This window comes from Felis catus, chromosome C1 (assembly GCF_018350175.1).
Source record: "Felis catus isolate Fca126 chromosome C1, F.catus_Fca126_mat1.0, whole genome shotgun sequence".
Taxonomy (NCBI): Eukaryota; Metazoa; Chordata; class Mammalia; order Carnivora; family Felidae; genus Felis; species Felis catus.
In genome coordinates, this window is record NC_058375.1 from 45,149,889 (window position 1) to 45,278,979 (window position 129,091).

General features: G+C 42.6%; 1 long non-coding RNA gene across 2 annotated transcripts; it reads right to left on the reverse strand.

The window, feature by feature from the left end:
- Window positions 1–37,315: 37,315 nt before the first annotated feature.
- On the reverse strand, window positions 37,316–121,225 carry LOC111561743. 2 transcript variants are annotated; one of them, XR_002744500.2, is made up of 4 exons: window positions 121,082–121,225; window positions 97,640–97,727; window positions 50,079–50,252; window positions 37,316–43,142 (listed from the first exon to the last, which is right to left on the reverse strand). It is a non-coding gene; the product is annotated as an uncharacterized LOC111561743 (long non-coding RNA). The 2 variants fall into 2 exon arrangements; XR_006584305.1 differs by lacking the exon at window positions 97,640–97,727.
- Window positions 121,226–129,091: the final 7,866 nt, after the last annotated feature.

The window sequence follows — 129,091 nt, forward strand, 5'->3', positions numbered from 1 at the left end:
TAAAATAAAGGGTATGCACCATGTGGTAGGCACTGAGGGGTATACAGGACCCCTTCAGTAAAGGGGTTCTCAATCCTGGGGGTGATATAGACAGACCACCTTCATCTCTCAGCTCCTTGATTACTCCAGCTGTAGAGAGCCACTCCATGCCAAAGGTTATCTCTCTTCCTAGTTTGACCCACATTCAGTGATCAACTGATATATAGGATGCTCTGGCTATGTTAGTCCAAGCAGGACAGCCTGAAGGACAATGCTAGGTCTACAGCTTCCCTTGTTGGTGGCGGAGGCATTTTTGGAGTACAATGCCCCACAAATTCACGATTTCCTCTTCTCTCTATACTCTTACACAACGATTCCAACAGGAGACCTCCTTAGTTAACATCTTGCTTATCACTTCAGAGTCTGCTTCCTAGGAAATCCAAGGTACTGTAACTAGGACAAGTGGGGCAAGAAATAGCTGGCAAGGAGATCAACACTTCTGGCAGCTGGAGAGCAAATAGCTCCTAGCATTAGATGGTGTTACAATTGGTAAAATTTAGTTTTAAGTTGAATGATATAGGAGAGTAAGTTAACTCTATTATAACTCTTGCATGGAATCATTTTTGGATTTCCCCGTCACTACCCAAAATCCTAGATGTTTTATCTAGGGTTGTCTCCCTAGCATGATACAACTTTGGTCCCATCGAGGTTCAATGATCTTCCCTGGGAGCTTGTGCTTTCAATCCATATAGGATATACTGCAGCCTGCCACAGCCTCCATTTTCCCACATACTAGATTTCAAGACTTTGGACATCTCCCATCATGCAGATCACAACTTTACCACTGAAATGAACAAGACAAGGGACTAATTAGAGTCCAGATCCAACCTTAACTTCAGTCCAGGTCTTTTCCTTAAGGGTACCCTCAATCCTTTTACAGAAACTTGGACAGCTTCAGGCTTCAAAAGGCATGGGGATAGATCACCAAAAGTACGATCTTGGTGTTACTTCTTTAGATAAGCCTTTGTAGTATTTTTAGTTTCTAGGATTAAAATATAGCATGATTGTATGTAATCCATTACATAGAATTTTATATCATATGGTCAACTTTTTAAAGCATGTAGTGAATGGTTTCACAGATAGCTATTAAATTCAGCACTACAAGTACTAATAATTCTAGTTCTTATGCAATATTCCAAAATGGAATCTCAAGAGTAAAAAGTTCCACTTGTGATCATTCTACATATGCCTAATTTTTTACTTGCACTTGATTGTCAACATATTCTTCACAAAATGTTTTAAGTTCCAAAGTAGGAATAATTAATAATGTTACAAGTGTCCCAACAACCAAGCTTTTTAAATTACATTTAAACGGTCAGGTACAAAGGAACAGACCATTGTGTTGGTCTGTGGACAAGACTGGGCCAGGACTCTATTAATTATCTGGCCAAACATGTACCTTCTCTAGGAGAGACCATGATTATACTATCCATCTCTGGATAACTTTTTATGGGACCCATATCTCAGTCATCAAATTTTGGGGGGGGGAATAAATACCCGTGTTGGTGCCCCCAAGTTCATTGGATCGGGCCCTCTGGGAAAGCTAGGCCATCAACCATTTGGTGTTGCAAAGCTTTTCTTCCAAGGATGTTTTAGTTCCTATTTCTAGGTCTGAGAAGAGACATCTGACAACTTGTCAAAAAATAATCATGATTGCTCTGTCTTCTGGTTGTTCTTGTTGAGGTAAGTCTTTATTAGCCTGTCCATCCTTACAAATGCCTCGATCTTCCTTAGGAATGCCTTGTTCTACTGGCCTAAAACATTTTTTAAATATCTTGAGAGAGCATGAGTGGGGGAGCGGCAAAGAGGAAGTCACAGGCTCCAGGCTGAGCTGTAAGCACAGTATCTGACACAGGGCTTGAACTCATGGACTGCATGATCATGACCTGAGCCAAAGTTGGACACTTAGTTGACTGAGCCACCCAGTCACCCCTCTATTGGCCTTATTCTTAATGCTTGAGTCCACCCTGTTGGAGGTCTCCAGTTGTCTATCCTTTCTTGTCCTGATTAAGCCATGCCACTTAGTTTTTACTATTGATGGTAGTAACCTCACTTCTATCGAGTAGTTTAGATTTGTACTATCAGCATACAGAAAACAGGCACCACAGAGTGTCTCAATGATTCTAGTTCCCTTTTGACACTGCATTCCCTATTGCTCTCGTTGAGGGTTTTCACTGGGCCTTTCTTCAGTCACCTAGGTTTTACATTTCCACACCCTAGCATCCCTAGGTCCATGGTTTATTGTTTCAATGTTTGAGAAAGAAGAGTATGTGCAGGTGGAGGGGAGAGGGGGAGACAGGGAGAGAATCCCAAGCAGGCTCCCCACGGTCACTTCAGAACCCAGTGCAGGGCTCAATCCCATGAACCGTGAGATCATGACCTGAGCTGAAGCCAAGAGTTGGACACTTAACAGACTGAGTCACTCAGGTTCCCCCAGTCCTGTGTTAAGTTTTTCATTCAGTGAACAGCCTAGAACCTGATACTGAAGGCTTTTTCTGATACTTTAATCAAATTTACAACATCTGTAAACCCCCTTCTCCTGGGATTAGGATGATAGTAAGAGGTGATCTGCGGTCACCTGGGAGCTGATAGGCCTGCTAATATGTCTAGATCACAACAACCCAATTAACTGCATCGGGAAGCTTGATCTTTGCAAGAGTATTTCAGAGAGGCAAGGAAGCAATATTCTTCTCATTCCTTGAGGATAGAGATTATAAATTCTTGGATGAGAAAGCCAGATATCTAGGTCCAATTATGGAATATGATCAGTAGTGGCTGATCCTGTGGTAGGTCTTGAGAATGCTGTTTTTAGTCTGATAGGTCCTACTTGGTTATCATGAAGTTCAATTCCCTTTTTTTTTTGAACAGGATCTTCCTAGATTTGATCACTTAGATCAGTTCTTGGTTTATCCAGTGACTACTTCAGAATAATCAGACTCCTGTCTTAATTCATTGTTCACGGCTGGAGTTTTAAGGATACCTAACCGCAAAGGCAGATTTCAAGAGAAGGTACTGTAAAGGAGGATAGGTACAGCCTGAACGGCCACACCTCCAAATTCCTTGAGGCTTTCATACCAAGGCCACAGCCTCCCCAGGCTGCTCATTGTTGAAGCCTGACTGGTTATTCACTATGGGACTTCTTTGCTTAGTACAAGAAACTTCTATGGGTAGTTTTTCCTCCAGAAATCTACAATGTCCTGGCTGAGACTTTGTCAGCTGTCCTGATGACACTCTTTCTACACAGTACTTCCTCTGCTATTTCTACCCATCCCCACAGGTATCAAACCAATATTGAACCACATTCCTGCTCAGTCCTCTCTTCATTCTTTACAGCCATGTTCCCTTTAAGTTTTGCTTAAATACCCAATTCTCTTGATGGTTGCTTCTTAGAAGACCTGGGTAAACAGTAATGCAAGTGGCCCAAGAGATCAGGGAATATTTGATGATTTTTTTTTAATGGAATGTATAGGTCATACACCAAGCCCCAGGCATGTAGCACTTCTCAAGGCACTGCATGCGATCTGGGGAAGTGACCCTACAGAGACCAATTCTCATAGCAATTCAAGGACTCTAGTGTTAAGAGGTGTAGAGCAACAAAATCTAGGACTGCAGAGATCCCCAGTTGGTCCTAAGTCAAGTCAATATTCTGGACAGGAATACTAAGTGAAGGTAATTAACAGATCACAGAGCTTAAACGTGAGCCAGGTGGCATCTCTGGTAGCTTATATGGAGACCCTTATTTCCTACACAAAGTCAGAGGTCTGAGGAGCAAACTTAGACTGAAGTTTCTGTAACAGACTTGAACTGAGCATGCAGGAGTATCAGGATTCTGTCTGGAAAAACACAAAGCTCTAAAATATTTAATAGAGGAATCTGGGCAAGACCTCAGATTTCATCTCAATCCTTTTCCTCTAGCCAAGGGAAATCAGAGGAATTACCTCTCAAACACGCATCTCAGGTTTATCCGCTCTCAAGAAGTAATCCCTGGTGCCACGAAGATATGGTGGTCTGATTTCCCTTCAAGGGCAACATCTACCAGAAGATTAGCCAGGGGAGACATCCTCCAGCTGCCGACTTTCCAAGTCAGCTGCAGCATCCACAATGGCCCCATTTTTCCTGGGATGCTTCCAGCTAATGACAGCACAGCCATTACAGGAGTTGAACACAGCACAGAAGGATGCAAAAATCCTTCTGGAACATTCTCAGGGCCTGAGTTCTCACTGACAGCAAGTTTCTCAAAACTACACCATGGTGTAAATCCTCATTCCTTTTGTTTCAGGCATCAGACCTGCCTTCTAGCCCAGTCTCTCCCCTACTCTTCTCCCTTCTCACATTTTAGTTGTATTCCAGTTAAACAGATCTATCTTGATGCCTGCTTCTTGGAAAACCTCACCTGACTTTCTAATCTTAGGGATGTGGACTTTCTAACTTTGTGGGCAACATTGTCAAGGTTACATGGGAAGTTTTTAACTGGATCTTTGCCTAAGCCCAACCAAGCAGCTGACTTTCGTTCCTCAGGACTTCTGTATCACACCTGAGCCTCACCGATAAGGGACTTGCTATCATGGCCAAAGACCCTAATTGTTTTACCTCCCCCCTATCACTTTCAAACAGCCTTCAAGACATTCAGTGGTTATCAATCTACCCCACCCAGTATCATGGGATTGCACATTCAATCCCCTATTGGCAACTCAGTCTAACAGAACCCAGTTTAATGTCAACTGAAGACAACAGAATAACAGGTTCTTGTTTCCTACAGTTATATCCTCTGTTGTGGACATGGTAAAGTATTTCTTAAATACTTCAACAGTTAGGAAGTGTTTCTCTTACATTATGAAGGCTTACATGCCTTCCTAGCCTTTCAAGCTCATTTGGCCCTTCAAAAAGTAGACTGAAGTGCAAATAAACCTCTAAAAATCAAGATCGTTTCTCTATGAGGTCAAACTCTAAACTGTGGCCCTCAGATAGTGGCCTGCATGTTCTATTATAACGAACAAGAACGGGATTGCCTGGTTTTATGGTCCTTACCTTGAATATATTAGTGATTTCTCTCAAATGTTGGATAGCACAACAGCAAGGTTAAAGTGAAGAAGAGACCTGGTTCTGCCTCCAATAACGGTCCTCCAAAGGGTCACCCAAAGAAAAGGCACTCGATGGTTTCAATAGTGTATTTTTTAACATAGTAAGATGTTGAAGTAGAACAGTGGTTGCTAGTCAGCCCCAAGTCAAACTAAAATAATGATGTAATTGAGTAAAGGGCCAGGGGAATCATCTGGTAGCCTTTTCTCTCTAGCACCAGCCTCCACGTACCTGAGGGTTTCAGACAGATGGAGAACACACTTCTGCCTAGAAAACTTAGTTCCTTTTTGACCAATACTCAATTTTTAAGTGTATCAGCTGTTTCCATGTTGTGTATAAAACTGAACACCCATGGAGATCATTCTCTGCAGGGAACAAACTTATTAATAACTCCAATCTCTCATTTTCTGGGGGGAGGACCTGGGAGTCGTCCTGCTTTCTGGTCAGGAAGACACCAGTAAAACCTCACTCATGTCTGCCTTCTCCAAAGAGCTACCTGCTTACTGCCTCCATGTCACATCGGAGTCCCTTCAGGGAATTCAACCCTGACCACCTTAAAGTTCCATGCTTGTAGTTACTTTTCTGACTCCCCTTTATCCCAAATGTAGGGTGAACACTTTTCTCACTGCCTAGAACACTTGATTACATTCCATCTACTTAAGTTAAGCTTGAGGGCAGGGATATTGATCTTATTTTCACTGGGTAGGCACTCGGACCTATCTTGCCTGACACAAAGTAGACACCCACTGATGGCATTTTTCACCTGAAGTTAGATGTAGTCTTCAAGTCTTATTGCCAGTTCCTTCCAGGAAGCAGTATTTAAGCTTCTATCTTGGCCATTAAAAGGCAAGTTTGAAAACCTTCCATTTGGTCATCTCCATAACAGTAGTTTTTAGCCACAGGCTAAGAACACTGCTAGGGTTGTACCACTTACCATTCCCATTCCAATTATGCATTCTGGGAATTCCTACACTCAAGCTTCCCCACTTCTAGATCTTGAATTTTTTTCATTCATGTCACTGCCTAGAACCTTAGTTGATACTGGAAGGTGGACTTTCTCTTGCCGTCTTCAATAAGAAATGTATCGAGATCCACGAGTTTTCCCTTCCTGGGAATGTGAGGATACCAAAGAGGCAGTCTGGCTTCATGATACACAAGCTCATCTCAGGACCTCTGCTGTCAGCCAACATGTCCAAAAAAAAAAAAAAAAAAAAAAAAACCCCAAAAAACTCAGTGGACTGATCACTGATTTTGTGTGGGATTTTTTTTTTCCAGCAATGCTCCTGAGAGAAAAGGAGGGGTATTAACTCTATTCCCCATGGATGGGTATTGCACATTCTTGGAGTAGGAAGATATCCATGGCCAGTTTTGGGGGGGGGGGGGGGAAGATGACCAACAGTGGTTAAGTGACATTATATTTGGCTCTATTTCTAAAAGGGTTCTTTTAGTATTTTTCACTGGGTCTACTTGGTTACAGTGTGGCTTCACTCCCTTAGGATGAGAATTATTTCTGAATACAAACTCCCTGTATCAGATCACTCAGAGGATGTTCTCTGGATTTACCCAATGACTGAAAACAATCTGATCAGACTCCCTTTGTTTTCATTCATTTTCCACAGCTGAAGACCTAGGGACACTTGACTCAAAGCAGCAGACTCAAGAGAAGGTCCTGTAAAGAGGGCAAGTTCCTAGGAGAATTTTAACTTCCCATTTCCTAACCTCTCAATTCCTCAAAGCATTCATACAACTCCTCACCCCAGGATGAGGCGATTAATGTAGATTCATTATGACTGGTTACCAATCTCATCTTTCCTAGTCTTTAAAGTCCATTGCTGCATTTATACTACAGTTACTTCCCAATGACAACATGTTCAGGGCACTAAGAGCCTTTCCTGGTTGACAGGGGACCACATAGGTAATTTGAGCACTCTGACAGTAATGCCAAACTTTCCTTAGACTGCGTGGCCATCTTGGCTGTTTCTACCCAACCTTCTCCTTCACTGGGGTCTCACCTCCATCAGACTGATGGTTCTCATGGCCTTCACAGGCTTCCTTTGCATTTCCTTCCATATGAGCATTTCCCTCAAAATCCCTTTATTATTCTTTTTAATCCTGTTTTGGTACCTGGTACTTGCAAGATCCATTATAAATGATGTGAAGAAGGCTCAAGGAATACCCTTGGTTCTTAGAGTATTTTGTTTGTTGGAGACTTGTTTTATCAGGCCTAGTTCTTAGTCGTAGTTTTAAACGGACACCAGCTATTTTTCTCAATTGGATTTTACAGGCCTTCCTCCACCATTTCAAGCCAATGTAGTCCTTTCAAAGGGTAAAATCTAGTATCAACAAAAGTCAGGTTACCTTAATAGGAGACAGAACTTGAACTTCAGGGCCCTAGTCACAGTTACCAACATATTCCATGAGCTAAAGACCAGATTTCATTGATCTTGATAATCTCTGAGTACAGAGGTTCAAGGGTTTCACCCAAAGATCATTGTCCATTTCTGTCCACATACGGTGTAAGTCCCTAAATACAACCTATACTCTCTGTGAAGGAGCTTGAAACAAATGATGCACTTATCAGGGGCACCTGGGTGGCTCAGTCAACTCAAGCATCCAACTCTTAATATTGGCTCAGGTAATGACCTCACAGTTCAGGAGACTGTGCCCCACATTGGGCTCTGGGCTGACAGCATGGAGCCTGCTTGGTATTCTTCCCCTTTCTGTCCCTCCTCACCTTGCAGTCTCTCTCAAGCTTACAAAGTGACGGGCTTCTCACAAGATCTGTCTCTGTTCTGATTCAGGTTTACCTGCTGCTAATCCTAAGCCAGTGACGGGTATGCAATCTTCTGACCATTTTGTATTTCATAAAAATCAACTCTAAGATCGCTCACTCTTCTTTTTATGAAGGGATGCAAAGTAACTTCAGGGTATACCTAACATCTTGTCCTTGAAATGTAGTCATGTTTACCACCTTGTAAGTACTCAATACCTGGTTTTGAGTTTATTAGTTTTGCGTATACAAAAGCACTAGGGACACTGTGATTTGAATTCATCCATGAACAAGTGACCATCTTTAGACATTTTTTAATTTGTCTGTTAGAGACACTGATTTGAGACACATTTTAAAGTCGTTACAAAGGCAGTGTAAAGGGACAAGTGAAACAAAAGGATGCTGTTGGTCATATTGTTCTCCAGGCAAAATTTCCCAGTGGGACTATGGTTTTCAGAATCTGAAGTGCCCTGTGCAAGGCTCTATGGAAGCTCTAGAAAATCTTAGGCAATAGGTTCTAAAGTTCAGGCAAAGAGAATGGAAAAGTTATTCTGTCAGCACCTCAATATGTATTCTTTTCATTGGGGTTCTTGCCTTTCAAACTCCCCATTCCTTGGCTTTAAACTATCAGCAGGTCAGAATCCTGGTCTCAGGATCTTCTCTAGGCCAACTTAATTACAATTTGAAATACTATGATCGTTTGTCATTGAGAAATGGATTACCAACACATTAGTAGATTCTATTCTGCCCAATACCATGAATATTTTTATTCTCACATGTGTTTTGTGACTACAAGCTTACATGCTAACCACGGTCATCAAAGACCCAGACCTGGCCTTGAAAAGCGTTCAGGCAATGGACTTACTTAGGATGAGCCAGGAAACAGGAGGCTATAGCCTGTAAACCAATTGGTACACATAGGCTCACAAGAAACAAAGCCAAAGTCTAACTGTATAGCATGTAGCATATATGGTATTTAGCCAGGTTAGAATCATCTGCCATTTTTTCTGAATTTCCAGCTCATTCATATAAGGCCTCAAAGATGATGCCACTCTGACCTGCTTTCATCTACTTTGTCAACTTTCCTTCTAGACAGAGCTCTCAACATGCCCTAACAAGGAGGCCAGGAGGCTTTCAGTGGGATAAATCAGATCCACGTGTTGAACACTGATGCAGGACACAGGAGCCAGAAATCCTTCGAGGAGGTATCTTAAGTGTGGTACAGACAACCTTTAGCTGCCCCTTCATGGTTTGCTCCAGCTGCAGAAGGCCACCTCATGCCTAAGGTCCTTGCTCTTCTCACACTGACCCACATCCACTGACCAGCTCACATGGCAAGATCAAGACATGGCTCTGTTAATCCATTTAGAACAAATGTCCAAGAATCCAGCTCTAGAGCTTCCCATAAAGGTAGCTCAAGCTGTTTTGGTCACACTGCACCACCAATTCTTCGGTTTCCCACTTCTCCATTTTATAGGCATAGATCCAAAAAACGTATGCCTCACTATCTTGTATACAAAACTTCATCTCCTATCTCAACATAGGGGGAACCCAAGGCTCAGCACTGCTAGGACAAGTGGACAAAAATGAAGTCATCAAATGGGATCCGGGGAATCAATCTCTTGCCAGCTGGCTGAAATCCTCATCATTGATGGTAGGTGAAGAAAAGGGCCCTTTGTACACAATTCTTCCTTTTTACCAGTGGCATACCAAGAATGAAGTACATTAACTGGTACTACAGATCAGCCAAGTAGTCTTGCATGGAACCCTATCTAGGTCTCCCAGTCTCTACCAAAAAGGTTCTGATGGCTCCTTTAAACCTACTTCTCTGGTTCCACTAATGGTCTCCCCTGGGATCCTACTCTTCAATCTAGGGCTGCCAAATCTCAGCCCTCCAAGGGTTTCAATATGAATGTAGTCAGTACACACCCATTCATCCAGATTACTTTTCCAGGAGTATTTAGGACAAAACAATGTGCTATGAAACTCAAAGTCAGGACAAACCTAGCCTTGATCTAGGTCTTAAGGAAAATTTCACTGCTCTATTTCTCAGAAAGTTGGAAAGCCTCAGGCTTCAAAGAAATGTTTACTAAATAGGTTGATCTGCTTGTCCCTTCTTTAGACAAGCATTTCATTCATAGTTTCTTAGTTTCCAGGATTAAGATATATAGAATGATTACTATTATATTTGTAATATATGGAGTTTGATAGCTTATATGGCCACAGTTTTTAAGCCTTCAAGTACACGGTATTGCACAGCATTTAAAATAATCATTTTGAAATACTAATTCTGGTTTCTAATGAAATATTCCAGATCAACCTCAAGACTAAGAATGTTTAATCTGGAAATAGAACCAGGGATAGAAGTAAGTACCCATTGATCGGATCTTCATCTTGCATGCAGAATCTGGAAATTGAAGGAAAAAACAAAAAACAAAAAAACAAGGCTCCAAAATAGGCTGAAAATACTTGAAGGATAATCGGGCTTGCCCTCCACCATTGACTCAACTTCCCAAATGATAAAGGTTCAGAGAACCTCATGAGTCACACTAGTCCCTTCTGTTGTCACCATTTTTTATTCTAAATACAAAGATCTTTCAAAGATCAGAGTATGGTTTCAATCCAGTCTGATTTATTTTTGCGGAGTATCAAGACTGTTGGTTACCAACTATTTGTTTTTGTGGCCATCACTGATAACAGATGACTTAGGTATAACCCCTTAACTAAGTCATAGCCTAGATGAAAAAGAGTTCTATCAGATGTAAAATTCAGAGGAGTTAAGAGATAGCAGTAAGGCAAAGTAAATTGCTCAGAGTGGGCCAGGAAAAGGTCACCCTTAGATGTCACCTTCAATTCTTCCTCCTTTCACCATGTGAGTTGATTGCTAACGCTATTTTAGCCTAAGGAATACGTGGTGGTCAGTCACGAGGAGGCTGACACCTCCAACCCTTCCAACAGCTGTATCTCAGTGTAAGTATACCCTCATATTCAACACTCACATTTTTATGCCAATTTGTACATGTATTAAGAATCCCTGGATCTCTTGTACCAAAACTAGGGGGCTGATACCATATCTAGTTCAAGCAACTGTAACAACTAGGCTTCGGACTGGAATACTTTTACCTCTTGTGACAGAAAGTTACTTGGACTCAACGTAGCAAGAAGTTCCCAGGAAAGCTGGAACAACCCTCCTAAGCACCACTCATCTCAAAGTGTGCAGCACTGTGACCACCTATCACATCACTGTGCAAACTAAACCACTTATACTGATTAGTCCCAGTAGCATAGGGCCCTTCCCCGCCCCCCCCCCAATATTTGTCAGCCTTGTGATGTAACTCAAGCCTATCTACCATAATGCCTCAGCACTGGTTTTCTCTGGAAGCCATGATGGGGATTGATGTAGATTTTATCCATCTGTGCCATTAGAAGGATGCCAAGGGTAATTTTCCCCCTGAACATCCTAAAGGACACGAAGTAACCTGGCCAGTATTTCTTATGAATGAGACACTGGCAGTGGTAGACACAAAAGATGCACCACCCAGATTCCCTCCCAAAGGAGGGCTTACTACACCTAGGGGCAGAGAGAGAGAGAGCTCAGTATACTGCCTTTGGATACCAGTTCCAAGGTCTAACTCAGCTTCAGAGAGCTGTGCCACACCAGGTCCAAGTCTTTGGAGAAGCAGCCCACCTTCAATGACTAAGCCAATGAGTTTACAGGAAAGCTTTCCCTTTTCAGCCCCATGAGGGACAATTCAGGCAAGGCAATTCAGAGATCCTTCTTGGCAGGGGCATTGTGGAGACTAACTTCTACATTCAGCTTTGAATGTCCTATGGTCTATTCTAGACCTAAGCCAAGAAATCCTGCCTGGCCACTTTGCTCAACTTACTCCATTCTAGACAAGCTATCATTGAAGTTATGGAGGATCTTCCACTCTAGCTTGTGTGGCAGCCATAGAGGTGGACTACTCCCATCTCCCTTCTAAAAAGAGGGGACTTCCAGCTTAGTTTCTTCAGGATCTGACCTAGTTCTAGCTGAATCCACATTCTTCCCAGGAGCTCCTATGCAGTAATTGGGCACTGTGGGAGAACCAGATAATCGCCATTTCCCAAGATCCTTCTATAAGCCATCTTTGTGCTGGAGCTCCCTGTTGGGCTGGCTGAAACTTTCTCAGAGCTACATTGCAGTTCAAGCTCTTCCTAATGGATTCTTCCTCCTCTTTTCGGGAGTGTTAACCTTACATAGCAATGTAAAAAAAAAAAAAAAATGTTCTTCACTGCCTAGTCCAGTCTCTATCTCCCTTAGGTATTAACCCCCCAAAACCCTTCTGATCTTCAGCTGACAACTTCCTAAGTGAACTTCAGATTCAGTGATACAAGTTTTCACATTGCTTCAAGTGTTTCCACGAACATCCTGTGTGATACAACCACTGAATTATTGGACCTTAGTCAAGACCTGAAAAATATTTCAGCCCAACTGTAGTTTTCGGAGTTCTAAGGGGGGAAAAAAATCTCATGTGGCAAAACCAGATTCAAAACTGATTCAAGGAACAGGAAGTTCAAGGTGAGCCCCAACGTGACAAAAATGAAGTCACCTGAGAGCTACTTAAGGCAAGTTTGACACAAGGTGCTATTTTCCAAAGAGCTGGCCTTACCTTTTGTCAGGCTTTACTACAGTTCTCTACAAGTTTCAAGTACTTATTTCTTCTGTATTCCAGACCATTAGAGATACTTCCTAATTGGACAGATCGAGGGGTCATAGAACTACAGAACCAAGTATGAACTACTAGTTGCTTCTGGACAACCTCTAACTCTAGCAAGCTCAAGGCTTCCAGTGATCCACATAGTCCTAGAATAAGATACAACCACTTCTACTCTTGAAAGGGTGACCTAGGTCTTTATTAGCTTTTGCTGTCATGGATTAAGGAATAGGAGGGCAAGAATCAGGACTTAAGTGCTCAGATATTTTACGTTACAAACTGAGGATTACTTCATGTAATTTAAGGAGTAGCATCTTAGTTTTAGCAGGTGTCTCAATTCGAGTAGTGGCTTACATGTAACTGATAAAGGTAACTGATGCCAGTTACTGAACTACAACACCCAACACACATTGCACTACATCAGCTCATCAACACATTCTGAGAGGTCAACTGAAGACCCAGGACTGATCGCTCCAGTCAGCATGGCAGCTCCAACTGGTGTCCCTTCGCTTCCCTCTTTAGAAGCCCCTGCCTTCACCAGGTCAGGATGGTTTTTCAGGACACTATTCAAGACACCAGCTAACAGCAAAGATGGCCAACTCAAGTGGATTTCCTCGTCCTGACATGTATCTTAACTTATTCGTCTGTCCTATGAGGGAACAGATTGGACTAGGTTTGGTAACTTTGTTGAACCAGCCAGTAGGGGTGCTGCTTATGGTTAGCCTGCCCTTGCCAGGGCAATTTTGGGGACCATCCCTCGCAGCTGCTAGAACTGCTTCGGTTCCAGAGGACTCTCCCTTTGGTTCCCCCACCACACGGTAGTCTGCCCCAGTGCTCTTCACTGGGGCAAGAAACTGACCTCTGGGTGAGCAGACGGTTTCTAAGACCAGAAACTCCCTTGGCCCTTCCCATTTGAGCTATGAGCCATTTCTATTGTTTGAGTACCTATTTGAGTGCAAAGAGACTTTTTACCCAGTTTGGTTTTGATTTGTCAGGAGAGCAGCTCTTTTGTGATTTTGGGTGACAGCCCTAGGACATGGAGTGTGTAGTTTAGCTGATAGCCTGCTCTGGTGCATTTTGAATAAGTAGTTCCATTCTTATTCACCCTTAAGAGTCATCTTTTATTGTAATACAGAATGGCTTCCATACACTTTAGAATCTGGTTAACAATGGCCTTTAGAAGCCTCCTTAAAATACGGTTGTGCAGGTGGAGCTGTACTGCAAGAGGGCTGGCCAAGAAGAGAAAGCCTTTCTGTGCAAGCCCTTAGGCTATTCCACCAGGGGACTAAAAAGGAATGATCTAAGCTGATGGTACAGAGGCCAGCAAAGAAGGCTACTGCCCTGGTACTACAAGATGGGGAAATTGAATGAAGATTACAAATTATACATCCCTGATCTGCCCTTCCACCCCCCTCCCATTTCTGGCACATTTGCCACATCCTCTAGAGGAAATGCTAGAGCCTCCAGAACCTTCCAGGGCTTCACTCCCTCCTCAGTATGAACTCGGGGCAGCACTGGAACCTGGAGTAGACACCTCCTGGAAGATCCCAGCAAAGGACCGAGTTTGGCCAGGGAACAATTCCAGCCAGAGCAGGGCAATTCTCATTGAGGCAGTTTCCCACTGGTAGTATAAATCAGCATGGACAACTGGCCACATACTTAACGTCTTACAGTGGTTTTTCTACTTTGGATCTGTTTAGCTGGAGAAACAATAACCCCTTAGTATGATGATCTCAGAATGAGCTTTTTACCTCAATATTTGCAATTCCCTGACATTGGGTAGATATTCCTATTTTAATAAGCTTCTCACAGCTGGTGAACCACCATTAGAGTGAAAGAAGGCTCAAGAGGCATGCAGGCTCCATTTAAAGGATGATCTAGCTTGTATGCAATGACAAAAGACCCCGAATAACGTCAAGACGACCAAAGCAGGAGGCATCACCACCCCAGACTTAAGCCTCTACTACAAAGCTATAATCAAGATGGCATGGTATTGGCACAAAAACAGACATAGACCAATGGAATAGAAAACCCAGAACTAGACCTACAAACGTATGGCCAACTAATCTTTGACAAGGCAGGCAAGAATATACAATGGAAAAAAAAAGGCTCTAACAAATCGTGCTGGGAGAACTGGACAGCGACATGCAGAAGAATGAAAATAGACCATTTTCTTATACCACTCACAAAAATAAACTCAAAATGGATAAAGGACCTGAATGTAAGACAGGAAACCATCAAAACCCTAGAGGAGAAAGCAGGAAAAAAACCTGACCTCAGGTGCAGCAATTTCTTACTTGACACATCTCCAAAGGCAAGGGAATTAAAAGTAAAAGAGAACTAGTGGGACCTCATGAAGATAAAAAGCTTCTGCACTGGAAACTAGTCAACAAAACTAAAAGCCAACCAATGGAATGGGAAAAGAGATTTGCAAATGACCTATCAAAGAGCTAGTATCCAAATATCTATGAAGAACTCAAACTCCACACCTGAAAAACAAGTAATCCAGTGAAGAAAACTTGAATAGACACTTCTCTAAAGAAGACATCCAGATAGCCAACAGGCACATGAAAAGATGCTCAACATCACTCATCAAGGGAATACAAATCAAAACCACACAGATACCACACCCCACCAGTCAGAGAGAAACAAATCAGGAGACTATAGATGCTGGAGAGGACGTGGAGAAACGGGAACCCTCTTGCACTGTTGGTGGGAATGCAAACTAGTGCAGCTATTCTGGTAAACCGCATGGAGGTTCCTCAAAAAATTAACAGATCTACCCTATGACCCAGCAATAGCACTGCTAGAAATTGACCCAAGGGAGACAGGAGTACTCACACATAGGGGCACTTGTACCCCAATGTTTATAGCAGCACTTTCACCACTAGCCAAAATTAGTGAAAGAGCCTCAATGTCCATCAACTGATGAATGTTACATACACAATGGAATACTACTTGGCAAGAAGAAATATGGCCTTTTGTAGCAACACGGAGGGAACTGGGGAGTGTTATGCTAAGTGAAATAAGTCCTACAGAGAAAGACTGATACCACATGTTTTCACTTTTATGTGGATCCTGAGAAACTTAAGACCATGGGGGAGGGGAAGGAAAAAAAAAAAAAGGGAGGGAGCCAAACCATAAGAGACTCTTAAAAACAGAATAAACTGAGGGTTGATGGGGGCTGGGAGAGTGGGGAGGGTGGGTGATGGGCATTGAGGAGGGCACCTGTTGGAATGAGCACTGGGTGTTGTATGGAAATCAATTTGACAATAAATTTCATATTAAAAAAGATAAAGCATGCTGATCGAAGTCCCGATGCTGGTGTTGCTGTTTACTTGTTGGAACTAGACTGGGATCCGAAGGACACCAACATGCTTCGACTGAAATCGTACAAAAAGTTCATCCTGGTCGTTTTCAGGAAAAGGGCTCCTCAACAGAAAAGCCTTTATCCTACAGTGCTCCTGACATTAAGGTCATAAAAGTTGGATGGAAAATGAAAGACGAACTCATTGTAGCTGGTGGGTAGAACATTCACCCTGCACCATGGCAGAAAACAAAGATGAAGAGGTAGAATCTCTGGTCACTTCTCACAAATTCAGGGTTCTTAGGGGGAAAAAATCAGGGAGGTCCCTTGGGTAAGAACTGGTGTGCTTACTGTAAGGAAGAGGGACACTAGACAAAAATAGAAAGGTCAAAGAGGGGGTAAAAAAGAGAAATCAAGTGTCAAGGGGTAAATCAGATGCAGGCTCTGATGAGGAGCAAAGGGGCCCAGGTATTCCCACTGATCCAGCTAAGCCAATAGTGATTTTCCCTCAGGAGCCCAGGGGAAATGGACAGTAGTCCATGGATGTTTTAGGACACACTGGAGCCACTGATTCAGTTATTAAAGCAGCAAAAAGTTCCATTAGACAAGTATCTAACAGGATTTACTGGGGAACAGAAAAGGCTTTCTGTAGCCTATGGAATAGAAGTTCAGAGTACAGAAATAAGTTTCAATAGATGCCCAAGCGTCCCATCCCCTTGAGACTGGCTTTGTAAATTGAATGCTCAAGTCACTTTTCCAGAAAAAGAGCATTTCAGACTGCAAGTACCTCTTAAACCAACCTCCGGACTACAGACGACTACACTGGGACAGGCAGCTTTGGTTGCTGACCCAGTCCCTGGAGACCTATGACCAAGTGAGGAAGGTTGTATGGGCAGATGGAAAACCAGGTAAAGCTAGTAAGAACCCGTTTCCATCATGTTGAGAGATGACAAAATGCCAAGTAAATACCATATCCTTTGAAGAGGAAGTTGCAAGAGCATACAGCCAGTCTTCAAGCTTTTAATATGGGCTCAGACCTTGCACATCTCCCTATGGTATTATTTTGCCCACGTTTTAAAACAAAACAAAAAAAAAATAAAGACACTACTTTCTTCTGAGTAGTTATTTTGTCAAAGACCTCCTGACTTGATTTTCAGTTAGACATAGATCTGTATGTGCCCAATCTACATGTGTTCCTGACTACTATACCCAGGACCTATGGATGGTTCTGTCTCAACTTTGAAAAATGTCCTTCTGTATTCTGATAGGGAAGACCCAATTGTTATTTGCTTTTGAATGGCAGGAACCAGGTCCTAGAACTTCCCACCATTACTGTTGGACAGTTTTACCTCCAGTTTAAGAATTGCCCCTATTTGGGGGAAATTGTTGCCTAGTGACTGGAGGACCCTCCAGTTCTACTTACAAAAGCCTTTTTGACAACACTATCTGCCTGTTAAGTCACCTGCTGACTGTGGATACAAGGTCTACTCCCCACAAGGTGATTTGCACGTATATGGCTATTTTAGCTTTTGTACAAGGCATTACAAGGATTAGAAGCTGAGCCTCTGATTTGAAGAGGAGTGCCAGAGAGCGTTTGATACTCCAAGAGTCTGCTTCCAGTCCCTACACCTTGGGATTGGCCTGATCAAGAGATCTTTCGAATCATAGGTGCATAGAAGACAAGGTATGGAGTGGGAGTATTAATCCAAATGCTGAGGATTTTCTCCAACCTGTTGGCTTCCCCACCCCCCCCCCACCCCCACCAAAAGACGGGCAGAACCAAGTGTGGCCACCCTGTCTGAACAGTTGCTGCTACTCATACGGTTTTACAGCGTACCAAAAGAGTCACCTGGCCAACCAGTAACAGTCTATGCATATCATTACTTACTCTGCTGGAATGGAGGGAGGATTTTGGTTTACTACTGGCTGAGTGGGGGAACTATCAGGGAATCCTAGCCGATAACCCTAGTGTGAAATTAAACCCTGGCAATTTTGCTTGCTGATCCTAATGATCACCTTGAGCAGGATTGTTTACATATTGATTTAGAATATTCTAGCAGGGCCAGAACTTACAGACCAGCCTTTCCAATACTTGGACTGGGAACTCTAAAGATGAAGACAGCTCTACAGGACACGGGCAGCAGAGGGTGGAGATCCTATGGTGACCTAAGAGATAATGCAGGCTGAACAACTGCCCCCCAGAAATTCCTCTCTGAAGGCCATCACCAAAGAGCTCTCCTTTGGTCTGGTGAGAAGGTCAATCTATACACCAACCCTCACTAGGCCTTTCTGATGCTCATTGTGTCATTTGAAAGCAGCAGTCACCGGACATCTAACAAGGGCATTGAGCACCATATGGAGACCCTGGACTTCTCTTTGGACATGGAGAAAGCAAAAGGCTACAGGGTAAAGGAACTCCATGAGGAAGTCAGCAGACCACCATTTGGCTTGCAAATCTCTATCAGGAGAAGCTATGAACAGTAGGCTTCTGGTGAACCAAAGTTACAAAGAACCTCAGTGAATAGGACTGAACAGCAAAAGGCAGCACAAGGCAATGGCAGAGCAAGACTTGGTAAGAAAATCCCAATTCCTCCATTACCTTCTCAACTGCCACCAGCCAATATGCTTCACAGAGACGTCATGTGGGCCTATTGCCAGCAACCAAAGCTGAGCACTGAAGGCCAGAAATTAGATGCAGGTAAGTAACTGAATATGCTTACCCTCATCAGAAAAACTTACCTGTCCCGGCAAAGGAGGCTAAGATTCTTAGGCTGTCCTACAAAAGATTAAAGGTGGACAAAGGGGATAGTTCTCTGCAAAGAAGTTGGGGGGGGAGGAGGAAAAAAGGGATCTTCTGATAGAACCTATCCTCCTGAAATGACTGCGCCCCCTGAGGGTGGGGGTTGGTTGGGTCTGATACTCTCCTCCTGGAGGGAGTCGATGCCTTGGCCCCAAAGGCTGCGTTTGCCTCTTGGTCCAGAATTGCAGCCAGGGCTGGGAAGATGCAGACAGTGGAATTGCTACAGGAGGCCTGTGATGTCTGCAGACCCAAGGGTTGGGTTTGCCTACAATTTCATGCAGGCCAAGCCTGGGTGCCTTAAAAAACAAGGGAGAGCACACACACTCTTCCTTGTACCTGGCTGCAATTTTCCATCCCCACACCTGGAGGGTAATAGGCTGTATCCCAGATGTATTTGGGGGAATAAGGCATTTGTGAAAAAACCTCCAATGAGATGACAATACTAGAAGGAGTACAACTGGTTTGATGATTAGTGGTAGAAAAGGAACTATAACCAACTCTGTCGTGCCACTCATATCTGGGGCCCACAAAATACTGCACACCCTCCCATGCTTGCTTACAGGACACAGCCTGGTGGGTTGCAGAGGTCACACCCTCAGACCCCCAACAGGGCCTGGGGCTTTCTGTGTTGCGCTCCAGAAGCTTAGGTTTTAAGTTGGGAATTTCTGCGATACTAACTGGAATGAATGGAAAAGCTAGTTTAACAGGTTCGTTCATACCACTCATTAACTTTTTGAAATAGAAAGGACCTTGACTGTTCTTCTAAAGTGGGAGTCTGAGCTGAGGCTTGTGGAGGGGTGGAGTGGAGAACAGGTATCCTTCCATGCCTATTTCCACTTCTAGGATTCTGACTCCTCTGGAGGTTGCTAACCTTCTCAGGTCCAGGACTTCAACTGTTGAGTACCTTAAACCAAAAGGTAAAGTTATTCTCTCCCCACTCCCAGAACCACTCCTGATAGATCAAACGTTTTGACATTTTTAATAACCCACAAGACCTCTATGGTCTACCGCTGGACCTGAGACCCAGAACACTTAGCCAGTCTTGTTTCCATTTACAACTGTTCTTACCGGTCGAAGATATTTAAGGTTACTTCTAAATCAATTGATAGCTTTAGGTTTTAATTGTGTATATGAAATCTACTTTATTACAGGAGACCATACGCATTACCAGCAAATTATGTTTAGTATTAACTCACGATTAAGCCCAATGTGCTTTTCAGTTAAGAGATCCTTGGATGAGGTATGATGGACAAAGGGAAACTATTCACTTAATATATAGGATTTGAGGAGTTTATTTCCTGAATTTATAGTCTGGGGACTCTCCAAAAAGAGGGGCTTTTCCAATTGTTTTCATGGCAGTTTCTACCCTTGTTTTCTTGTTATGGGTTTATTGGGTTAGAAGTTTGCCCCCTCCAAAACATACTGGGAGTAGCAGAGTTCAGACGTTTGTAACTAACATGGTACAGACCAATTTGGGCTGCAATCCTCACATGTTACAACTAGAAAAAACACACCCTATGGAAACTTTAGCTCTACTGGAGGATGTAGAACAGCCATCTGGGGTGGCAATCACTTATCGCTTAGAGTATTAAAAACCCAGTTAAAGGCAATCTGTTAGCAGGCATTGTGGCCAAGCAGGCCATGAAGCCCACCAGGTTTTGGGTTTCCAGATTCCTCCTATAGACTTCCCCAGTAGATTACAAGAGATCAGGAATGAACTACAGAATGAAGTTGACCAATACAGATTGAAGTTTTAAACGGAAAATACACATTAGGCCACGTTATTGCCTGAAGATTTAGTCTATCCTGTAGAGAAATATTTTGCAGCAAAGATCCCACTCTGAGTGGGGGGCCTTGAGAGACAGGGTCACTTCAAATATGGTTGAACTCAGTTTTTAAAAACCCCAAAATCAAATTCAACAAATAAACATCACTAAGTAGGGGATAGGACTTTTGTCAATCCCAACACTTAAAAACTTTCCACCAAAATGGGAGTATAAGTATGTCCAATGGGAGACTGGCAACTGTTATACCCAAATGCCCAAGGCCTCTGGTAATTTGAAGTACCTTAGTATTTGTGGACACTTTCTTAGAACGCATGGAAGCTTATCCACTTGCATTGAGAGGGCTTCATGAGTGCTAAAAATATTGAAAAGTCATCCCACCTTTGGGGCTGCCAAGTTCAATCCAAAGTGATCAGGGCCCAGTATTTGTTGCTGGGATGTCTCAGCAAGTATTTATGATATTACCTGTTAAGTGGAGGCCTCCAAGAGGACTGTAGTAAACAAAAAAACAAAAACAAAAAACCCACAAAAACATGCGACCACTCTTTAGCTTAATTTCATCTAAGACATTGCCTTGCCCTTCTCCAATAGAGGTAGCCCCCCAAAGTTGGCTAAAATTAAGCCCCTTCAGCCTTGTATACAGGAGACCCTTCCAGTCCACAGCCTTGACCTTCCTGACCCCTGAAAGAAGTAAAATTGAAGTTTAAATGCTGTGTTACCCCTAAGTCAAATGTTTAGCATACAGTAGCTTCCACCTGATCTAGTTATCAGATAAACTACTTCATCCTTGAGTCCAGTGACAAAATGGAATTCAGAACCTGGAGGCAACAGGGACCTGAGGACGAGCTTGCCGAGGAGTGGATGGAACCACATGACCCATTACTGACCACCTACTGGTCCTTGTAGGTTAGCTAGGATAAAATCTTGGATGGCTGACTTTGAGGGAAGTGAGCCCCACTGCAGCAATCAGGGACCTGAATCCTCTTAGTGGATCTCAGGATCAGTAAAACAGGAGATACGTATTCCATAAGCTTCTTTAAACTTTCTCCTAGTCGTTTGACCTAATACTGTGCATATTCTGTGGCTAGCAGGACCATTCTTTCATGCATAGCTCCCAAGTAGTCATTGGATTTGCCACCCCAAACCTTATTCTGTCAATCATGGAAACCCACTAGAGCGTCCATTTAGAATTTCAGATATACCCTCATGTCAGCACCATAATCCTCACAAAGGTGTAAGGAGTTGTCTATCCAATCCAGTAAGGGTCATTTTAAACATTCCTATTTAACTATTCCTGAAAATAGTCAAGAGGCTTAGTATCAAGTGATGCCTAAACCAACTACAGCCCTGCCTCTGGTCAGAATAGCGCTAGAATTCTTTTTTCTGAGAACTTCTGTTAGGGACTTTAATCAAGTGAGTTGCACTTCACCCTCAGATACCAGACTAAGTCAGCCTCCCACCCCTAGCATGATGAGAGCTCTGCTCAGGGGAATACCAGAACGAAGTTGCTTTGGTTACATTGTAGTAGCATGGTAGGGTGTCGTTGCCTATCAACATGTACTTGCTAACGTATCTTTCACTCAATGATCACTAATGCAATCCTGGCCAGTCCACAAGAGTCTCTGCACACTTTAAGTGGTATTGATGACAGAAAAGCCCCAGATAGAATATTAGCAGAACAAGGTAGTGTTTTTTGTAGTTGCTAATTCATCATGCTGCCTATAGATTAATACCCCCGCCCAAGTTGAAACAAGGATAAGAAGCCTGCCCCTTGGCTTCAGACCCTAAAACTTAGCTCCATACTGGAGACAATGGTTCTCTGGTTTGTTCTCCAGGATAACTTTAGGTGTTCCGTCTGTATTAGACTAATTAAGATGAGCTCAATACTTACGTAAGTTGACATGCATGTGTTCATCAAGTTGATGATTTGCATGGCTCAGGTATTTTCTAGAGAAAACTGCAGGACAAGTGTCACTGTTTAAGTCCTCACATAAGGAATTGGGGTGCCCCTCTTAAAACCAGTTGCTTCCCTCTAGGACCACCCCAACACCCCAGTTCTGCAGGAAGTAATCAGACTCCAGACAACATCCTTGACCCTTCATTCCAACAAGGCTAAGAGGACACCATGGACAGTTGGGAATTCTATCAAGACAAACTCCCTCTTGAACTCTTTCGGCCTTGAACACTTCTCCCTCCCTTGTTATTCCAAGTCAGACCTGTATGCAGATTTTAAGCCCACTGGCAAACTAGTGGACTTGCATTTCTATGGGAGCAATGAAGACACAGAGCACATTGCACAAAGTCAACTCATCAGCACATTCCTAGGTGTCAACTGAAGACATCTGATTATTCAAGCCCGAGTGGCAGCTATAGCTGGTATCTTTTTGCTCCCCATTTATCCCCTTTGAAAACCCCTGCCTGCACCAAGAGGCCAGGGTCATTTTTCAGGATATTAGTCTGCCATCTTCTCGGTTAGCTGCCACTCTTGAATAGACTCCCTTTCCTTTCCCAAACACCTTGTCTCTGGAATTCTTGGCCTGTTGTGCAGCAAACCCATCAGATCTGAATTTGCTAACAGTACTGCATACTAACCCACATTGACGTTGCGATAGTGATGCAGCCTGTGGCCTACCAGATGCTAACGTGTAGCCTGATGCACATGGCAAGGACTTAGCACATCCTGAAAAATAGAGGCAGATATGAGAAAGATGTCCTCCATATTACGAAGCGAGCCATCTTTACAATAGTGAACAGAAGGTACAAGAGAACCTTCACAGTACCCAAGAGGAAGCCAAGTTTCCCCTCTAGTGCTGAATGTGTAACCTTAGGACGGTAAGTATCAAGATTACAGGAACAGTCATGAGATGTAGGAGCGAGTGGCTCTTAGGGTTCTTCCAAAGCAGTCCCAGTAGGAGAGACAGGACCAGCTTCAGATATGGTTTACGGCCATTCAGGTTGCAAAGGCAGTTTGCAACAGTGGGTAAGACCTTTTTTGAGATTTGTAGTCCATTCATGTAACCGCTTTCTAGAAGGGTAAATTTATACTTGAAAAATGAATTTGAGAGCCCAAGTGGCTCAGTGGATTGAGAGTCTGACTTCAGCTTGGGTCATGATCTTGCGGTTCAGGAGTTCAAGCCCCACATCGGGCTCATTGCTATCGGCCTGTCAGCACAGAGCCCGCTTTGGATCCTCCGCCCTCCCCCTACATATGTACTCTCAAAAAAAAAAAAAATGCATTTGAGTTGGGAAGACTTAGAGCATTACAAAGTTATTCTATGCCTATATGCTGGATATAGTTTGCCCCTCTGTAGCCTTTCTGCCTCCTGTTAGGAGGCTAATCTGAAGCATTTTTCATGCAAAACTGCCAGGGGTGTGGTTTGGATTAATTTGTTGGTGGGGGGGGCACTATCAGCCAGAAATCCAGCAGGAAAAGGGGGGCCATTCTCTTGGCATTTTCTGGTGAGCTGTGTCCATCAACAGAAGGTCCCTTTCTCACAAGGCAGCCCACTCCTACCTCCAGGTTCAGTTGTAAACCCCTTCCCTTGGAGCCTTCAATAGTACATGACTGGTTTTTAAGTCTTTGGTTGTTACTAGCTCTGGGTTATTGCATTCTCCTTTGTAAATCTGTCCCTTTATACAGATCTCTTAATGGGAGTAACCTATTTCATTCCTTGTGGGTCCTGCCTACAGTGCCAGGCCTTGATCATGAATCGCGTGATGTAGATATTGCATATTCAAGGGAAAATAACCTGGAAGCTCTTGTTTTTCTCTAACTTGGAAGGATGTTTTAAGGTCATCCCAAGTTCTCATACTTTGTATCAATATTGTGGTCAATTACTGGTATTGGCAGCAAGTTGGGACCACGTGTTTGCCAGATTAAAGATAATTCAAGATGCCTAGAATTTACTGGAGACATGGCAAGAATCTGACCATTTGCGCTCTGCCTATTAGGATTTTAATATTTCAAACCTAGGAATGGTTTTCAAAGGCACTAGCAAACAGGTCTTGATGTCCTTTTCTTGGCCTAATCATGAAGATAGATCACAAGGTCAGCTTGTAATATTCCTTCTCAGGTAAAAAGTCTATGCCTATGTTTAGGACTACCACGGGCTAGTTTGAAGCCACTATCTGAGGGATGTTTAGCTCTATTTCAGCTTACTTTGATGTTCCTTTCCCTGTTCTTTTCCAAACGGGATCCCTATTCTCTGGTCCACAGAAGTGTTAAAAGGTGTAGTTGTAGCATGAAAGACTTGAAACATAGCATCAAGTGCTCAGCTTTCCTCATCTGCAATTTACCATGGATTCTTGCACTCTGGCTCCTTTATTGTATTTAGACCTTAGTTAGCAAATCGAGTACAGTTTCAACAGGGCTTCACAGACCACAGACCCATCCAAGACAAGTATCCAGAGTCCCTATGTTCTGGCAGTTCTTACTGGGAAAGCATTGTGAGGCCTTGTAACACAAAGATGCAGATTCGCAAGGCTTGAAATCCTGAAACGCACGGTTCCTCATGGATATCCAAACTGAAGATCAGAGAAAACCAACTCCAAGGCCAAGCCCAGGGCCCCCAGAAAGAATGACTGAAGCAGTCCTCAAGGAGTTAACAGCAGCCCTTCTCCAAAGGGCAAGCAGAAGGTCTAGGTTATGGCTCAGCTGGGTCCACCACATTAGCAGCTCCTTTAGACAAGACCTTACACTAGAAGCCAGTGATGGAATAGTTCAGGAGTTTAACTAGTCACTCAGGTATGTACAAAAAGGGAGGGGAGTCCCAGGTAGAGAGGGCACCACCACAGCAAGAGGTCTCATGATAGTCAAGACAAGCAGTCCGGTTTGCGGGTGGAATATATCCTATCTCCCATTGGCAGAATTTGGATAATCGCAGAGGCAGGCTGATTTCTGGCAGCTTTTCCTGGTCGGGAAGGCAACTAAGGAACAAGATCAGAGGGGCTCCATCAGTCGCTTTGGTGTTAGGTTTGGCTCCAACAGTTTTCCTGTGACTTGCCAACTTCTTTCTGCATGGTCATTCACCTTCACCGAAGTAGTTTAAGAAGTGAGGCAGGACAGGAGATACCAGATCAAGACCCTCGTGAAATGAACTCTAGGGAAAGGTCCAAGACCAACAAGGTGGAAGTCTCCAGGACCAGCAGGTAGGGGACTTCCCAAGTTTAATGGAAAGGAATCAGTACAGCCATACCATTTAAATGGGGGAGAGGCATGGGGAAAGCAATAGCCAGTTGCCAGGATGAGTTGGTCTGCTCTCCAATTCCCATAGGTCAGGGATCCTGGAGTCTAAACACAGCCTCTTGCCAGGGAAGTCTTCAGAATAGAGAGAGAGGACTTTTCACAGGAGTTTTTCCTCTTTTTCCTGGGATTTTTGGCTTAGTCTTACCATGCTGGCCACATAGCTCAGACCCCAGTTTAAAAAGCCACAGAAGTTGTTTTGGGAGGACTAGTTTCCTGGAGAATTTTTCTGATCAAATATAAAGATATTCATGTAGCAAACCTTCCCAGAGTTAACGGAAGGCATTACAGGAGATATTCAATCCACAATGGGAGGTAGAATTTAGGCTTTGTTGGCTGTTCCAGGATGTGTGAACAAGTCAGGATTTGAAAGAAGTCAGGTATAGAGAAGTTACTTGTTAAATGAGGAGACAGGTTTCCAGAGACTGGAGGAGAGTGGAAGGTTCGGGAGATTTTAGGTTTAGGAGTGAAGCCAGTTCCCCTCCACAGACAGAGCTATTGAGGGTTACCTTGAAGTCCTTTTTCTGTGAATTAAGTAGAGGAGTATGGTAGTGCGGCTTAGAGAATTTAAGTCTGAAGGTTTATCTAATCTCACTTGCCCGGTAGTAGGGTCAGTGACCCATGACAACTTCTAGTAGCTTTTCAATCACCAACCACAACGCAGCTAGGTTTCTGGAATGAAGACTTTAAGGCTACAACTTCCAGGTTTGACCGGTAAAGCAAGTGATCAGAGGCCTCAAGGTCAAAACAAGGCTTCCTTTGCATTTCAGTAACAGAGTAGTTGGCCTACACAAGCAGAATGCTATTCTGACACAGGCTGCTCTTATCCCCACCCAGACACTGGAAGCTGGGAATATCTGAACTCAAGTGAACATAAGGCCTTGCTTAGAAATACAAAGGCCTACTTGAGGCCCAAACCACATGAAAGTGCTGGGAGAGTCAACTATTGTCTTCAGTAGAGCACAGAAAGCCAGGTAGTTGCTCCTGGAAGCTGCCACCCCAAGGTAGGTCACTAGGGTTCCAGGCCAGGGGTGGGGTGGGATGGGGAGGTTGAAGCTAGGAAATCAGGGTTTCAGGAGAAATGTAGATTTTCATGTTTATGGGCACCAGTGAGAAAGTTTGAGAGGAGGAAAATGGGTATTCCCACGGACTTTAAACCCAGAAGGTTCCCCCAGGATCAACAGTCTTAGTGCAACTCCACTTCAGATTTGTGTATCACCTTCTGTGGCCTTCCGGAGATAGCTTCACCAAGTTGTCCTTGGGCTTCAAAGAAGGAATTCAGAGTAAATAACCCTCTCGGCTGTCTTGGAATCCCTCCAGACTTTTGGACTCAAGTATTTATGTCCCCCTAAATGGTTTCCTAACTATGCTGGGATACTCCCAGTGCATCAAGTCCCAAAGTACAGAGCCCTGATGTAGCTGTTGGGAATTACTGGCCCACCATGGCTCTATTTCCAGTTTTTAACAGAGACTTTAAGTTTGTCTACAGCCAGTGTTAGGGATAGAAAATATTCCTTCAATGAACGGTCTAAGTTCACTCTGCATAAACCCTCAGACGGCCACCGTAGTGATCTGATGGACATTATCAGTACCCATATGTGCTTTTGTTTTAGGCTCAGGATTTTACCCTTATACAGGAGCAGTCTGTTTAGGCACTCTTAAAGTATCTCAATCCCCAAGAAACGGGCTTCCTATGCCAGACTCCCAGCTACCTGTCACAGTATTTTTGAAGCCTGTCCTCTTACTAGGTAAGCTTGTTATAAAGCCCAGATTCCAGGACTCCAGGCCTTATTTGCAAGGAAAGGGCCTTTCCCCATACTTTTAGCAAGAAACATCTTTCGAGGTCTCCTTTTCCCCCAGTACCAAGACATTCAGGATTGTTCTGTCCTCTGGGGCAGTAGTACCTGTTGATATCCTTTCACCACGGATACATTTAAGCTTTGGCAGGCTTTCCATCAGCCGTGAAGTGTGTAACTGATACGTATTTGTGCCCAGTCACGAGTTTGAACACAGGAAGTATAGAACTCTTCATTAGCGATTCTCGGAGTATCTCAAGTTCCTACCTAGGACTTGGATTAATACCCTTGTCAACCACTCTGATTCTGTGATCAAAGTGACTGGTATACCTTATGCCTTTCAGGCTGAAGTCAGTCTTCCTTTTGAAAAGGGTTAGGAAGGAGAAATAGTCCTCATCCAGTAGGACTCTCAAGACTTGCACTGGAAGGGAAGTGGGGCATGAAGGACACAGATGTCCCAGTAAAACGGAGATAGAAGCCACACAAGGTACTTCCCACTATCGAGGCAGGTCTGGTCTACATTGCTGATGTGACCCTGACAGATGGTTACAACTGCCTATTCGTTTACTGGGCCTGGTGGTGTTCTAAGTCACAGAACTAGGTCTTTCAGTGAAGGCCTAGTCAAGAACTACAAAGCTGGTTGAAGGAACTGGGTAAGAAAGGACTCGACAACTGCCTCAGAATAGTCCAATGCAGAGATAGATTCACTCCATGGGCACCATCAAGGAGGCCTACTGGGCAAGATATAGTCATGGCTCAAGAGACAGATCCCATTCAGCATCTGCATAGGAGAATCTTAAAGATTGCATCTTAATCCTACAAAGGTACAAAGTGGAAGCAATTCCAGCATTTTGTTCACGGGAGATATTGATAGGGTTTTTACAAGGATAAAGCCATCTATCCGTCTATATATAGATATATCTCCTCACATGGTACACCATCGATGTACCTGGATATTGAAGATGACAAACACTGGATATTCTTGCAAAGCAGGGAGTCACCTATCAAGCCTGCAAAAGCCAATTTGCAGCCCATCACCTTAAGTCACTAACTGAAGTAAGGGATTCTCATAGTAACTACTATTCTCAGTATCTTTAAGGGATACGATTCAGTTTGGGAACACTACCAATGGCTGTTGGACTGCATGGTTGGAACCACTTCTATTCCAAAGGCAAGAGCCACATGTATGCTCATTATACCCCCTAATATTATCATCTGATACTACCAAAAACTAGCATTTCAGGCTACTCCATGGGAACAATGGTCACACAAAGAGCCAAGTTTTACCTTAAGCAGAAACCTGGTCAACCTTGCTAAGAGAACAGGTCTGCTGTGCTCTTTACTCTGGCAATTGACTGAAGACTGAAGGGACAGGACCATTTCAATAGAGTCTTAAGACCTCAAGGGAAAAAAGCAAGCAAAGCTACAGGTGTACTTTTCTAATTCAGCTTGTTCATCTGTTTTGCTAGTATTTTTAAAGGACTTAGCCAAAGTCACTAAGACGTTATGGCATTTTGTAACATTGTAGAGCCATACTCTGAAATGGTCTGCCAAAATCTTGCTTAGACACTACCTTATTTCTCTGTTCAGACCTAGCTTTAAGTATAGGATTGAAAAGTCTGTCCTTTTCTTTCATGTGTTTTCTGGAATATTTGGTTTTGGTTTGGTTTTTTAACACAACAACCAATTTTCTGACACCAACTGAGTGTCCAACAATTCAAATGACATTATGCATAGAATTGTGGACAGATACAAGTTTAAGGACTCAGTACCACAAAACTGCTTCCGCTTTAAATACAAGTTCAGAGATAACCTGAACATCTGCCCAACTTGACTCGAGTTCTTAAATCCCCTTAAGTTCAGTTTATTGGAACTGTTCATCCAACTGGCAAGTGTTTATGTGTACTAGTTTATGATGAAGGATAGGACTCAGGAACAGCTAAGTTTAAGAGACGCATAGGGCAACGTTGGGGGTGCAGGGAAGGAGGCCTGGTAGTTGGTACAGAGCTTTCATGACTTCTGGGCACACCACACTCCTAGCACTTTTAGGTGTTCACCAACCCAGAAGCTGGTCAGATCACTTTGCGTAGGAATTTGATCCCCAGCTCCCACACTTCTCTTTTCTGCAAGTCAGGGGAGAGAGCTCAAAGGTCTAACCCTCCAAACGTGTGTTGCTTCTGGTCAAAGGCCCATCCAGGGTGACATAGAGGGACCACTCTAAGTTGCTTCATTAGCATTGACTCAAGTATGATCACAAGGGGCTCCTTATGAGTAACAGTAGACCCCCCCTAGCACTCCTGAGATTCCAAAGATTTTTGAGCTTTGTGCCAGGAACCAGGGACCAAGACCAAATATAGGCCTTACACAGCACATCGTCCAAGTGGAAATTTCCTTGGGCTTTTTAAATACCATAGACCACTTTGTTTTGTGGGTTTTCTCTTAAAGCCCAGTGTATTGGTCTAAGTACATTTTCTATGTTGCATTTTAACTGTGCAACAGAAAGATGTAGGATACACCCATTATAAATGGGTTAAGGAGCTCTAGACCTACCAATTGGTAAACGTGCCATTTAAAGAGGAACAAGACTGGGTGCCCACACTGATCCTGACTTGTACCACACTCAACTGTACACACTACCTTCATCATTAAAGCCTGTAGTAGAGAAATTCACCTGTTTCAGTAGCACTTTTATGAAGAAGCAGAGTCCTGGAAAGCCATAGAAGGGCTTCGTGGATCCTTAAAGGGGTAAGGAGGGCTTGGAATGGCTCCCCTAGCCTCAGAAGGGCTAGCTTCGAGGACAGGGAAGTAGAGCCTTTAGCCTGTTTCCAGAGCAAACATCAGGCAGCTTTCTAACCGAATCAGAAACCATTCCCTTTGACAAGGAGTTCGGCAAGCCAACACTGTCAAAAATGGTAAAAACAGAGTGACGGAAGCAGCATTTTTACAAACCTATGAGAGGAAAGAACCACCTACAAATGCTAGTGAGACTCTGCAAGAATTCCTAACACCAAGAACTTATACCAAAAAGGTTAGATCATTTCTGTATATATGTGTACATAGAACCTAAACTTGTATTGAAATAAGATTTTCTCCAACAGGGACATATGGGGTTTCATTAAGTCCTAAACCGGTTTCCCAGCCGCTCCTGTATCAGGGATTGTTTCGACATTCTGCTTTAAGTAGTGAGGAGTTCCTAGCCCTGAGGCCAAGTCCATAGTCCTCATGGTTGTTCACTTACTTTCACGCGTAAGCGGCTCACTGTTTAACATCCACCAAAACAGGATTCATCCAATAGCCCCCCTGACCCAGTTTGTTAACCCACAGTCCCTCACATTGCAGAGATGGACAATTCTGACCATCAAGTTAGCTGTAGCTATGTCCCCAGTCCATCCTCATCCTCATCTCCTCACATGGGCATTTTTATCCTCTCCCATCACAAGAGGGATTACAGTGTAATAGGATTTTAGGAGACCACATTCATATAGCTTCATGTTAGTTTTTGTCTGTTGTGCCTAACTTACTGAACTTTGTCATAGATATGCATGCTTAGGAGTATTGTGTACTTTTGGTATGATCTGAGGTTTCCCACAGTCCCAGGGCAGGGGGCAGTCTTGGAAGCTATACCCTACAGGTAAAGGGAAAGGGGGACGCTCAAGGAACTGCTGACATGGAAGTTTAATGAACATCTCTCAAGTGATTTTTCCGGGAATATCGGTTTTAGAGAACAAAGTTTCAAAGATGAAGTCAAAATGCCTTAAATCCGGCTGCATCCCCCTCTTGGTTTAAAAGTTCTGAATGGAAAGCCAACAGGGTAAGTGCCATTTGTACAGGTAAATGGAAGTTAGAGTAAGGTAGGAGTCACCTGTAATAAGGATTTAAGCCCAAAAATGTAGGTACAAGCAGGAAGCAGAATGCAGTGTAGGCCTACGCGTTTTTCAGTAGGGGCTGTAAATTAAACCAGACCCACGGGAACATTTGGATTGCTCGGTCTAGGTCAAAGAAAAGAGCCCGTTTCTATAATCACAGAATGATTAGGTAACTGAGGGGTGGAGATGGCACTTGTTACCCAAAGTACTTGAGTGTACCTAAAGACAGTATGTTGTTTCAGATACACTTGTCACTTTCCTACTATCTAGGTCCAGACTGATGCCAAGTGATAGAATATAAATGGCAGACCTCATGGTTCAGGCAGGGACCCTATCTGCCCTGAAGACAGCCACCAAGAACCCTCTTGCACTGTTGGTGGGAATGCCAACTCGTGCAGCCGCTCTGGACAACCACGTGAAGTTTCCTCAAGAGATTAAAGATAGGACTACCCTACGACCCAGTCATAGGCACTACTAGGAATTGATCCAAAGGATAGAGGAGTGCTGATGCATAGGGGCACAAGTACCCCGATATTTATAGCAGCACTTTCAACAATAGCCAAGTTGTGCAAAGAGCCTTGATGTCCATCAACTGATCAGTGTCATCGTTAGCTATACATACAAGGGAATACTACTTGGCAAGAAGAATGAAATACTATTTGCAGCAATATGGAACTGGAAGATACTACGCCGAGTGAAATAAGCCCGCCAAAAGACAGGTCACAGGTTTTCACTCCTGTGAATCCTGATAAACTTAACAGAAGACCAGGAGGGAAGGGAAGGGTAAAAAAGAGGCAAACCATAAGAGACTCTGGAATGCCGAAAACAATCTGAGGGGGAAATGGGGGATGGTCACTGAGGGCACTTGGTGGGAAGAGCACTGGGTGTTAGATTCATGCGATGAACCACGGGGATCTACCCCAAAAACCAAGAGCACATTGCACCCACTGTTACCAGTGTGACAAGTTCTATTTGATAACGACACCAAGATGTAGCTTTCCTGAGACTAGGACATTGATTTCACTTACCCACAAGCCCGACTCCCACACACTGTTGTCTCACAGCAACAGCAACTCTGGCAAGAGATTCTGGCTAGTGCTCTTTTTTTACCCCTTTCTATGGTTTCAAAAGACACACACACACACACACACACACACACACACACACACACGAGATTGAGTTTTCATGGAAGACGCCACTGGTGGCAGAAATTTTAAGCTACACACCCTCCTCGATTTGGTAGCTGGAGGAGAAGCCTTGGATATTAATCCTATGGATTATTTCCCACATCCACAGCCCTCCTCCCATACTCCAGACTACTACTGCCCATGGTCTGCTAGACTGCTGGGCAGCTAAGTACTCCTGGGAGAATACCAAACCCTCCTAAGTGTGGGCCTGTAATCAAGGTGGAGCGGGGTATCCATATGTTGAGCAGTTTATCCAAACTGATTTCCCTACAGGTTTCTAGGATCCCATGGAGTTCCGTTAGAACAAGAAAACTTGGACAAATTAGGATCCCCAATCCTAGCTGGGGCTGTTGAATCTTCTTCCAACATGGTCACTGGCCCTGGGTTGAGGAGTATGGGACAAAGTCACTACCAAGAATATGGCCTAAGTACTGTCTCAGTCTGGCTTTAAGGATAATCAGAAATCGGCATTTAGACACTTAGTACAAAGTCAGGACTATTGGCAAGGGGTTTCCTAATAACCGAAAAGCCAGAATTTGATCAAGCAATGTTCTTTAGGCAATGGGAGGAGGGTGAAGAGAATAAACCTGCAATAATTCGGCAGTCAGGGGAACTCAGACTACAAGGGACAAGAACAAGGGCTGGCCGACAGAACTGAAGTTCTATAGGCAAAAGCTAAATATGGTCTGGTTTATCGTAGGTCACTAACAATTGGACAATATTGAAAGCTGTAATGGCCTTTGAATAAAAGGATGCAGTTTCCTGGTAAAACCATCAGGAGTAAAAGGGAGAGTTTTCACCTGTTCAATGCAGATCCTAGGGATTTTAAGTGGAACCCTCTAGATGAATTACTGGAAGTTTAAGATACAGGAAAGTTAGCATGCAAATAAGCATCCCTGAGAGTTTAGCATGAAATCAGGTTTTCCTTAGCTGAAGCAGTATTTGAGAAGGCAATCCAGGAAGGACTGATGATAGAAGTATCTATGTATCTTAAGAACTGTGTGGGCATCCGATAGAAAATAGTTAAGCGTTTCGAGGACAGGATTTAGAGATACATGGGACCCCTTCCCCTCCTTATGCTCTGCAGATCCACGGGACTTTGAAGTAGAGGCTACAGAGGACAAGGAACAGAGCATCCGGCAAGCCCCCAGAACAGGCCTTTTCCTAACAGTTATACATCAGGAAGGCCACTGGAGGCCAATTACTGGTCCCCTGCAGACCTTGATACACCAACCATGTAACCTGAGCGGTCCATCATGAATTGGGCACCTGATGATCCAAGCATCTACGATGTTGGACACATGGATCCAAGTTCCCTAGAAAGTAACATATGGTATCAGGCCCTGGGCAGGTGTTGAAAACGAAGCTCTAGTGGAAGATGTTAAAGAGGAATTAAGCATGTACGAAGTTCCTTGGAGAGTAACACCTGGGATGTAAGATGGGGGGGCGGGGAAGAAACTAGATTAAGCAGGGAGGACTGTCAGACTATCACGCCAACCTAGTAGTCTCTGCCAATCCCATACAAAGCTTGGGAGCCCTTTAGAGGAGTCCAGCCTACAGGGGAGAACGGCAGTACCAGGTTTTACCACCATGCTAGGTCATTGGCTAGGGTCTGTCCCGAAAGGAGCGTGATCCTGGGTACCACGACCTCACTCCCTCCTCTACCAGGAGCCTCCATCAGTGACCAAGATCAGTGCACAGATACTTTAACTGCTCCTGCATATCAGGTCGAAGAATTACAGAGCTTGACACTTTCCCCCATAACTTTCTTAGGTCAGGCTCCAATAGTGGCTGGCACGATGATGTACCATTACCAATTGCCTTCCTCTCCCTGTATTGCTTTTTCTCTACTGGCTTTCCCACATCTCAGTTCAGCTATTCACAGCCACGTTCACGTTTGAGAAGCCATCTTATAGGCAAAAGCCTAGGTGACTTATTCTATGTGACAAGAAGGCACACCTCCCCAGTTTCAACAGGGCCACGAAGCATGGGGTGAAACTCCTAACACTGTTCCACACTAGCTTGTGACAATCGGACTTGCCTAACGATTTGCCCAAAGTACCACAGATGCCCGGCCGAAAATGGACACTGTGGGGACCTAGGGCCACAGGTTTTCATTAGCATGAAAGGTTCCCCCCACCCCTGACCACCCACCATGGGAGGTAAAAGTTAGGGGGACAAGTAGGCTTTCTTGATAGGACATTCTTTACAATCCTCCTTCCATTAACCTGGTGTTTGCACTGGTACAACTCTGCATCATTAGGGAATTGTTTTTTTACCTTTAACATTTAAAATCTTTGTCCGCCAAGGTGACTGGACTTTTGAATTTCAGAATGAAAGGCAACGGTGTTCAATTAGAGGTTAGAAATATGAAGGAGCCACTGGAAAGGTCAGAGAAAGTTGGCAATCAAGAGACGTCTAACAGGTCAGAATATACCAAGAAGCAATGACAAAAATGTAGCCAATACTATCACTGTGTCTGGTATTAGAGAAGCCAGAGGCCTAGAAAATAGACAGGACCACCTGACTACGGGGAATTGTTCGTTAAGATTCAGAGATAAACTGGCCAAGTAAGGGGTGTATTAATGTTGCAAGAGGACTAAAAGGAAAGCAGCCAGCTCTACAGTGAGGCTCTGTCCCTCATGGCTTCTGTTTTGACTATTGACCAGCGTTTTGTTTTATACAGGCAGCACAGGGCAGATGCCCGAGACATCTAGAACCCACCCAAAGTTTAGAACTCTCAGGAAACTCACCTTTAGGTAGGAAAGGGAATCTGCCTCTTAGCCCTGGGTCATAGGGAGACTGCTCTTTGGGGCTAGAGTTAATGGCTAGAAGAGAATACAAGCAGAAAAGTTCCAGTTGCCTTGAGGTAGGGTCAGGCAAAGACGACTCAGGAGACTTGTTAGAACATTATGGCTATCTGAGCCAGCTACCATTTCTTGGAATATAGCCTGCCACTGGTGACGTGTGCCTTCATTTAGTTGCCCAGCCGCTATTCCAAGTACCCTGACCAGTTACTGCACTGCATAGAGGCAGGAAAGGTCAGCGACCTGTAGAGGAACAGGGGCTGGCTTATGATGAAAGATGTGGCCCTCCCCTCCAAGGTGGGAGGAGCTTCACAGTAAGATGTGGACACTTGGAGAACCACTTTACCTTTAGGGAAGGGCAGTTATCCTGAACCTCTGGAAAGCACCCAGACACTTGGATGACCGAGTCAACAGGAGTCTATCAGGTTCACAGATGCCAGCCCAGACCTCTGAGCATTTCTCACTATTCTGGTTTATAGTTCTCCCACATCTCCCTCCAACTCACGGGGAGGGGGGTGGGGGTGGGGGTGGGGGTGGGGGTGGGGGTGATAGGAAAAACAGCTGTGACCACTTCGTCTAGTCAGAACTAGATTCTCATCAGGGAGAGGCCACCAGTCTTTCCACTCATGTGACAACAGCAGCTCCTAGACCACAGAGAGGTAAACCCCCAGCTAGGGGCAAGTGGAAGCTCTACAGGATCACCCATAGCTTCCTGCACATACACAAGTGCTCCAGGTCTTCTGGACATCTGTCCCCAAACCCCTTCTTGCCCACTTGCTCCATGGTTCTGGTCCATTACCTCCCATTGCTCTCAAGGCCTGCTCCCCCTTAGGTGGTATGCACGGACCCACTCTAAACTGAAAACCCAGTTTATGGCTTTTGACAGATGACTCAACTCCATAATGGGCACTGCCTGACCTTCTGAACTTCACCCCTGGAGGCTTCAAGTTACCAGTCACCGTCTAGGCGCCTTCCAGCTTTCTACTGATCCAGTGAACCAGCTTAAACAGGACTATCAACTGCTATTAAGTTCTCCAGCCTAGGGTGGGACTATCCAGTTATGTAGCTTGTGTATCCCATTACATTGGTAGCCCAAAATTCATAGGGAACTCAGGAAGTTGCTCAGATTCCTTTCTTACAAATAGCATTTGTAGACCCCTTTCCAGAACCTATAACTGCACTTGGGTTAAGGGAGATATGGCTGGAGCAGGGAGCCTAAGCCTGTTTTCTAAGGCTGTCCATTTCTTCAGTCTTCCTCAGGCTCCCTATTTTTAAACATTTACCTTGTTGGGACTAGTCAGTACCTCAGGTGTTTAACAATCTTGGTAGTCCTGAAAACCTCACTATTTGCAGGCTTTTTCAACTGTTTGAATAAGCTGGTTGCTGATCAAAACAAAGTTTAAGGTTAAGCCCAGCTGTTTTATGTTTATCTTGTATGACTACAATATTTGACTGGCATTTCTATGTTGGTGTCAATGTTTGAGGAGGAGAAATGTCCGTGTTCTTCTGTTGCCCAGAACTTTAAGGACACCAACTGGGATCACTAGCAGTCCTAGGGGAACAATCTGCATGTGAACAACTGATTAGTCAGCTGCTCTGTTCAATTTCACGTCAATTCCATGTCAGAGGATGCCTCCTATCCTATTTGGAGCCTTCCACTTCCATTTGGGGAGCTACGAATTTGCCATCTTAGGATCTGCCTTCTGAAACCTTCGGGACTTGTCCACACTGAGCCTCCAGCAGCCTGTTAGGTTTACATTTGGTACTAGGTCCTATGAAGGCTTTTACAGAGTTGCTGCTCTTTTAAGTTCTCTGTATCGGTCTTTCCAATTGGAGCAACAGTTTCCCTGTAATGCCAATTCCCGGTGGACTATTACATCATGGTTTTCTTAGTCATAGGCATGGGACGAACAACTTCTAAGCTCCTTACGTGATGGTGTCGAAACCCTAAGTCCCCTCTAGTCAGAACTTTAAAGACTGGTTCCTTCAGGAGAAAAATACAAGTCATTCGGAAGAGTCAGAATCGGTTCTAGGTCGATTAAGACCTCAACGGCGACAGTGGGTGAGGTTACAGAGCCCCCAGGAAGGTCACCCGTTCTTATGCTTGGAACCAGATGGACTTATTGAAATAAGCATCTGCTCACCTTCCACACTGGCTTCTACTTTTGTGAAGTCACGTTACTACTTGGGTTCCCTTTTGTTTAGGAAGAAATATTTTCCTCTTGATCTCAGGAGGCTTCTCTCAAGAGACCAAGTTATAATGGAGGGTGAAAAAAAACCCCAGCCCAGCAGCGCTAGCCATAGTTTTGGCTTCATGAGGAACAAAAAGGATCACATTTGACAGTGAGTCGCTGAGCGCGTTCCCTGTGCGTGGGGATCAGCAATACCTGGAATACAGCACAGGTACACTAATCCTCCATAGAGAAATGGTTCCCAGAGAGTCAAGCATTACCACGTGATCAGACAGCTGCTGCTCCAAGGGCAGGAGGGAAAAAAAAAGGGTAGAGAAAAGCCACTTAGTAGGCCTAGGCCTCAAATTTAGACACCTTTGAACGACCACACCGTTTCCGGCGTCAGCTGAGAAGGCACTGCAGCTGAATCTCTTAAGTATTATTTCAACAAATAGAGGGCCCAAACCATGGGAAAATGCTGGGGTTAGGTCTTCATGTTATTGATACGGCTGGGGAGACACCAAGGCCTCCACGGGCCTGCTGCTCAGCCATCAGCTGATGAGCAGCTAGGGGTTGTGGAGTTCCTCTCCCAACAACAGCTCAGGTAGAATTCCAGGGTTCTGGGATGTGGAAGCGTTTCATACCTTGTGGGAAACTAGGCTCTTTATGGTTGGTGAAGCAATGAAGTCAGTTTTCTAGATGTGTGTGATTGGGCCACATCGAAGCCTTTATAAAGCAGCATTAGAATATGAGCTCTAGAGACTACCCAGTATTTAGTTCTGCTACATCACTTTTTGGGATTGAAAATTCAAGGTCACAGAGAAACACCAATTTGGAGTATCCACTGGATGTATTAAGGTAGCAAGAGTTTTTTTCCACGCAGCCCCCCATTGCAGAGTTCAACTTGCTTAACGGCTATGGTCTGAGATAATAGGTGGATGGGACACACGGTTGCTTTAACTACATTCAACAGAAGCCCCTCAGGAACTGCTTTTTCATAGGACCTGGAGTCCATCTGGAGTTTGACCTAGACTCACCTGGAGTCACGTATACTTGGAGTTCCAAGGAGCTCCAACTGCTACACCCACACTCCTACCCCTAAGCCTTCAGTGACCACAGCAAAGCTCAAGCAGCCACGTTGGAACTAGATGCCAAAGTGTGAGGTGCCAGGCAGAGGCAAGAGGCTTTACAGGCCGAGACAATAGCCTGACTTGAGGCACAGGTTTTCGAGTTTATGGCATGTTTGGGGCAATAGGGCTAGCTTCTAGGCTGGAACCAGCTACCTAGTATGCAGACGGTGAACCCAGGTGAGAGCATTTCGTTACCAGGAGATGAAGACAGCTTTGAGCACTGAGCTTACAAGAATGATCACCAGTCCCCCCCAGTTTTTCCAGGTAATACAAGTCTTTTTGCCTTGTCCCACACTTCAGCCTTATTCCTGAGACCATATTCTTACTTCCTACCTGGTTTGTGCCCCGGGGTCAGTTCTACCCAGCCTGCAAGACCCGCTCACAGCTCATTACGGAAGTTCCTCTACCCATAGCGTTTCTCCAGTTCCACAGCACAATCAAGAGCTCACTTATTTACGTCAAGCTCCTAGAATCCTTTGAGGTGCTCCTGGCAAGTGCTATACTCAGCACTGGGATGTTAGAAGCTTCCCTGGGCATTTTCCTAGGATCACCAAGTAGCAGTACAGGAAAGCTTGGAAGGTTATGGAGACTTGTCCAGGTTAACCTAAAATCCTTCCGAAAATCCTCATTTTCCTTCCCCCTCCCCCAGCTGAAGAGATTTACTTGCTCCAACTACAACCCAGCTGTCCCTTATTTTGCTCCATCACCTCCATGCCATCTATTCATCTTAAAGCTTCCACAGGGTGATAAGCAGTGATTTCTCCGGAATTCTGTCAACTGAAGTCTTAGAGCACCTCATGTCACAAGAATCCATTCAGTCTGTAATGGTTTTGCCGGCTGGTCACCTTAACTCTGCTTGGCTGAAATCGCTGGAAGAGCTTTCAAGTAGGAGCTATGGACATTGGGAGTCAGTGCAAGGTGGGGAGACACAGTCAAAAGAGGTCAAGTTCTTTTTAGAGCTTTCTGACACTAGGTATCAGGACTATGGAAAGATCTTACCCCCTTAAGTTGTGCTCGTTTGTCCTGAGACTTTAGATTCTTCACCTGTCCTTTCTCAAGCAAGCTGAAAAGTGTTCCCCCCCGGGACTGCATACCGTGGACTGCTGGGTTAGATTTTAGCTACACTTGTGCAACTACCTGGGGTTGCAGCTCGAGATCCATGCACTTGAAGACCCTGCCTGAGATGGTGACCAGGGAGCCCAGCACCCCAGTAAGGTGCAAAGGAGGTGCCACTCTAGGGACTCTAGCTGACCTAGGAGCTGCTAGGAGAAGCCGTTTTTTAGAAACCTGGTTATACAAGGGTGAGGTACTTGAGTTTTCTAGGATCAGACCTGGTATAGAGTATCCTTGTGATAGGTTAGTTGAAGCGTTTGCTCTCGACACCCATTAAGTGTGAGTGGAAGCAGCCTAGGAGGCATACCCAGCAGCTGGACAGGCCTACCAAAGCTGATGTCCGTGTTTCTGGACTCACGGTTGACAGGTTTCCACGTGAGCATCAAGGCCTGCCCAGAGCTTAGGATACCCGCACTAAATGTCAGACTTAACCTTTTTGCTACTTCACAGGATACCTGGATTTCACTACTCCGTATGGATTTTTCATGGAATACGCTCAAGTTAGGTGATCAGTAGCAGGCTGCCTGCTCAAAGGTGCTCAACCCCTCTTCCCCCTCCTAGAAACAGTCGTCAAGTGTAGCTTATTCTGCTTCTATTTAGCTGCTACTTGGCCATTAACTACCAGTGCTTAAGAATGGGTTCTAGTAGCTTGTTGCAATCCTTCCGGCATTTTATCTGACCAAGATTTCAGCAGTTTGAGCCCCGAAAGCAAGGTGATTAGGCACAAGCCAACGTGAGCTCTCGCTTGCACCCTAGGTGAGAAACCTCAGATTTGGAGAGCAGAAAACCTCAGAAAGACCTGCTTAGCTCCTGGCCCATGTCGCTGCTTTGCATCTGCCTTCAGAAGCCTTAGTACAGAAGAGCAGAGCTCCGTCAAGATACATGGAGCTGGAAGACAAGCTTCCCGGGAAATAAGCCGCCAGACTCCATCGCAACGTTTCCTCTCTAAGCAGTAGGAAGGTCCAGCTGACCAGTTTCTATGTTCAACTGTCGGAAAAGGGAGACGGACCTTCCCCTACCATTACGGGAATAACCGCAATTGCCACAGCCACTAAATTACGGAGCGTCTCTGCTGGAGCACAGCTTCTCCTGCTAGAGGCCAGAGTGAAAGACGCAGAGCCCCTTCTATAGGAAGCTGGAAGAAGACTTCTGCGGGCCTGCTTCCCCCTCCCTGGCAGTGAATCAGACAAAGCCTGAAACTCCGGGAGCAATCTCAGTCACGCAAACCACCCCCTAACACTTAGGGAACAGCCTTGTTCAGAACTAGGGTAGAAAGAGGAGGTGAAAAGCCAGCTCTCCTGGAGGGGACAGCACGATGCTTTGTAAAAGAAGCCACAGTGAAAAGAGAACAGTCCTGCCAGCACTAATGGCCTTCCGGGCCCGGAAAAGGGACAGAAAAAGAAACTTCTTGGAGGAAAGAAAGCAGATACTACTCCCTCCCCTATCCCCTAGATGCCCCTCTCTCTCACCCAAGCCCCTACCTCAAAAAACACAAATCTGCAAACCCAGAGTCGGAAAAGCCGCCCCCACGGAAAAAGCCACAAAAGCCCAGACCACGACCGGCAGGAAAACCCCTCCTCTAGACCAGCAAGCGCCCAAGGCCCCCTTTTAAAGGCGAGCGTGATTGGCGCATGCTCACTGGGAAGAGAGTGGCATCAGCGAGGGGAGAAACACCTGTCTTCCCATCCCTCCTCCCGTGCTGCCTCCTCGTGTCACTTCCAGGCACCTGCGGCCTCCAGGAAGAAAAAGGGGAAGCCAAAGCATAGCGAAGGCAGCAGCTTTATCTGGTGGGTTCCTTGGGCACAGCCGGGCCTCCTCTGACCTTCATTTCACCTTTACCCCCAGAGCTCCTCCACATTTGTGCTACAGAGCGCCCACGGAGAAGTGCTTCTCAAAGACTAGCTCTGAGGACCTTCGCAGTATTTTCCCAAATACACACAAGCCTTCGCCTGTGGGTATCTCCACTCACGGATAGGGCTGCCAGGTTTCACAAATAAAAGGGCAGGACTCATAGTTAACATCTGAATTTCAGATAATCAACAAACGGTTTTGTAGTCCAGGTACGCCGCATCGTAAGCTGTACTGTACTCTTTGGGGTGTATCTGTATGGCGAGGTTATTTGTTATTTACCTGAAATTCAAATGTAATTGGGCATCCCGGCCTTCATCTGGCAGGCCTTCTCAGGGGGCCCCAGACCACCCAGAATGCTTCCCCCGCTTGAACAACTGCGGGCTAATTTCTTCACAATGATAATGAGGAAAACAAGACGACCCGTTGCCGCTAACCTATTGCACCTGAAACTTTGGAGCACCGCCAAACAGACCCAGGTCTGGCCCGCCCTGAAAACAGTTCCTCTCATATTCAGCAGGCTCTGGAGAATAGGCCAAAGCCTGAAGCAGCCCCTTGGGAAAGAATTTGCTGTTAAACTTCCTGTGTAACTTGGAATAGATTTAGCCTTCTCTGTGGTTATTAATTTCCCCCAATGTGAATTCAATAATGACGGCTACTCTTCACTGAGCCTGGCACTTCATTGATGTTATGTCTCATTCTTCCAACAGTGCTGCTTGTTGGGCACTATGATCTTGATTTTACACATTTATATTTTACAGAACTCGGAGAACAAAGGGCCCATAGTGGGTGAGAGCTAGGATTTCAACTCAGGCCCCGTTTGATGATAAATCCTGGGATCTTTTCAGTTGCTCACATCACTTCCTAAGTTTCTCTGGGCTGTTCATTCATGTTTGTTAGATTGGTTGCTTATGATTAGGTAATACAGGCACACAATACAAAAGTACAGAGGTATAAAAAGGCAAAAAACAAGAATCCCTCCCTTGTCTCCTATCCACTCAATTCTCCTCCCCAGAGACAGTCAGCCAGTGAATAGATTTCAGAGTCCGTCCATTTTCTTTCCCACACAGGTGGATTTGTATGCAAATTTTTCTGCACTTCCTTCCCGTTTCTCCCACTTAATACATGCTGGAGATCTTTCCATTTCAGTCAATGTAAAAGTGTCTTATTTTAATGGCAGCATATTATTCCATGGATGGGCTATATTTCTACCAGTGCTTCAGAGTACTAAATTTCTGTTTCTTTTCCATCATTTACTGCGTTTAGAAACAATGTTGTGATACATACTTTTCTGCAAGCTTATATTTGTACATGTGCTCTCCATGGGGTATACCTTTAGGAATGGAATCCCTTGATCAAAGGATAGATACATTGTAAACTTTTAGAGATATTGCCAAATTGGAGTGGGGTGAGGCAACTTACCCTTTTTTCAGCAATATAAGATGACCTACTGGCCCCCGATATCCATTACCCACGTTTGTGATCTCCGAATTCTAGACTCCAGCGCTGTAAGAAAATAAATTTCTCTGGTTTAAACCACCCAGTCTGTTGCGTTCTTATGGCAGTCCTAGGAAATGAACACACGCATTATAGGGAGTTTCTTGCCACCTGTTAGCAAAAACCACTTCTTACTTCCATACTCTGCCAATGTGATAGGTGAAAAAATTGTGTCTCGTTACGAATTTCATTCATTTGCATTTACCTTATTATAAATGTGACGGGAGATCTTTTCCCATGTTTGAACCTTTTTCTTTTTCTTTTTTAGAATTGTTCATCTGAGTTGCCTGGGGCCCCAGAAATGAAGACAACACATGAGTAAATTCTTGTGTCCGGTTGGTAAAATAATGCCAACTTGGTTTTTTTATTTTTATTTTTTAAACGTTTATTTATTTTTGAGACAGAGAGAGACAGAGCATGAACGGGGGTGAGTCAGAGAGAGAGGGAGACACAGAATCGGAAGCAGGCTCCAGGCTCTGAGTGGTCAGCACAGAGCCCAACGCGGGGCTCGAACTCACGGACTGTGAGATCATGACCTGAGCCGAAGTCGGCCGCTTAACCGACTGAGCCACCCAGGTGCCCCTGTGCCAACTTGTTAAACCTTTTGCTATTAATTTGTGGAAGCACATCCTATTCTCAAAAAAGTACCTTTTCCCTGTGATTTGAGTTTCAAATATTTGTAGGTTGTCTTCCAACTTTGTGCATATGGTAGTTTTTCTAATTCAGCATGTTTACTTTTTATGTTGTCATATTTATGACCTCAGAATTTGATGTCAAACTTGAACTTTCTCTGTTCCAAGGTTAGAAAACAAATTCTCCAATGCTTTTTGTCCCACACCTCTGTTTTTTAAAGTATTTAAAAATTTTAACTGCTCAGAAATGTATTTAGCTGTCATTTGCATTTCAAATGTTTTCCTCCTGGTCTATAATTTTCTGTTGACCTTTTATGGCAGATTATTTTGTTGTTCCACGTTATTTGCCCCCTATCCTATAAGAGGATTTTACATCTTTTCTTGTTGACCTGTAATGCCTCCCATCCAGGGAAAAAGTCAACATCCCTCCCCACTGATGTGTACTTGGTGAATGGTCACCAATATTTTCACAAAATGAGATCATGTTATACAGTTTTGGGTTTTTTTTTTTTTTTTTGCTTGAAGGAACATCGTGGGTTTCTATCAACTCTCTTGCTCTTTTTCCTTTGCCACAGGAATGGCATGTCCCAAAGAAAGGCTGTTCCTTCAGCCTAGGTCCAGCAGATCCACAGCCACCAAGAAGTAATGTGAGTGAATAATAAATGCTCACTGTTATACACTACTGAGACTTTAGGGTTGTTTGTTACCTCAGCAAAGCTGACTAATTCACATTTTTAGTTGTATCTATGTTTAGCTCTTGTGTCATGAAGTACAAATACAATCCAAAAAAGAAATTGGGTGCCTGGGCGGCTCAGTTGGTTGAGCATCTGACTCTTGGTTTTGGCTCAGGTCATGACCCCATGGTCCTGGGCTCAAGCCCTGCATCAGGCATGGAGCCTGCTTAAGATTCTCTCTTTCCCTCTCTCTTTCTCTCTCTCCCTCTCCCATGCTCTCTCTCTAATAAAATATAAAAAAAAATTTTAAAGGAAAAAAAGGAATGTTCCTTGCCATAAATTACCACTAAGTTAAACCCATCTTAGCACCACCACCCAGGTCAAGAAGTGAGATATTGCCATCCCTGGAAAATAAGATTGTACCCTTTCCTCACTGTTACGGGCTGAACTGGGACCCCCTCAATTTCATATGTTAAAGTTCTAGGCCCCAGGACTTCAGAATGTGACTGCATTTGGAGACAGGGTCTTGAAAGAGGTAATGTTAATATGAGGTGACATGAGTGGGGCCTAATCCAATATGGTGTCCTTGTAAGAAGAAGAAATTAGGACAAAAACACACACAGAGGAAAGACCACGTGAAGATCCTGGGAGAAGACCGCCATCCACAAGCCAAGGAGAAAGGCCTCAGGAGAGACCACTCTTGCTGACATCTTGATCTCTGAATTCTCGACTCCAGAGCTATAGGAAAATAAATTTCTGTTGTTTAAACCACCCAGTCTATGGTGTGGTCTTATGCCAGTCCTAGGAAAGGAACACACACATTCTAGGAAGTTTCTGGCTACCTGTTAGCAATCACCATTTCTTCCTTCCTTACTTCCTTCCATCACTCTACTGTGTTGCCTGTTTCTTTATTTTCATAGCAATATAATTATACAGTGCCTTTGTGTGTGTGTGCGCATGTGTGCGTGTGTGTGTGCGTGCGTTTGGCTTCTGGTGCTCAAAATTATGTTTGTGAGATTCATCAGTTTCTTTGCTATAAAAATATTCTATCCTGTATTAACCACCATCTACTGTCAATGCCAAGCATCCTCCTGTTTGTGGACTTTTGGGTTGTTCTCAGTCTGGGACTGTTATGAATAATACTGCTATAAAATTCTCGGACACATCTCTTGGTGCTGATTTGCATACATTTCTGTTGTGTATCTACTCAAGGGAAGAATTGCTGGATTAGAGGGTACTTTAGTAGACAGTATCAAATACTTTTCAAAGTGGTTTTAATAATTTATATCCTCACCGAATGCAAACTGGTGCAGCCGCTCTGGAAAACAGCGTGGAGGTTCCTCAAAAAATTAAACATAGACCTACCCTATGACCCAGCAGTAGCACTGCTAGGAATTTACCCAAGGGATACAGGAGTGCTGATGCATAGGGTCATATGTACCCCAATGTTTATAGCAACAATTGCAACACTAGCCAAATTATGGAACGAGCCTAAATGTCCATCAACGGATGGATGGATAAAGAAGACGTGGTTTATATATACAATGGAATACTACTTGGCAATGAGGAAGAATGAAACTGGCCATTTGCAGTAACGTGGATGGAACTGGAGGGTATTATGCTAAGTGAAATAAGTCAGTCAGAGAAAGACAGATACCATATGTTTTCACTCTTGTGTGGATCTTGAGAAACTTAACAGAAGACCACGGGGGAGCGGAAGGGGAAAAAAAGTTACCGAGAGGGAGGGAGGCAAACCGTAAGAGACTCTTAAATACCAAGAACAAACTGAGCGTTGATGGGGGGTGGGGGAGAAGGGAAAGTGGGTGATGGACATTGAGGAGGGCACTTGCTGGGATGAGCACTGGGTGTTGTATGGAAGCCAATTTGACAATAAATTCTATTTTTTAAAAATTAAAAAAAATAATTTATATCCCCACCAGAAGTTCAGGAGGGTCTCTGATGTTCTACAATCTTGCCAATATTTGTTATGGTCAGACTTGTTCTATTTTTTTCATTCAAGAATATAAAATAGTTTCCCATTATGGTTTGAATTTGTATTTCTGTGAATACAGATGAGGTTAAGTACCTTTTCATGTATTATTAATCGGTCATTAGAATATTCTGATCTGCAAAGTCTTTTTTCAATACGTTCATGTTTCTATTGGATTGTTAGTATCTTTCATACTAATTGCAGATATTCTTTGTATACTATGAAAGTGAGCCCTTTGTTGGTTATTATGCCATGAATATATCCTTCCATTCAGAAAATGTAAACTTGTCCCTACCTTACATCATATTCAAAAATCACTTCCAGATCCATCGTGGGTATAAATAAAAAAGACAAGACAATACAACTCTTAGAAGATAACGTGAAAGAATATCTTCATGACTTTGAAGTAAAGAGGGTCTTCTTGAGTAGGGAACAAAAAATAGACTAATAAATTTGATCACAACAATAATAAGACATTGTTCATCCCAAACCTCCATTTCGATGAAAAGGCAAGCTCACAAAAAGGAGGTGATATTTTTAGAGGTGTTTAAGCGAAGCAAATACTCATTTTTATTGGAAGAAGTTAATGATAATATTGAAAGTTGGTTCATTGAGAAATGATAAAACAAACATTATATAAAGATTGAAAAACAGAAGCACATAATAGATCACTGTTTCTGGGAGTAGTACTGGAAGTGAGGATGGGTGATAGGGCTGGACAAAAGAACTTTTGGGTTTTATTATTATCCCTCTATAGTATTTGATTTGTTAATTATGTGCATGTAGTACTTTGATTTTTTTTAAAAGGACACTCTTAAAAGAAAAAAGATGGAGTATTTCTTAAACTCTCACTGCAGTACCCCTGGAATAAAAAATGAAGACACCTTGCGGAAATATAGGCGATCCCCTAAAACAGCAATGACAAACTGAAAAATGCTTTGAGGGATTGTATTTCATAATAAAAATCACAAGACCTTGGGGCACCTGGGTGGCTCAGTCAGTTAAGCATCTGACTCTTGATTTTGGTTCAGGTCATGATCTTAAGGGTTCATGAAATCAAGCCCCACATCTGGCTCTGAGCTGTCAGTGGGAAGCCTGTTTGGGAGTCTTTTCTCTTTCCCTCTCTCTGCCCCTCCCCTGCTTGCACTCTCTCTCGATTTCTCTCTCTCTCTCTCTCTCTCTCTTTCTCTCTCCCCCCTCTCTCTCAACAAATAAACTTTAAAAAAAAATCACAAGAACTTTGTCTTCTTCCTCACAATATATTCATGTTAATTTAACGTGAAATCATCTTTCATTTAAAGTACTTACATTGTCATTCAAATCTTCAGGTAAATTTCATGCTCAGGGCGCTCCAGCTTCAAGTAGCCTCAGGCCACCCCTGTTACCCCCCTGGGGATGTAAGTAACCCCAGTTTGAGAAGGCTATTTCTAACTTGTTAATGCTGCCTTAATGGCTAAATATACTATAGCTTCCAGATGTATCTATTTCAGATGTTAGATAGGGAGCACAGGGTAGTGTAATGGAAACAATATTCATTTTGCAATCAGAAGATGCAAGTTCAGCCCATGACCTTAGTGTGGGCCAGCCACTCTAACCTCCTCAACTATAAAACAAGCCTGATAAATATTGATTTTGCTTACTACACCACAAAATGGTTCTAGAGCTTATGTGAGAAATTATTTTGTAAACCGTGTAACATTTGTCGTCTAGTGTAGAAAACTCAGGTCAAATATTAATGCCAACATTTTAAACATAAGTTGGATACTATGATACATATTAGGGTCTTTGTAGCTTCTCTGTCTCCTACTTCAAGGAATTTGCATGGTTTTTTTTTAATGTTTATTTTTGAGAGAGAGAAAGCGTGAGTGGGAGGGGGGCAGTGGGTGAGGGGGACAGAGGATCTGAAGCAGGCTCCCTGCGGACAGCAGAGAGCCAGAAATGGAGCATGAGATCGTGACCTGAGCCAAAGTCCAATGCTTAACCAACTGAGCCACCCAGGTGCCCCAAGGAGTTTGCATTTGACTTATAGCTTCTCTGTGTCTCCTACTCAAGGAGTTTGCATTTGACTGGGCATAAGTTCCATTTTACAAACACTTACAGCATCCACTCCATATCAGGCTATATGCTAGGAACTATCGATATACAGTTGATCCTTGAACAACATGGGTTCAAATTGCATGGGTCCACTTACAGGTGGATTTTTTTTCAGTGAATACAACACGGCACTGTTGATATATTTTCTCTTATGACTTTCTTAATAACATTTTTTCTCTACTTACTCTAAGAATATAGTTTACAATACACATAACATACAAAATAGGTGTTAATCAACTGTTATTGGTAAGACTTCCAGTCAACAGTAAGTTATTAATAGTTGCATTTATGGGGGAGTTAAAAGTTATCTTTGGATTTTCAAATACACAGGAGACTGGTACTCCTAGCCCCCACGTTGTTCAAGTGTTAACTATGCAAAAAGGAATCCCTGTTCTCAAGTAACATACAATCTAGAAATCTGAATTACAGATTTAGTAGCAAAGCCTATCACATCAGCATGCATGTTGCATATTTTTCTGATGGTGTTACCATCAGAATGGGTGAAGTCATTTCCCTTTTGGGACTTCAGTTTCCGTATCTATGAAATGAGCATGCTGGGACTTTGCATATATTTAGGATTTATTGATTTCCATTATTCTATATTTACCAGGACTCTTTAATGCTTTTTTTTTAAAAAGTTTATTTATTTTGAGAGAGGAGGGTGCAGGGGAGGGGCAGAGAGAAAGGGGGAGAGGGAGAATTCCAAGCGGGCTCCACACTGTCAGTACAGAGCCCAACGAGGGGCTAGAACTCACAAACTGTGAGATCATGACCGGAGCTGAAATCAAGAGTCAGACGCTTAACTGACTGAGCCACCCACGTGCCCCTTTAATGCTTGTTTAAAAAACAATCTGCAGCAATTATGGGACTGAATATCTTCTTCTACTTAACACATGAATTAGGGTTCAACCAGGAAGCTCTCAATATTAAGCACAGAAGAAACTGGTTGCACTGTTGAAAGAAGAGCTGAGAAACCAAGAGATTAGCAACAGTAGGCAACTGCTGTCATTCCTATGGCTGGAGCAAGTGAGGTCTCCAGAGCCCCATGGTCAGGGTCACCTGGGTGGAGATGGAACCAGACAGGCTTGTCTAGGGGCCAGAAAGGAGACATAGCCAGGGCCGGAGGCACGGTCAACCTGGAGTTTTCTCTCTCTCTTCTGCCTCTTATCTCTGATGTGTGCCTCCCAGGGCTCAACCCCACTGGAACTTTCTAACCAGGAGGCTGGGAAATGCAGAATCGTCCCCAGAGATACGGAGCAATGCAAAGTGAGAGAGTGAAGAATGGAGCTGAATACAAACAGCACACAGACTGGTCCCCTCACCATGAGCCTGGTAGTCCTCAAGGAGAGTGCCATGTATTGGAAAAGACCAAGCACATACTGACTAAGCAACAAAAGCGAAAATGATGGTAGCCCTATTGTTTTGTTGATACATGTTACCTAAAATCCAGAAATTAACATCTTCATTTTTCAAATGAAGAAACAGGCCCGGAGAATTAACTTGCCCAAATTCACAGAACAAGGAAAAGTGAGGCAAAATTGGAACCTATACTCACCTGCCTCCAAAGGATGTAAGCTTTCTTCTGTCCACATTAGGTGTTGCCAGTTCTCAGTAAGAGGGGTGTTCAGAGAGTAGCAGAGTCTCTATTTTGTCCTCTGAGAAATGGGATTTGGGATGGCTCCAACAGGAATCCTTTCTCAGTATAGGCTGGCATCATCTAGGAAGATTTCTGTAGAAAAGGTAGGGCTTTTGAGAGCGGGGGAGGGGGGGCGGTTCTTAAAGCATATGTAAGACTCATGGAGAAAGAGTACGAATACAATTCCTTGTGTTTTTCTCTCCTTGAGCAATCCCTTCTCTGCAGATTTGAATTAAGTTCTGAGCAATGAAACATAATATTGCTTACAAGGACCCTAATGAGCTCTCTTAGGTCTGTGCTTAGGGTATGCGAAGCAGTTGTCCCATTACTCAGCTCTGGGGTCTCAGGGGTAACCCAGAGAGTGTCTGAGTCCACCCTCCATCCCTAGAGCCTTGTGCCCTAACTGAAATGTACCTGCATGTTTGACATTAGCGCTCCTGGACAACTGGATGTCTATTGGCCATACATCTGAGAACTCTCAAGAACACTGTTTATTCCTTGAGAAATCTGGAATGAATTAGGCTGAATAAATTGGCTCTCAACTTGGCTGTTTCAGATGGCAGCAAAGGAATAACATATGCTGCTCCCCCTTCCTTCTCCCCCCGCCACCCCCCCCCCTGTTTTTTTATGAAAGGGGAAATGAAAACACACCCATATCCACACAAAAATTAGATTTGGTCAGATCATGCTCCACTGCTCCGGCAAGTGGAAGCCTTTGATCAGAATACTTAGGTGTCTCAGAAGAGAGGTAGGATCGCCTGCAGCCTGGAGAATGCATCCTAATGCATGTCTGCAACCTGTGTAGCATAAATCGAGTTGAACTGCAGTGGCCACAGAGCCACTGTTGCCGGGGCTACTGAGCAGTTAGCAAACACAACAAAGAATTCTCCTTCCCTAATCCTCTTACCAATCTCACCTTTCTCCTCCTTGCCAGCTGTTCACCCAAAGAAAGCCACGTGGAGCTTTGGAAATATTATTCAGGAAAAAATTAGAAGGAAAAAAAAAAAAGAAACAATCGAGCATAATGAAGCATGATTACACCTGCACGTGCATCATCTTAACTGCGCAGACTCAGCTTACAAATAATGAGAACAGCGACGGGTGGCGCTTTCGAGCTCTGTGCTAAGTTCTGAGCACATATGACCTCACTGCCGCATAACAGCAGTTTCATAATCAAAGTACTATTGTTCTCCTCACGTTATGGATGGTAGAATCGAGCCTTCGAAAGTTGGAGTCAGTTTCCTGAGCTACTTTAGAAAGTAAAGGAGCCGTGTTTCAACATGAAGACTTGTGTTGCGCATGTCCTGGTCACCATACCGTAGCCCGTGTGATGAGCGTGGAGGCGGGCCGCCCAGACCCCCCTTCAAGAAAGGCTTCGCTGCCCAGCCGCTGTCAGCAGGTGGCACTCAGCTGTCGGCCCCTGCTGGGCTCACCTCAGCTGCACGGCACCAGCTCGCCCAAGAGCCAGTCTTCCCCAGGGCAGCCGGCATCCAAAGACCAATGGGCAGTCCCAGACACATGGCCACACGGTATCCCATGGTCAGGCTGGCAGGCTTTCCTGTCACCTGGTACACAGCCAGAGCAGTTTTCCCAGTTGTGACATGTGACGCCTGTAGGACATGAAGACTCCTGCCAAGTATGTATGTAGAAGTATATACATATGGATATCTTATGGAATATGATTCAGCCTTAAAAAAGGAATCCTGCCATTTGCAATAACACGGATGGACCTTGAGAGCAGTATACTAAGGAATATAAGGCAGTCAGAGGAAGGCAAATACTCATATGGAACCTTAAAAAAAAAATCAAACTCATAAAAACAGAGAGTGGAAAAGTGGTTGCCAGGGGCTGCGGAGTGGAGGAAACAGGGAGTAACGGTTGATAAACGTGTGAGGTGGTGAATACATTTATTAACTAAATGGGAAGAATCCTTTTATCGTGTAGACATGTAAAAAATCATCACAATGTACATTTTAAATATCTTACCATTGTATTTATCAATTATACCTCAATAAAGCTGAAAGATAGTCTTCAAAATGCTTAAAAATAAACATATGACACAATGCGCAAATCTCTGAAAAGCATATATGTAAAAACTAAGTATTTTTCAAATTGAAGACTGTTTCCAAAATTCAAATTTTGCATTAAAATCAAATTGCTTTATGGCCGCATTTCTACTTAATATGAAGGTGACAAAGTTCTCAGTTGTCTTTTCCTGGGTAGCCCTGAGCATCACTGAGCAGGGGCAACTTCCCCAAGGTCACCTCAACAAGATGGGACTTCATTCCACTATCGTTTGTTCACTATCTGTCTGCACCTACCTTCAAGCTCCCTTAGGTAAAGCCCGCATCTTCCCGTTCACCCCTTTATCACCATGCCTAGCACAGTATCTGGCAATATTAATTAATTTATTCAACAGTTGCCAGGCGAGTGAGCCATAGATGCAGAGATTAATTCATTCCACGGCATCAAATTTAGACTTGTAGCCATCCACTGCCTGGTGCAGGTCTTCTTTATTTCTCAGTCACAAACAGATTTTCCCTCCTCAGCCCTTGAAAGTGGAAGAAACCCAGGAGGAATTAACCTTTCACTCAGAAAGCCACAAGAGGAAGGACTGCATTAGATGTGAGCAATTGGGAATCGTGCCACCTCAGGACTCCTGTAACATTTTAATGAGGCAGACCTTTATCTATTTCCTTTGCCTCATCCACCTCCCTCCCATATCATATGTCCCTATTGAATCTCATTCTCAACGGCACCAAATGCTGGCTTTCGCATCTCAGCAGAAACAAAGAACGACCCCTTTCCAAGCTTCCCAGGTTCCACACTGCCCAGATAGTGCATTTTGTGAAGTGCTCTCAGCCTCTAGAGGCACTGAGTCATTGTTTCCTTTCCGGGCAACTTCTAAATCATGAGCCTTGTCTTCTCAGAAAACTTACGGCTCTTCATCTTATCCTCTCATTTGATCTCCTAAATGATCCTATGAGGTAAGAGACCAGATGTCATGCATCGAAAGATCAGTGAACCAGAAAATCAGAAGAAAAGGATTTTCATTTCTCTCTACTATTTATTAGTTGTGTGATCTTAGGCAATTCTCATGACACTCATAAAAAGAAATGGGTTTATAAGATTCAGCACTGGATGGATATTTAATGAGGGTCCTTTACGTGTATGGTTCTAGATGCTGGAGGTACAGTGGGACATAAGACAGGTAATTTCTCTTTTTTCACAGAGCCTCCATTCTAGTGGGGTGCAGACAGATGAGAGGCAGCAAATAGAAAAGAGAATTTTGGATATTGATAAATGTTTCTGAGACAATAAAGAAAGTAATGCGTTAAACAGTGATCAGCGGGAGCTGTTTTGATTGGGCGGTCAACCTTCACCCCACAGAAGGTGAAACTTTTCCATATCTGAAAGACAAGAGGGAGTCGGTGAAGAGCTCTCCAGCTCTCCAGGTAGTGGGAACAGGTATTCAGAGCTGGTCACAAAAGTTCTAAGAGGACGCAAGCTTGGCTGTCTCTGACAGTTCTTACCATGGGTGGCTCCCATTTTGCAGATGATGTTCTTAAGGCCAGAGCAGTGAAGCAATTTGCTCAAGAGTAAATGTTGAGTTCTTGGAAGAACATGGATTCAGACTCACATCTTACGACTTTTAAGGAGAATGTTCTTCACCACTTAAATTCTTAGACCCTTAATTCAGACCCTCATGACCCCACCCCTGGATTATTTCAGTTGACTCTTAATTGGTCACTCAACCTCCATGCTGTCATCCCCAACCCAACCCCACTTCATCTGCCATATTGAAGATGGCCACAGTTAGGTCTCCAATACACAAGTCTGAGCATGTCCCCCTTCGTTTTCCTTTAAACACATTTTGCCAGGGGCCTAAGGATAAATTCCAAGCTCTCCAACTCATTATTTAGTCTATTCTCAACAATTCCAACCTCACATTCTACCACCATCCTTCCTCACATCCTCTCTTTAGCCTCAGTAAATGAAACGCCATTTTGTTGCCCACCCCCCCCCCCTTAAACATTTTCTTCTCTTTCATTGGTAAATGCCAGTGATTTTACAATGACCCGCACAAATGACATTTCCTGTGCAGAGTGCACCCCTCCTTTATCTATGTCAGCATGACACTTTTACTATGTGACAGTAGTTTCCATATTTTTTTTTTAATTTTTTTTTCAACATTTATTTATTTTGGGGACAGAGAGAGACAGAGCATGAACGGGGGAGGGGCAGAGAGAGAGGGAGACACAGAATCGGAAACAGGCTCCAGGCTCTGAGCCATCAGCCCAGAGCCCGATGCGGGGCTCGAACTCCTGGACCGCGAGATCGTGACCTGGCTGAAGTCGGACGCTTAACCGACTGCGCCACCCAGGCGCCCCAGTAGTTTCCATATTTATTGCACTGCTTCATTTACTTGCCCCGCTAGATCTTGAGACCCAAAAAGGGTAGAAAACACAATGCATTTCTTCTTGTGTCCCCAGGACTCCTCTCTCTTTCACTTTTGATTTCTTTTTTGACCCACGGTTTATTTTAGAAGCACAGCCTTTGATTTCCAAGTAGTTGGGGATTATGTCACTGATCATCTTAAGCTATTGATGTCTAAATCAATTCCTTGAAGCCAGAGAAAATACTCTGATTTTAATCCTTTATTGGGGCGCCTGGGTGGCGCAGTCGGTTAAGCGTCCCACTTCGGCTCAGGTCGTGATCTAGCTGTCCGTGAGTTCGAGCCCCGCGTCAGGCTCTGGGCTGATGGCTCAGAGCCTGGAGCCTGTTTCCGATTCTGTGTCTCCCTCTCTCTCTGCCCCTCCCCCGTTCATGCTCTGTCTCTCTCTGTCCCAAAAATAAATAAACGTTGAAAAAAAAAATTAATCCTTTATTGATTTCCTTTTTTAAACAAAAGTTTATTTATTTATTTTGAGACAGAGAGACAGAGAGCACTAGCAGAAGAGAGGCAGGGGTGGGGGAGAGAGAGAATCCCAAGCAAGCTCCACGCCAGCATCGCACAGCCTCAGGGAGAGCTCAAACCCACGAATTACGAGATGACCTGAGCTGAAACCAAGAGTCCACCACTTCACTGACAGAGCCGCCCAGGTGCCCCTAGTGATTTACTTTTAAAGGCTAGTTCTGTAATCTGGCATATGTTCCGTCCTGTCGGAATGTATACTGTGATGTTGTTGGTTGGAGTGTTTCATAAACGTAAATTAGGCCAAATTGATTTCAAGTGTTTTTCAAATCTTGCATATCCTTACTCATTTCTGGTCTACTGTTTAATTAATTACTGAGAGAGAAGTTTTGAAATTCTATCAGTTTTTGCATATAAGTTTTCTTAGAAGATGCATGAACATTTAGGAGTTCTGTTTTCTTATGATTAACCCCTTTATCACCATGAAATATCCTTTTTTATTGCTACTAAAGTTTTTATTCTGAAGTCTTCTTCTGTAAATAATGTAGTCACTCCCACTTTCTTACGCTTAGTGTTTGCGTGGTGTATCCTTTTCTATCCTTTTACTTTCCATCCATCGTTGTGTGTATATTAAAAGTGGGTTTCATGGATCATGCCTTTGGTATGATCATTTAAAAAGTCACAGCCATCCATATATCCAAGGAAATCTAGGATTTCTCCCCAGAGTTTTATAGTTTTGCATTTTACCTTTAGGTCTTGATACATTTTAAGTTAATTTTCCTGAAAGGTGTAAGGTCTGTGTCTAGAATGTTGGGATTTACTCTGCAAGCTAATGTTACTTTAGAGAAATGTTATTTTTCAGGTATATTTTGTTTTTAACTTTGTTAGGCTACGTCTAAGGTATTCTTTTCCTTGGGCATAATTTTGTTCTCCAACCAGACTTGCCTCTTCTTGGGTATCAAGTAAATGACCCGGGTGTTCCATGATGTCTGTGCATTCTGGCTATTTGGTACTTAACGATAGTTGTATATGAGCTCTAAGAATTTCTCAGCTTACACATTGCCGGTTGTCCTTTGCCTTTACCCATGGAAATTCATCCTATACACCAGTGGCTTTCTACTGAGAATATAATGAAAGGTAATCCTATGTGGTTTTCTCTGCATCTCAGGAGGTTCACCCCTGCTTAGCTCTCTCCTCTCTGGGACTCTTTGCAACTTCCAGTCCTCTCTATTGGAACAGTTGTTTTATAACTGCCAAATATAAACATTTAAAAAATTATTTTGTTCATTTTTCTAGTTGTTTACTATGAGAAAGCTAAATCTGTTTCCAGTTACTCCACCATAGCCAGAAGCAGATATTTAGAAATGCCAAGCTTCTGAATGTTAGACAATCTGGGTGTAAAATATTATTTCCATGTAGCTTTATTTTGCATTTCTCTGATTATTAATGAAACCAAACATCTTTTTCTAGGTTTATTGGTCATTTGTGTTTCTTCTGCTCATATCTTTTGTCTATTTTAAAAATTAGGTTGCTTTTTCATGTTGGTTTGTATTAATACTTTGAATATCCTGGTTCTAATTCTTTGCCAATTATATCATTGCATACATTGGCTTCAAATACCTTGTTAATCTTCTTACTTTACAGTGTATTTTGTTTAATAGAAATTTTATTTGGGGTTAAATGTTGATAACTATGTCAATCTCTATTTTTTCTGATTTAATAATTCTTTGGTGTCTCCAAAAGTTGTAGAGTTTAACTTTAAATATTTATGGCTTCAATCCACTTATAATAATTTTTTGTGTGCATGGTGCGATGTAGGGAACTAATTTAATTTTTTTTTCTGTTAGTATATACAATTACATCCATTCTGTTTATTGGGATAATTCTTTTTACTCTATTGATCCGAGTTTCCATACGTAAATGGTTCTGTTGCTAAGCTCTGTATTCGTTTTTGGTCTGATTGTTTATGTGGACTTGGGCTAATTCCACATGTTTTTAATTACCAAAGGCTTGATATCTGGTAGGGTAAGGCTCAGCAGTTTGTTTAGTTCTTTCAAATTTTTCCTAGCTATTCTTGGCCCTTTGAGTTCTGGGGAAAGTACTGTCAAGATTTGGTTTTGAATTTGTGAGAACTGGTATCTTTATCGTGTCTATCCAAGTATGGATATGATATATACCTACATTTATTTAGATTTTTATTTTAGATTTAGATTTAGATTATTTAGATTTAGATTTATTTAGATTTCTTTTCTCTCTTTTTTAGAATTCTTTATACTTTTCCTAATAAAGGGAATAGATATCTTTTCATTACACTTATTTCTATGTTAAGTTAAAGTTTTAGTCACTATTTAAATGGGATCTGTATCTTCCTATTACACTTTTCTGACTGTTGCATTTGTATAGAAATGTCTTGGTGTTTGTGTATGTATCTTGTCTCAGCCAAGTTTGCTTAATTATTTAATTAGATCTAATACAGTGCCTATGGATCTCTTCAAATTTTTTAAATAAGACGATTGCATTGTCTACAAATAAGGACAGTCATCTCCTTTTATAATTTCTATTTGTTTTTTTTTTTTTTCATTTTCTCTTTTAATCACATTGTGTAGGACTCTTACTACATCATTGACCGGAAGCAAAAATCATTCTATTGTTCCATCATCAAGCGTAATGCTTAATAAGGTTTAAAAGACACTTTCATCAGATTAAGGAAGTGCCTTCCTAATCAAAGTATTGAGACTTTTTTTTCATCTTGAATGTGTGCTGAACACCTTAAATGTTTAGTCTACATCTACTGAGATGGTTGTGTGTGTTTTCTCTTATATCAATGTAATGTACTATGTAGTAGATTTTTCTGATGGTGAGTACCTGCCTCCTAAGTGAACATCACTTGCTCATAATATCTTTTAAAAAACCCTCAGCTTGAATTTACACGTGAATATTTTATTTGGTGTTTTGGCATCGGGACCTGTTTTTACGTAATAGTATAGAGATCATTTTGATTGCAATCCACCTTTCTTGAAGGTGGATTAATTTAATATTAATTCCTTTAAGCCTTTCTTTAGGGCTATTGGTTTATTTTAGATTCCTCCTTTTTCTTCAGTCGATTGTGGCAAATTTACATTTTTCCTGAAATTTAGCAATTTAAACAGGTTTGCAAATGCACTCACATAAAATTATGCTTGGTGGGGTGCCTGAGTGGCTCAGTGGGTGAAGCATCTGACTTCAGCTCAGGTCATGATCTCGCAGTTTGTGAGTTCAAGCCCTGCGTCGGGCTCTGTGCTGACAGCTCAGAGCCTGGAGCCTGCTTGGATTCTGTGTCTCCCTCTCTCTCTCTGCCCCTCCCTTGCTCATGCTCTCCCTCTCTCAAAAATAAATAAACATGAAAAGATTGTTTTTAATTATTCTTTGTAATCACTTCATTCTTCATGCTTTTTTTTTTTTTTAACCAGAGATGGTCAGGCATTTTTACAGTGGTTTGAGGATCTTTGCTTTTGCTTCATGAAAGTGGTATTCAAGGGGAGTCACCACCACCCTCCCTCCAAAGTACAGCTGCCAAACCCGGTGACATCTTCACACAGACTGTCACTAAAATTTCCATCCCATGGAAACATGGCCTGATGATCTAACATTACAGAGATAGGTATTATTGTCTCCTTTTAACAGATAAACAATTTGAGGCTCAAGGAGTTTAAGAGAGCTGTACAAGTTTAAAAGATACTTGTGTGAGGTTTGGCTTTTTAAAAAGCCACAGTTCAGGCTCTTTGCATCACAAGGGCCTTTCTCAGTGTGTGGCCTCGGAACCACCTAAGGCAGAATCACCTAGGGTGTTAGACTAAAAGTTCTCATTCCTGAGCCCCTACTTGAGACATACTGAATCAGACTCTCTGGAGGCTTGTGACCTGGGAATCTGTATTGTAAACCAATTCCAGAGATGATTTTTACCCTCTAAATTTTGAGAACTTCTATACCTATAGTAGCTTTCTTATGAAGTCACTTGACAAAGTAGAATACTTAAGAACTCATTTACTACTGAATTTCCATCCCCTGGTGGCTGGCTTTCCTGGTTCAGGAAATTGTAACCAAAGTTCTCATGCACTTCCCCCATTTAAAAGAAAAAAAAAAAGGTACTGCTGACTTCAGTGTAAATATTCAAACAGGGCATTTCTGCAACTGGCTGAGAGCCCCAGATGTACACATGGGCACTAGGAAAGGAGTTGCACAAATGTGGGGTCATGGAAACATTAGCAAAGGAAATGAAGCAAGCAGACGGATGTAAAAATGGGACTGTTGCAGAGCTCTGTATTACAATGAGAAATATACCAAAGTTCCAATAAAGAAGTCTTTAAAAGCCTTTCTAGTTTCTTTATCAGCAAAGCGATTTTTGTCTTTTATCTGTGGTTTGGTTTTGGTCTCTCTTTTGCATCTGTTTTCTTCCTGGATTCTTGGCAGTTCTCATATGTTGATTTTCTGGAAAAGGATTAAAGAAGAACCATCTCTCTTCTTCATTCGTTACCTTCATTGACAAATGCCACCCTCTGTGCCCCGTCATTCCCTATGGCCTTCATACACTCACTCAGCAAAGAGATACTGAAATACTGGCCACTGTATTGGGTGCTGCAGGCCTTGCCCTTGAAAATGGCATAAACTACTGTGGGAAACGTATTAATAATTACAATCAAAAGTTGAAAATGTTACCAAAAAAGTATCTCTCTGGATGAGAGGGATGACATCCTAAACTGGAGAGATGAATAAAGGTAGGTGATTCAGAATACCAGGCTGCATGGATAAGAATCGTGTCTCTACCACTTACTAGCTGCACACCCGTAATCTTTCTGTGCCTTAATTCCTTCATCAGTATTACTGGAAACAATAATAAAGTCTACCTTATAGGGTTTTCTGTCATGAGGTTGGATGAGTTGATAAGTACCCTGGGGTACTTAGAGTAGTTTAAGCTATGTAGTTATGTGTAACTGTTAGTGGTTACAATTGTTATACTGTTATACTTATGCAAGGGTTCAAGGGGGGCCTACTCCATTCCTTACGCAAAGAATCGTGTAGACCATAGCCCAGAGGCATGTACACGAGGGAGTGCGATGTCCAAGCAGTGCTGTGTGACTGGAGTGTGCGGTTCAAGAGTGCATCGTGCATGCAGAGTAGGGAGTGTGCATGGGAGTGTGCATATGTGACCATGAGTGTGGCCTGGTGGTGAGAAGGGGCTTGTGCTGGGGGACCATGGTGTCAGGAAGCTTGGCTGAGGACTGATGGCATCTGGACAGGTAGCAGCTCACAGAGGACCCACAGCATCAGTTACGAACAGCTGGCGTGGGTGTGAATCCCAGCTCTCCTGCTCACCAGCTGAGTGGGCCTGGGCAACCACTTTGCTCTGAGCCTTGCTTTCCTTAACCCCCAAATGCATAAACTCCTAGAGCACCTCCCACAACAGGCAGTGGGGAGGAAGTGCGTTCACGTGTGAAAAGCCCTAAGAAGTCTCTGTCTCTCACGTAGCAGGCTGGATTTATATGTTAGAAATAATTACCAGACGTTTGCCCCTTATGATAAAGGCACAAAAAAGAAATCTACAGTGATACTCAAACAGGGAATGATCTGATGAGACCTTTTATCCCAGAAATTTTGTCCCAGAAATGAATGAAACCATAATAAATAAGAGACAGAAGAAACAAATAAAGGTCTGCAGTGAAGTCCACTGAGGTTGCATACAGGTGCTAGACCCAAAGTACGGAAGGTGGCTGTCCGACGTGCTCTAGCACAGCCAGTGTTGGCGTCATTTCTGGGAAGCACACAGCAAGAGGCACAGACTCCCCAGCTGTCTCAGGGGACAATCCCCCAGCTGGTGAGGAGACTGGAAGCTATTTCACAAGAGGGGTGGTGACAGAACGGGGATGTTGGACTGAGAGGGGAGGTCGGCAGTAGAGGCAGGTACTAGGAACATGTTGGCTGCCCTAAAACCAGGAAGGGCTGTCCTGTGAAAGAGGGAGTGGACCGGTTCTGTGGGGTTCCAGGTGATGGGGGAAAAAAACCTAAAGATGAAAATGACGGAGAGATGGATTTCAACTTAGGTTCTTTTTCCCTTTTTTTAAATTTAAATTTTAGTGAACATACAGTGCAATATTGGTTTCAGGAGTAGGATTCAGTGATTCATCACTTACATACAACACCCGGTGCTCATCCCAACAAGTGCCCTTCTCAATGCTCATTACCCATTTTCCCCTCTCCCCCTCGCCCCCCTTCCCCATCAACCCTCAGTTTGTTGTCTATCAAGAGTCTCTAACGGTTTGTTCCTCTCTCTTCTCTCCCACTCCTGTATGTTTATTTGTTTCTTAAATTCCACATATGAGTGAAATTATATGGTATTTGTCTTTCTCTGATTGACTTGTTTCACTTAGAAAATACATTCAAGCTCCATCCACATCATTGCAAATGGCAAGACTTCATTCTTTTGATAGCTGAATAACATTCCATTGTATATATACACCACATCTTCTCAATCCATTCATCAGTCAATGGACATTTGGGCTCTTTCTATAGTTTGGCTATTGTTGATAATGCTGCTATAAACATTGGGGTTCATGTACTTCTTCAAATCTGTATTTTTGTATGCTTTGGGTAAGTACCTAATAGTGGCAATTGTTGGATCATAGGGTAGCTTCTTGAAGAACCTCCATACTGTTCTCCAGAGTGGCTGCATTCCACTGGTTTGCAGCATTCCACTGCTGGTTTGCATTCCCACCAACAGTGCAAGAGGCTTCCCCCTTTTCCACATTCTCGCCAACACCTGTTGTTCCTTGTGTTGCTAATTTTGGCCATTCTGACAAGTGTGAGGTGGTACCTCACTGTGGTTTTGATTTGTATTTCCCTGATGATGAGTGATGTTGAGCATCTTTTCATGTGTCTCTTAGCCATCTGGATGTCTTCTTTGGAAAAGTGTCTATTCATGTTTTCTGCCCATTTCTTGGCTGAGTTATTTGTTTTTTGGCTGTTGAGTTTGACAAGTTTTTTTTATAGATTTTGGATACTAACCCTTTATCCAATACATCATTTACAAATATCTTCTCCCATTCCATCAGTTGCCTTTTAGTTTTCCTGATTATTTCCTTTGCTGTGCAGAAGCTTTCTATCTTGATGAGGTCCCAATAGTTCATGTTTGCTTTCATTTCCCTTCACTTTAATGACATGTCTAGTAAGAAGCTGCTGAGGCCAAGGTCAAAGAGGTTGCTGCCTGTGTTCTCCTCTAGGGTTTTGACGGTGTCCTGTCTCACATTTAGGTCTATCAGCCATTTTGAATATATTACTGTGTATGGTGGAAGAAAGTGGTCCAGGCTCATTTTTCCAGTTTTCCCAACATCATCTGTTGGAAAGACAGTCTTTTTTTCCATTGGATATTCCCTTCTGCTTTGTCAACGATGATCTGATCATGTAGTTGTGGGTCCATTTCTGGATTTTTTATTCTGTTTCATTGATATACACGTCTGTTTTTGTGCCAGTATCATACTGTCTTGATGACTACAGCTTTGTAATATAGCTTGAGAACCGGAATCTGATGCCTCCAGTTTTTCCTTTTTCAGGATTGTTTGGCTACTTGGGGTCTTTTGTGGTTCCATACACATTTTCGGATTGTTTGTTCTAGCTCTGCAAAAAATGCTGGTGGTATTTTGATAGGGATTGCATTAAATGTGTAGATTGCTTTGGGTAGTATAGACATTTTAACAATGTTTGTTCTTCCTATCCATGAGCATGGAATGCTTTCCCATTTCTTTGTGTCCTTTTCAGTTTATTTCATAAGTGTTTTATCATTTTCAGAATATAGATCTTTTACCTCTTTGGTTAGGTTTATTCCCTGATACCTTATTGTTTTGTGTGCAGTTGCAAATGGGATCAATTCCTTGATTTCTTTTTCTGTTGCTTCCTTGTTGGTGTATAGAAATGCAACAGATTTCTGCACGGTGATTTTATATCCTGTGACTTTGCTGAATTCATGCAATAGCTCTAGCAATTTTTTGGTGGAGTCTTTCAGGTTTTCTCCTTAGACTATCATGTCACCTGCAAATAGTGAAAGTTTGATTTCTTTCTTGTTGATTTCAATGCCTTTTATTTCTTTTTGTTGTCTCATTGCTGAGGCTAAGTCTTCCAGTACTATGTTAACTAGTAATGGTGAAAGTGGACATCCTTGTCTTGTTCCTGACTATAGGAACAAGTTTTTCCCCACTGAGGATGATACAAGCTGTGGGTCTTTTGTATATGGCCTTTATGATGTTGAGGTATGTTCCATGTATCTCTACTTTGTGGAGGGTTTTTATCAAGAATGGGTGCCGTATTTTGTCAAATGCTTTTTCTGAATCTATTGACAGGATCATATGGTTCTTATTCTTTCTTTTATTAGTGTGGTGTATCACGTTGACTGATTTGCGAATACTGAACCAGACCTCCAGCCCAGGAATAAATCCCACTTGATCATGGTGAATAATTCTTTTAACGCACTATTGAATTTGATTTGCTAGTATCTTGGTGAGAACTTTTATATCTGTGTTCATCAGGGATATATCTCCTTTTTAGTGAGGTCTTTGTCTAGTTTTGCAATCAAGGTAATGCTGGTTTCATAAAATAGCTTCATAAAATACAAGGAAGTTTTCCTTCCGTTTCTGTTTCTTGGAATAGTTTGACAAGAATAGGCATTAGCTAGTCTTTAAATGTCTGGTAGAATTCCCCTGGGAAGCCATCTGGCCCAGGATTCTTGTTTGTTGGGAGATTTTTGGTTACTGATTCAATTTCTTTGCTGGTTATGGGTCTGTTCAAATTTTCTATCTCTTTCTGTTTCAGTTTTGGTAGTTTGTGAGTTTCTAGTAATTTGTCCATTTCTTCTAAATCGCCCGGTTTGTTGGCATATAATTTTTCCTAGAATTCTCTTATAATTGTGTTTCTTATATAATTGGTTGTGATCTCTCCTCTTTCATTTGTGATTTTACCTATTTGGGTCCTTTTCTTTTCTTTTTGATAAGTCTAGCGAGGGGTTTATCAATTTTGTTGATTCATTCAAAGAACCAGCTTAGTTTCGTTGATCTGTTCTACTGTGGGTTTTTTTTTTGGTTTATATATCATTTATTTTTGCCCTAATATTTATTATTTCCCTTTTTTCTTCTGGCTTTAGGATTTATTTGCTGCTCCTTTTCTGGCTCCTTTAGGTGTGAGGTTAGATTGTGTATTTGGGACATTTCTTGTGTCTTGAAATAGGCTTGAATAGCAACGTATTTTCCTCTTAGGACTGCCTTTGCTGCATCCCAAATGTTTTCGACTGTCATGTTTTCATTTTCATTTGTTTCCACGTATTTTTTTTTTAATTCTTCATTAGTTTACTGGTTAACCCATTCATTCTTCAGTAGGATGTTCTTTAACCTTCATGTATTTGAGGACTTTCCAAATTTTTACTTGTGGTTGACTTCAAGCTTCATAGCATTGTGATCTGAAAATATGCATGATATGATCTTGATCTTTTTGTTCCTGTTGAGGGCTGATTTGTGACCCAGTATGTGATCTATTCTGGAGACTGTTCCATGTGCACTCAAAAAGAATGTGTAGTCTGCTGCTTTAGGATGAAATGTTCTGAATATATCTGTTAAGTCCATCTGGTCCTGTGTGTCATTCAAAGCCATTTTTTCCTTGTTGATTTTCTGTTAGGTGATCTGTGCATTGTTGTAAGTGGAGTGTTAAAGTCCCCTACTATTTTTGTATTATTTTCAGGGATATTCTTTATGTTTTTTTAGTAACTGATTTATATATTTGGGTACTTCCAAATTGGGGCATAAATATTTATAATTGTTAGATATTCTTGATGGATAGACCTGTTAATTATGATATAATGCCCTTCTCCATCTCTTGTTACAGTCTTAGTTTTAAAATCTAGTTTGTCTGGGGCACCTGGGTGGCTCAGTCGGTTAAGTGCCCACTTTGGCTCAGGTCATGATCTCACAGTTCATGAGTTCAAGTCCTGCATCAGGCTCTGTGCTGACAGCTCAGAGCCTGGAGCCTGTTCTGGATTCTGTGTCTCCCTCTTTCTCTGCCCCTCCCCCACTCCTGCTCTGCCTCTCTCTCTCTCTTTGTCTCTTTCTCTCTTCCTCTCAGTAATAAAGAAACATTAAAAAATAAAATAAATAAAATAAAATCTCGTTTGTCTGATGGAAGCATGGCTATTCCGGATTTCTTTTGACATCCATTAGCATGATAGATGGTTCTCCATCCATTCGCATTCAATCTGCAGGTGTCTTTAGGTCTAAAGTGATTCTCTTGTAGCCAGCATACACATGGATCTTGTTTTTTTTAATCCATGATGATATCCTGTGTCTTTTTATTAGATCACTTAGTGCATTTACATTCCAAGTGATTATTGAAAGATATGAATTTAGCCATTGTGTTATCTGTAGAGTTGGTATTTCTGGTGATGCTCTCTGGTCTTGCGACTCTTTGTTGCTTTTGGTCTTTTTTTTCCCTCCACTCAAAGAGAACTCTTAAAATTTCTTGTAGGGCTGGTTTTGTGGTCACAAATTCCTTTAGGTTTTGTTTATCTGTGAAATTTCTCTCTCCTTCTATTTTGAATATCAGCCTTGCTGGATAGAGTGTTCTTGGCTGCATATTTTTTCCCTTCAGCACATTGAATATATCCTGCCAGTCCTTTCTGGCCTGCCAAGTTTCTATGGACAGATTTGCTGTGAACCTGATCTGTCTTCCTTTGTAGGTTAAGGACTTTTTTTTCCCCTTGCTGCTTTCAGGATTCTCTCCTTGTCTCTGTATTTTGTGAATTTGACTATGACATGTCTTGGTGATAGCCAGCCTTTGTTGAATTTAATGGGAGTTCTCAGCTTTTTAAACTTTTTATTTTAATTCTGGTTAGTTAGCACACAGTGCTATATTAGTTTCAGGTGTACAATAGAGTGATTCAACACTTCCATACAACCCCAGGTGCCCATCACAAGTGCCCTCCTTAATCCCCATCACCTAGGTCACCCATCCCTGCTTCCCCCCTTCCCACCTCCTCTTTAGTGACCATCAGTTCGTTCTCTATGATTAAGAGTCTGCTTCTTGCTTTGGCTCTGTCTCATTTTTTCCCTTTGCTTGTTTGTTTGGTTTCTTAAATCCCACAGATGAGTAAAATTATATGACATTGGTTTTTTTCTGATTTCAGTGGGCATTATACTCTCTGGCTCCATCCATGTTGTTGCATATGGCAATATTTCATTCTTTCTTGTGGCTGAGTAATATTCCACGGTGTATATATACACCACATCTTCTTTATCCATTCATCTATGGATGGACACTTGGTCTGCTTCCATATCTTGGCTATCGTAAATAATGCTGCCATAAACACAGAGGTGCATGCATCCTTTTGAAATAGTGTTCTTGTATTCTTTGGGTAAGTACATAGTAGTACAGTTGTGGGATCATATGGTAGTTCCATTTTTAACTTTTTGAGGAACGTCCATACTGTTTTCCACAGTGGCTGCACCAGTTTGCATTCCCACCAACAGGGCACTGGGCTTTTTTTTCTCCACGTTCTCGCCAACACCTGTTGTTTCTTTTGTTGTCGATGTCGACTCAGTTTTTAAGAGGTAACAACATGGTCAGCTTTTAGTGATCACATTCAATATCTCAGAAACTGTCCTCAATGCTTTACTGAAATTCTTTCATTTAACATTATAACAACCCAATGGATTACACACTGTTGTACAGATGAGGAAATGGAGACAGACACAGGAGACAACTTACTCAAGTCACGTAGGAAATACATGGCAGAGCAGAGACTGGAGCTCTCCCTCTAAGGATTGCCCACCACGGCCTCCGCACAAGCCATACAAAGCTGAAACGGAAGACCTCAGTGGGGCCCAGAGCATCCCTGCTGCTGTCACCAAGCTCCTTCATGATCAATCTTATTTCTAACATGAGGCCTTCCTGACCCAGGTTAGTTGTCCCTGTTAAATTTAAGATGTCCCTGTTAGAGTTTCCCATGACACACTGTTCATTCCACTTGAGAATATTTACCAAAATTGTATGAATTGTTAACTTTTTACTTTCTCACTAGGCTCCAAGCTGTCTTGTTCTTCATCATATCTTAGTGCCTCGACTATGTCTGGCTCAAAATATGGGCTCAGGAACTTTATCAGTCATGATTACCCAAAAAATAGAACCAGTAAGGTGTGTGTATGTGAGAGAGAGAGAGGTACAGAGAGACAGATGGAGAGACAGAGAGACCCAGAGAGACAGAGAGAAAGGGGAGAGACTTTAAGAAATTAGATCATACAATTGAAAGGCAAGTTCAAACTCTGCAGGACAGCCTGGTAGTTTGGGGACCAAGGAAGAGTTGATGTTATAGTCTAGGGTCCAACAGCAGTCCAGAAGCAGAATCCCTTCTTCCTCAGAGGACCTCCTTAAGGCCTTTAACTGATTAGGTAAGACCCACCATGTCATAAAGGATATTCTGCTTTACCCAAAGTCTACTGATGTAAATGTTAATCACATCTTAAAAATCCCTTCACACTGTTAAAAACTGAGAACAAACTGAGGGTTGATGGGGGGTGGGAGGGAGGGGAGGGTGGGTGATGGGTATTGAGGAGGGCACCTTTTGGGATGAGCACTGGGTGTTGTATGGAAACCAATTTGACACTAAATTTCATATATTGAAAAAAATAAAAAAAAAATCCCTTCACAAACCTATGGCACCATAGCCTAGCCAGGCTGATACATAAAATTAACCTTCACAGTAACCATAGTTGCTTTTTGAATAAATGAATAGTACATTACCCAATACTGGAGAGGTTCACATTAAAATAAGTTGACATGCTGTGCATGCCATTCAAATATCTGAATGAACTAGATTGGTTTTAAGATGTTTCTATTTTCTGTCGTGTCATGATATGTCTCACCAGAGAAGTTTTAGAACAGGAGAAAAAGAATTTCACATGATTCCAATGGTAGCAAGCTATTCCTCTAGCTTTCATATAATGTGTTTGTTGCTGTGCATTTAAATCCATAACAATTTTGATTTTTTTCTTTAATGGAAGGAAGTAGTATCTAAACATTTTTATTAAAAAATTTTTAACTTTCTGTTTTAATTTTATTTTTTGAGGGACAGAGAGTGACAGAGCACAAGCAAGGGAGAGGCAGAAAGAGAGGGACACACAGAATCCGAAGCAGGCTCCAGGCTCTGAGCTGTCAGCACAGAGCCCTATGTGGGGCTTGAACCCATGAACGGGAGGTCATGACCTGAGCCGAAGTTGGATGCTCAACCAACTGAGCCACCCAGGTGCCCCCAAACATTTTTTTAATTGAGCATATACCTATGTACAGGCCGCTGGAAACAACAGACAATAACGCCAGCCTTTAGAAAGCTTCTATTATAGTGGGGTGGTAAGGAGTATAATAATAAATAATAACTACGTAAACTATAGAGAATGGCAGATGATGATAAAGTAGGGAAGGAAATCGGAAACACAGAGTCCAAGGTGAGAGCAGGACAATGATATTTTCAATGGAAAGTCATAGAAGGCCTCACTATGAGATAAAGTTTGAAGAAAAAGCTAAAAGTATAGGATCTAGAACGTCATGTACATATTTAGGAGTAGAAGAAAGATTTCAGGGAGAGAAAATAGCATGTGCAAAGGCCCTGAGGTGAATTTGTCATGCTTGATCAAGAATAACTAGGAGGCTAATATGGTTAAAGGATAGAAAGTAGTAGATGTCAAAGCACAGGGGTCATAAGGGCTTGAATGTATAGGGCCTGATGGAGTTATATGCAGGTTATGAGGATTTTGACATTGACTCAGGGAGAAATGGGAGTCACTGGAGGGTCTCGAGAAGAGGAAGACATGATCTGATTAAAATCCCGAAGACCAGTCTGGCAGTAATGTGAAGAATATGGCTGGAAGCTCTATATATGCCAGGTGTATCCAAACTGCTACATAAATTCCCAACTCACAGCTCCCTACAAGGACCACCTGTCCATTTTACATGGTGTGGTTTTGTTTTAAACAAGTTTACCGTGGTGTCATTGACATAAAATAAACCACGTGTAAAGTGTGCAAACTGATATGTTTCGATGCATGTATATACCTGTGAAACTATCACCATATTCAAGATAGTGAAATATCCGTTCCTTCCACAGTTCCTCATATGGTGTGTTTTTATTTTACTAATTGCATCACCCAGTTGCTCTTTTAAGAGTGGGGTGGGGAGTAGAATAAAGGCAACCGCCATTTGTTCTATATTCTTGCCAAGAACCTGGACACCCTCCCATATAGCTGTGATGGTGGGTTTCCTTCCTCCTGTGCTTACTTTAGGAATACCTAGAAGGGCACGTGCAGGCCAATTTCAACTGTTCCAAAACTTCCACTGCATTTTGAGAGGTGTGGCCTATAGCTGTGAGCAGAGAGAGTGACCCGTGTTTTAGGTGGCAAGTATTTTTTGCCAAGATTGTTTGAATGAAGCACACCCAGCCTTTTGTAGCTATTTTGGTCCTGCTATAGGGAAAGTAAGCTATTTGGTTTGGAAATGCCTAGGTTTCTGACAGACAAATATAAGCCAGTTAAGATGGATGAAAAGATGTGGCAGAAGGAGGAACTTTTCCCCCTAAGGAATCCACATCATTACCCTTGGCAATAAATCCACCCTTGAAGTTAATGAAGAAATACGGACAAGTTGTTTTTTGCTTCCTTAGTTCTACCTTCGATTCTCCTCCCACCGTACCTCGCATCCCGGGGGAGCAATATATTTTCTTACTAGGTGAGAGGAAATTCCTGAATAACTTCATAATGTGCCTTGCCAGTATTATCCACCACGCCTTGGAATTTCCTTCCACCCCGTGCGCTGCCTCTCCAAGTTGTTTCTCACCCTGGCCAGATAATGGATTTTTCTCCTCTCACTCTGCACTGACTCCTCAAGGATCTCATGACTTTTATTATTGCCCAAATAGCCTGAAAAGAGTCATTTTCTCAAGTCCAGATCCACCTATCCTCCATATTTATTACTGAGTTTTTTGTTCAATAATCATTTACAGAGCATCTACTGTATCGGTCAGGTCCCAGCAGAAAACACATGACACATATACAAACTGAGAGAGCTGAGAAGAACTTAACGCAGGGATGACGTTCAAGATGCGAGTGAGTGAGTGCAGGGAACCTAGGAGGAATTACTGTAGAATCCTGGATGCAGTAACAATAGGGTTCGTGATCTCTCCTGGGCCTAAAGGGGCAAGAGGGAGAATAAAGAGAACCTGAGAGAGACAGGGAGGGGGAGAGACTCACTCGATGGGAACCTTGGCCTCCAGTTAAGGGATGAAGCCAGCTCACAGCATCCCGGCCAGGAGGTAGCCTGGGGCGTTAACACCCTGACCTTACTCTCCTCTTCTTCCAATCTTGGGTCATGTTCACCCTTGACAAAGTTCATTCAGGGCAAAAGGAAGCCTATTGATACCAGTCATACAGGTCAGCCCTTCAGGGCACAGAACCTAGTAGAGAGTGGATCTGGAGGGCAAACTTCTGCACACCTGCTTCATGACAAACAAAACACAATGCACTGCTTACTGAACAAACACAGCCTCCTACAGGAACATCATGCAAGTGGTCGAAAATGGGATTCTTTAATTACCACGAAGTTGCCCCTCTTCTATTACCAATCTGGGTGTCACCATCTGCAGGGACACTCAAATCTGAAACCCATGAGATCGGGGCATCATTCCAGGCTCTACCTCTCTCTCATGCTCCTGCCCTTCTCTCCAGGGCTATGTTACCAAGAGCTGCCATTTTACCCCGGAAATGTTCTAAATCCATAGTCTCCTCTCCATCCCTACGGTCATTGCCCCCCAGACAGGCCCGTGCATCTTTTATCTTGTTTATCACACAAGCAACTTCCACTCTCTAAATCTTCCCCACATTGCCACCACAGTGACTTCTCTAAAACATAATTCCTTTTACTTGTTGATCATGTCTCTTGCACTAGAATATAAGCTCCACCGGCGTGGGAGTTATGTCTCTTTTGTTCACTACTCTATTCTCAGCAGGTACATACGACATCAGGTGGTTACTCAAATATTTGCTGAATGTGAATATGCCACGTCACTCCCCTGCCTAAAATATCAGTGACTCCCATTACATCTGGAGTCATACAGTCATTATTAGGATTAGAAACTATTGTTTCTTGAGTACAGTAGCATGGTTAATGCTTGTAACTATGAAGTATGTAGTATTACTATCTCCAGTTCATATCTGAGGAGACTGAAGGTCAGAGAATTCACATGGTAAACCAAGGGGAAAACTCAAAAGACCTAGAAGACAGCAGACCCATCCGATGGAAAAAGGCTGAATCCCTGAATCGCTGTGTAGAGGGTTACCATCCAAACCATTCTATTAAAGGGTTGTATGAGAAAGAAATGTGTTTACTGTGTTGATCCTCTCATATTTAGGCACTGATTTTTATAACAGTTAATCTATTACGATGACTCATGTAACTAGGATGAATTTATATGTCAAAAACCGATAAAGAAAATTACACTAAGCTAGACAGCCAACAAAACCAACAAATATGCAGAGTTGCTTTTCTCTGATTTAAATAAAAGTATCTCCCAAGGGGTTAATAAAATTTCCAAAGGGGTATAGAGAAGAAATGATATTCACAGAAATAAGAAGAGATTATTAAAAGAAACCTAGGAAGATACACGAGATGGGATATGAAAACAACTGAATCTGAAAATCCAACATGGAAAACACAGCTGTTGCTCCACGAATCTACCCAAGGACCTCCTGGTTGCTTCCAAGTTTCGGGCAGTTACGAAGAAACTCCTATGGGCATCTGTGTACAGGTTTTTGTGCAGACCTAAGTTTCCAAGTCCTTCGGGTAAATACCAAGGAGTGCTATTGTTGGATCATACAGTAAGAATGTTTAGCTTCGTAAGATACTGCCAAACCGTCTCCCAAATATCTGTGCCATTTTGCACTTCCACCAGCAATGATGAAAGTTCCTGTCGCTTCACATTCTTGCCAGCAGTTGGTATTGTCAGCGATCGAGATTCTGGCCATCCTAATAGGTAGTTGTCGTGTCTCGCTGTTGTTTTCATTTACGTTTCCCTGATGACATATGATACGGAGCATCTTTTCACATGCTTATTTACCATCTGTACATCTTCCTTAGTGAGGTATCTGCCCAAGTTTTGGGCCCATTTTTAAGTTGAGGCGTTTTGTTTTCTTATTGTTGCATATTTAGAGTTCTTTTATATTACGGATAACAGTCCTTTGTCAGATGTGTCTTTTGCAAACATTTTCTCTGTCTGTGGCTTGTCTTCTCACTCTCTTGACATTGTCTTTTGCAGGGCAGAAGTTTTCAGTTTTTTTTTTTCAACGTTTATTTATTTTTGGGACAGAGAGAGACAGAGCATGAACAGGGGAGGGTCAGAGAGAGAGGGAGACACAGAATCGGAAACAGGCTCCAGGCTCTGAGCCATCAGCCCAGAGCCTGATGCGGGGCTCGAACTCACGGACCGCGAGATCGTGACCTGGCTGAAGTCGGACGCTTAACCGACTGCGCCACCCAGGCGCCCCTAGAAGTTTTCAGTTTTAATGAAGTCTAATTTATCCATTATTCCTGGTAAAAAAACAAGGTTCAACAGTAGTACCTAAGTGGCTCCATCAGTTAAGCATCTGACTCTTAATCTCAACTCAGGTCTTGATCTCAGGGTTTTGAGTTCAAGCCCCATGTTGGGCTGCATGCTGGGAATGGAGGCTCTTTTAAAAAAATCAACTAAGTTTCAAAAATCTTATTGACTTCATTCAATGATTTATAAATCAAGTGACATCCAACCTAGCAGATAAAAAGGTGCTCTAAGGTACTATACAAAATGAAAGACTTTTATAAGCAGAAAGGAGCAGGAACAAGGAACTTCTATGAGGCAAAACAGTGGATTGTTTTTGCAGGATTACTTTTCTTTAGGGGATGGCAGGCGTCTAAAGGAAGATTACCTAAATCCCACTGATCGAGTAATTCTTGATGGACTAGCTTAAGATTCCATTTCTGGAAGAACTGAAACTGTTTAAGTCTTGGTTTGCTGATGCAGCACCCAGCAGAAGTTTGTTTGGGACCTGTTGTCTTGATTTTAATAATTCGTTCATGGATCACACCTTTGGTGTTGTATCTAAGCATAGCTTTTGGAATTGCTTTATAAATCCTCGCTAGATGGGTGAAACTCTTCTTTGGACAACACTGAATACAGTGATGACAAGTTAACTAGGAATGTAGTTCAGGATAAATATATAAAACTTGGAAGCCTGTTTGATATATTGGCAAGTCTTCAACATATCCTATATATGTCCTATGGGGGTGTATATATCCCATAAAAGCCTTGAAAGAAAACACTAAAACAAATGCGACGGAAAAATATTTAAGATATATTGTAAGAAAAATTTCCAGCAAGACACGAGTCTCATACTTAAAGTGAGCTCCAATGCCAGTAATATAAATACAAATATGTCCATACCTAGATATATCCGAGATAAAGAAAAAAAAATCTTTAAAGCTAGCAGAGTAAAAAAAAAAAAATTACCTACAAAAAAGGCAATCAAATTGATGGCAGACTTGTCATTAACAAGCAAGAACAAAGATAATAAAGTACTAGTGTCAACATGCTGAGGGAAAACAATAGTCTTGAAAATACGATATACATATGATACAAAACTATTGTCCAAAAGTAAGGAGGAAAAACAATCTCAGGCATATGAAGACGAAGGTTCTTACTAAAAGAAGTAGCAAAAAGTATAGCTGAGCAAGATGAAAGGATTTATCTTAGGAATACAAGAGTTAGTATAACAAGATCGGCAAGGCATTTTTGGGGGGAAAAATAAAAAACCAACCAGAATAAACATGGACACAAAAGAAGTCCTGAATGCGTGGAGAAGCATCACAAAATTGGCAGTTCTCTCAAAATCAATCTGTAAATATCTTAAGATACTGATTAAAATTTTCATCGCCTTTTGAAAACGAAACTTGACAAGATGACCGTAAAATCTAAACGGAAGAATTAGAGCCGATGATAGCCCACATAATTTGAAGAAGATTGTGCCTGTCCTACCAGTTACCGAGACCTATTTTAAAGCTTCGGTCATTAAAACAGTGTCGTGTATGCCCAGGAATAGACACGCATGGCCATGGAACAAGTTAGAAAGCTCAGAAGCAAATCCAATAGTTAACGACACTACATATGTAACACAGATGGTGTTTCATATCGGTGGAGAAAGAATGTTAGCAATATGAATATTTTTTAAATCTTTGTAATACGTTTTTGTCTGTTGATGCTGTTCCCTGTACATACATTTGGTCTTGGGGAAACATAATAGGAAGTTTGAGTCTTGTCATAGACCCAGCTGTCCTTTCTTATCAATATTTACCAAGAATCTGACATAATTGACTGTTCCTTCTCTCATTCCTTGTTTTAGCTCCCAGTCGATCGGGAACTCAGAAACAGGGGAGGAGAAAATTGTGATTCCGTACCAATGAAAATCCTCTCTGCAAGGTGGAAATAAAAGTATAACTACTTCAATGAATGCTGTGACATTTAAATCGGTTTATATGTGCTCAATGCTGAGAGCAGTCCTGAAGGACCACACTACACTCCCTTGCTTGACAAACTATTTTGATGTAGGTACAGAGAGTCCTGGTCCGATCTCATGGACCCAGTCATTTCACCACTTACAGATGATTTATAACATGATGTAAATTCTAGAGGAACCCATGTCCTTCCCTACCACTAAATTTAAATCATTTCAAGACAGGTTGTTGGGACCACCTCACCATAATTGATCCGGACAGTGTAACAGATGGCACAAAGGGCACACGGCGCTCATTAACAAGTTTCTTTCCTAGTGCCGTGCACCAACTTACATATGCACATTAAACCCTAAGTAAGTATTTTCCATCCATCCATAGTGTTTAGATCATCACATAAAATTTCCTGAATACGTATACTCTGCTGCTGTTGAAGCTAATTTTCATTATTCCATTTATCACGTTATTTCATTTGATGTCAATAGGAATAATGAAGTTAACTGCAGCCTTCTGAGAAATCAATGGGAAGAAATTACTTTGGCACTTCCTTTCTCACTGAAGTTCAGGACTGTCGTGACATTATCTATTAACTATCATCCTGATGCCGGGGAGCAAGTCTGGGCTTGAGAGCATTGTTTGAGTTGACTTCACCGCACTAGATTTTACATACTATACGAGTGCTTTGTTTCCTTAGTAACACCAATGCCTTGGGTTTTCCAAAAGCAACATATTCAGTATTCCTTAGAGGACCATCTTCTTGGACAGTTTGTTCTCAACAAGTGAATTGATTGGAAACTGATCACAGGGCATATCCATTGATGTACATTTTTGAATGTCTGATATGCCCATGAAGGTTACAAAGAATCATGAAACCTAGTCTCTGACTTTGGGTGTCACAAAAATCTAGTGAGAGAAAAAACAAATACACTGAAGGTTTACATTTAATCCAGAGGAGGAAATGATTCAAGAGACATCAGCAAGTCTTCACAGAGATTTCTGACATGATGATAGGGTTGTAAAGGATGAAGAGAAGTTCAGTAAGCAGACTGAGTGAAAAAGCACATATTCTGAACTATTGAATTATGAAATAATATACTGTTTCTGAAAATTAATAGACTCGATGCATTCAGTATACTAACCATAGATACATATATGTATGTATATTTAAAATAGGCACCTGGGTGGCTCAGTCGGTTAAGCGTCCGATTTCAGTTCAGGCCATGATCTCGCGGTTTGTGAGTTCCAGCCCCGCACTGGGCTCTGTGCTGACAGCTCAGAGCCTGGAGCCTGCTTCGGATTCTGCGCCTCCCTCTTCTCTCTGCCCCTCCCCTACTCATGCTCTGTCTCTGTCTCTTTCTTCCTCTCTCTGTCTCAAAAATAAATAAACGTTAAAAAAATTAAAAAAAAAATAAAGTAGAAATATTTCCCATTAACCTTGCACTGGTTACCTCGCTTGCAAAAAAATTAGCCAAAACTCAGTGGCTAAAAACAAGAGTCATTTATTACTGCTTTTGTATCTACAAGTCTACTGGAAGTCAGCTGACATTCATCTAGACTGTGTGCAGGTAGGGCAAGTCTGCTCTACGTGTCTCTCGTCCTCCAGCCACCAGCGGGCTGCCTGAACTTGTCCTTTTCGTTGTAATGGCAGATGTGTAAGAAGGCACGTGGGAACACTAAGGCTTTTGCAAACCGAGGCTCAGCAGTGTCATTTCCAGCATCTGTCATTGTTCCAGGCAAGTTACACGGCAAATCTCAAGTCAAGGGGTGGGGAACTACACTCCACCCTTGATGAGGCCACGGCGAGGATGTGCATGCTGGGATGGGTGAAGAATCAGGGCTATTCATAGAACCTACCTCATACTTCCAGCAGCGATTTGCCGGAGCTTACAACAAAAGGCATGGAAGGGGGTCTATTACTAAAAGTCCGGTCTATGAGGGACCATGTAAAACAAAACCCCAGGAAACTGTTCTAATCAGGCGTGGCATGAGTTTTGAGATTCCTGACAGCCAAAAGGAAAAAGAAACAGGAAAAAGGACATTTTCTTTACAAAGGGGCAAAGAAAATAAGGCGTCTGAGAAAAAGAAGAACGACAACTTGCAATGAAAATGAAATACGTACACATCTATCTAACTCACCAACACATTTACATGCATGTGTGCCTGTACATTCTATGGAGTGAAAACATGGGCTTTCATGTATAATGTGATAAACTCTTCACGTAAGTAATCTGTACATGTCCATCATTCATTCTTCACCCCCCTGCCAAATATTAGGTAACCTTTGTGTGTAAAGTCCTTTTTAACTAGGGGAATGGACCATCCCTGATACCTCCAAAGAAAATCAGTCAAGAAAGACCAGACAAAGATAACCAGTCAGATTTTTTTTTTTTCCATCTCTGGTGTCTGACTGGATGACAAAGAAGTCTGGTACTTTAGCCAACTCGTCTGCCAACATTTCCCTTGCTTCCCTTGCTATTAGTTGCCAGGTTGAAAAGTAAAACCAAAATGAAATGGTCTTCGGCAAAATCTGGACCTTTTGTCCCCACTTAATAAATATTTGAAATCTCTCTGTTGCCTCACATCCTGTGTGAATTTGTAGGAGAACCAGTTTGGCTGTTTTATACAGAAACAAACATTTAGATGTGTGCCTTTAGGCTAGTACCTGAAACAATAGCAGTGCCTCGTTTGTATACCCTGCTCTTAACTTTCTCAAACAAGTGGCAATAAGGTTTTGGGTCTGGGACTGCCTCTGCCTCTGATTGTACCCTAGTTACTTACTCTGTGTGACCTGAAATATCATTTAATGTATTTGAATCTGGATGTCTTCATGTGGAAAGGTGACGACAATCCTATCTACCTTCAAAGCATGCTTACGAGGATTAATTTTGAGATTGCGCGCGCGCGCGCGCGCGTGTGTGTGTGTGTGTGTGTGTGTGTGTGTGTGCATGCGCGCGTGTGTGCACGTGCACCAGGATCAGGGCAGTGGCACATATTAGGTATCCGTAGATGTTGGACCCCTTCCTCCTATGATGTCAGGAGGACTATGCCTTCATTCACTAAGCACATGTCCTATGATGTCTCAAGCAGATTAAATAAGAAAATTGAGCTATAATATAATCAGCTGAGGGGCGCCTGGCTCAGAAAGTGTCCATCTCTTGATTTGGGTTTTAGGTCATGATCTCATGGTTGTGGGATCAAGCCCCACATTGGGCTTGTCACTGGGTGTGGAGCCTGCTTAAGATTTTCTCTCTCCCTGGGGCATCTGGGTGGCTCAGTTGGTTGAGCATCGGACTTTGGCTCAGGTCGTGGTCTCACAGTTTGTGAGTTGGAGCCCCACACGGGGCTCACTGCTGTCAACCTGTCTGTGCAGAACCTGCTTTGGATCTTCTGTCCCCCCCCCCCGCCCCTCCCCCACTTATGCTCTCCCAAAAATAAATAAATATTTTAAAAAAGATTTTTCTCTCTCCCTTTCTCTCTGCCTCTCCCCTCCCCCTCAAAAAAAAAAAAAAAAAAAAAAAACCATCAGGTGAGTTTCCAGTGGTTGCACAGAAGAAGGAAAGCAGAAACCAGATTTCTCAGGTCTCCATCCCTGGTTTATTCTGTAGCTATACTCTTCATTCATGCACCTGCTCACCCATTATTTATTTGCCCCGACTGTATGCTGAACACTCTGCTAGGCATTGTACATTTAAATAAGTAAAAGAGACTTGCCCTCAACCGGCTTACAGTCCTACAGGGGTACAAACAGAAGAACACAATGATATTACCTTTTAAGAGAGGCTGATAATAGAGGATTTGGCCCAAGATCAAGGAGAAAAGAATGCAAGCACTGTTGAGTGAGCAACTGTTCTTTCTTTCCTTGACTCCCTGTGAACTCCACTTTCCCATTCAGTCTCAGCCCATGTACCGGCACCCATTCCAGTCACTTATGTCCCCACTCAGACCCCTCCTCTGAGCTCCCGACACACATACCCACCTTCCCCGCTTCTTCTGTCTCAAAGCCCTTGAAAGTCACGCCAAAGAGCAAGTCTGTGATCCTTGCTGGTATGGGCTTCCTGGTGCTCCCTAGCTCAGTGAGCTCACCACCACCCCTCCAGGTAAGCAGGTCAGAAATCTAGGAGCCATCTTGGATTTCTCCCTCTCCCTCCCCCTACACCATACCTGTCCTGTGAGCCGTATCGGTTCCACCTTCTCACGCTCTCTTTAATCAACGGACTCTCTTCACTCACACTACCACCAACAGTCCAGTTACCATGGGCACTTGTTGGAACTACTGTTACAACTTTGCTGTTTTTACACTGATACCCAGTCTCACCCTGACAAATCTTCTGGAAACAGAAATTCGGTATGTCACCTTCCTTCTGAAAATCTTTCCGTGTCTTCCCATGTGTGTAATCTATGGACTCGTTTCCTTAACGCAGCCCAGGAAGCCCTATGTGATTCTGGCCCCCTCCAAACCCCACCCTTCCACAGTTAACTCCGCCGCTCTCCTCCTTCTAGCTATGCTGTTCATCTTTCAGTTTGCGGCTTCTTATTAAAAATGACATACCAGGAGCACCTGGGTGGCTCAGTCGGTTGAGCGTCTGACCTGGGCTCAGGTCATGATCTCACAGGTCGTGGGTTCAAGCCCCGCGTCGGGCTCTGTGCTGACAGCTCAGAGCCTGAAGCCTGCTTTGGATTCTGTGTCTCCCGCTCTCTCTCTGCCCCTCCCCTGCTCGTGCCCCATCTCTCTCCCTCTCTCAAAAATAAACATTAAAAAACTAATTAAAAAAAATAAAAATGATGCACCATGTTATTAGTTTTGGGAACATCTCAATGAGGAGTGAAAAGTAAGACTTTCTTCCTCCCCTCCTATCCAGGGCTTCTCACTTTGGCTCCTCAGAAGTTCATTCAGTTGGGGGGTCCCTCAACGCGTCAGTGTAGGCTGGCCCACCTGGAAAACTTAATGGACTGTGCACCTCATGCTATAACTGGCCACAGAGAAGCCAGTGGTACCCAGCGGGTTGTGACAGTAACATCCAGTTCCTTCTCTCTAAGGAGGAAGGCCTCAACCAGCTAAGGCTAATGGGACAATTTCTGCTTTGGCCTGGTCTCAACTCCTCATTTACTATATCATCCAAGTTCTATGGATCTCTTTCTGAGTCTCTCCTGAATTGTGGGCCTAAGACAACTTCATTCTGAGTTACTGATTATTTGTAACAGGGCTCTCCATGCTGTGTTACAGGAAATTATCAACCTTTGCTCATGCTGCTTTCAGTGTTTATTTCAAACATTGGAACTTCTCTAAGGAACTGATAAAGAGGCTTTGCTTGCTTCCAAGATGCTAACAGGTGACCAGTAGGCAGAGAGTTACTAACAGCAGGGCTTCACTCTGAGTGTAGAATCCAACAACCTTCCGGTAGCCTGTACACTCAAGGCCAGTGGCCTCATTATTTTTCTCTTCGGGTTTAGTATGTGGTTTTTTGCCCCCCCCCCCTTTGTCTTTTTGCATGTCAGGAAGTATTTTAAGACTCCTTGAGTGAGGAAGGGTAGGTTCCTGAATGAGGTCCAGGATCAAAACAGATTCCCCAATTGGGGAGATACCTGCGCACAATCAAATTTCCCGTGCAGCACCATTAAACATCTTTCTGGTTGCCCTAGTTCGCGTTTTTATTGTTTAACCAGTTCTTGCTGACAGTCTTGGGGGTTGCAGGTCTGTCTGACAGCCAAGTGCATATTATTTCCATTTTAGTACATGCCACTATATTCTCTAGGAGGGAATGTTTTAGGTGATGCCAAGTGAGAATTTACTAATTACATTTCTCCCGGAATCTGTCATTATGTTAAGGATTGACTCTTCCTCCAGCTAGCACATTTGGTATCTCCCATTTTCTACCTTTCCAAATGTTACAGACTCTTCAAGACCTAGTTCCCTTTTTACAGCTAAATAGGGACTCTTTGCTCTCTCGAAATCTCATAGCCTTTGGTGTTTGTTCACTTTTATGTTGTGTCGTTCTGAAAAGGAGTGTCACTTAATAACAGCCATATAGTTGTCTAGCTTCTTGGATGGTTTTTTGTTTTGGACGTTAGCGATCGTTTCTCTTCACTTGCATTGTTAATAATGTCCCGGATTAATAACGATTTCCTTGGAAGCAGGGACTAGCCCTTTGCTTTTATTGAATCCTCAGGTTATATCCAAAAACCTGGGCACGGGGTTGGTGTTTTATAAATGTTTGCTGCTTATTCTCAAGTGGAAAAATACCCGTCGAATCGGAGTCCAAAAACATGTAAAGTCACGTAAGTTGGAAGGAGGCGGGGTGGCTTATGGTAAGGAACAGACGCTACAAAATGTACAGAGGGGTTAAGAACATGGATTTTAGAGTCATACAAACCCAAGTGCAAATCCTGGTTAGGCTACTGGATAATTACGTGACATGGGTAAATTAATAACGTTTCTGAGCCTTTGTCTTCTCATCTGTAAAATGCAGATCACATCTATCTTACTATAGACGGTGGTGAAAACGGAACGAGATAATGCATGGAAGTCTAAGCCAACACCTAGTTCACAGGAAGTACTCAACAAAGGATATTCACACAGCGTTCATTATTAACAGTATCAATGTTAGTACCATTAGTGGTGTTAATGTCAATACTGAAAGAGCAATGCCTTTGGAATCAGCCTTTCATTGTGACAGTCATTAGTTACGTGGCCCGTGTCAGGTAAGGCCCCTTGAGAAGCAGATGACAAGGCAGGATGTACAAGACACTCCCTGGGGAGAGTGATACAAAGTTTAAAGATAGAGGGAACAGGGGAGGGTAGGTAATGCAGGTCTGATACTGTGAAAGGACAGGGGGAAGGAAGCAGCATCCGGTAGGAAAATCCCTGCAGATCTGAGTACGGTTCTGAGAAAACCCTGGCCGGGCTAATGCAGAGCCTCGGGGCGGAAGTTGGAGGAATCCCACCTCGGGCAGGACCGCACAGCCCTAGGGCCACTGCTGTGCTCGGTCATGGCCGGGGAGCAGCCTGGGTGGAGGGTGGTCTCGGCAAAAATGCCAGTGTAGATCTGAGGATGCAGGGGCAGGTTTCCTTTAACGGAGATCCTTTAATGCACCTCCGTGCCCCCCACTTGGTCATTATTCCACCTGTTCCAGTCAGCTCGTCACCCGCGGCATGAAGAACACAATAAATACTCCCTGGAGAGAGTGCAAGAGTTCACTTAGGTGATTTACGTGGAGTATCTGGAACACAGTCAAGCGTTCAGAAGAAACCCATTCTTTTCCTTTTCCCGTTGTTTTATCTTTTGTCTTTCACTTCCCATCCCTCCAAGAGAGACTCCCAGTCTTTTCTAACTACTTCTAAGCATCAAGGCTGCAGCTAATAGCCTAACATTGTAAAATCCTACTTTTTATCTCAGCCACCCAATCTTGGGCAAAATATCCTAGAATTAAATTATCCAGATAATGGCTCTGGCCATTTCGTTCCTTTATCTAGATAAAAACAGTCTCAGAAGGGAAAAAAGAGAGAGAGAGAGAACAGAGAAATGAAAAGCAATTCATATCTAGCATTAGGTTTCTTTTTCCTTGAGGGAATGAAGCTTGCTTTTCTTTGAGATTAAATACGTGAAGGGAACGCTATGTCTTGAAAGCTTCATCCTATTCAAGTCACTGGGGCATTCAAGAACTAGAATTATTTAGATCAGGGAAGATGAGCTGAGTGGGGGAAGATTGCTTTCCTGAGACTATTGGAGTTCTCAGAAAGAAACCCTTCCGAATTCTAGCCCACTAATACAGACAAAGGGGCAGAGGTTGAAATAATTACATATTGCACAGAGAAACTGAAAAACATAAAACATCAATAATGGAATTCTACAGAGGAATTTTTTTATAAGCTGTGGCAAGTAGAGATATAAACACATAGAGTTTTTACATGATCCTTTCTATACGCAATCTCTTCTATAAATTGCACTTGGTAGAAATACGTTTTGATTTTGCTTCTGCTTGATTATAACAGAGGTGTTAGGCAGTCTCAAAACTTCTGCGCGGAGGAGCTCACTCTCCCCGCCTGAAACACCACCGGTTTAAACTGGTTATGTTCCAAGGATTTCACAATGTTGTGTGGTTGCCTCCGGGTGCCTTGACATACAAACAAAACAAACAGTTTCATATTAGTCTCCTCAGAAAGTTTCTCAATAAAGCAACTTTGTTCCATGTCTGGCTTGGTGAGACCCACCCTGTCTGTACCTGTTCATTCTGGATTTTCATTTGAATCAAGGAGTGTTGAGATCCATTCAGTGAGAGGGAAGAGAAAGCACTCAGGTTTCCATGATGGCCTGCCTGTTGAAGCACTCAATGGTCAGACTTCCCGTTAAACACCTTCAAAAGTTACTCACTGCTTACCAAAAAAGACAGATCGCTTTGGCACAGTCTTCTTTCCTAATCGTGGCATGTTTCAAGATACTAAAAGATGAATGAATAATGTAATAAGCATCCATGTATTCACAGCCTAGCCTTGCCAAATCTTAACATTTTGCGATAATCACATCAAATCTTTTTAAAATTAACCCTGAAGATTAGATCTAGGCACGAAGGCCCTGGGATCCCCTCCTTCTCATTCCTTACTGCCCTTCTTGGAAGTAACCGGAGTCCTGATTTTGATGTACATCAGTCCTGCTTATGTTTTTTATACTTCCGGGATGTATGAAATAGATCTAAAAACAATTCATGGCACTTTTCAGGTTTTAAAATACATCTAAATGTTATCTTTTATATATCCAGCTAAAATCTATGTTTGCGTGTGGTGTGAGAAAGATACATTTGTATTTTTCCTTTCCAAATGAGTAACATTCCCATCCCTTCTCCTTGATGTGTATACATTATAATTCATCCTATCTCCTTTTGTCAATCTGTTCAGGTGTTGTGTTTTTGTTTTTGTTCTGTTCACTTTCTTCTTGGGTCACTTGTAGTAAGTTATAATCGGGTAGCAAATGTTCCATTTCTTCTAAGTTTTCAAAATTTTTGACATAAAGTTGTCTATAGAATTGCTTCAGTATTTTTCATTTCTCTCTTGTTTTTACTGTTACGGCCACCTTTTAACTCGTAAGGCCAATTACGAACGTTGCCTGCTTCCTTCATAACCAGCTTCTCTGGAGGTTTTTCCCTTAAATTCATGTTTTAAAATTGAATAACGGCTTTAATTTTTTTTTTAATTTTTTTTTTTTTAAATTTTTTTTGTTCAACGTTTATTTATTTTTGGGACAGAGAGAGACAGAGCATGAACGGGGGAAGGGCAGAGAGAGAGGGAGACACAGAATCGGAAACAGGCTCCAGGCTCTGAGCCATCAGCCCAGAGCCTGACGCGGGGCTCGAACTCCCGGACCGCGAGATCGTGACCTGGCTGAAGTTGGACGCTTAACCGACTGCGCCACCCAGGCGCCCCAATAACGGCTTTAATTTTAACAATCCTAATACAGCTTTGTTTTCTACACATTTAACTTTCGTTCTTACACTGCCCATTTCTTCCTTTGGGCTTACACTTTTTAAAAGTTTCTCATTTGTTGGGTTCAAGTTTGGCATTCTAATATGCAGCCTTCTTTTATAATATAGCAATTTAAAGTTATGAATTTTTCTGCACTTACTGTGTTAGCCAATTTTCACTAGGGTTGACGTTATCACGTGCAAAGTTTACATTCTTGGATTGGGTAGTAGAAGATGGGGACAGAAATAAATGAATAAATACACAAAATATATTTTATAAGTGATGGGTGCTATGGAAAAATGAGTCATAAAAGGGAATAAAGGTGTGCTAGGGGTAGGGAGGGGGATTTGTGATTTTAAATAGAATAATAAGCAAGGCCTCACACACAAGGTGATATCTGTGCAAAGACCTGAGGGAGAGGAAGGAAGGACCCATACAGCTATGTGGGGGGAGAGCATCCAAACCCAAGAGACTGCAAGGTCAAGGGTTTGGAGGGGGAAACTTGACTCAAGTGTTTGAGGAAGAGCAAGGAGGGAGGTACGGCTGGAGCAGAGAGGGAGGACAAAGCAGAGGGCCGAAGGGGTTAAGGGTTCAGAGAGTTAACAAGGCATGCCAAACAGGGCTATGTGGGCCTTTTATGTACGTCTACCACTAACGGGATAGGAAGCCACTGGAAGGTTTTGGGCAGAGGATCGACACGATATGATCCAACTTTTACTGTCTCAGGTTCAGATGTCGAGAGTAGAGCAGACGGGGGCAGCAGCAGGAAGGTTGGGTAGGAGGCTACCAAAAAATCCCGGTGAAAGACACCGGTGGGGTGGACTGTAGTCATAGTGGTGAGTGAAGTTAATAGAAAACATGGAACCATTTTAGCTATCATCTTTCAACTATTACTTCCACTTGTCATTTCTGTTTATGTTATTATTTTGCATTCCGTTTGCCACGTCTCTTAAATTTTTTTCATGTGTATTTCTCTAAATGATAGTCTTAGCAACTCCTTAGGGTCTATTTTCCAATTTACTAATTTTTCTTCAGCTTATCCTAGGCTACTATTTATACTATATAATGATTTTTATATCAAAAACTATATTTCTCACCTTTATTCTTTCTCAGATACATTTTAAATGATGTCTTCCTCTTCTCTCATATATGCGGTTTCTTTTTTAATGTTTTTAATCATTTTAAAGATACCTAGTTCATAGTTTCTATTATCTAAAGTTCTGGGAGGTCTCCTTCCATTGTTTACTGGTCTCTTACCTCTCCCTAGTGATTATTCCTTCATGAATTATATAATTTTTCCTTGTGAGCTAATCTGCAATGGGGCTTCTGCTTAAAAAAATATTTTGTAACCTCGTGTGCTGGTATGTCCTGCCAGCATGGTTTTGTGCTTGCTTCTCCCCGGAGCTACCAAAATAATAGCTGTCTGGCAGAACTTTTCCGTTAATTTCTCAGCTTGCATTTTTCCAGGTCTCTTCTGCAGTATTTATTCAACCTCCACACGCAAGTGCAGCAGGTCTATGGTAACAAATTATCAGAGATGACAACTTTGTTTTTATGTCCAGGCTGACAAACAGATTTTCTTCGGGAATTCCTCTAACAGTAGACGGATTTCTTTGAACCGTATACTTTATTTCCAGAGTGCTCGGAAGACCCTTACTTTGTGGGTGGATATCAGGTATGCAGCCATCTATCCCCAGCACTCCAGACTATTGTCTCATTCACTGTCTGCTTAGGCACATCGAAGTCAAGACCTTTGTTACCAACAGGGTCAGCTCATGAGCTTACTGGTGAAGTTTGCGGCGCTTCGGGTTCCTGTAGATTTCCCTCTCTTGTCAACTCAGCTATACATTTAAATGATGTTTGTTGTATTTTATAGAGCCATCTAAAGTGACACGTTGACGCAAATGAACAGTGAGCCGTTCTGGCCCTTCATGATCTGTTGACAATTTATCTTTCTGGTTTTATATTCCACGTATCACCCACAGGAGCTACATAAGTAGGCCAAATTGACAAATTATTACTTTGCTTCTTCTGTTTTCTTTTCCTGGCTTTCTTCCCTTGCTAATCTCTTATGTCCGTATATGAGTCATGTATTCAGGGCCTGCTTAAATATCACTGCTTTCAGGAAGCCTTCCCTCATCTGCCAAAGGGAAGTGATCTTCTCTCCCACAGTATCTTATCTGTGTCTCATATTTAGTGTCTATGGATTTCCCCATCTCTTGTGCCTATTATTATGCTCTTAGTTTCTCCAACTCTACCCCACTCCGAGCATTGAACTGGAAACTTTTGATCCAGGACAAGATCTGTGGTTAATTCATTTTGTATTTATCCCAGCTGTAGCACTACAGTCTTTTGGTGTCCGAGAGCTTATTAAACAAAATTGAATTGCAGCGGAGTTTCAAACAAAAGCTGTAATATTACAGAATGGGATTGGTCTACACCCAGCGAACGCTTAGATTAGGTATCTGCAAATCCATTACAATCTCAAGGCCTAATAAAAGTAATAATAGTATAAATGGCTGAATCTGTTACATTTCAGGCACTTTGCTAGTGCTTTACTTACACGATCTCTAATTCTTACGACAATTCTGAAAAACAGATGAGGCTCAGGTCATTGCTCAAGATCGCAGAGGTAGTAATAGGGAGAGATGAGGTTTGGAACTAGATCTGTCTGGCTTCTGAAGATAACAAAGGCATATGCATGTAAATACTGGCATAGAAAAGCTCTATGCTTTAGTGAAGACGAAGGACCATGTATTCCATGTAGATGACCAGAAAAGGTAGGCTCCTGTCCACGGGATTGGAACGATGCACTCATCGTGAAGGCTCAGCTCCAGAGTCACCTGCTCCAGGAAGCACTGGCTCCCCCTGCCCAGTCAGTTTCCCTCTACGGAGCCTCCACAGTCCTCTCCATATTTGTCTTCATTGTTACCCTTTTATTAGTTGGTTTTAATAGTCTATTTATGGGATCTTCTCCCCAGTAGGCAATGACTGACTTGAAAACAGGAACTTCATTTTTTTTTTACTCTGTTTTTCCATTAAAATCCCATAAGATGTGAATAGCACGTTCTTATCAAATCTTTCACAGGCCAGATCCCAGTGTTGGATGCTGCCAGTACAAACTCATAGATAAAGTTTTTAAGAAGTTCCGCAGAAAAGAGATTATTTCGTCTTAACTAAAGAAGCATTTCCCAACCTCACTTGACCACAGGATCTTTTCTCTCAGAACACTTATTAATATAATCATCCATCTAATGCTCCAGAAAATAACTCTTGAGAAATAGTGTTCCTCCATGACTTTCTTGAATGTTCCTTATCTCCTCATTTTGGGGACGACAGGTGGATAAGGACAGTGATAGATACTGGAACCCACTAATTTTATAACATAAGAGGAATTCTCCTCACATCAATTGCTAAAAGAAAGTATGCTGGGTAGTAATAGGTAAACACAGAGAAGTTAAAGTTTCTTTAACTTCTCCGTGTTTAAGAAAACTTCTGGGGCGCCTGGGTGGCGCAGTCGGTTAAGCGTCCGACTTCAGCCAGGTCACGATCTTGCGGTCCGTGAGTTCGAGCCCCGCGTCGGGCTCTGGGCTGATGGCTCAGAGCCTGGAGCCTGTTTCCGATTCTGTGTCTCCCTCTCTCTCTGCCCCTCCCCCGTTCATGCTCTGTCTCTCTCTGTCCCAAAAATAAATAAAAACGTGGAAAAAAAATTAAAAAAAAAAAAAAAGAAAACTTCTCTGTGAGCAAGAGAATACACCTGGCGTTTCTGCCATTGAGGTAACCAGTCCCAGGGATGTCTGAGGCAGGGACTCCTCGAACCCAAATTTGCCCTTTGCTTTGATTTCTCCTCTAGAACGTGATTCTGTTCCTTCAAAAGCATGGACCTCTTTGTCCACTCTTTCTGTGGAAACACATAAATCCAAGTGGCAGCTGTAATATTGAGAAACACAAAACACAGGGGAAAGAGTTCAACGGTTTTCTCGGGGCTGATGGCAGCCAAAGGCTGAGCCCTGTGTGTCGTAAATGACAGGGCTGTCCAGAGGAAAAAATCCTTTGTAGGCAGTTTTTATCCCTTTTTAAATTTTTTGGTTTTAAGGAGTGGAATCTTTCAGTAGCAGAAGCTGTTTCAATCAACCTCACCTGTTTTTTAGATCTCACAGCTCCTGAGGGAAAAAAGAAGATGAAGACGACCTGGGGAACCAGAGGGGTGACGATGCCAAGCCCTGCTTTCCAAAAGACGCGCTATGCAGAGGTGCCTTATTTTTATAACCACTTTGGTGTCTCTTGCCCCATGAGGTGACTCTTGAAAAGTCTCTTTTTCTGCAACCATAAATGCCTCCACTGTGATCCTCAGGAAAACGCTCGTAAAACACACTCATGTGCGGAGTTCAATGTTATTCGTCTCCTGGGTCCCTGGTCTACTACACGCACGGGCACAGACCTGTGGTGAATACGAAGACATTGGGATACAGTGCACCCCAAGGTTCTCAGCGCTTACTGTAATTGTAAAACACTTGCTGAAGCAGAGTTACAAGGATATCTTTATTCCTCAAAGCCCTTTCTGTCTTATTGACCCTGCTGGGTAGTGGGTAGGCTCCTAAGTCAAAAACAGAAGTTAATTTTAAAATATTGCCGGTGACATTTCATAAGAGAACCTTACTCTTGCTAAGGATCCATCATGGATCAGCATTATGTCTTTTTATTCCACTAAATTCGCATGATGCCCTACAAGGTCTTTATTATTCCCATTTTGCATATGAGGAAACTAGATCTCAGAGCTTAAGGGGTCACAGAGCTACAAAATAATGGGGCCAACCTTTGAAACGGGGTCTGCAATGTCTCCGACGGTGCACTAGGACGTGTGGGGGAGGTGGGGCAATTTTAGGTAGTTACCTGTGAGGTTAGCATGTAAAGGACATGAGCTCATAGTCTGTGTGGGAAGGTACTACCAAAAGACATGGGAACAGGGAAGCATGAAAAGTTGGGGCCATTAATGCAACCCACCTACCACACTGGGTGCGTAAGCAAGGGTTGGGGAACACAAAAACATACTGGGGGAGGAGGCAGGGTCCAGACAACACAGAGCCTTATGGAGCAGGCTAACCAGGTCTTGTTTCGTTTTTGAGGCCAAGAAGAAAGCCCTGACAGTGGCTTCGACAAACTGGTACCAGCAGAAGCAGAGACCAGTGGGCAGAGTTGAGATATGTCGTGTCCATTGAACGGGTAGAAGGATTTGGTAATGTTTTAGATGTGGGGACTCAAGGATAATGGCTGGGTCTCTGAGTTTATGGTGAATGATGACGCCATGCCCTGAGAGAGAGAGATGGACAGGGGAGAACAGGGACGTCAGGGGTAGGAATCAAGAGTACCATTTGGAGCGTTGACTTAGCCAGTGTCCAAATGAGGAAAGCAGAAGCTATCAGCTTCTCACGCTAAGAGGAATTTGTTCCTGGAAACCGGTTGCAAAGATCATGGTTGCATTATAGCTTTTGCATTATAGCTAGGTACTCCTGCTTTTTATGGGCTCTTTCCTCCATTCACTTCTTTTCTTTCTGATTAAGACATAATAATTAAAAACTTCTGGGGTCCCTAAAACTGTTGTGGGCTCTAGGTGCCATGCCTGTTGTGACTAATGGGTAAGTTCACTAGGCTTACGGTATTGAAAGGACTGGAAAGCAGAAGGGGGTGGGATATTACACAGAGATGGGGTAGCTGGTGCCCCCAATGGGACCGAGCTCAGGAGCCACACTTAGCCACCAACAGTGAGGGAACCATCAGTTCCTGCTGCCTCGCAGGGGCCCTCTTTGCTCTCCCAAATACTACAGCAACCTCTACTACTGAAGTTGCTCAAACCATCATTACAGAAACTGCTGGAACCATGGCAGCTGCCACTGAGCAGGAAGACATGAGGGTCGCCATTGTCAGAGGTCCTGCCCGAAGCACAATGGTTTTGAACTGCTTTCCCTCCCTCATCTCCATGTAATCCCTTTTACTGGCAGAACCTGATGTGAAAGTCAACAGCTTTAGGAGTCTGGGCATTGTCGTTCGGAGGTTTCAAGTCCTTGCAGTTCCAGGAGAACATAAGGCAGCAAATGCAGGTCAGTAATCAACCAATAAATATCTGGTGCGTGCACGTGAAGTTTGAGATGTCCATGAAACATACTACTGGAAAGGTCGAGTGAGATCGCTTTGCACGGAGCGCGGAGAAAGAAGAGTTGGCGAGCTAAGAATATGATCGCCGACATTTCCATCAGACACGGGAGGAGAAACTGACAAAGCCCACCGAGGCGTCAGAGAAGAAACGCAGCCAACCGTGGGAGCCAGAAAGGATAGAGGATCGACTGTGTTAAATACTGCTAACTGGGTGAGTAAGGTGAAAACATAAAGGCTGCCACTGGATTTCACATCATGAGCATTACCGGTAACCTACACAAAGGAAGTTCCAAAGAAGTGCTGTGCACGGAAACCAAAATGGCTGTGTGTTTCCTGATTATTTCACGAAAACCCCTGTGCCGTGTGGATGATTACCCCACATATCTACAGAGTGCTAGAATAAAATTCCACACTCAGGTTTCTGACAATCCCAGTTAATTCTCTTCCTGCTGCTTCAAAAATTCATAAAATAATCACTGTCCTGCCTTTACAAACAATGACATGGCAAAACAGAAGGTTCCAGTCCTTTCTCGCTGAAATTCTGGCCACGTGCAACTTGGTCCACGTGGGATCTCACAGTAAAAAACATACTTGGGCACAAAATTCCACCGCCTCTAGGAGTCCTCATCGAGAGGCGCTGTGAGTGTGTGCAGATGGAAACCGGGAGTAGGTATGGTCTTCTCATTACCACCTCCCCCGACACTTACTTTATCATCCCTCTCTTAAAGACCAGGGACGATTTTGCGTTCTGATCCCTTTATTTTCAGGCAATGGCAGGGAACTTGCGATCACGTCTGTCAGCTAAAAATTCCAGGGAAGCTGTCCGTCTGCATGCTAGGCAGCCTTCAGAAGATGAAAGGTCAAGAAATAACTGGTGAGGGAGAGGAGCTGCAAAAGAGGGAAATGAGAATCTATTGAAAAATGGGGCGTTACCGTCGAAGGCTGCATAGCTGAGAAGGGCCCAGGAGAACATTCCCAGCTGATTCCAAAGCGCCCATGAAATCACTGCCTGGAATGAGTAGCACCAGCACGAATATTAAGATAGAGAGAGGCGGGTTCCAAGGAAGAATGGCGTTTTGTCATTTCTGAGGCCTGAAATTATCTGGGGAGAAACCAGGTGCACTCCTTCTGCCAATTCCTAAATTGGTCTCTTGCCTGGCTTTTGCCACCGTCTCCTAATTCGTCTCCCTGCCTGTGGCACAGTCCTCTGCGTGACTCTGCACGCAACCGCAAACCCAGGGCCCTTTCGTGTTGTCGTCAGGTCCTGTGGAAGTGAGGAGAAGAGTGAAGGGGCTGATGGAAGCTTACCTACGTGCACACGATAAAGTGCGACAGAGGCAACACGGCATTCTGCAATCAGATTGCCTGGATTTGTATCCTGGCTCTGCCACCTCTTACTAGCTGTGTCACTTTGAAGAAGTCACCAACCCTTCTGCACGTCAGTTCTTCTCCTCCGAAAACAATGACGTTAATAGTGCCAACTTCTTAAGGTCAGTGTGAGTCTTAAAAGAGCTACTCTTAGGGCGCCTGGGTGGCGCAGTCGGTTAAGCGTCCGACTTCAGCCAGGTCACGATCTCGCGGTCCGGGAGTTCGAGCCCCGCGTCAGGCTCTGGGCTGACGGCTCGGAGCCTGGAGCCTGTTTCCGATTCTGTGTCTCCCTCTCTCTCTGCCCCTCCCCCATTCATGCTCTGTCTCTCTCTGTCCCAAAAATAAATAAACGTTGAAAAAAAAATTAAAAAAAAAAAGAGCTACTCTTTGTGAAGATACAGAATAAGCACCCAGTAAGTGTAAGCCAACAGCAAAACACAACAACGTCTTGAAGGTCAGTACAAATCCTATGTGTCCACGCTCCCTGTTGATGGTCCATACTGAGAATTTTATCAAAGTCCCACTTTGATAGACAGATATGTATATTTTATACACACACACACACACACACACACACATTCACATGCAACATGTGCTTGGACAGATTATATTTAGAAGGTTAAAACCAGACACTATTTAATGGCCTTTTGGAACAAGTTACAGAAAGACTCTCCCTTCTCCTTCTACCCGGATCAACTCTGTTTGGAGACCAGGAGTGTCTTTCCTCTTCACTCAGTACTTTGGCAGCTCCTCTGCCTGAAGGGACTGAGGCGCATACGCGGCAGGAATTCTGGCTGCGTAGCAAAGGCTGTGCGTGGGTATTACATTCCAAGCTGCATCGTGCAGCTTTGTCTCCTAGAGAAGCAGAACGATCACATGATCCAGGTAAGGGTGCAGACGGCCTGCTGCGGGGACAGAGCTGATGAAGGACAAAGCTCGCACGAGAACAGCACGTCTGCATCTGATGCCAGGCAGCAATATGGAGCCTGCCCCTCTGATGGCTGCCTGAGCTTCCAGTGCTGTCGTCAGTATTCCGTTCTCCTCGCACCTTCACGACTGGTTCCTTCATTTCATCTCTTATTTCACGGTTGAGCCCCTCTCTTCTAGGCTGTGATAGGATGAAAATTTTCGTGGCCAAGATCAAGATGTCAGCAGGTTTGAGGTCTCCGGGGGCCTCCCTCCTCGGCTTGCAGATGGCTCCCTTCCTGCTGCGTCCTCTGTGGCCTTTCCTCTGTGCACATGCATCCCTGCTGTCCTTGCGTCCTTCTCTGGGCCCCAATTTTCTCTTCCTAGAAAGACACTGGTCTTTATTAACTTAAAGGCCTTATCTTATTGGCCTTATTAACTTAATTGCCTTTTTATTTAAAAAAAAATTTTTTTTAATGTTTATTTATTTTTGAGAGAGAGAGAGACAGAGCATGAGCAGGGGAGGGTCAGAGAGAGAGACACACACAGAATCCGAAGCAGGCTCCAGGCTCTGATCCATCAGCAGAGAGCCCAACGCGGGGCTCAAACCCACGAACTGTGAGATCATGACCTGAGCCGAAGTCAGACGCTTAACCGACTGAGCCACCCAAGTGCCCGTTAATTGCCTTTTTAAAAGACGCTATTTCCAAGTACTGTCACATTGGGAGGTACCAAAGGTTAGGGCTTCCACATATGAGTTTAGGGGGACACAACTCAGCCCATAATACTGACTCGTGAGGTTTGTGGGCCTATGGGGCATTGTGCCCTTTCTCAAATATCAGAATCAAATTGGACAATGCACAATTGGTTTTTGTGCATTATAAGCTTGATACGACGGTAGCTGTTGAAAATGCATTTTCAAGGAGATATGACATCATCAAAAGGAAAGGACTGTGAACTACCTCAGGCTAATACCTTGGAGTCCAATAGATGTCAAATATCACTGTGTTTCCTTTGAAATTTTAAGCTATCCTGAGATGCCCCTCTGACTGCTCTGGCACCCCAGGGTAACTTGGTACCCAGTTTGAGAACTCTTACCCATCCATCAAGCGGAGCCTGCTCGAGATTCTCTCTCTCTCCTTCTCACATTCTCTCTCCCTCTCTCTCTCTCTCTGCCCATCTGTCTCTCAAAATAAATAAATAAGCTTTAAAAAAATTTTTTTAAAAAGACTAAAACTAGGCTTAACTGTCTCTCTTTCTCAAAATAAATAAAGAAGCTTTTAAAAAAAAAAAAGACTAAAACTAGGCCTATCTGCCTCCAAAGCTCGCTGTATCACTGGGGCAGGTAGAGTTGATTAGCATGAGCCTCCTTTCAATGTGCCATACTTCCCTGCACTACGGAAAGCTAAATGAAAAACCACTCTTCCCAGAGTCCTTTGAGGCAACAGTTCAGGATGCAAATTAGGACTTGGAGATTTTAGGGGGGGGAGTAAGACAGTGGTCATCATCATGCCTGAGACTTGGGCATTTTCTTCTAGAGTGTCATTGCAGCAACTTGTCTTTCGGCTCGACTGTCAAGATGGTTAAAGCCCTGAGCAGACTCAGTGTTGCTTTGCCCAATTACCACATTTGTAGAGGTCAAGGTGGTGACAGCACCGGGAGCTTCCTTGGATAGTAGCCCCTGAGGTATGCTCTTGAACTCAGTAGTTTCAGTAGCTATCCCCAAATTCCTCACTTTCCAACCGCCCAGAAACAGCAGGTCTGGGGTGTGGGGAGGAAGTGTGATTCTTGTAATGCTCGGGGGCATTCCTAGATATACAGCTACTGTCCACACTTCCAGCCCTTTTAGCACTTTGGAAAGCCCTGAATTCCCTGCTAAAAGATCTTTAAAAATCCTTGAGTGATATATGTTTCCTACGCATATGTCTGAGTGATATCATTATATTGCACACACGTTAATAACTTATGAGAGAAAAGCCACTACGTTTGTATTAAAGAAACAGCATAAGACAGCATTCCAGCCATCATGGCCTGTGTGCGTAAAAGGCTGAGAAAGGAAGAAATTTATGAAGGCCTCAAAAAGATAGGATATTAAATTCTACGGAAAGCCTAGTGGCTATAAAAGAACACTGCTGGGAAACTAATGGGCTACTTCCCACTTAATGCTTTTAGGATGCATTAAACAGTTTAAATAGATGGTTTCAAAAATAAACTTTGCCATATTCACACCAGAAGTTGTTTTTTTTTTTTTTTTGAGGGGGTGGGGATAGATACATAGATACACACACCAGATACAGACACACACACATATAGACATACATACACCTAGATGGTGGACTATGTAATTGAAACTTATGTTACCAGGAAAGAGAGGTTCTGTTTCGACACAAATAAGATAGATTAATAAATCAAACTTGGCTGAGAATCCAAACAGCACCTTCCTCCCGATAATCCTAAAGTTAGAGAAATCCCCAAGGTCCTGTATGGCCCTGAATGTGGGGAGTTATCTTTCCTAAGAGACTACTCCCAACAAAACAAATTGGGTTGTGCTTTCATGATTGTTCCCACCAAAGAATGGGGCAGCCTCTCTTTAATATCCAGTCTTAGTGTCATTCAGACCCAAGCGTGCCTTGTAAATCAGAGAAAGGCAGCAGAGACGTGTCTGCCCTGGGTCAGTGGTATCAGTCAGGGCCTTGGCAGGAAAAGAAGAATCACACTCAAAGGGGTAATTGAAGAGGGTTTAATGAAAGGCCTATTTAGAGTTCAGGTCAGGGTGAAGGGAACCAGTGTGGGTTGGCGAACGTCTCGGGGACTGCAGTCGTAATTTGCTCTAGCTTCTCCCGGGCATACACTCTCTCCCTGCCCATCCAGAGCTAGAGGCCATCGGCCCCTCTAAGTTCTGAAAGGACGGGGGAGGGGGCTGCTATTGGGATATAGAGAGAGAGATTTAGTCACAGGAGAGGGTAGGCGTGGCAGGTGCTGTTGCCATAGGAAGAGAGGAGCAGTTACTGATAAAGCAGCAGGGTGGTTGAGCTGGCAAAGACAGGTAAGAACAAATGTCCCCAGAGTCCATCCTACATGGGGAAAGTTTCAGATTTCGCAGTAAACAAACAAACAAACAAAACTGGATTCAATAGAACATCTTGCTCAAATGCTCTTGGGCATGTTACTTAAATATTCCAAAATTATCGTCTCAGCTTAAAATAGGAAGATTAATACCAAGCGTATCACAGGATCGAAGGGAAGAATGTATCTAAGGGTGATGTGAAAACTGTAAAACACAATAAAATGCTACTTATTTTTATCATCACCATCATCTTCGGAGACAGTCACCGATTTCAAAAGAATATCTGAATAAGCCATCTTAGCACAAAGTTATGATTTCCTTTCATTTCGGAATATTCCATAGCTTGGTCACTGTTGGCCAATACTTCAATTTCAGGGATAAGTGGAACTAAACAACTAAACCCGATGAGGAGGATGTCTTCAAAGGATAAATAGAATACTTTACCATTAAAAGAACTTAAGGAAATAAAAGCGACCAGGCTTTTTAGTTTTTGCTTTCAGTAACTCCGTAGGGAAACTTGCAGAGATGTTTAATCAGTGGGTCCTTAAATCTACGGCATTGGCAAACCGGCCACCACTCTCACCTCGGGCACCTGTGGCAGACATGGCAAAGCCCAGAGATAACATGAGAGCTCAGAGAAAGCGTTAGAAACTTCCACAACATCGCATGCCAGGCAGCCCCTCATAAGGAACTGGTTGGAGGTAAGCACATGACATACATCACATTCATTATCACTGAACATCCAACTGGTCAGCAGTGTGTTGAAACTAACTGAACTCCTGGGTACCAGTTTGTACCTCACAATGTGCAAAGGATTCCAACAAATTAGAGAAAGCCCAGAAAAGAGCAGTCAGTCTAGTTGAAGAACAGGAATGTTTTCCTGAAAATGAGAAGAGTTAGAAAATCCTAGAGTAAACTCTTCATTTATCTGCAAGACTTGTACTAAAGAGGGGCAGCTAGGTTCACTATGGCTCCCAGGAATGACCTAGCACCAATGGGAAGAAGCATCTGGGGTGGGGGGGGCGTCTATCAGGTGTTCAGCATTCAGAGCTAACCAATAGTGGTGTGGCTTTTTTTCTTTTTTGAGAGAAAGAGAGAGAGAGAGATTGAGAGAGAAAGCATGAGTGGGGGAGGGCAGAGAAAGGGAGAGAGAGAGAAGAATCTTAAGCAGGCTCCACACCAACAGCATAGAGCCTGACATGGAGCTCAAACCCATGAACTGTGAGATCATGACCTGAGACAAAATCAAGAGTGGGACACTTAACCAACTGAGCCACCCAGGCGCCCCAAAGGTGCGTCAATGGTGTGACTTTGAAGTTCCATTGAACCTGGTTGAACCTGTATCAGGGTGTTTTGAAATAAAATAATTCCTGATTTAGGAGAGCGGGTAGGCTAGAGGACTACTAATATCCATTCCAGGTGTAAATTTCCAAAGTTCTAGGCCTTTCTGGGTGTTCAGTGGTGCACACCAGCTCTCAGAGGGCAGCTTAAAGGAAAGCCATACTCGTTCACTTGGGAATCCTCCGATGGGTACAGCATTGGCAAAATCCCATACAATCCATTTGCCAGCTTTATTTTATAATGTGTCAGCCAGAACTCGCCTAGCCAATATTTTGTGCCCCCAAAAGGAGAGCTCATGATGCAGTAAATTATTGATGATGCTGCCAAAAAGGAATTTCACTCTCGGATCAAATTTGGATTAAACGTAGTAAATCCACGGCATTAGTTTTTAATAACCAAAAAGTTCTGTCGATGTGCTCGAAGAGAATAAAATTCCCCTTTTAAAGGTCTGTTTGATGTAACACTTGAAAGTTGAGATGCAATCAATCATTAACAATGTTTAATATTCTCTACCTTCTAGAAATACAATACAGTCAAGGTGCTGAGGTGTGAAAACTGGCCAAAGTTCAAATCTCATATTAGATGAAACCACTTTTGAAGTATCATTTTCTTACCCACATTCAGTTTAGCTATTTCTTCACTATATCACCTCTATTCATCACTACTTATTCAAATGAAACGACTTTTACCTGATACTTGGGTCTCCAGGCACATGTCGGGGGAAAGAGGGCACGGTGTAATATAGACCCGGAAAGCAGAGATTAGAGCTTCCAATTTCTGTATAAAATGAGCCAGCAACAAAATGGGATTTAGATATCTCCATATGGAAGGAATAGGTATTTATTTAAGTATGAATAAGCAAATTTCTCCAGTGCTGCCACCTTTTTTGGGGGGTAAGCTTGAGGATGTGGATTCGGTCTTATTAATCTGTTTCCTCAACTAACACAGGGCTCAGCACATAATGGGGATAATAGACATGCAGTGAATTGAATCAAATATACACTACCAAGTCCTCCCTTCTCTGTGATCCTCAGAGTATTCAACGTGGGAACTGTCTTGTTTGTTTCTTTTCTTTCTTATGTGTCTGTCTCCCATGCTAACCGGTGAGGTCTTTGACGGCCTCTTATGTCACTGATTCCCAGTGTCTAATTCAGTGCCTGCTGGCCACTTCTTTGATACTTGTTGAATCTGAAGCCTTCCTCCGTGAGATCACACCCATATACTCAAGTAGGCTTTACTGAAGAACAGAACTGGACGGTAAAGAACAATGGCTTTCAGAGTCCTAAACTGGCCACTTACTAACCATAGAAACTAGGGAAATATACTTATCCTCATCGATAAAAGAGGAAGGATAGTAATTTAAATTTACGATGCTTGCCATTTACAAAGTACTTTCATAAATATATATATATATATATATATATATATATATATATATATGTGAATTCTACTTAGGGTTTATCTTCCCAGTTGTACCCAGCGGTACTCTAGGTGAGACAATCGCGTGACAAGAACAATTAGGAGGGCTATACAATTGCAAATATCATTTAACCCTTTCTGCTCCATCCTGAATCCCACGTACTTGCCAGCACACCTCTTCCTGCAGATGTGGGAACTGCTGTGGGCCACTTTCCTTCCAGAGTAGAAATGATGCCAGACTTTACCTTCCCTTCCCATCACCCTTTGTGGATCTCCTCTCTCACTAGTGGTCATTTTTATCTGTCCTGTCTGCCCGCACACCCTAGTCCCATTTCCTTGCTGTGGCCCATTGGCTCAGTGATGGAATTTCAGACTACTCAAAATGGGCTAGGAATGTAGCCTCTCCTGCTTATTTATGGACTCCTAACAGAAATTATTAGCAAAGCGTGCCTCTTTGAGCTTCTGGGACATTGAGATTTCAACAGAAGCACCTTCAGGTGGGCATGATTGCTCCATTCTTCCAGTGGGGAAACTGAGGCTTGGGACAGGAAATACCTTGTTCAAAGCCACAGAGCTAGAATTGGCAGATTCAGAATTGGATCCAATCCCTGTGCCATCTCCCAAGTACATGCTTCTCGCTTATATTGTGAACTGTTATTTTGTTCTATACACTTAGGATTTCAGTAGTAAAAACAATGCATCCTATGAGGTGTGGTGGTAACAATTCCTTCTGTACTACTCTCTCATTCCTAAACCTTCCAGGATGAAGTGAACTCTGATTTCTCAGAAAGAACACAGCAGAAATTATCTCCCTACACTATGGAGGCATCGTGACATATAAAGAGAGAAAAGGCTTAAGAGGCAGACCAGACAAATCATGGCATACTAGCTTGATGACCTTGAGCAAGTTATTCACTCCCTGGAGGCATTTTCTGCTGTAGAAAATGAGAATAATATGTCTTCTTTCTCTGGGTGGTAAGGAATGAAAACCATATTTTAAACACCTCAGCAAATCAACAAATTTAACTCACCATCTTTTCTGTTTCTTAAATGACTATCACCTTCTGTTGCCAATAAAGAATATTTTTAAAGAAAGAACTGATTCTGCCCATAAAACTCTAAATCTTTCAATTATAGGGTTCCAAAGAAGACTGAATTCTGCTCTGCTTGGGGGTTAACACCTTCATATAAAATGGCCTTAATGGAGAAGAGTTGAGATCGAACCAAAGACCAATCTAACTCCTTTCTGTGGGTTCATTATTCAAGGAAGAGTAAACCCACTAGCTGCCAGAGCCCCGAGTAGAAGCATCATTTCAAAAGCTAAACCATCTTCCCACTTAAGAGCAATACAATTGTAACCTCAGAGTTATTCAACCTCAGATGGAGAGAAATGACATAGAAATATGAGTTCCATAAGTGAGGAGCCCCAAGCCAGCTTGCAGTGTTTTCCAAGAATTTCTTTATAAAAGCCATGGAAAATATATTGCACAGCTATTTTGGCCTTAACAGTGTGTGTGGCAGAATACCTCACAAAGTCTTCTGATTAGCTTTTACTGCTAGGTTATTGTAAGATCTGTGTTTTATAAATTTTTCATAGTCAATTAGACTCCGAAGGACCCTTAGCCATGATCTCAGGCGATATCCCACTCAGTGCAAACGCTTCATTCTGAAGCCTCCACGGGCTGAATGTTTTACCCCTGCTCGAGGGGAGAGGAGGGGTGGGGAGGGAAAAGAATGCCAAGAGATAGATCTGGGACAGCCTAGCTCACAGGGAATGACTACTAATATCAAACAAGTTTACAGGAGGACTCTTTATTCATCTAAATGTTAGTTTCTCTAAGGAGACTAGCACTGAATTTAGCTGCAACATTGTTCCTGTTATGCTCCTTTTTAAGTTCTTTCTCCTCGGCTTCTCTGCCAGTCGGTGTCCTTGGACGGGACGTCACCCTGTCCCCTCATCTCTCGTTCTTCATTATAAGCTATTCATATTCATTGCTTCAGCCTCCAGCTCTCTGCTGGTGATTTTCAATTTGTTTTTAAAGTTTATTCATTTTTGAGAGAGAGAGACAGAGCGTGAGTAGGGGAGGGGCAGAGAGAGACAGAGACAGAGAGACAATCGAAAGCAGGGTCCAGGCTCCGAGCTGTCAGCACAGAGCCCGACGCGGGGCTCGAACCCACAAACTGCAAGATCATGACCTGAGCTGAAGTCGGACACTTAACCGACTGAGCCACCCAGGCGCCCCTCTCCGCTGGTGATTTTTAAATCTGCAATTCAGAACTCTCTTGGGGGCCAGATGTCATAGATCCAACTGATTTTTGAACATCTCCACCTGATACCGAACAGAAAACTTCAAAAATGAGGCCAAAACTGAACTCCTCGATTTACCCCAAACTCTTGACAATTAGTCCAATAAAAATGTAATAAACCACTAATATTTACTTCCAGCTTTTTTTTTTTAACATACCTAAGTTTGGAGTCAAAGTAGAGATTTAAGCTGTGATTAAAGGGAATAAGAATTCTCAAAACGTATCTGTCATACACTCAGAAACTGAATAATTTACAGCAATATTCTTTTCTTTTCTTTTTTCTTACATAAAAGATTGGAAGTATAACTTCTGTGCAAGTGGCCTCCTTTTTCAGAACGTAATGGGATAGCAAGGAACATATTTACTGTCCTTCCTCAAACAACCTGAAATCCAGGAAAAAAATAAATGTGAAAAATGGTTCCGTGACATTGGACAACAGGCGGCACAAGACTGAGAGAAAGGAAGCAAACAAACCTGTGCTAGTTCAGGTTTCCCCACCTGCTGAGGCACAGGTGGGGAAAGCTCAAATAGGTCAGAACCTGGCAAGCGAAGGTAGCTGGAATTTGAGGGACACAGCACCCACGTGGAGGGAAGTACACACAGAGTGCTCCAGTGACCTGCAGAGAGGTCCTTGGAATTCTTGGCTGAGCACCATTCTATGCATGCATGAAAGGAAATTACCCGAAGCCAGGAAAGAACCATACAGAGGGCTGAAATAGTGTGCGCCAGTCACCCAGAATGGAAAGACAGTGTCATTGTGAGGGCACCAGGTCAAGTTCTGAAAAGGGTATCGCCACCGCAGTGGGGCCGAACTAACTCCACATGTACATCTACTCCGGACACGCCTTAACAAAGCTTAAAAAGCAAACATGGAAAGGATTCTGTTGTTCCAAATAACTGCATGCCAGAACAAAATCCAACACCATATAAAGGAATATAACAAAACTCGGCACCCAACAATGTGAAATCACAATGTCTAGCATCCGGTATAATATTAACAGGTATTCAAAGGATCAGAATAAGAGAGACCACAATCAGGAGGAAATTAATCGGTAGAAATAGACCCTTAAATGAAAGAGATAATAAAACTAGCAGACAAGAATGTTAAAACAGATGTTCCATATATTCAAGAAGACAGCAAACACATAAATAGGATGATAAGAAAAAAAATACAAGATATAAAAGTAAGACCCAGATGGAATTTCTAGAAATAAAAACACGATGCCCAAAACTTTTTAAAAAAAAGATTATACCCAGGGACACCTAGGTGGCTCATTTGATTAAGCATCCGACTTTGGCTCAGGTCATGATCTCACAGATTGTGAGTTTGAGCACTGGTGGTGCGGAGCCTGCTTGTAATTCTCTCTCTCCTCTGTCTGTCCCTTCTCCACTTGCTCTCTCTGTCTCTCTCTCTCCAAATAAATAAATAAACTTTCAAAAATGGATTATATGCTGAAGAAGAAAAATTCATGTGAAGCTCTACCCATTAAAATTGCCCAAAATGAAACACAAAGAGAAAAAGAAATGAACAGAGTGTCGAGACAGAACAAAGAAAATAACCTTCAAAATGAAGGATAGTGTCTGAAAAATTCAGACCAACAAAGCAGTGTAAAATTCATTTCCAGCAGATCTGCGCTGTAAGATGTGTTGAAAAGAAATTCTTGAGGCAGAAGGAAAATACTACCAGATGGAGATTTAGATCGAAATAAACAAGTGAGCCCCAGAAATGATAAATATATGACCTTTTTTTCCCTCATTGTTAATATCTTGTAAACAACTAACTTTATAAAAACAAACAAACAAAAGGCACTAAATTGTGGGGTTTAGAGCATACGTAGAGTAAAATGTATGACCAGAATAGCCCAAAGTATTGGAAGGGGAAATTGAAGTATTTTGCTATAAGGTTCTTTCAGAGCACAGAGTGACATAATAATTTGAAGGTGAACTATAGTAAGTTAGAGAAGAATTCATCAGGAAGAAATATCAATCTAAAAAAAATGTATGCATGTAACAACACAGCTTCAAAATATATGAAGCAAAAAACAGACAGAATTGAAAGTAGGAACGTAAAAATCCAGAATTGCAATTTAGAGTTTCAAAACCCTGATCTCAACAAGTGAGAGAACACAAAGATAGAAAATCACCAAAGAATAAGAATTAAAACAAAAAGAAAAAAGAAAATCACCAAGGATATGAAAGACTTGAAGAACACTCTCAACCCACTTGACCTCAGTGAAATTTATTAGACACTCCACCCAAACAGCAGAACACAAGTTCTGCAACAAGATTGATCATATCCTGGGCTACATATCAAGTCTCAACAAATTTAATCAAACATATATTATCTGACCATAGGAATTTAAGCTAGAGATGAATGTCAAGAAGATATCTGAAGAATCTCCAAATAGTTGGAAATTAAACAGCCCACTTCTAAATAATCCATGAATGAAGATATCCAAAGTGAAGTTAGAAACTACTTTAACCTGAATGAATATGAAAACACAACACATCAAAATTTGAAGAATACAGATAAAGCAGTTCTTAGCAAGAAATGCTTATATTGTAAAATGAGGGTCTCAAAATGATCTAAGTTTCTATTTAAGAAATGAGGAAAGAAGAACAAATGAATTTGCATACGATTATATGCACTCATTTTAAATGCACAGTTCCGGAAGTTATGATAAAGGTGTATAATCCATGTGTATACCACCATAACCACCCCAAAGTATCCTTGCAGTTAGATTATCACTACCACCTTATCACTAATGCCAGCCCAGGGTGACATCTGATCTGCTCTAAGTCATTATAGATTATATTTCCCTGTTGTAGAATTTCATATAAATGGATTAATACGGTATGTAACTCTTGCAATCTGGCTTCTTAGCATGTTTTTGAGATGGAATCTTGCTGTTGCCTATCATTGATGTGTTCCCTTTCATTACTGAGTAATTTCCCATTAAGTGACTATATCACAATTTGCTTATCTATTCACTTGTCGATGGGCATTTAGATTGTTAAGTTGCAGGGGCACCTGGGTGGCTCAGTCGGTTAAGTGCCGACTTTGGCTCAGGTCATGATCTCGTGACTCGTGAGTTCGAGCCCCGCGTCGGGCTCTGTGCTGACAACTCAGAGCCTGGAGCCTGCTTTGGATTCTGTGCCTTCCTTTCTGTCTGCTCTTTCCCCATTCGTGCTCTGTCTCTCAAAAATAAATAAACATCTTTAAAAAAGAGATTGTTAGGCTGCAGATTTTGATTATTGTGACTAAAATTGCTATGAACATTTGTGAACAAATGAGTCTGGGACTTATCTGAAATTGCACATTTGCTTGGCTTTCTGTCCTTCCCTTTCCTGGTTCTCCTGTTCCTTAACTAGCATCTTCAGAGATTTGCACCAGAATCCTTGGCACCGAATCTACTTCTGAAAAAACCCAACCTGAGACATCGACCGAGGCAAATGCATTTCAATTTCATGTTTGTCTTTAAGATCCAATCCTTCACTCCTCATTGCCTCCAGATTGATAACACAAGCCAAGTCTCCAGCACCGTCCAAGCAGGGATTGACTCTCTGCTCCAGGAACTAACTTCTTGGTACCACTCACAGGACACTCACAGGAACCAGGGAGCATGTATAGGAGTGGACCTTGAGGTGTGGGATCTAAGAAGGTAGAATCTAAGACTGAACAGGTGAGAATTTATTCACCCAAGATTCAACATTCTTTCAGGAATATATGGAGCTAGTCCCAATTCACTACCTTGAACCTGGCAAAGGACAACAGTAAATGAGATGGGGATGCAAGAATTGCCTAAGCATGCCATAAGGAAAATGGTCAGAAAGTAAGTGAGAATATGAAAATGGATTTATTAGGTGAGAACAGAAATTCCACTGTCTCTGTTCCCAAGGCGGGCCCCAAGCACATTCACTTTACTAAGGCCACATACACTAGCAAAAAGGCTACTGGCATTTTTGAGAAACTCAGTGGTGACTTTCTAGTATAAGCCAGGATGGACAGGGGGGTGCTGTGGAACAGTAGAAGCCAGGAACATTGGAGACAAAGTGGACATAATTACCCAAATGGGCAGCAAGCCTTGGAGTGGCCGGTAGGATAGGATGCTTTGGCTTGCCAAGATCTGTGGCAATAGATAATACATCTTAAAATTCTGGGAGTGAATCATGTGAACAACAGACCAGGGTGATGCTCAACTTGTCTGATGAGAAGAAAAAAGGCTGGAAAGCAAAAATATGATTTCATTTGCTGCTATGGAAAATTATGGTCCCTGACCTCATTTCCAGATCTAAAACTGTTCATAGATCCAGCCCCTATTGACAGAAGGGAAGGCCTGTCTCCTTGTTGAAGGTCCTACAATATCACAACAAGAATATATGACAAATATTCTGGTGATTTGTCCATAAACATGTGCTTGGATTTTTCTGGAATATTGAGAAAAGGAAAATAGCTAGAATTTTCAATGAATATTGGAAAATAGGTCAGAGGTGACACACATGGATGCCAGCTAGTCTAGATGTTCCCAAAAAGCAGAGCTTGAGACAGGGATTGCTTGTAGGTAGCAACTGGTGGAAGAAACACCAAAGATGCAGAGTTGGGTCAATGGGAATAATGAAGCAGAAAAGCAGGGAAAAACCAATCCAATGATATGTTATCAAGATAGTCCCTAGTGGGGGCATCTATGGCGTGATCCTGCTAAAGACCCTCTGAAGAATCATTTAGAATGAGCTTTCAAACTGTCCACTGAAGAATGAAAGAGGATTATTTATCTGCCAATTCTCCTCCATTTGTCAAAGTTCACCTTATTGGTGTTAGTCACCTCACACCTCTTTGTTTGTTCTTTACATCAGAATGGCTGGCACAGTTTCTTCTGCAAGTATCCCAAAAAGCAGGTCTGAGAATCCCCTGGGCAGAAAGTGAGACGTAATCAGAGCTGCTTTCACAATAGGGACTAGACCTTGTTTCATTAACTCTCTCACAAAGCCTCAGTGATTAAGGCTGGCTACCTCTCTGAAGGTGACTCCATGAAAGATTGGCTTTGCATTTCCTCTGTCTGGGGAATAAGGTGAGGGATTATTTGGTTCCATACTGCAGAATAGGAGCCAGATGTGATGGCAAGCACTAGAGGATATAGGTACAAGGGGTGGACTGTACTGGTATCTCTTATCCACCACTTCAGATCCCCTTGGCCTTGTTTATCTCATTCCAGCAAGCACTGTTCTGTGTAGTCTCAGACTGACTTATTGGCAGTGTAATATGACAGAGCCTCACGTTGTCAGACCTGCACCATACACCCTTTTTCCCCTGAAGCTTCCCTCTTGATCCTGAGGCATGAAATGTGCTGGGACTGTGAGCAAATGGCAAAGGGCATAAATTCTTCTCTCTCCTTGTTGTGGCTAATATGGAAATACCTCACATATGATCCTTAATCAGTCCTGTGGGATCAGACAACAAATAACCTCTAGCTGTGACCCACTCAATAGCACATCTTTTGGTTGTCTCTCTCTCTGTCTCTGTCTCTGTCTCTCTCTCTCTCTGCTCCCCCATGTGAAAGAGCTGTTACATGGGATTGGAGCCCTTGTGCTTCCCACCAAATCACTCATATATAGGCCACCATCTCAAGCTGTGAATGTTGGGGAATCCAGATGTAGTAAGGGGGGGTGACAAAATTGTCATTATCTCAAGGTGATGATTATCTATCCAGAAAACCAGGAGACACAACAACTACAACAAAACTCTAATAATAGGACTCAGTACTTTGGCTCACAATACAAATACACAAAAATGAATCTCTGTTCTAGCTGTGTGTAATAATTTAAAAAAATTGAATGGGAAATGTCCTAAACCTAATGAGGACAACATGACTACATTCTGAGCCATAAAATATATGAATTATTGGGAAGGCATGCCATGTTCCAAGAAGGAAGTACTTAATGGTATAAATATGTCAATTGTTCACAAACTACTCTGTACACGTAATGAAATTCCAACTAAAATTCTAATTCTTTAACCTAACAGCTTTAAAAGATATCCAAAAAAAAAAAAAAATAGCTGAGAGAATAAAATCATGAAAACAAGCAGGGACATTTTTAAAAAAGAGTAGTAAGATGGGTCGCCTGGGTGGCTCAGTCATTTACGCATCCGACTTCGGCTCAGGTCATGATCTCACAGTCCATGAGTTCGAGCCCCACATTGGGCTCTGTGCTGACAGCTTGGAGCCTAGAGCCTGCTTCAGATTCTGTATCCCCCTCTCTCTGGCCACCGCCCCCCCACCTTCATGCTCTGTCTCTCTCTGTCTCAAAAATAAACATTAAAAAAAATTTTTTAAAAGAATAGTAAGAGGTGACTAACTCTAATTGATACGCAAGTTTGCTATAGTGATATAATTTTAAAATTTTGCATTACAGCTATAGATAGTCCAGCAAACTGGCCCCAGTTGAGACACATGTAATATATGTTCAAAGTGTCATATTGTATCAGTGAGGATATGTTAGAATATTAGTGGATAGGTTTTAATAATAATAGCACAATTGGTTACTCACTTGGGAACAAAATGTATATCTTCCCCTCCTTCAGAGATAAATAAGTTCCAGATGGAATAACAACATCTTAGTTTGGTGTGTGTGCCTCCATAACTTTATTTTGGCATTTACTTATTTATCTGCTTTACATTAAGGATTCCTTGTATATAATGTTCTGCAATTGCTTTCTTCGTTTATTATTAGTTACCTCTGGTGCTTGGGGAAGGGACTGAGTTTGAGAGTGATGACAAAAGGGAAGTTTATATAAGTTAATTGGCTCATTTAACAAACAGTTGAGGGCCTGCCATGTGCCAGGCACTAGTCCTCGTGCTGAGGATACAGCAGGGGACAGCAACACTAATTCTGCCTTCATGGAGCATACATTCTAGTGGGGAGGAGAGAGACCATAAACAAAATAAATGAGCAAAATATAGGATAAATGGTGAAAAAATGCTACAGAGGAAAACAGAGCACAAACGGGGGTAGAGAAAAAACACTTTGCTGAGAAAGTGATGCTTGAGAAAAGATGTGACAGAGGTGAGGGAATGTGCCACGTGGGTATGTTCCCAGGCTGCAGAACGGCGAGCACTCCCTCAGGAGGGAGCGGACCTGGAACGTTCGATACCCTGACTTGGGCATGTTGTTCCCCGAAGAAAGAGTAGCAAGGAATGAGGTCACCAAGATAAGGCATACCTTGCAGGGTCTTAAAGGGTGTTTGAGGTTTGTGGTGATTCCTGTGAATGACAGAGCAAGCTGTTGAAAGATGTTAAGCCAAGGACACACAATATAACTTAGTTTTCTTAACAGGATTGCTCCGCGGTTACTAAGCCAAGAACAGCAAGAAGGAAAACTAGACAGGGGGCTGTTGCGAACCTGGAGAAGGGAGATGATGGTGGTTGGGACCAGGGTGGTGGCAGGACAGGTGGCATAAGGTAATTGACTTCTGGATATATTTTGAAGGGCGAGCTAATGGGATTTGTCGAATAGTTCAACAGGACTGTACAAACAAGAGAGTTAGGGGGCGCCTGGGTGTCTCAGTCAGTTAAGTGTCTGACTCTTGATTTAGGCTCAGGTCATGCTCTCACAGTCTGTGAGTTTGAGCCCTGCGTCCTGCTCAGTGCTGACCGCATGGCGCCTGCTTGGGATTCTCTCTCTCCCTCTCTCTCTGCACCTCCCCTGCTCTCTCTCTCTTTCTCTCTCTCTCAAAATAAATAAACATTAAAATTAAAAAAAAAAAAAGGAGCGAGCAAGCCTCCGAGGACTTTATTACGAGCATGTGCATGATGGATTCGTGTTTAACTGAAGTGGGAAGGGTGACAGGAGAGGTAGGTTGTAGAAGAGATGTCAGGGCTTAGTTTGGGGTCTGTGAAATTTGAGGTGCTTGCTACATATCCAGGTAGAGTTGTCAAATAGTCAGGTGGATGTATGACCCTGGAATCCGGGAAACAGTTCAGGAACGGACATATAAATTTGGGGAGTCATCAGGTCACATTTTAAGCCACAAGACTGAATGAGATAACCAAGGGAATGAGGGTATGTTTCAGTGGTTCTGATCACATTAAAATTTTTACAATAAAATTCTATTTGTGTATTATCTGCAAAACTTTTTAAAACTGGTAAAGCGCTGAAAGATAATATATGAAAAAATTTATATAATTGACTATAGAGTAAAACATTCTGAGCTTGATACCAAAGGCACAGTTATGAAAGAAATCACTAACAGGACTACGTGATAATTTAAAAAAAATTTTTTTTTTAACGTTTATTTATTTTTGAGACAGAGAGAGACAAAGCATGAATGGGGGAGGGTCAGAGAGAGGGAGACGCAGAATCTGAAACAGGCTCCAGGCTCTGAGCTGTCAGCACAGAGCCCGACGCGGGGCTCGAACTCATGGACCCGCGAGATCATGACCTGTGCCGAAGTCGGCCGCTTAACTGACTGAGCCACCCAGGTGCCCCTAATTTTTTAATATTGTAGCTATCACACGTGGCATTTGTAAAAATAAGAAACCAACAGGTTATCGGCAAAATCAGTGCCAACGTGTAGGACGTGCAAATTACTGATCTTATATGTAAATATTTTCTTGCAAATCAATAAGACTAAGATAAATGCCCCAATGGGGAAAAAGTAAGTATAGATCTGAACACGAAATTCATAAAAGAAAAAAATAGAAGCCATCAGTAAGTATAAAGGAAACGTACAAACATTTAAAATAACATTTTCACCTAAATGGGCACCCAAAAAATGTTTATGCGATATCACCTACTTTGGTCAGGGAGGCTAAAAAGTGTGCATTTTTTCCACATTCACTGTAAATTAATATTAAATTTCCTGAGAATAACGTGGCAGTCTCAAAGAGCCTTAAACTGCACGTATTCTTTGACTAGAATGTCCACCTCTCACAATTTATCTGAAAGAAATTGTCTTGTTTCTGGGTCATGATTCATTTAAAAGGAAGTGAACTGCAACATTTGAAAAATAGTAAAACAGTATGGGGTGCCTGGGTGGCTCCGTGGGTTAAAGCGTCCAACTCTTGATTTCAGCTCAGGTCGTGATCTCACCAGGTATATGGGATGGAGCCCTGCATCAGGCTCTGCACTTACAGTGTGGAGACTCCTTGGGACTCTCGCTCTCGCTGTATCTCTGCCCCTCTCTCACTCATGCACGCACACACTCTTTGAAAATAAACAAACTTAAAAAAAAATTGTAAAACAGTAGATATTAACTCAAGGCAACTTAAATAACTGATATTAGAGGGGCACCTGTCCAGCTCTGTGCAGCAGGGGGCCTGCTGGGGATTCTCTCTCTCTGCCCCTCCCCTGCTCATGCACACACGAGCTCTCTCTCTCTCAAAATAAACTTTAAAAAAATAAACAACTGGCATTAGATATAACTAAGTAAATTTTGCTACATCCATGTGATATGCTATCATAAACATAAAAGCCAGGTTGTAGAATGATCAGAAAAATATTTGCATGAGTACGCATTTTATTTGTGAAAGAAACAGACCTGATAACAACACGAAGGGCAGAGTCGCTTTCCATCTTAAGAAAACAAACAAAAACATTATCTACCCATCATCTGAATAGAACAATCTGAGAGAAAATATTTGCAAAATACCATATTCAGTTTTGTCTGGGTAGCAGAATCAGAGGTGATTTTATTTTTTCCTTTCTGCTTTACGGTGCTTTCTCGATATTTTACTAAAAAAAAAAAGTTTTTCTAACTTTGGTTGAAAAATGAAATCTATGTAAGGAATAAAAGAAAAAGGTCTAACGGTTCTGGTTGCCATCTAATATTATATAATCCTGGAGGGCTTCAAACCACCCAGTTATGTGCTAACAGCTTGTCCGGATGTCTGGGATGAGAGCCCCAGAACATCTTTGTCCCTGTGAACTGGATGGCTGGGCACACAAACACCCTGCTCTTTATTTTATGCGTCTGCACTTTGACAAGGCAATTTTCCCTGTCATCATCATTATGCTTTTCTGTTATGAATTCAAGGCATTTTACTATGTATGTAACATACTTTATGGCATCCACGCAAATACCCTCCAAGCTGAGTGTTAATACTTCATTTGACTAATGAGGAGAGTGAAGTACAAAGACTTGAGTAAGTTGTTCGATGTAATTGGCAAGTAGGGAGCAGGGCCAAATTTCAAAGGCTGATGTCTCTGCTTCTGAAACGCTGCACTATCGACTGTAATTTTTGCTCTAAAGAGTGAGTGCCCTGAAAGATGAATTGAGTGATAAAAGGACATCAATTAAAGGACAATGAGTCTTACTGTGAAACAGTCAGCCCCCTTTTTCAATTGTGTTTCTAACTTGCTTACATCAAGAAAAAAATGCTACGTTTTGTAAGAGCCTATCCACAAAACCTCTTTGACATTTGCTGATTCTTTTTTTTTTAATTTGTCCTTAATATTTTATTTTTATCTTTGAGAGAGAGAGAGACAGAGCGTGAGTGGGGGAAGGGCAGAGAGAGAGGGAGACACAGAATCTGAAACAGGCTCCAGGCTCTGAACTGTCAGCACAGAGCCTGACGTGGGGCTCGAACTCAGGAACGGCGAGATCATGACCTGAGCTGAAGTCAGACGCTCAACCGACTGAGCCATCCACACGCCCCTGATTCTCCTTTCTCTAATACTAAGAGAGCAGATCTAATGCTTAGAGCCTACTTAGCATCAAATAATATTGCTTTGTCTTACTGACTTCAGTTTACATTCTTTTTAGAGCAGGAGATCCTGCTCCTTTCATTTAGAATTGTAATGCAAATTTTGTTTTTAAGTAAATTCAAATTTTTCATAAGTTGATTTAAAGAAAATATTTAATTATTACCAATATAAGTAGGGTGTGCATGCACAAGCATGTACACGCACACACAGAACATACATATGTTAAATGCAGATTCTGGGAGCTTGGAAAACAACTGAATTATTATGTGCGGCCTCTTGTCACAATTTCAGGAGTTTGAAAAAGGGCCTAGTTAACTTTTAGAAAACCCTTATCATGGTTTGGTATTTTCCTGTGAGATTCCACCTAATTCTCACAGTTCTGTGAGCCTGGCACGAATACACCCAGTTTACAAATTTGGAAAGTGAGCCCAAGGGCACCCAGCTAGTAAATGGTGAACTTGAGATCTGAACTCCAGGTTTTGGGTTTCCAAGGACTCAGTTTTAGACCATGCCATCCAAAGGGAGATGGCGAATCGGTTTGCTTTTCACAATTCTTATTCACGTCTTAAGCAGTATATCCGAGAGAAGTTCAACGTAGGGGAGACTGTTGTGGGCTGGGGTTGGTAGTAGGCTTTGCAAAGTGGGTGGGGCTGATTTGCACTTCCAAGAACAGGTTAGGCTCTGGGAAGAAATTCAAGTGCATTTGACTTCCCTACCACTGAGGCTGATTTCTGAAGCACAGTGCCTTACAGCCCTACTGCTTTGTGCCTGCAAACGCCCAGGGAGGGGGAACACTGCCAGCTTCCATCAGTATTTCACATCTTATTGTGAATTTTCAGTACTTTGCTTATGCAGGTTGGAATAATAGAAGATATTCCAAACCTAGGAGGTCATCAAAGCACAAACACCAGCAAACAGGCAGCGTGGAAGCAATGAAGCTGACTCTCCAGTTTGTCCACATTTTGATAACTGCCAACTCTATACCCGTGTGCCTGGGCAAAGGACTTTTTTTTTTTACCACAGTGGCCCAAATATCAATGATACTCTCTGCAAAATATCAGGACAGTTGCCTGGCTCGTATAAACCTCCTGATACATTTCTCACTGGGATAATATAAAAAAGGAGTCTAAAGACTTATAGGACTTGACGGAACACATGGTTCAAACCTCTGGCCAAGTTTTCCAGCCTGCGTGCATGTAAAATTCTAGTCAGGGAAACAATGACCATCGTGGGCCTCTCCTAGCCCAGGCTCCATGTTTATTATTGGGAATATCACTTACAGCCCCAGGGAGGTCACAGCGTTGACCTGACATGCTTCTCCTCCCTTCTCTGCTTCAGCTGGTCATTCAAGACGTTTAAACCTGACACATCAGATCCTTTCGTCCTGAAAGCCAGATGTGCTCAGCTGGAGAGAGGAAAGAACTCCTCTGTGCTCAACAGAATCCAACCTTTGTGTAATGACAAGCAAGCTGAGGGTTTGTCTGTTCTGGCCCCTCCCTGGCTTCTGCCTCCTTCCCATTCCCATAGCGACCTCGGGATTCCACCTAGAAAGAGAACCGTGTTTCATCGAATCGTCGGGTCTCAGTGCACCCCCCACCCCCACCCCACCCCACCTATGTGTTTTATCTCTGAGGTGTTTCCTGAACATGCTCCCTCCTCTATTCCACCATGGCCCTGACCTTACCCACACTCTCATTACTGCCCTGGGTTAGGAAATAATTTCCCAACTGACCTCCCATCTCTCTCCCTTGAAGACAATGTTTATCAAACTAATAGCTAACACAAAGACATCGTTTGAGAGTCTGTGGTCAACGTGCTTCACATGAGCCTCTCACACACATCCTTTCTCCTGTCTTCCCTTTCCCCGTTCCCACAGCACATCCTTCTCCATAGCTACCACGAGCCGCTGCCACTTCCTCTGGATGCCTCCTTACACAGTCTACCTCTGCGACCCCCAGCAAGTCACCGGCTCCCCTGGCGACGCCATTTTGTCAACTGTAAAATGAAGAGACTCCGTAATGTCTAATGTTACGTCCCATGCATTTAAAATTGCTGCAAGGATTTGCTCTTTCTCTTCCTTGTTGGTCTCTGTGTGCTTGCCAGATGGGAGAGGAGAACCCTGGGTCAGATATTTCCCCTGCTAACTACTTCGGCCAACTCCTAGAGCGTCTCCTTGCCCAACCTGACTTCTCAGACTCCTGCCTTTCACTGCGGCTCCAACCTCACTGGCTCAAAGGCTGTGATACACCACCGGGCCCATGTGACTTTGTGTTTGTTCCACTGGCCTCGTGCACCTGAGTTTTGTGTCCCCATGTCCTTCAAAGTTAACGATACGCTGGGGCACCTGAGCGGCTCAGTCGGTTAAGCACCCAACTTCGGCTCAGGTGATGATCTCACGGTTTGTGAGTTTGAGCCCCGCGTCGGGCTCTGTGGAGACAGCTCAGAGCCTGGAGCCTGCCTTGGATTCTGTGTCTTTCCCTCTCTTTGCCCCTCCGATGCTCATGCTCTGTCTCTGTCTCTCAATAATAAACAAATGTTAAAAATTAAAAAAAAAAAGATTAATGATATGCCTTATGCTTTTTTTCATAGATCCTCTCAGGCAGACAGGGAGTCACATTTATAACATCACAGTTAACACAGTGAGCACTGCACCCTCACAGCTTGGGTTCCATTCAAATCCTGATCCTGCCATTTACCGGTGGTGCACCCCTGGACAAGTTACTAAACTCTCCTGTTTCAATTTCCTTATCTGTAAAATGGAAAATATAAGCTACTTCATAGGTTGTTACGGGGATTAAGTTAGTTAATATAAGTGCTGGAAACAGTGCCTAGGACACAGCTAAGTGAGATAGAGGTATTGGCTGTTATTAGCTATTAAGAATTAACTCCAAGAATTATGCTAGAAGCATGAGTAATAATGATAATGAAAATACTAACAGATACTAATTATTGAGTACTTGTGAGATGTTACCATATTTTAGATGACGTTCCCTACTTGCGGGCAGCAATGTGTCTCATTTCGCAGAGGGTAAAACTGAGGCAGAGACTGTTTCGGAACCTTGTTCAAACACGAGAACAGTTTTTTTTTCTTATTTTTTTTAATGTTTATTTATTTTTGAGAGAGAGAGAGACAGAGCATGAGCAGGGGAGGGGCAAAGAGTGAGAGAGGGAGCCATAGATTCCGAAGCAGGCTCCAGGCTCTGAGCCGTCAGCACAGAGCCCGACGCGGGGCTCGAACCCACGAGCTGTGAGATCATGACCTGAACCGAAGTCGGACGCTCAACCGACTGAGCCACCCAGGCGCCCCAAGAGAGCAGTTTTTGAAGCCAAGACAGATCCAGGTCACTCTGAGTCCCAAGCTCGTGTTGTTTCTATCACCTCTACTGTGCCATGCATCATCTCATTGCTTTCAGTTCTGCGTCTCTGCTAAGACCTTCATCGGAGCTGAAGCACCCAGCCCAGCACTCTCCCACAGATACTACTATTTGTGGGTTACGCCCCATATGCCATCCCTACCTCCCATTCCAGAGCTCTAATGATGTGTCTTTGTTTTTTAAGTTTATTTATTGACTTAGAGAGTGAAAGCGTGAGTGGGGAAGGGGCAGAGAAAGAGAGAATCCCACGCAGAATGTGTTAACAGCACAGAACCCGACAGGGGGGCTTGAACCTCAGAACCATGAGATCATGACCTGAGCTGAAAACAAGAGTCAGATGTTTAACCGACTGAGCCACCCAGGCACCCCATCGGATGACGTCTCTTATTCCTCCCTCTCAAGGAAGCATTCCGTAAGGTAAGAGGAGTGGTATTTTTATAGGATCAATGTGGACTCTACCTGGATGTGTTGTTATGTAAGTGACAGCCTTCCAGGGTTCCCTCACTTCAAGGGGCACCCTCCTCAGAATCCTTGAAAAGAGTCCCCCTCCACGGAAAGCCCCTGCTCATTTTGAAAGGGTCTGCACCGGAAGCTCCTGAACTGCACTCCTCTTGAGATGGCGCTGTCCCTCCTTTATGGGCATTACTGGATGAAGGTGGGGAAGCCACACTTTCCTGGGCAGACTTTGACCTCTGTTCTCCATTACACCAGCCCAGAGGCCTCTCTAAAGGTTAAGCATAACCAACGTAACCGTCATGTCGAAGGAAGAAGATGTTTTATGTCGTTGTCCATTCTAATCCAAGACAGAATTGCAAAAAAGGCAAACCCCTCACAGGAAGGTCTCCGTTAGACACACTTGATTCCTCACCTTGTGCTGCCGTATCTACAAAACTGCACGATGACCTCCTGTCCTAGGTCTCTACGGTGTGACTCCTTCTTCTGCCCCTGATTCTAGTGAAGGATGGTGACTCTCATCATTCAACAACGGCTTCCATCATTCCTATCATTTCTGCAGATTATCTCTAGACACAGTAATCAGACAGCAGTTAAGTTACCCTGCTGTTCACCATGGAGGGCTTCACCAAGACAGTCCAGGCTGGGATTTGGCCCTCAGTGTTGGGGGTCAGTGCCGAAGTGCCAAGCCATCCCCGTGGGGATTTCGCCAACCATTCCCCAATACAAGTAGAGATCCTGCGTAATACGCACGCATTCACATTCCCAGTGAAACACTATACGACGATTCACTGGCAGTGAGAATGGGGAAAATCAAATCAGAAGGTTTTCAACGCTAAAACATGAGCTAATTGCTGGGATGAAAGGATTCAAGAGATAACGGAAACGGTGCACGCTCCAGACGGCAGTCCTGGAGGGGGCTCCTAACTTACGGTTCCAGGATCACAGACTCAAACCTCTGAGTCAAGGGCATTCTAACAACTGCCGCGACCCGTTCCTCCTCATTTCTGATCTAGTCTCCCGTGCTTACACCTGATGCACCTCTGGCTGGGCCCGCCGCAGGCAGGCCCCGTGGCCCTATAGCAACCTTCGTGAAAAGAGACTCCTCGGTTCTGGGCCTATCTTGCCCGTATCTGAAGGTAACCATGACACTCTGTGCAGCCTGAGGATCGAGACCCTGTCACCCGACTCCTTCGTTTTGTGTCTTTGCACTCACTGGATAAAACAGTTCACGTACTAAGTATGCAAAGTAGAAGCCTGGATCACCTACCAATCTGTTGGAATTCGAGACAGCAAAGACAAACCACATTCTGAATTTCTCCTCGGAAGAAGAGTTCAGTCCCCACAATAGTAATCTGGTCTTTAAAACTGACTGCTCCAGTAGTGCCGGTGGTCGCTCGCCAAACACATCTGACCATAATGACTGAAGGCGTCTTCTGGCTCTCCGGGCAAAGCCAAAAGCTACCTCGGTAGAAGAATTCCACCAGAGATGTGAGGCGGAAGGCCAGAACGACCACACATTAGTTACGTCACCCGAGGCAAGACATGTAATTGCCTGAGCCTTATTTTGGTCATCCGTGGAGTGGGGGGCACCATTACCTTACTGCCCATGGAGTTTTGCAATGTCCCCAGAATGGGGTCAAACTCACCATCCTTCTTTCCCGACACAGTAGTTTTGTGACTCCATGAAGTTTTGAAGGTAATATTAGTAGCATGTGGGCCATTTCATTGAGCTGGTAGGATTAATTAGACAAGGTTTAGGGGTTTGGTTGAAAGACGAAAGGCTGTAGATCCAGGCAGGCTCTAAGTTCTGATTTCTACATTTTCAGCTACGTGTTTCCAGACAAGTTATCTAACTTCTTCTTCTTTTTTTTTTTCCCTAACTTCTCTTATCTCATTTCTCTCACCTGTATAAAAATACTTATTTTTACCAGATTATTAAATTCAAAAAGACAGTCTATATATTTTTATGTAACCTAAGACCCGGTTTCCTTCTACCCTTTTTTTTTTTTTCCTGATCAACTCCTCCTTCTGATCAATATCTCTTCCGATCTAATAAAGAGATCTAGGGAGTGTGTTGTCAGCAATTTTTATGAAAGACATTTATTAAGACATAAAAAAACAATGTTAACATTTTTACCCACTTGTTGGGACACGAAGTTCTACAACCTCTTTTTATGGGTAAGCTTGTTTTTCTTCATTTTTTTTTGTTCCTCTTCTGAACTCAAAGTCAGCCCCAATATGGTAACAGTAAATCATTCCGACTGGGTTAATACATGGCCGTTACAGGTTTAGATACCTCTCGTTCCCCTTGCTCATCTCTGAGACAGAAAAGGCGTTGGCTAGACCTTCGTTAGAATCATTGTTTTGCACGTTGAACCCTTGAGTACCATGTAATGTGATCTCTATTTTCCTTACCTTTCAAATCTCTGGCTCCAGAGAAACCACAGCTCTGATGGTTTTTGTGGAACAGACCACAGCAATGTTTTTCAACTTTGCTTAATTTTCCTTCCATCTGGTCTTTCCTCAGGAAGGCACTTGTTGCTTCTCTCCCTTCAATGAATGCCAAGTGCGGTAGGTTTGTTTCCTCTCTTCTTCAATCAAGCCTAAGTGCCTCCTCTGCTCGCAGCTTTGACCTGTCGTTGTGGGCTCATCTTCCTGGACTGGGGACGATAATTCTCTCAGGGTCTCTGAAGTTTCAGAATTTCATTTACGGTCACGTGGGGGCCTTCTAAGTGATGAAAACCCCCTTTTTAAAATCGTTTAAGCTTTGGAAATGTTCCATCCTGAGGTAAATTTCATAACATGCTGTAAGAGCTGAGATTTCGGTTGACAAATCCTTTCTCTTTTATGCCTGCATAGCCGACGGGAGGCTACATTAGACCCGATCCAGATAATTCTTGTAAAAGAGGCAACTTGAACTGCTACATACTGTCTTGCCACCATGATCTTGAATACAAATGTTGGTGAGATCAATATCAAGAGAAAATCCAAAGTGTAGATGTCCCATTGATGGGAGTAGTGGCTCCCTAGCCTTGGGACATTTGATGTCAGTAGCCTACAAAACGGCTTCAGGTGGTTCACAGCAGTAAATAACATTCAATCACGTGGTGAGAAAATTATTTCTCTTTCTGTTCTCTGCAATAATTATCAGGGATTATCTCTCAATATGTTACTGGTCTTGATTACCTCTCTGACTTTTCTAATCCTTCATTTTACAGGGAGAGAACAAGCATCAAACTCAGAACCTCACCAGAAAACAACAGCATGTAGCTAGAAGTTAGTACTGTTTCATTGTTTAATTGTAATCTTTATAGTTTCCATTTGCCTTTTATGATTGCCTTTATAATTGCACTAACTTTCTATTCATGCTAGTACTATAAAGTGCCCTTATAAAATATATTTGAGTCTAAAAACAGATGAGCCAATTCAAAGGAAACTATGTTGTAAAATCCTAGTGTAAGTGGCATACATATGTAGAAAAAATCATAAAAGTGCCATGCAAATGATTCAAGTTAGAAAAATGTCAGTGTAGTTGAATAAATGTGAATCTTGGTAGGCAACTAGAGACTTGATTTTTTTTTTAATTTTTTAACATTTATTCATTTTTTGATAGAGAGAGACAGAGCGTGAGTGGGGGAGGGGCAGAGAGAGAGGGAGACACAGAATCCGAGGCAGGCTCCAGGCTCTGAGCTGTCAGCACAGAGCCCGAAGCGGGGCTGGAACTCATGCACCGTGAGATCATGACCTGAGCCGAAGTCGGACGCCTAACCGACTGAGCCATCCAGGGGCCCCTAGAGACTTGATTTTAAATCCTACCTCTCCTACTTATGACCTGTATTTGTAATACAGTAATATTAGTAAATAATTTACTAATTTACTCTGAGCCTTTGTTTCTTCATATTTAAAATGGGGGAAAGATCTATAGGTCATTTAAATATAAAATTTGTACTATGTGCCTAGCATGGTACCTGGTAGCACAGAGTGGAAATTCAATAACTAGTATCTTTCTTTTCCCTTTTATTCTTTTTTTTTTTTAAAGTTTATTTATTCTGAGGGGGGGAGGGGGGGAGCAAGCATGAGTGAGGGAGAGACAGAGAGAATTCCAAGCAGGCTCCAAGCTGTTATCACAGGGCCCCATGTGGGGATCTAACTCACGAACCATGAGGTCATGACTGGAGCTGAAATCAAGAGTTGGATGCTTAGCCGACTGAGCCATCCAGGTGCCCCTTTTCTCTTTCATTCTTATTTTATACTTAAAAATTTCTTAAAAGGAAATGAAAGTATGTGCTAGGGATAATGGAACTATGTATCATTTCCTAGACAGCTAATATGTATTTAATGAGTTACAAGAATATGTAGCTATCATTGCAACATGGATTTATTGTTGACTACTAATTATAACTCCAAAGAGCATAGGCAAAATTCTTACACAAGATTTGAGGAAGAGACTGTGTCAGGCTTCCCACCTGAGTCAACGTGACCCACTTCCAATGTTAGGTGTTTTCTTCTGCAATGCCTTCCTTTATCTGGCAAAGGTGCCTCTGGATTACTTCCTATCTTCGAGTGACACTGTCAATCATACAGATCTGCAAACCAGAAAGCTAAGAAACAGGCACTCTCTCTCTCTCCCTCTTTGTCTCCCTCTCTCCTGACTCGACAATCCCAGATGCAATCCATCATCCAATTCTGTCTCATTAAGTTTCTAAACACCCTTGGCACTGTTTCTATATCCACCACCTCCTTGTTCATGGCAGCAAGCTCCTAAAGGGGCTACCATATTCCCCATGGTCTCTCCACCTCACCCCTCTGCCCCAGTTCCGTTCCAGCTTCTACTCATCCGTGAAAACCCGAACTGATGCGTCCTTCCTCTGTATAATCTTCCCTGGCCCTTGTCCAACACCCTCAATTAGGCCAAGTGTCTTAGTTATCCATTTTGTTTCCATAGCATTTATCCATGGTTAAACTTTAAAAAATTACTTGTTAATTTTCTGTCTCTCAACTAGACATAGTCCATGAGAGAATGACAATGTCTGGTGTTGCTCAGCAGCTGGTGCCTAGGATGTAACCAGTGACTGACACACAACAAGCTCTCAGTAAATATTTGTTGAATGAATGAATGAATGAATGAATGAATGAATGAATGAGTTTTCCTTACCACACTGGGATTTCTGTTTGTTGTTTTAGTATTTTTTTAAGAAAAATGCATTATAGTAAAATATACATACCATGAAATGAACCATCAGCGACATTTAGCACACTCACAGCTTTGTGCAACCACTAGCACTCTCTAGTTCAAGAACATTTTCATGACCCCAGAAGGAAGCCCCACACCCATTAAACAGTCACTCCCTATTCCCTCTGCTTCCAGTCTCTGGAAATTACTAATCTGCTTTCTGTCTCTCTGGATTTGCTGACTCTGGATATTTCATATAAATGGAAGCATCACCACACTGTTTTGCAACTGCCAATGGGGGTGTCTATCTCCCTATATCTAGACTTGCCTTTATCACTTCTTATAAAGTGCTTAGCACAGTGGCTTGCATGTAGAAGGTATGGAATAAAGGCTTATTGAAATGAAGGAGATTGTTCTAACTTATCATATCAAATACACACAAAATATATTTTTAGTTCTGAAAGCAAAGATTTTGCTATGTTTTTCTAGTAGGAAATTCAACTGAAGAAACACAGTACATCTAATACATCCATTTTTGTTTGTCTTGTATGCCCGATGTATTTCCAAAAGTAGTTTTGAAACTAAAGGAAAGTATGATTCTGGAAAATACCGTAAGATATTAGAACAAAATAGCATGTTGAAAACGAGAAAGGCAAAAGAGAAAACAAAACTATTCACTACTTATGCTAATAGATAATTACCACAATGACAGACATCTCTTAGGGATGCCTGGATGGCTCAGTCGGTAGACCGTCCAACTCTTGATTTTGACTCAGGTCATGATCCCAGGGTCTTGGGATCGAGCCCCATGTCAGGCTCCCTGCTGAGCGTGGAGCCTGCTTGGGATTCTCTCTCTCTCCCTCTCTCTCTGTAAAAGAAAAAAAAAAAAAAGAAAAAAAAAAGAAAAAGACATCGTTTAGCTTCTGTAAACCAAAATTTAAAAAAATAATTATTATATGCTCTTGAATCATATTATAAACAGTGATATTTTTCTTTAATGATTATAAAAGAGATTTATCACATAGTTATTCATTTCTAAATATTTACAAGTAACGAACTTGTTAGGGGTATAAAGATGAATAGTTTTTGGCCCTACTTTCCAGGGTAAAGTGAGTATCTTTTTAACAAGGACCCTCGTGATGATGTATCTACTTGTCCTTAGAAAAATGCCACGCTCAGAAGTCCCTGCATGAACCTGGCGGCTGTTTATTTACTCAGGTATCAAATTTCTATTCTATAAGCTTGTCAGTCAAGCCACAATTCAAAGTAATTCCAGAGCAGCAAGTGTGCCGAGCCAAGCAATTTTGAAAATACCCACTTTCAATCACAGCAGTGGGCGTAGTTTGAAAATGAGTTTCTAGGAAGGCTGGTCTGAACCACAGGTCAAAGAGAGCGACCTGTGATCGTTTATATATAGGCACTATGATCATTTGTCATTATTTCACAGCACCTGGCAAAGATTGAGTCCCAAATAGCCCACCTGTTAGACATTATATTTTGATCAAAAATCAGATCACATAGACTGGTGCTTGACTGGAAAATTTACCCATGAGTTTGCAAAAACTGGAGTACGGTTAAAACTATTTTCTGCATTTGTAAAACACAGACCTTCCTTTTCCGTAGCTTGGCAGAACGCAAACTTAGTGGAAGGTTCTCGTGGGAAACTTTCAGATTTGTTAAGCATTTGATGTTAGCTAAAAGCACTCTGAGTCAATCGAGAGGAGCCGAAACTGCCCAAATTGGAGTTTCTGGTGTAGTTAGGAACAATTGCAAGGTTATTTTAGGGAAGCTGGTCTGTAAGGTTTCCTGATTATTTTGTCAGCACATCACTCCAGCCTCAGGGTTGGATTAATTAAGGCCCTCCATGTACACTCACCCTCCCATCCTGAGAAAGATGCTAAAGGTCATAGCCACTAAAACCACAGAGGCCTCAATGACATCCTATTTTAGTGTTAGAATTCCAAGAAGGCTTTTGTTAAAATAAACACCAAGATATTTTAAATAAACTAAACTGATTATTAGTTGACAGCCTGCTTTTTTTTTTTTAACCCCTTAAGAATGACCCACTGAAACTCAACTCCTATGCATCCGTTCATTCAACAAATATTTGTTGAGCACCTACTAAGTGGCAGGCACTCTATTTGGGGTTAGGGATTCAATAAGAAAGTCTGACAAGTTCAGGGCACTTAAGAAGCTTACATCCTGGGGTGCCTGGGTGATTCAGTCGGTTAAGCGTCTGACTTGATTTCAGCTCAGGTCATGCTCATATGGTTCAGGCATTTGAGCCCCACATCATGCTCTGCGCTGACAGTGCAGAGCCTGCTTGGGATTCTCTCTTTCCCTCTCTCTCTGCTCTTCCCCCACTCACTCACTCTTTCAACATAAATAAATAAACATTAGAAAAGAAGGAGTTTACATCCTACTAAGCACATACCCTAACCCTGCCCCCCAAAAAAGAAAAAAGAAGCTTACATCCTAGAGTAGTCATACACTCACTTAGTCATTCAAAAGTTACCTGTTGAGTGTCTACTGTATTCCAGGCATTGTTCAGCCAGTTAGAATGTATCACTGAACAAAATAGAGCAAGTCCTTATAAAGCCTACATTCTAGTAGGGAGAGTCAGACAATAAATAATAAATGGGATCAGTAATTACACTATATAGTGTGTTAGAAGTGCTATGGAATCAAAAAATGGCAGTCAGAAGAAGGATATTAAATAAAGTAGTCAAGGTTGGGCTCAACTGAATGTGTACCATCTGAGCAAAGACTTGCAGGGGTTGGGGGAGTGGAGCAGGAAGTAGCAGAGAGCATTCCAGGCAGTGGGAACTGCCCGTGAAAAGGCCCTATGACAGAAGCAAGCTTGGTATATTTGAGGAGCAGCAAGAAAGCCAGGGTGGCTGGTGTGGAGGGAGCAAGGTGGAGAGTAGTAGTGGATGAGATTAGAAAGTAAGCAGGGTCAGATGGGACACTGAAAGGACAGGCGGTGGTTCATAGAAAGCTTGTCAGCCTCTGAAAGAACCTGGGCTTTTATTTTGCATGAAATGAAAGCCTGAGGAGGGTTTTGATCTGGTTTCTACTTTTAGTAAAAGGCGAAAGATTTATACGATCTGAAGAGAGACCAGAGTATCGGTTTCTACTTTTAAAGAATACATCTAGCTTCCATGTTGGGAATAGACATTAGGGGTTATCCAGGATCAAGGCAGAGAGAACTGTTAGGAAACTAATAGGGAAATCTTGACTAGAGTCCAGGATAGCTTAGTCTAGAGTGGTAGCAATAAAGGTGGTGAGAAGTAACCAGGTTCTAGAAATATTTTGAAGGTAGAGCCAACAGGTTGCCTGATGGATTGAATGTGAAGTGGTAAATAACGACACGTGCCTTCATTCATCCAGCCACCCCTTCATTCCTTGACTCATTCCTTTGCTCCCCCATTAATTTATTCAACAAAATGCAACTGAACCATTCTGTGCCAGCTACTGACAAAATGGACAGGATGCAGACTCAGCCTCTGCTCTCAAGATGCTCACACTCTAATGGAGAAGACAGGGTTATAAACAAAATGTGGTATGATAGACATATGGAACCAAAGAGACAATGGTTGTTTCTGCTTAGGAGAATCAGGAATTTAGACACAGACGAAGAGACATTTGAGTTAGGTCTTAAAGAAGGAGTGGTCGTTGTCAATTGGTTTGATCCGGGGAAGACATCCCAGGCAGAGGGCACTGCAGACAAAGAGGCGGGAGACAATTTCACAAATTTGTAAAACTCAAAGTTCAGAGTGGCTGTACACAGGGGGCAAAGGTGAAGATGTTGAGCACAAAGGCTGGCGAGACATAAGTTATCTGATTTCAGATGACCTTAGACTTCAGGCTAAGTATGGTGGCATTTTCTTTTTAGTGATGAGAAGTATGACAGGGGGTTAAGTAATGGAGTGACACAGCCAGATTCGTATTTTAGCATAACACTAATTCAGTAGGGCAAATGCGTTGGAGATGTTTGTAGAAAGTTATTGACAGCGTAGAAAGGGATAATAATTTTGTGGGACGTGGTTTGGCAAAAAATGTCCAGGATCATAATAATTTCATAATTCTGTGCATGTCAGAGTTTTCCAGAGAAACAGAACTAATGGGAGATAGAGAGATGATAGATAGGTAGATAGATATTATATATTCACATAAACATTTTTTTCTCTCTCTCTACACACACACATAATGTGCCATAATAGACATATGGAACCATATGATTTAATGAGACAACTTTTGGGGCACCTGGGTGGCTCAGTTGGTTAAGCATTCGACTCTTGGTGTTTGCTTAGGTCATGATCTCACAGTTTGGGGGATCGAGCCCTGCATCGGGCTCTGCACTGACAGCATGGAGCCTCACTTGGTATCCTCTCTCTCGCTCTCTCTGCTCCTCCCCTGCTCTTGCTCTCTCTCTCTCTCTCTCTCAAAATAAATAAACTTAAAAATAAATAAACACTTTATAGACAATGATCCTATATTAATGGGTTGGACCAAGGAGTGGAATGATCCAAGCTGTGTTCAGAGAAGAATCTGGAGGTTCGGAGTGAGAGTGGCAGTAGGGAGATGGGTTGCACAAATCTGCCCAAGCAGAAATAAAAGACACTTGTTGAAGAATGTCAACAGACAGCAGAGCTGGTCCAAATTAGTTGGCCCTTTCTCAGAGGCTGTTGAAACAGTAATCAGTGCAGACTGAGAATGTTTCTTGGAGCCTCGTTCATTTTGTCCCATCAAGTTTTGCAACTGTCACTGTTTACTGTCCTTTTCTAAAAACAGCCAGTGTGGGACAGATGGGACCATTGGATTTTTCTCATTCTGTTTAATAACTGTTTGCCATGTAATCCTGAGGCTACATCTGAGAGACGGGAAATTACTCTGGTGTTTTTTCTTACTCTTTTCTAAAACGACAAAGACAATACTCTATTTTTATTCATCAGAGAAAGCCCTTGCTGCCATTAGTCTATGTGAACAATTTATTGAAGCTTGGAATTCAGCATTCAGGGAATTGTTTAAATTATTTTGGGGCATCACATCCTCCCTGGTGTCTTGCCAAAGGAAAGAATTCAAGAAATATTTGTTGAAAGAATAAGTTAACAATTCATTGCAACATTCACTGCGGTAGTTTCTGACTGGATTTTGACTTAAGAATCCTGTTTTCCACAGCTTCCGATCTACGTGTTGGGGTCTATCCTCTAGACGCTCCAGCTTCTGGCCCAGTACTGACCTTGAACCTGTCTCTTTCCATTTTCTGTGCTGAGCCAGAAAGGAGGGGAACTGGACCATGACCAAATGGGACTATACATGCAGGCAAGGCACAGGAGCTGGGAATCGTTTATTAGGGTTGAAAGGATGCTCTTTGCGGCTGCCTTCAGGAGGTTACCATTGACATTAAAGACTGTATGAATATATGGGAGCCACTGCTGGGTCATCACGCCAGTATTTGGCAGATCTATCAGTATTTGATAGATCAAAGTAACACAAATTCATAGGGAGAGAGTAGATGGGATCAAAATGAACAAGCTGATCTTTATAGATCGTGGATACAACAATTCAAAACATTGACATCCTGTCCACAAGCAGCATTTAGGGAATACAGCAACCAAAAGCTTATAAACCATTTCACAACAAATGTCAACAAATAATAAACATTTAGATCACTTATGTTTTCCAACTACAATATGATTACATTGGAAGTGAATAGAGAATAAAAATGCAGACAAACATGACATGTATTATTTTTTTATTTCACAAGTGGAGATTAAGTATTTTGTTTTATTTTTTTAAATGTTCACTTATTTATTTTGAGAAAGAGAGCAAGGCAGAGGAGGGGGAGAGAGAGAGGGAGAGAAAGAATCCCAAGCAGGCTCCATGCTGTTAGCACAGAGCCAGATGCAGGGCTCTATCTCATGAACTGTGAGATCATGACCCGAGTCAAAATCAAGAGACAGATACTCCACCAACTGAGCCACCCAGGCACCCCTAAATATTTTATTTTTTAAATCTCCATGGATGTCAATAGTAAACATTATTAGAAAGTACAAAGAACTATAGTTTTAATTTTTTTAATGTTTAAATGTGGTACACAGACATTTTGAGATATATTAACAACTTAAATGTTAGAAAAATACCTAAAATTAAATAGTAGCAATGGTATTATATATCAATACACCAAGATAGCGGAGAGATTAATTACACAGAATGAGTGGAGATGTTTATACTACATAAAACCAGGATGACCAGAACTTCTGTCCCTGACTTTGAGGGACTGACAGGTTCCAGAATTACCTTTCCACTGTCAACAAATAGAAACTGAACATAATATAGGAAATAACAAATTTCAGGCAATTACCTATAATCCCTAAGAGAAGAGAAATAAATTATGTGAGTTCTAGACTCACTCCAGCTTTTAGCTTAGAGATAATTTCTGGACCCAGGTGCAGGGAAGAGAACCAAGACAAAGACCAATATTGATGTTGTGTTGAAAAGGCCAAGATTTCTGTTGGGGGAAAGTTTAGCAGCTAGGCTTTGTGGGCAGAGAATATAAGAAGAGAGAGCTAGGCGGAAAAAGAGCCCCAGAAATCTGCATATGAGTCCCTTTGTGTCTTTGGCTAAATACCCATCCACTTGCATAGGGCAAAACTCGAAAACTGGGGAAAGAACATCGTTAGGAGAAAGTAGAATTATTGGGGACTTGGCAGCCAAACGATTTCTAGGGCTTACAGAGCATAAGTAATCATTTGAATTCTCAGCAGGCAGAGAAACCTCAATGAATACACAGGGCATTTAGTAGCGACCCCTAAAGAGTCATGCCTTATTAGTCATTAGGCATGCCTTATTAAACTAGTCATAGAGGAAAGACTATTCTAAACAAAGCAACTTAAAAACAAGCTTCAGAATGATCAACTATTTAGCAAGGAACATAATTCTGTCAGAATAAGTCTAATATTCTTTAGAGTAACATAGCAAGATCCAGAATCCAACAATGTAAAATTTTAAATATTTAGCATCTAACAGAAACAATTAGATAGGTAATAAGGCAGAAAAAAAAAAAGTGCTCCCCAGCCAGAGAAAAATCTGTCAATAAAAATAAACCAAGAGGGGTACCTGGGAGGCCCAGTAGGTTAAGCACCTGATTCACGATACTGGCTCAGGTTGTCATCTCGAAGTCATGAGACAGAACCTCGCATCACTGAGGGTGGGCATGGAGCTGCTTAAGATTCTCACTCCCCTGACCCTCTGCCTCGCTCATGCATGCCTTCGCTCTCTCTCTCTCTCCCTCTCTCTAAAATAAATAAATTTTTAAAAAAGAAAGCAAGAAATAACATAGATGATAGAACTAGCAGACATGAATGTTTAAATAGCTCTTATGAATATGCTCAATATGCCCAAATCATTGAAGAAAACATGAACACATGAGGAAAGATTTTTTTTTAGTGTTTTTATTTATTTTTGAGAGAGAGAGACAGAACATGAGTAGGGGAGGGGCAGAGAGGGCGACACAGAATCTGGAGCAGGCTCCAGGCTCTAAATTGTCAGCACAGAGTCTGACATGGGGTTCGAACTCGTGAACCATAAGATCATGACCTGTGCCGAAGTCTGACGCTTAACTGACTGAGCCACCCAGGCGCCCCAGGAAAGATATTTTTTAAAGAACCAAACGTAATTTCAAGAGATATAAAATATAATATCCAAAACAGAATTTTCACTGGATGGACTTAGGAGAAATTTAGTTTTATATTTCAGTAGAAGAAAACATTGCCCACTTCTCAAGATTATTTGTCGTCATGAGACAACACGACAATGGCTAATATTAAAAAGATTAACAATACCAAGTGTTGATGGGGATGTATAGAACTCATCCTCAGTTAGAACTCTCTTAAGTGGGGCACCTGTGTGGCTCAGTCAGTTGAGCATCCGACTTCAGCTCACGTCATGATCTCGTAGTTAGTGAGTTCAAGCCCCACGTCCGGCTCACTGCTGTTGGCACAGAACCCACTTCAGACCTTCTGTCCCCCGTCTCTCTCTGCCCCTCCCCTGCATGTGCTCTCTCAAAAATAAAAACATCAAAAAAAAAAAAAAAAGACCTCTCTTAAACTACTGCTGTTAATATAAAACGATATAATGTTGTAGAAAAACTTTTGGTGGCTCCTTAAATAGCTAAACATGGTGTTACCATACAACCTAGTAATTCCACTAAGGTATTTATCCATGAAAAATGAACATATGTGCCACAAAGACTTGTACACAATCATTCATGGGAGCTTTGCTCTTAATAGCCCAAAATGTAAGGAGGAAAAAAACATTCATAAGGAGGCAACTAGATTAACAAACTGGTAAATCCATAAAATGGAATACTACTTAGCAATACAAAGTAATGAACTATGATGCAGGCAACAAATAGATAATCTCCAAAACATTATGCCGAGTCAAAGAAGCCAGACACAAGAGTATACCGTGTATGATGCCATTTATCCAAAACTCTACGAACAAGCAAACTATTCTATAGTGACAGAAAGCAGATCAGTGATTGCCAAGGGTCAGGTAAATCTGGGCAACTGAATGGGAGAGATTGCAAGGGGTGACGGAAATATTTTATATCCCAATCAGGGCAGCAGTTACATGAGTATATACATCTGTCAGAGCCCATCAAACTGCATATTTTAAATGGGTATATTCTTTATGTAAATTATGCC